General features: G+C 40.3%; 1 protein-coding gene across 1 annotated transcript; it reads left to right on the top strand.

The window, feature by feature from the left end:
• The first annotated feature begins 17,456 nt into the window (after positions 1 to 17,456).
• Positions 17,457 to 72,856, top strand: elfn1a (extracellular leucine-rich repeat and fibronectin type III domain containing 1a). The gene is made up of 3 exons (XM_077618675.1): positions 17,457 to 17,696; positions 55,106 to 55,166; positions 68,024 to 72,856. The coding sequence occupies exon 3, from the start codon at positions 68,298 to 68,300 to the stop codon at positions 70,671 to 70,673; it is 2,376 nt and encodes a 791-aa protein (XP_077474801.1). The 5' UTR covers positions 17,457 to 17,696; positions 55,106 to 55,166; positions 68,024 to 68,297; the 3' UTR covers positions 70,674 to 72,856.
• Positions 72,857 to 108,624: the final 35,768 nt, after the last annotated feature.

Here is a 108,624-nt window from a genome sequence, read left to right as displayed (position 1 = left end):
AAACAACCACAATATGAGTACAGCAAAATCTCAGGTGGCACGGTAAAACAGTTTCTGCGTTTCAACACCATGCAAGTGCATTCTGGGAATGTCCGGCTAACTCAAAATGCATGCTTTCACGCCCAAACCTCTACTTTAATCCACATGTGTCAAAGTGGCGGCCCAGGGGCCAAATCTGGCCCGCCGCATCATTTTGTGTGGCCCGGGAAAGTAAATCATGAGTGCCGACTTTCTGTTTTAGGATCAAATTAAAATGAAGAGTATAGATGTATATTACATTTCCTGATGTTCCCCTTTTTAAATCAATAATTGTCATTTTTTAATCATTTTTTTCTGTGTTTTTAGTTCAAAAAACATTTTGTAAAATCAAAAAATATATTTTAAAAAGCTAAAATAAACATTGTTTTAGATCTATAAAAAACTGAATATTCGGGGCTTTTAATCCAGTTCTTTTAATCCATTTATTAAAAAAACTAAATATTATATCTAAAATGGTCCGGCCCACATGAAATCGAGTTGACGTTAACGCGGCCTGCGAACCAACCCGAGTCTGACACCCCTGCTGTAATCCCTTGTTTATCCCACTTAATGTAGACCAGACATGGCGATAAACGAAAAACCGCGAAGTAGGGTCAACTCTATTTAAAAATAAATTTAAATATATATATATATATATATATATTACTTTAGTGCTGAGTCCTAGTAGCAAGCGAAGGACAGGGGAGTGGCTTCCACTTGCAAATTTCCGCATGGATTTTCACATTTTTATGAACTTTAAAAAAAAAATCCCCCAGAAAAAAAATCTGCGATGTCGTGAAGCCGCGATATTCGAGGGATTACTGTAATATGGAAAAGACGTCAAGTTTTATACAGAGCGTACAAAGAAGCCCCTGAGCGACAAATGAATGCACGATACGATATGAGATGAGTGCCAACAGCTAATTTCTGTAATAATCTCAACCCTACACCTAATTGGCTACACACCAGCTGTTTCTCATCAAAATAATGAGTCTGTTTGTCTCTTCCGAGGAAATCACCTGTCTTTTCCTCCCACGGAATCTTCGTTTCCTGCCTGAGATAAAGCCAACTGACTTCCATAAGATGAAAATGATGAAAAATAAAACAATTTGAATTAACTGTACTACTTTAACTACAATAGCATCATGTCATCCCCCAAATTTTCTCTAAATTTCGGGGGTTTTCCACGATGAGTCACCATTGTAGAAAGGTTTATAGGGATTTATTTTATTCACAATTTCCTGCAACTGTGGCCTTCTGAGGGGCAAGGAAGCCTATTTGGGAGCTTGCTGTGAGTGGGTGTTGAAAAGTGAGTCATACCTGTCTGTCTAAGAGGACATGGAAACAGAGCAAAAAAAATCATAATGAAACACTTTTTATCAATTTATGTTTCAAGTATCAGTCAGGGAAATGAGAGGCCAATTAGCATTAGTCAGCACGGCAACGTTTTTATGTGTTTAGGGAGATTTCGGCCCATGACTTTTAAACTTTAAACCACGTGTCAAAATGGCGGTCCGGGGGCCAAATCTGGCCCGCCTTATCATTTTTTGTGGCCCGGGAAAGTAAATCATGAGTGCTGACTTTCTGTTTTAGGATCAAATTAAAATGAAGAGTATGGATGTATATTAAATTTCCTGATTTTCCCCCTTTTAAATCAATAATTGTAATTTTTGAATCATTTTTTTCTGTGTTTTTAGTTCAAAAATCATTTTGTAAAATCTAAAAATATATATAAAAAAAAGCTAAAATAAACATTGTTTTAGATCTATAAAAACTGAATATTTAGGGCTTTTAATCCAGTTCTTTTAATCCATTTATAAAAATTAAAAAAATCTAAATATTATATCTAAAATGGTCCGGCCCATGTGAAATCAAGTTGACGTTAAAGCGGCCCGCGAACCAACCCGAGTCTGACACCCTTGCTTTAAACGATAGGTGTGCCTCCTCTGACATTAAGTGATTTTTCATGTAGTGGCCCCAAGGAATAAAATGATTGGTCTTTGAGGTTGGGCCAAATGAATGTCGATTACAATGGAAGCGAAGATTAACATCATAAAAACCCTACGTCGCGAAGAGTCAAAGTCAAACAACTTTCAGTTCGTTTCACCTAAAAATAAGAAGATTAATGTAGCAAATTGGGTTGTATGTTTGCTTTATGTTGCAATGTTAAAGTGTTGAGTGCTGTGTTTTCCTAGGTACCCCTGAACTCACCACAACTTTTGTTGTTGTTGTAATTTTGACTTTACGTCACTAACGTGTGCTCCTGCACTAAAATATCATTTTTAATGATGATTATCCTTCCTCATCTCATCAAATCAAGTTAATAAAACAAAGTTCTTGCAATACATTTTTGTCTCGGGGTGGTTTTTCAAATGATTGACTTGCTAATGACTTATTTAATTGGATGGATGCGATTTATTTGATTGGAATTGGTAAACACTCAAATTGCGGCGATCAATGCATTCTTGGCAAACGGAATGGGAGGCTGACAAAAAGCATGACAAATGCAAGAAAACACCGTCATCGTGATGAGACATTAAATTCTACTGTTTAAAAGAAAATGCAGCCCCAAAAAGATGGGGGGGGGGGGGGGAAAGGGCCACGTTGCCGTACGAGATGAAGCTATGAAAGGTGACAGACCCTCTTTCATACATCCCCAGGATCCGTCTGGGATCAGACGCCTTTTCAGGACTCCATTAAGAGCACTCAAGGGGAACTTTGTTTCGGCGAGACACAGATATTGTTCCGAGACGCTTGGCTTCTGTGCAGTGATGAAAAGTGGGGAAGTGGAGGGATCATAGCAATTCAGACCTCATGTTCTTTTGGACTCTGGGTCAGGGATTTTCTCACAGAGGTGATTTTTATTTTTATTTATTTTTTTGACTCCAGGGTCACTTGGCATCCAAAAACACCGGTCTGCAAAATACTAGCTGTTTATTTATTGCATCTTGTTATTTCTTTATGAATGGCTACAATACATTCATTCATTCATTTATATTTTCCATTACGCTTATTTCCCACAAGGGCAACGGGGGTGCTGGAGTCCAGCCAACCAATAATTTTGCTTTCATCAAAAAAAAAACATACTAATCTTGTAAATAGCGTTACATAGCATTTACTAAATAAATAACTAAGGTCAGATTTTTGAGCACCCCAAAAATACATGTTTGCATCTATTTTTCTATTTATCAACAATGGATAATGCCAAAACTATGTGGGAAATGGTTTCAACACAAGAGGCAGAACAATTCATTCACTTTCAGCTCTGCTTATCGTAACTAGGGTCGCAGGGGTGCCGGAGCCTATCCCAACTAACAATGGGCAGTTGGCGGGGAAGACCCTGAATTGGTTGCCAGCCAATTGCAGGGCACATGGAGACAAACAACCATTCACACTCATATCGAAGGGTGATTTAGTTCAACTAGTCTTGGATGCATGTTTCTAGGATGTGGGTTGAAACCGGATTACCTGGAGAAAACCCACACAAGGCCGGGGCAAACCCACCAGGGATTAAAACCTTAAATATTCAAAACAGTAAAAATAATCACTTGCTCTATAAGAATTTAGAGCTTGAAGTTGACCATTTTTTAACGTTTGTAATTTTATGTGAAACGGGCAAAAACCTTTCAATTAACCCATTCGGACTTGACTTTAAACACATTACCGTTTACGATAAAACAATATTTTTCCCACCCGTAAAAGTGGTAATGTTGATCTTATCTATTAGACATTTGGCTCCATTTATAAAACGTATTTATATTTACAAGCATACTTTTACTAGGACTGGGATGCAGTGATTCTTTTTGAAATCTAGCTCTTAAATCTTATGAGTCCCACCCATCCATGGTTTTATTATATCTCCTCTGTTACAATTTCAGGAATTCAAGGCACAACAAACAGCACTAATATGCAATGCCGTATTGCTGTGATGAGACTCCAGTTCGCAAATTGGACAGGATGGAAACCTTGAGTGGACCCACATAGAATCACCTTGCCGGCTCGTTGGAATTCCAGCGAGCCTTTACAATAAGATCCATAAATCACGACAACGAAGGTGACCCCAGCTATAGGCCGGTAATAACCTTGGCTTTTCATTTTTTTTCTTTAAAGATAGAAATATGTGAATGATTGTTGTCATTAAATGAAGCCCAACGAAAAATAACGATGCTTTATAGTGTCTTCTTGTTTGTGGAAGGATCTCCGTTTGTTTATTTTCTAGCTATTTTAATGACCTTTTCATAACTGATGCTAAAAGAAAAAATACAAGTAGATGAGAGCTATTTTTTATTGCGAATTGCGATCTACAAAATACTATTCAAAATCCAACGCCGTTCGAAATAACAATGCTTTATAGTGTCTTCTCGTTTGTGGAAAAATCTCCATTCGTTTATTTTCTAGCTATTTTAATGACCTTTTCCATAACTGATGCTAAAAGAAAAAATACAGGTAGATGAGAGCTATTTTTTAATGCGAATTGCGATCTAAAAATACTTTTAAAAATCAAAAGAAAAATCAATTGTACCAAATTCGGATCCTCCGAAAATGACGTATAGGGGTTTCATTTTTGATCACGTGATCGGGGACATTCCTAATTAGTATGTGAATCCTAAAAAATACGAAAACAGGGACTTCAGGATGGAAAATTATATTTTTCCCCAAAGTAGTAATAAGGAGAAAAATATATTAGGGTCTAAATGGTTTGTTCAGCGCAGTCGAATGACATTCAATTTGCTGGTATAAAATGCACCCGATTGTTGACTCGGTGACTAAAAAGGTACTTCATGCGCAGTATTTGCGCCATTAGCAGACGTCTTACATGCCGTTTTTTCGGGTTGCATTAAACCAACATTAAGAAATATAAACGTACGACTGAAACATTGTGATGTGAACCATTTTCATGGCCAAAGCTAAACCTTGTGCATAATAATCATTTTCTCAACACGAAGACATAACGTTAGCAAGTTTTTTTTTTGGTACGAATGAATACAAACGAGTGACACCGTTTCACGATTGAGAATTATCAAAAGTGGGCATGTCACCATTTTGAAACCCAATTCCAACATGTTCACGCTTCTTCCATTTCTGTCGCCTTTTCACTTCGCCGGCTTTGAACGGAATGGAAGTAGCACCTGATTATTTCCATGAGAAACACGGGCGCTCCCCCACTAAGCCCATCTGATTTGGGCTTTGATTAGGAATGGGGAGAGCGGAGATCATCGCGCTCGGCTTCCTGAAAGCGATGTTCTCTCGCAGGAAAAACACTTTGACGGCATCGCTGGGGGGTCCCTCAAAGGATCCAAGTGGAAGAACATAAAGCCCAAAGCCCCAACGGATGGCGCCGTGAAAGATGCTGGAGGAGCGCACCGCAGAGAGTGGGACTCATTTTTAATTTAGCGTACCTCCATTCAGCGTGGCAGGAAGACTTATGAATACTCGCCGGTGCAGTATTTATGAAGGTGTCAAATGGGCAAATCAGAGACGATAAGGGCACCAGCTGGTATTTGTACAAAACTCCGGCTGGATGATCGGCCCGTGGCCACGGCTTGTCTTTGGAATTAATTTTGCTCGTATTAAGATTAAAGTTTGCTTCAGTTTTTTATGTAAACCCATGTGAAACTATGTTTGACGCTGATCAACTTCCAATCTGAATGGATGGTTAGGGAAACAAAGCAAGCTACATATAATTATTGTTTTTCGCCATCTATTTTTTTTTAAATCACGCACTTGGCCCAATTCTGAGATTTAAAACATTTTTAAAAAATCATGACTTTTTTATTTCGCCTCTAAATCGGCTTTTCAGGGGGGAAAAATCCTTTCCACCGCCCAGAATTTCTTATCTCAAAGTGTATCTCATCCTACGTTATTTTTTTATGTTTATGATTATATATTAATAAATCAATAAATGAAGTTTTTGCCTACAACATATGGCTGCCCCTAAATTTGATAAAAACATAAATTTTCAGTGGTCCTATTCATTCCAAATGAGTAAAAATGACCCCAGGAAGAACAAGAAATGGCCGGGAAATGACCTCCAATCTATAGGAAGTGGCCCAGAAATGCCTGGAAATCCAGAAATGCCCGGAAATCCAGAAATGACCGGAAATTAAGAAATGCCTGGGAATCCAGAAATGCATGGAAACCCAGAAATTCCTGAAAATCCAGAAATGCCTGGAAATCCAGAATTGCCTGAAAATCCAGAAATGCCTGGAAATCCAGAATTGCCTGAAAATCCAGAAATGCCTGGAAATCCAGAAATGCCCGGAAATCCAGAAATGCCTGGAAATCCAGAAATGCCTGGAAATCCAGCAATGCCTGGAAATCCAGAAATGCCTGGAAATCCAGAAATGCCTGAAAATCCAGAAATGCCTGAAAATCCAGAAATGCGGAAATCCAGAAATGCTTGGAAATCCAGAAGTGCCCGGAAATCCAGAAATGCCTGGAAATCCAGAAATACCCAGAAATCCAGAAATGCCCGGAAATCCAGAAATGCCTGGAAATCCAGAAATGCCTGAAAATCCAGAAATGCCTGGAAATCTTCAAAAATAATCCAAAATATACTAAAACGAAGTACTCTAAAACTAACTCGAAACTAACTCATTGGCTAATACTGACAACAATCAACATCAATTTAAACTGGGAGGACTCTCTAATCTTATGGTGCCATTGACGGCGCTCAACGTCCAATCCATTTGGACAGGGAGGGGCAAATGAGCAGTCATTCGTTCGCCCTTCCTAGTATCCATTTTTTAAGTGTGCCAGGGAATTAAAATCAACATTCAGGAAATCTTTATAAGTCGCTTCCTCCATGTGTTTATATGGTAGTGACTGTTGTTATGAAAATCAGATTGGATTGGATGAATGAATCGATTGGCTGCATATAACTGTGCCTTTGGATGATAACAGAGAGCCAGGCGAGTCGGCTTGCTCTTTGTTCTGTAAAGCAGAGCGAATAAAAGGATTAAGCGAAACAATACATTGACGCCGGTGTGCCCTGCTTGCGCCTCAGATTGTCGGCTCACTGCCGCCATATGTTGGAACGTTCGCACGCGGAAGCCGCCGGCGCTTTTGCTTATTGCGGGTGTGTACGACAATGAGCAGCTCTTTTTTGTGTGGAAAAAAATCATGTGCCTTGTTTAAAAAAATGAAAATGTTAATACGAGCAACGAACTGTTTTTCCTGCCATGGGAGAGTTAACGTACAACGGGGTCAACATCGGTTTGGACCGGCAGTTCCGACAGAAAATCGTCAGCGTTACCCTCGCTTTTGTGCTAGCGCCGAAGGCAATTTAGCAAGTGTTGAATTCCTTATTTAAGCTTCATTTAGCTCCACATTCATTTGGGAATGGGAAGTCATTTCTCACAACAATCCTCTGCTCTAAGAAATTGGCAACCTCAGGGGGGAACATTATAGAAAATGATTAGTCATATTCAGATGACTTGGCCAGAGTAAGAGTGAAGTATCTGTACAAAAAAAGGACTTCATGTTTTGGTTGGTTAGGTGTGTTTTCTTGTATGTCCTGTGCTTGTAACTGTGTTTCTTTTGGCCCTTGTATGAGTGTGTTTGTGATTGTCATCAACCCTTCTCTGTGATTAAACCCTGTGTTTTTGTGCGTCCGTGTGCGAATATTTTCTGCCTTTCTCATGTCGCCATTCCTCGGCGTGCATCGTCGTTTTTGTCCTCCCCACTTAAGTTTGTATTTTTCGTATTTTCCCAGTTTTATTGTGTGTAAGGTTATTTTGTACTTATTTTTTTCCATTAAACCTTGAGTTGTGCACCAGAACTTGTTGGCTACTTCAAATCATAACAGAAAATACTCGCTAAAACACGGTGTTTCAATACACAGACAGAGGGTGATGACATTCACAAAAACCTGGGTCAAAGGCCAAAAGAAACCCAGCAGCTGAAACTCGTACAATCACAAGGACAGGACACACAAGGAAACACACCCAACCAACCAAAACCGCAGCAAAACGTGACAAAGGCTGACGGAAACTCAATGCCTTTGCTTTACATTCGATATAATCGGCAAGCACGTTATCGACGCAATTTCTCAATTTTCTGCTACTTTTCCATCTATTTTCTACACACAGTCGCCTCCTATTTAATATGAACGAGTGTTCTAAAAAAGTTGCCGTGCTAAAACACCTTCCAGCCTCCGCCGATCACACACTTCCCAATCTGCCTCGCCGTTCCGAGGATTACGTGAGCCGCCGCAACATCGAGACAACAAGGTGGGCGGTTGTCCTCCGGTCGGCATCGGCGTGGGCCGCTCTCTCCGGATAAGACAAGGAGACGCCGGGCTGGCCCGGCGCAGACGGGTGGGCGCTTTGACCGCCATGTGAAATGCAGAGAGGGCGTAAACGAGCGGCTATGTCGAGCGAGCGGCGTCGATGTACCCAACACGTGTGCCCAGGTCCGCTACCACGGACCTTGACCTGTCATTTCGCTCAGTTTACATCCTACATGATGAGTCAGGCATCTGCATAGAAAAATACTGTGTAGGAAGGTGATGTTTCATTTGCATACTTCGCTTCTCGCCGGGCATTTGTTGTTATTTATTGTCGAAAAATGAAAAAAAAATGGAACAATTCTCCTTTTAAGTACTATATTCTGCCAATGCTTGAATGGTGGACAATGATCTTAAGACTTTTGCTGTTGTTGTTGTTGTTTTTTTAAATAACTCTTACCGTATTTTGCTGTTTAATATACCCCCCATTTAATATAGTACGTATATTAAAGGCAGGGGTATATTAAATGGCGCACAAACGGGAAGGTACGATCCACTACGCACTCTTTATGCCGTGACGGAGTGCATCAACGTTTTGCACAGAGTAAAACTACTTACTGCTCAGGTTAAAACTTCTTACTGCTGAATAAAGTCGGACTTGGAATTTTAATGAACTTAAGTATCTATAATTATGCCCCCATGAACACCATACAAATCTTTGCCAAAAAAGCGGAGTTGCCGTTTAATATACCCAGGTAAATTAAACAGCAGGGGTATAATAAATATCGCACAAACGGGAGGCTCAAAAAAGCAAAAATCATTTAATAAACCCGGGTATATTAAACGGCAAAATACGGTAAGTACTTACGGAAATTAAAGTAAAACTCTAAAGTCATACTTAACCAGCAGAAAGATTCTAAACATATTTTCCAATGAGTCATAATGGTGCAAAATGAAAATCAAATGTATATTTTTTATATTTTGAATTCAATGGTGAGAATATATAAATACTAGCGACTTCTGAAAGCTTCCTGTTCAACACAAGTTATATCTGGCTAAGTTATATCTTGAGACATTTCGGATGACGAAAGGCGGACGTCAATTCCGCCAGATGAAATATTAACTAGTTATTTTTACCCTTCTGTGCTCAGAAGTGGCCAGGTGAGAGGATAGCTGACTCAGTAGCGGTTGGCAATGAGTCACAGAATCTCCCGACCGCAGAGGCCAAGATTGTTATTAAAAAGCAGGATACTTTGCTTTAAGAGTATATTGGAAATATACTGCCATGGACAGTTACGGGAAGCAGTACATGATAAAACAGCTTCTATTTTTCCACTTGGAAAAAGTACGACGGGGGACGAAAGGCCATTGAACGCACCGAGTACGCCGCAGTGACATCTTCATGGACTTGCTGACAACAGCACGGCGGCGGGGCGCGTCTCTCGGGGCGAGGACTCCACCTCCAGGAACGAAGGAGGTGGAGAAGTCGATAGCATGGTGCAGAAACAACAACGTGCTCCGGAATATATTAAGACCCAGGAGCTTCGTCGTTGACTATCGGTGGAAGAAGATGGACACCCCGCCATTGCTCATCCGTGTGGACCGGGTGGCAAAAATGTTGCTTCAGCCTTCGACCCGCTTTGGGAAGGATTAGACAAATTCAAGCGTAAAAAATCAAAATTGACGTGTGACGAGGAGGGAAAAAGGAATGGAACACTTTAGGTCACTAACTGAAGAGTCACTAAGATAAAGTCCCGCTATGTCATTTTGTGTGGTCTGTCAACTTCATGTTTTTTTTTCTCATAAGTGAAAATTTGGAATTTCTATAGTCCATAAAGTCATCGAAAATTTAGGGATACAGAAATCACACAATATTACATGTTATTTCCTCTTTTACAACTAAAGTCAATAAATAAATGGCATCTTATAAACAAAAAGAGAAAAAATGAGAACAATTATATGTATATGTATATGTATATATATATATATGTATAAATATATATATATATATATATATATATATATATATATATATATATACATCTACCTACCTACCTACCAGCCTACCAGCCTACCAGCCTACCAACCTACCAACCTACCAACCTACCAACCTACCAACCTACCTACCTACCTATATATATATATATACATATGTACATACATGTATATATATATGTATATATACACATATATATATAGATGAAGACAATATTACGCTTTCTCTGTTTATCTTTCAATTGAAAACAAACTACAAGTCATAAAATAATTTTAAAAAAATGTTTACCAACATAAATAGTAACTTTTGTTGGCATTGACGGCAAAAGACATCCAATCCATTTGGACTGGGAGGGTTGGAAGCTATTTCCGTTAATGGCTGTTTCAGATACATTCTTCTTTTAGTAACTACTAAAACACATACTCTGTGAAGCTATACATATTGTTGGGATGTGAGTGAATGAACAAAAGTGACGCATTGTGACCAACATAGTCGAGTCGTGATATTAAAAGGAGCATCGTATGACGTCAACAAGTGACATCACAGCGTCGACTTATTTTGGGGAAAGCTGCATTCCTTAAATCAATCGTCGGCCGACGACAAGGTTGTGCAACCTTGTAAATGATGCATATTTTTCAAATCTGCGCGTAACACAAAATCCGCACATCTTTTGCTCTACTCCCGGTAATGGATCAAGAAGTAGTACCACGCTTTCAGAAAAGGTCAGACAAACATCCACTTAGATTGTTTCAATTATGCATATCTTGTCTTGCATACATATTCCGTGGAAATGTATCAATACGGGCGAGGTGCTATTTTTAGGCCAGGAAAGGAGGAGGACCCACCCCAAAACCGGAGTGGCTCAGCGGGAGAGCGTTGAAAGCACCGACGTGATTTATTTTCAGAGGTCCCCCAGCTGAAGCATAGTTCATCCCATCGCGGCGAGAGCGCAGCGAGGCTTCCACGTGTGGCGCGCGTCTCGTTTGTGAGGCTTTTAGTGGAGGTAGAGATTTTACCACCGAGGTTCGCGCCGAGACAGCTGCAATTATGGGGGTCTGGACCACCTTAGCGAACTGGGACCACGTTTCAATTTGATTCCTCTGGTGGTTTTACAGAATACCTGACTGTGAAGGACCATCTCAAACCCTCAGGTGGTCATCATGTTTTCCAGTATATTATAAGAATCAATCATAATTTAATATTAGACAATGTTGATATCCTCAAGGGCCGGTGTGTCATTGATTTAAAGGTACAGACAACACTTTCATCCCGATTAATGAATAGATTTTTCTTCTTCTGATTTTTGGCAGGGGAGAAAAGCATATTTTTTTTATTTGCCAATGAAATGAGAGTATTCCATATTTCCAGTGCTTCCTTTTGACATCATCAATACTCACTATCGGTGTGTATAGTCATGCCTCTACTTACGAATGCCTCTAGGTATGAAGGTTTCAGGTTACAAATTTTTCAATATGTAAATGAATGACTCGAGATACGAAAAAGATCAGAGTTACGAAGTCCCCAAAAAGTAAATGTGTTACCTTATCCGTTATTTTATTTTGAATTCCCCTTATTAAGCGATTAAAAGCAGTACAAATGCTACATGGCACATATTTACACACACACAGACACACACACATAGGGCGCACGTAAAAGTCTAAAATGTACTACAAAGTGGATGACTTTCGGCCCTGGTAGAACGGGCTCTTTCTGTAATCTGGCGGACAAACACGGGTATTACATCTATAACGGCCACAGAGGGAGAAATTTCAGCGGCGCAGGGCACATTTTCCTATGCTTTATTTATTTTCAGACATTAATAAATCATGTCTTTATGTTCTCTCATTTTTGTCTTTCCTCACTCACATCTTTCATACAAAATTGGAACACGTTGACCAATGTTAAAGGCCTTAGTTGGTAGTTGTGTAAGGACTGTGGAACAAATTAGAGAATTTACATATAAAGTACACCTCTACTTACAAAAATTTCAAGTTACGAAAAAAAGTCTTATTTTTTTCAAAAACTTATAATAATTTGACATGAAGGGTGTTACGTTGGTATTGTGAAATTGTGTAATTGTGGCCCCTCAACAATGCCGCAGTTCACCCAAGTTTTTTGGACAAACAATTATCCCAGCGTCTTTGCGTCAACACCTTTTGGAGACCTTTTACAGAAAACCACTGGATAAATTCCACCTCATCAGAGCATTCCACACTGTCAACATATTCAAATACTTGCAAATTGCACTTCCGCCAAGGTTGACAGCGTGAGATCCGTGTCGTAACCTAATCGTGCGCTGCGCTCTACCCTGGCGTTTATGCAAATCGCCCCTTCGACTCAGACGCATTTTCAGTAATTACGCCGCAGGTTGCACTCACGCCTCAATCCGTACTTCCTCCTTACATCAGTCCCGATTTAAAGACGTCTTCTTATAATAATAATAATAATAATAATAATCGGACATAGGCCATGTCGTCATTACCACAACACAAAAAAAAAAAAAGCCTACTTGTCATCACACGCAGAAACTGCGTGTGACGAAATTGATGGTGCTTCTCCATAAGCTACGTTTAGTCGGCAAAAGACCTAAATAAGTGTAAGTTACGGACTTGTAATTTGTCATTCCGCTGTTGTGGATACAGGTCGCTTACCTCGCGATTACATACAGGTCGCTTACCTCTCGATTACCGCACACTGTCTGCCACTTACCTTCCTTCAAGTCAGCTAGGAGGCGGCAGATCACCAACCAAACATCTATTCATATGCCGCAGAAGGGAATGTGTGTATGTTAGCGCGAGTTTAGATGTCTGATGGATGTGGGGAAAAAGCTATCCTTAAGCCTAGTTGTCCGAGCTTTGTGGGACCTATAGCGTCTGCCAGAGGGCAGCAGCTGGAACAGGTTGTGACCAGGGTGGTAAGGGTCCCCTATGATGTGCTTGGCTCTGCTGAGGTAACGCGGGCTGGCAATGTCTTCAAGTGAGGGCAGAGAGCAGCCGACAATCCTCTGGGCAGTGTTAATCACTTTCTGCATGGCCTTTTTGTCTGCCGCCGTGCTTCCAGCGTACCACACTGTGATGCCGTACGCCAGGATGCTCTCTACAGTGGTTCTATAGAAGGTTCTCAGAAGATTGGAGCCCAAGTTGTTCTTCCTGAGCACCCTGAGGAAATGGAGTCGTGTCTGAGCCTTCTTCACCACTGCCGTGGTGTTTGTAGACCATGAGAGCTTGTCCGTGACGTGGACCCCCAGGAATTTAAAGGACTGGACCCTGTCTACACATACGCCATTTATGAGGAGTGGGGCCAGATCTGTGCCGTGTTTGCGAAAGTCCAAGATTATTTATTATTATTATTATTATTATTATTATTTATTATTATTATTATTATTATTAAGAATATTATTATATAATATGAAGAAGGCTTTAAGATTATGTAAAACTGTACACGGTGATCCAAACACAGAAATTAGGAGCGCGTTGGCCTCACAGTTCTGGGGTCGATTGTTCGGTTTCGGGTCAGCCCTCAGTGTGTGGAGTTTGTATTTTCTCCTCGGGCTTGCGTGGGTTTTTTCAGGGTACTCCGGTTTCCTCCCACATCCCAAAAACATGCATGCTAGGCTAGCTGGTTGAACACTCTAAGATTGCATTTGCATTGAGTGTGATTTGGAATGGTTGTCCGTCTCTACGTGGCCCGCGATTGGCTGGCCACCAATTCCTGCTGCCCGAATCGGCTGGGATTGGCTCCAGCACCCCCCTGTGAGAATAAGCGGTTCGGGAAAATGAACAAATTCCCCATTCTTATTCTCCGGGTCGACCAATGAAGGCAAACATCTTTGATTAAAGTACCCATGACTCCCATATTATTCCCAACCAGCATTCAAAGTAAACATATTTACAACATAAGATGCATTTTTGTTAAATTTCTCTGCCATCAATGTATTTTTGAATAACTAACAACCCTTCTAAAAGTTGATCCCCCTTATTATATGATTGTAATGCTGCAACTAGGTCATTAAAAGAGGACATTTGGAGCATTTCATGTGTTGGATGATGGCTAAAATTCACATGGAACATTAGGGAAGTGTTTCTCCTTTTCTTCCCTATTTGGCCGCCCATCTCCTCCTCCTCCGGCAAGATGGATGTGCAGCACTTCATTGACAGCAGATATTCCATTAAATCAGCCCTGCGCTCACCCCCGTCTCCGCCCCTGAATTATTGCCATCCCCACTACCTCCCATCCGCCAGCCAAATTGGCTTAGCCACTAAATGAAGGATTTCAATAATTCATTCCACCTATCTGCCGTCCCTTTTCTTCCCGGCGCCCCGACCCGCTCGGACTTCATTTAGTTGCGTTATCGTCTTTTTCATTTGGGCAGGCATGCGGGCGAGAAAGACAGGTGGTTTCGGTGGTTGGAATGCCGATACTCGCGTCATTAGGAACGCAGAAGAAATTTCCCACTAGAATTAAATATGAATTGTTAATGAATCTCAAATCTGATGGACAGAGTAAGAGGAGTGTTATTTTAAAAGGGAATTATTATGGGGATTTTATTTATATATGCATGTTTGAATAAGAATTGAATCTCGGCGTGGTTAGACTAGCTATCAGTTGACATATTAAAAATCAGATAAGATACAAGTTCACTTCATCACCATACTAGTAATCAAAAAGATGATTTTAAATCAGCTTTTTCTGTTGAAATGATTGGAAATACCATTTATCTCTTCTATGCTGAGTGGTTAGCGTGTCGGTTTCACAGGTCTGGGTCCTGGGTTCGAATCCAGGGCGGTCCACCTGTTTGGAGTTTGTATGTTTTGGGCCTGTGTGGGTTTTCTCCAGGTACTCAGGTTTGCTCCCACATTCCAAAAACATGCATGGTAGGCTGATTGGACAATCTAAATTGCCCCTAGGTATGGGTGTGAGCGTGAATGGTTGTTTTTCTCCTCATGCCCTGCGATTGGCTGGCCACCAAATAGATAGATTGGATTAGAATTTTCGGTTAGATAGGCTCCAGCAACCCCCGCGGCCCTAATGAGAATAAATCGGTTCAGAAAATGAATGACTAAATGTTCTAGCCTCCTTCAAAAATATTTTTACAAAAACAACCTATCTCAGAAGAGAGAAAATGAAAGAATTGAATGATTTCATGCCTCCAAAAAAGGTCAACGAGACAAAACAAAGCACTGAAGAAAAGACGGTAGTTTGGTGACTGCCTTATTCCATAATCTGTATTTAATATTTGGTGACCTGATTCAGCAGCATCTCGGTCATAACAGCTTTCCTTTTGCTTCTCTACCGAGTTCACGGGATAAGGTAGCAGCAGCAAAACATTATCCCAACAATAAATATTTGATCGAGGTGGCGACGCAGACGTATTATTGCCCGACTTGGCCATTCTAGACCTTCACCTCGGACCATCTCGGGGTTATCTTTTAATACGGCGTCTGGCCCGCTGAGGCTTCGCGGCATAAGCGGCGAGGATATTGGAAAGTGTGAAAGATTCAGCGTGGCTGCTGTTCCGTTTGGACTGCGCACGTCCTCGGCGAGGTTTCGGTCGTTTACGTCCTGCTGTCTGTAAAGTCGCTGCCAAGTTCTTAACACGAGCAGACGCGCCCGCCCCCTCAAAGAGCGGCGTCCGCTGCCAGATCTTCTCGGGCGATCCCTCAGACTTTGTCGCAACAGAGGACATTGGACGCTGGGGAATTCGAGCGGGAGGATTTCATCTCGGGGAGCTCAAATGTGATGCCTTCAGGTGCATATCCAAGTACGTAATTTATAGCCTTGGCCGGTGCACACTGTTTTGCAGCCTATGAACTAGCAACAGGTGACAGGCTGTATCTGAAAGGCTGTACGGGGGTGCTGGAGCCTATGCCAGCCAAGTATAGACAGTCGGCGGGGGACTCTCTGAACTGGTCGCCAGCCAATTACAGGGCACAAGGAGACTGTTCCCATTCAAACTCATACCTAGGGACAGGTTAGCATTCAATTAGCATAGCATGCATGCTTTTGGGATGCGGAGGGAGACCGGAGTACCCGGAGAAAACCCACATGGACCCGGGGAGTACATGAAAACTCCACACAGGAGTGGACTCATCGGGAATTGAACCCTCGATCTCAGAAATACGAGGCGGACGGGCTTAACACACAGAAAAAAAGTGCAAAATTACACGATGGCCACGCCTTGTTGAATTATTATTATTTTTAGTCATTTTTGTAATCAGATTTTCTTTTACTTCCCATAAATGAGAAAAAATCCACTACCTGTACTGTGTGAAATTAAAAATGCAATACAATGAAATAGGGATATTTTTTGGATATATTTTGTTTTTTGGTGCACAATGGCATCACACTTTTGCAGCAGCTTTGTTATTCTCCAATTTGTCACTGATCTGTATTGAGCTTCCATCTGAAGAAAGATTTGCTGAAATACGGCACACTTTTGCCGTTAACTCCGCCCCTTCGCTCTCTCCCCCGCACGTCTATTTAAACCCTGTGAATTACAGCCCACCTTCGCTACTGTGTGACAGTTGATTTAATTATGGTGATAGATTGCAGTATGTATACTTAGTGATATGAACTATCATTAATATGATTACATAGATCACATTTAGTGCAATTCCAAAACACCGCCAGCTGCTAGTACATGAGTCGGATTGAAGGGCCTCACCCTGAATAGCCATTGCCAGAAAAAACATTAAAATAATAACAATAAAAAGGTTGCAAAATATATTAGAATTTCCGACTATATGCCACTACTTTTCCATCTACATTTGAATACATTGACTTTTATGACACAGCATCTTATTTATGGATTTTTTTTAGGCCAAATATGCTTCCTCATTGACCCGATCACATGATCGTATCGGCAACATCTTCCATCGCCGGTTCTGTTATTTAATAAATCAACTAATTGGCCAGAATTGATGTCTATCGGCGTCAATGGCGGCAAAAGAGCTGACGTGAAATCGACCGCATCATTTGGCTCTCGACCTAAAGAGGATGGGCGTGGCCAGGGACACAAGTGGGTGGAGTCCTTGAGGAGCAATCTTGTTAGGAGCTTTGCTGACCCGAAAAACGTGCGCCTCTCTCTCTCTCTCTCTTTTTGTGGGAGAGTCGCCTGCCTCCCTTTCTCTCTCCCCCTCCCACACACACACAAACACACACTCACACACTTCCTTCTTCAGCCCGCCTTTCCTTTCTCCAGTCCATCCCACCTCCCCTCCCCTCCCTCGCCGGTCGTCTCGGCGGATAGAAAGAAGCAACCCGTGCGAGCGGCTCGGCTCAGCTGTAAGCGAGGAGCGCCGGTGGAGCTCCGGCCGCGCCGAACATTGGCGGGGAAAGACTCGGCAGCCGTAACTCGTCATCGTAATTAACCTGGATGTTGGAGCCCTTTTGGGAACGCTTCTTCTTCTTCAGAACCATGACGCCGAGCCCGGCCGGCGGTCTCTCGGAGCGCAGGTAAGAAAGACCACCTTCCGTTTCGGGACCGGAACGCAACAAGCATGCTTATTATTATTCCATGGGCTTTGAATAAGAAGGGGGGTAGGTGGGCTTTGGAGGAGAGGAGCGATTAGAGAACATCTCCTGACAGGAGGAGCGAGCAAGTTTGCATTCAGCACCACGGACAGCTCCTCCCATCTGAGCCTTTCGAAGGCTCCGATGTAGGAGGAAAAAAAGTTGTTTGGCGCCTTCATATATCAGCTGAGGAGTTCGCTATAAAGTTGCCGCCATCGGTAACAAATGACGACAACAATGAGCTTTTGCAAGACGGCCTTGATCTATTTTATTAGACGGCGCGCAGTCATTACAGTTGGACGTGGCGGGCTCACTCACGGATAAGCCGAGGATTTTGTAGCCTCTGTGCCATCTGTCTTTAGAAATGCACACTGGAAGGGGCAACGCCCGCGTAATACCTTGAGACGCAATGTTTTTAATGTTGCTTTGGAGGAGCTTTTCTCTGCTTCAAGTTGCTCCGGAAAAAAGAATCCCAACTCGGGTCGAGGGCTTTGCTCACAACTTTTTTTTCTTACCATCTCTCTCGCTGACTTCCTGCCCCCCCCCCCATCTTCCTTATCTTGATTATGCAGCTGGATGATTGAGTCAGCTATTTTGTATGCAACTTGCTTAAGCTCCCTCCTTTGTGAAAGGAGAGGGGAGAGATCGTGCCGAGGATACCGAGAGCGAATTACAGCTTCTCGTGACAGTTAAAAAAAAAACGAAAGAAAAGATGAGGAGGCTGCCTCCGCTGGATAAATTGCTGTTTGAGGGAGATGGATATCCTGAGGGGACGGCGGGCGCTTGGGGAAGCATGGCCGACCTTATTAAGGGGGAAACGGCAATCGCCGATGACACATTTCTTTGGATAGGAGCGTCTAAAACTGTTAGAAGTAGACAAGGCAGGGAGAGGCTATGCGTTCTTAAATTGTGGGATAAAACAATTAAAGCAACAGTAGGCAAAAATTGAGGGTGGCTTTAGGCTGCCACTAATATTAGAGACATGTATGTTGTCATTAGAACGATTTATCTACTATTCCAAATGAAATACAATGTAGTTGACAAGCAGAAGGGGTGAAAATACGTTTTTTTTGTTGCAAAATTCTCTTAAATACGCAACGAATAAAATGCTAATGTTGCTATTCTGACAAAAGGCTGATTGCTCACCTCCCTGCACAACTTCAAGTCATTTAAGTCATTATGGTTGTTTTTGAGGCTCGTGTTTATCTATAACTTCCATTGCGGAGGCCAAAATACCGACATGTACGTACTGTACGTCAAAAGAAAAATACTCACTTCACATCTACCTGTTACAATGACAACAAAACTTATGGTCTGCTCCTTCTCATGGCGATTAACTGTTAAGTATTTAGCGTGTAGAGGTTGTTTTTCTACAAGTAACAATGTGTAAAGGGAATCACGCTGGGAGACATATGGAACAGCAGCACGGCACAAAGCGTAAAACTTCACGTGCCACTCGACAAAGCCGCTGTTGCATCACCTCCGGCGTCCCGTGTGACGCGCGTCCGCTTGATTAAACCCCCCGCCATTTTTATGTTGCCTCACTCAGGCGAGAACGGTAAAATCGGGAAACGAGCCACAGAGGGGGGATATAAGACGACGCGACGTTCCTTATTCCGTGAGTTTCCATTGTTGCTATTCATTTGGGGACGCCGTATCGGGTTGTTAGCACGTACGGCTGGCTCACGGTATGGGGATTTCGCTTTTGAATATTATCTCCTGTGTGGAGGCGGGGCTTGGATGCTTGGCGGTTACTCTATTTTTAGCACCGGAGTATAAGTCGCACTAGCCAAAAAATGCACAATGAAAGGGAAAAAAACATTTACTGGAGCATAAGTCGCATTTTGGGGGAATTTTCGTTAATAAAATCCAAAACAAAGAAGAGATATGTCATCGGGAAAGGCATTTAAAATCAAAAAGTAATGAAACAACAGACTGATTCTATATATATATATATTTTTTAAGTAATTACAATTTTTTGGTAATTACTTTTATCAGTTAGAGCAGATTTTAGGGGTTTGCTTTTGGGGGGAGGGGCATAAGCAAAAAGGTCACCAAACGAACACCAATGTTAAAATTATCAATATAAGGCCTAGAGCAGGGGTGTCAGACTCGGGTTGTTTCGCGGGCCGCTTTAACGTCAACTTGATTTCACATGGGCCGGACCATTTTAGATATAATATTTAGATTTTTTTAATAAATGGATTAAAAGAACTGGATTAAAATCCCTGAATATTCAGTTTTTTATATCTCTAAAACAAAGTTTATTTTAGCTTTTTTATATATATTTTTAGATTTTACAAAATGATTTTTGAACTAAAAACAGAAAAAAATATTTAAAAATTACATTTATTGATTTAAAAGGGGGAAAATCAGGAAATTTAATATACATCTATACTCTTCATTTTAGTTGATCCTAAAAGAGAAAGTCGGCACTCATGATTTACTTTCCTGGGCCACACAAAATGATGCGGCGGGCCAGATTTGGCCCCCGGGCCGCAACTTTGACACGTGCTTTATAGTGTCTTCTCGTTTGTGGAAAGATCTCCATTCGTTTATTTTCTAGCTATTTTAATGACCTTTTCCATAACTGATGCTAAAAAAAAATACAGGTAGATGAGAGCTATTTTTTATTGCGAATTGCTATCTAAAAAAATACTAAAAATCGAAACAAATATATCTTACCAAATTCGGATCCTCCGAAAATGACTTAATGGGGCTTCCTTTTATAATCACGTGATCGGGGTTATTCCTAATTAATCCTAAGTGATAGTGAATCCAAAAAAATACAAGAACATAGACTCCTAGAGGGTCCTCTTCCGGTTCAGTGTAAAAATACTACATACCTGTCAACCTCTGCCGATAACTGCCCTAATAAATGATTATGATTCCCCTTACAAACCTCCAAAAAACCTTACAAACACCGTACGAGTCGTACGGTGTTTGTAAGGTTTTTTGGGGGTTTGTAAGGGGAATCATAATCATTTATAAGGGCAGTTATCGGCAGAGGTTGACAGGTATGATACTATGTGAAATAATATAGTAAACTTGCACTGGAGTATAAGTTGCACCCCTGGCTAAACTATTTCAGAAAAAAAAGCAACTTATAGTCCTGAAAATACGGTATGTGAAATTGTTAAAACACCATCTATCTCTACGAGCCTAAAAGGCGAAGTAAGACATTATCGATAATGCTGCCCACAATTTTGCCTGAAGACACCACACACATGAAGCAGGCATTGACTGCAACCTCTAACATTCCGGAAGGCAAAAAGGAAGAAGAGCTGAGGTTTCCCATTATCTAATAAAAGCTGTCGTCGGTAGATAAATGCAGGAATGAGAAAACAAAGCAAAAAAAAAAAGCATCAGACAGACTTTTCTCTTTTCTGCTACATTCTTTCCTCAGAAAGTCACAGTGAATCAGCACTCTTGCTTGGCTTCCTCCCAGAAAAAATAAAAATGCAGTTAAGGTTATTGGATGCGCCTTGTACAGCAAACGCAGGTGTATTAATAATAATAATGATAAATACAAACACAGCAAGGGAAGACAATGCCTTTTGTTTGTTTCTAAGGTTATCAGGGAAGTCATTTGATTCCTTTTATTTCCCATGAGACTCAAAAAATATCTCCATCGAACTTAAAATGCTAACTAAAAGCAGCATTTTTTATTTATTTATCCTGTTTTGACCGCCAATCTAAAATGATGACAACTATAGGCCTTACAGAAGTGTCTTATCAGAATTTAAACATTAAAAAATAATGATTTGAACCATCGCTCTTTTAAATACTGAAATTTGTAGTTCTAGCTAGTACTAGTTTATACAAAATTAACTCATTGGCTGCCATTGACGGGAACAGATGAGCCAGAATTGCTGTTAAAAAACATTTCAGTCGAATTTAATTTTTTTATTCGAAATTTAAGTCCTTATTTAAAGTTACAGTATCACGTAGTAAAAGTAGCTATAACTGGTAGAAATGTATTAAACTTCAACTTTTTCTTTTTACGTTTACTCGCATGTACTTGCCAATTGATGCGTTCGCCAGGCCGTCACTCAAATATTCACGCGACTTTAATAACACTATGTGCAGCTTCATTGGCACCATCCTATCCGTCAATCAAAATGAGCTCATCAATTATTCATGAAAGTAACAGAAAAGGCCACCAATGAATTAGCGCGCAGATGTGCAAACATTCAAATGTGCAAGTGAGAGCATTGCTTTTTGACTGGCATGGGTGACCAAGTGACACTTTTTTTTCCTTTCCCTTCTGTACTTGGCACTCATTTAACACATGGGCTTCCATTGACAACTCTTGGCGTCCAATCCAATTTGACTGACAGGAGCGAATGAATGTTCGTTGTATATAATCGTATTAGTGAGCAAAAGGCATTTGATTTGTTCTATTCCCATAAATTATGGTAAAGTGTCCACATCGTAGATTAAATGATAACTAGAACCAGCGTGTTTGTTTCATAATTTTGTTTATCCATTAAATTTTTGCCCTATTGGGAGACATATCTTGTTTTGACCACCAAGTCATGACAATTATAGTTCTCCCAGTCAAAATGGATTTGACCAACACATCAACAACCCGAATACGGGATGAATAAGGTTATCTAATCTAATCTAAACAAGGGCTGGCTCTAGAGGTGACTGTGTAGTTCCTTTAAAAAAAGTGCATTCAGCCAAAGCACCTTCTCTGTCCGTGCCTCACATACCTGGAACTCAATACCAATTAGCATACGTCAACTCACGTCTCTGAACCTCTTGGCCAATCATCTTAAAGCCTGGCTGTTAGTCGAAAAAAATTGCAATCACAACGTTGTCTAAAACTGTGCTTCATGTGTGTGTGTGTGTGTGTCTTCGTTAATCTTCAACCTACGCAAGAGACTTAAGATGAAAATTAGCCCTCGGCTACAATCTTACATATTTACATATTCAGTAATCCCCCAAATATTGCGGCTTCAACTTTCGCAGCTTCACGACATCGCAGATTTTTTTCCTGGGGGAATTTTTTTTAATTACATTTTTTGTAAGCTCATAAAAATGTGAAAATCCAAGCTGAAACTCGCAAGCGGAAGCCACTCCTCCTTTCCCCGCTTGCTATTAGGACTGAAGTAAAAATATATAGATAAATATTTATTTATTTATTTTTTACTTTGAGGTTTTTCGTTTATCGCGGCCATGTCTGGTCTACATTAACCGCGATAATCGAGGGATTACTGTATATGTTCATTCATATGTGAACATCGAGGGATTGCTGTATATCTTCATTAACATGAATATAAACATGTTCATTCATATGTGCTGTCCCTTATTAAATAAATCAACTCAACTCAAGCGCCGACAAAAGGCCTAAAAGATGAGCATTCATGCCTAACCCTCCAAATTTAAACGAACTGGACGTCTATTTGCTAGACTGGAAAACACGGTCATGCAGAACGGTCTGCTACGCTGATACGCTGACATCGAACAGCGTTCCACCCGAATCACCTTTTCTGGCTTTCACCTCACGGGTTTTCTGAAAGCCGGCAGTGTTTTTTTTTAGGCACCGAGGAGATGATTGGGATGCCGCTAGAGTTGCATTCGCTCGCTTAGTCGGTCGGTCAGTGAACAAACGCTCCTCTAAGTGTAAGACGCTCTGAAGTAAAGAGTCAAGAGTAGCGAGCGCAATCAGAGTCGCCGACTCGGACCGACGCCGACTGAAGGTCGTCCTGTAATTTTTCCTCGGAGAGCGCTCACGCCGTGCGTTGTCACACAGCTTGAACTCGGAGTGATTGCTTTGAGTCCGGTCGAGTCTTTGTATACTGATGGACAGCCTGAAATGCGTCCACAAGTAGACAAATGGCAGCCATTGGCTGGGTAAAGACAAAGGAAGGAGTGCCGAAAGGGCAGAATGGAGCACAAATGGCTCTGGTCATTGTACTTAATGACGGTTATTACTCATGGTTTAATAACAGTGTCGGGACTGACGGAGAGTCTGGAAGTGTCATGGCGGTGGCTTTTTGTTTCTCAAGCTAATCTCGGTAGCGTCGGTTTTACAGATAAAATTTTGGATCAAGGCATGGCGAGCGACCAAGGAGACTGGGCGCAATCACCCACAAGTGATTCTGGTTACACACATTCCCCACTCACAAGGGTCGCGTGGGGTGCTGGAGCCTATCCCAGCTAACTACATTCACCAGGAGGTAGTGGTCAGCCAATCGTAGTACATTTTACAAAAAAAATACCATATTTTCACGACTATAAGGCGCACCACATTATAAGGCGCACCCTCAATGAATGACAATTTTTTTTTTTTCCATATATAAAGCACACTGGATTATACCTGTCTATTTTGGAGAAAATTTAAGACTTTTAACTGGGCCTTATAGTCGTGAAAATACGGTATATATTATTACCAAATAGAAGAGTACAAATGTGTGGCAACTTATAAATAGTTCCATACTAAAAATTCACCATAGTTTCATTATCATTAACATTGTAGTAAGGATGAAATGTCCATTTGCTCGTTTATTTTGACCAAAAACAGTCTGAGGAAAGGCAAACAATCTGTCCTTCAGGTCAGATAAGACAGGAAATTGTTCATTCGTCCCTGCCAGTCAATATTGATTGGACGCCTAGCGCTCATATAATAGCCCTAAAAGATGAGCATTCTATAAATTTGACGCCTTTGCCATCAATAGCATGAAATAAGATAAACACTATACAAAAAAACTACTTTAAAATGCTACTTGGGTCTGTAACTGGGGTGTATTTACGTTTTTATTCATCTTAATTTCGTAAATTTAGCATTTACTTAGCATTTACTAACATGATATTAACCTCTTAGGACCTGGCGTCCACATATGGACATCATTTTTCTAAGAAATGACATCATGTAAAAAGATAATTCTTTGTTTTTACACTCATCAAGTCCCAATTAGCCTAAATATCAAAGAGAAAATAAAAGTTTCGGTCTTACAAGGTTAAAGAAGAATTTCGAATGAATATATTTATTAATTGTACCAGTCTGAAGGACAGCTCAGAGCTGGTCAACATGGACAAATATACAATAAAAGAAACCCAACTGGACAAAAACGCGCCTCCTGGCAGTTTTAAGTTGGAATGAAAGTCCGTCGGGCCGACAAAAGGACCGGACGGGAAAAAAAAAATCTCCCTTTGACGACCAAAAAAGCGAATCGTCAGCAGGTTTTAGTCAAGGCCGGACATATGGCCGCCCAAATTATTGATGAGTCAGGCTGCGCTCTTTAAAGCACTCATCTCCTCATTAAACGCGCCTCGACTGGATGCGTCCTCTCTGATGTGTCCACCGCGACTGATGACGGTCCAGAGAGCCTTAATAATGAACACACTGTCTTCCCTGATTGAGGCGCTCGCTAATTTGCCTTATTGTTTTTTAAAATTGGACAGGAAAACAACAAAGTTCGCTACGATGGAAAACTACTGCAAAGTTGACACGTCAGGGATTTTACACTTTGGAGAATTGGCTATTTTTGGTCGTTTCTAAAACCTTTGAAAACTAGGAACACTAAATAAATATGTTCAATTATTGTTTTTACATTTTGTGGACTATGAGGCACCGTTTTTTTCATCGTTTGGCAACTACTCTTGAGATTTTTACTCCAGTGTGATATTTTTTTTTAACTCTTGATTGTGCATCGTTTGGCTAATACTCAGGTGTGACTTACATAATTATTATTATTTTTTTTTAAATCTGACAGCTACAAGTTCATTATATTGTGTTGTTTGACTATAGGTAACTCCAGTTTACTACTAATATTTTCACATTTTTACTACTAATATTTTCACACATGTTAGCTCGTGGTTTCTGACAAATAAAAAAATGGCAAGCCCCCAAAAATACAACTTATACTCCAGCATGAAATATTAGTTTCTTTTTTTTACTCTTAATTATGCAGTCCGAACAAAACAGCATATATTTTCAATTATAGATCATTTCTGTACTTCTCTAACTATAAATACATTTATAAAACAAGGCTTTTCCCCCCTTGTTTGGTTTCTAGCTGCGTATCTTTCGCACACATATCTCACACGCAATTCTGTTTGGTCCAGTTCCACTGCAATGGCTTCATTTTTCACCGCCACATCTACGAGACCGTCAAGTAAGGCCGAGTGTGTTGATACGACACTGTCGCCATGGAAACTGCCTCCAAACTTGAAGCCACGCTTGCGGTGTTGTCTTACAAAAAAAATAAAAATAAATAGATAACGGGAAATTAAAGTGCCAGCATTCTTACCATGAACAGACCACCGTGTAGCATGCCACTCCCACTGGGGGATCTTTCTGAATACTTCGCTAACCAATAGGATGCCGATTATTTAACTCAATCGCTCGTCTGAGTACCACACAGAAGATTCCTTTTCATTCATTTAAATAGATACGCTTGCACAATCTGGCGTCCATTCGCCCCTTGCCGTAAAAACGGCGCCTTCATGGCTGCTGATGAATTAATAAGGTAGCTTAAAATGCTCCAAAACGTACAGAAATTAACCAAAAAATCAACGGGAATCAACAAACGAGCAGGAAGCCTATCAGAAAGTCCTTCAACGTCACTAGAAAATGACACAAAATTTATCGGAAATAACCTGTAACTACCTTAAAATGCAAAGGAATGGAATGGAGGGTCAAAATGGCGAGTAAGTTGTTAAGATTTTGGGCCAAAAATAAACTGGTTACATGAGATCTAGTACCAAACTGAGTTTGAAACGCCTGGTCTAGATAATTGGAAATGTAATCGTAAAAACAGCACCTTCAATGGCAGCCGATGAGTTAATAAGGAAGCTTAAAATGCTACAAAACTTACAGGAATTAACCTAAAATTCAACGGGAATCAACAAACAAGCAGGAAGCATATCAGAAAGTCCTTCAACGTCACTAGAAAATGACACAAAATTTATCGGAAATAAGCTGTAACTACCTTCAAATGCAAAGGAATGGACGGTCAAAATGGCGGAAAGTAAGTTCTTCACATTTTGGGCCAAAAATAAACTGGTTAAATGAGATCTAGTACCAAACTGAGTTTGACACGCCTGGTCTAGATAATTGGAAATATAATCGACAAAAAAGAGGGCTCTCATGCGCCCCCACATAGATTGCGCCACCAGCGGTTGCCCACATTGCACATGCCAAAGAACCAGCCCTAATTAGCAGACCTGAACGAAACTATAAGTTTGGTTGAAGGAGTGTTGAATAATAGAATGATGGCAACGGCAGTCATTAATTTGGGAAAGCGAGCGTCCACTTTTAGCTTGAAATTCAAAATGATAGAAATGTCTGTCTGGCAAAGCTCTGAAGACAAGAAGAAGAAGAAGAAGAAGAAGCGGCCTTTAATGATGGCCATCAGACGCGACAGCTGGCGAGAGAGTTGCGCCGTCCCCAGCTGCCGAGCCTCAATCTGACGCTCCACCTGTTGTCACCTCGCTCGCTGGCGCATGAGACGGCGCCACCTTTCAGGGCCAATCATCTCAGCTCGGTGATCGCCCGCCGGGAAGCGGCAAAGAGAAAGGATGCGCGCCGGCAGATTGTCACGCTCGCGATGTGTTAGTCCTCCAATAAAGAGCAAGATTATGCCAAAATGCCGGCGTGACAATTATGCTACGCTACTGAGATGTCTTTTGCGAGCGCAGTTGTCAAAGTGGCGGCCCGGGGGTCAGATCTGGACCGTCACGTCACCTGGTGCGGCCGGCGAAAATAAATCATGTGCTTTATTATAATATTCAAATGAAGATGATAGACTTAGAGAAAATATACATTGTTTTTCCTCCTTTAAAAAATATATACACATTTTTAATCCCCTAAATATATTTTTGGGTTTGTTGTCAAAAATAGTGTTTTTATAAATCTGAAAAATGAACGAATAAAACTGAAGACCCTTTTTCCCCACTTTTATTTTAATGTAAATAAAAAATGAAATAATTAATAAGAAATAAAGTAATTTTGAAAGAAATTATTGTCCTTCTCAAAGAAAAACAATTCAGATAAATATTATTACAATCCCCTGAAAATGACGTTATCGAGCCCCATTTCCGGGCGTGGCCCATCGTTTAATTTAAAGCGTGGAAGAACTTCATCAAAGAAGATTTGCAGGCAAATTCCTCAATATAGCATGTGATGTTAAGTCATCTTAATAATAATAACGACATTATCAGGGCCTGAAAGCGGATGAAGTTTCATTAAATTTCCCCTGCTCGTCTGCGAGGAGGCCTTTCAGGCGATATGAGCCTGATTAAAAGTCAAAGAATTCATCTTTGACCGCTTTGCCAATTCACACCAGCGCATTTGCGACGGTGCTAAAAAATGCAGTCTTATTATAGAAGGTGCAAGCTTGGCTAACTGTATCGTTCTCCGCTTAATCTGATTTACAGCTAAACACCCGATGCCACGAATCCCCGTCGCCTAACTTTTAATTAAAAACAGAGGGCTTTTTTTTTCTTAATCTATCTATCTTTCACTGTCTTGACCAATCCCCTGGCGCCAATAAATGATGACCGTACTGACAAACAAAATACGCTATATGTAAATAAAAGGATTATATAGAAATAATACAATGGGAAATTGTCTGGGATAGGCTCCAGCACCTCCCATGAGCCTTGTGAGGATAACTGTCCAAACAGTAAAATAATAATAAGATAAAATGGCATGATAAGTTTTTGAAAGTTTTTGAAAAATTACAAGGAAACGTTTTTAAGTGTGAAAAGAAATTAAGGAAGCAACTTGAAGATGGAATGTTTTCATATATATTCGGTATTTGTAAATAAAAGGATTTAATAGAATTAATACAATGGGAAATTTATTTTACTATTAATAAACATTGTATGGGATAGGCTCCAGCACCTCCCATGATCCTTGTGAGGATAACTGTCCAAACAGTAAAATTATCAGAAGATAAAAATACCATGATAAGTTTTGGAAAAATTACAACTGACGTTTTTGAGTGCGAAAGAAATTAAGGAAGCAACTTGAAGATGGAATATTTTCCAAAATAAAACCAACACCTTCACAAATTTAAAAAAAAATAATGTACTTAAGTAGATACATATTAAAATTTTTATCACACTTCTATCTTGTCAGTCTTGTTAGCCAAACGCGGCAGGCGATCTCCATAACACCTTCATAAAAATACATATTTAGCATCTCCCACCACCCAAAAAAATCCCAACCAGAATTCCGAATGAAGTGCACCTGCCTAGGATTGAATCAAAAAGCAACCTGCCTCGATTTAATTGCCACACTAGATGGAAATAAGCTTGGGAAAAGAAAAAAAAAAAGAGAAACTCAAACCGTGTGGGTTGCGTTCAAAGCGGCGCTCATCCTAAAAATACTGCCGTCTTCAAGTCCTACGTTATTGCTTTGACTGTAACGTCGACTTCAAAGCGTCTAAAGTTCGACAAGGTGCTGCGGGGGGTCTCGGCAGATTCATAGTCGCTTCCCGTCGCTGATTAAATACCTGCTTGGTTTTTAGAGCTACAAGTAGACTGCGTACAAAACAAGAAGATCGCAAGGCTCTTTGAGCCACTCGGTCGCTCGGTCGGATTCTTTTTTAACCCGCTAACTCCTGCAAATGGGTTTACTTGGCTTACTAGGTCGGTCGTCTTGGACTCTGGAGGTTAAGGACCACCACCAACACATTAGCGCGTAGCAATTGGAAAGACACTATTTATTTTAAGCGTTCCAAGTGGACCGTCTCCAATGGACTTAATTCATTCCACTCAATATTGGAGAGAGGATGAGATTAAAAAAGTTCATTCACTATTCAGCACATTTCTCACTGCACCAAGTTGAAATCACCGACATCCATTACAATAAAAAAAAAAGGCATTTGAACGAAATTGTTCACCTCAAGTTTAAAATGAGAGCTCATTACCAAGCAATGCCTTCTCACTTATCGAAATAATACGGTAGAAATTCCTTTTTTTTTTGCTTCATGTGAATGTCTTTTGTATGACTGGGTGGATTCTTAAGAGCCTGCCACCATTCATTTGCATTCATATTAATCACAAACAAGGTAAGCCTCGACCGCGCAAAAAGATGCATTGGTTCAATTTACTTGCATTTTGGATAAAAAGATGGCAATCAGAGAGAAACGTCAAGGCTTTCACTGGGGTGACAATTGTGAAATCACTTTAACCAATAGTCATAACCTTGGACTTCCATTGTTGAGCTTACTATTCTGCATGGAAACTAAAAAAGTTCAACGATGTCACCTGAGCACACTAACATAAAATTAGTAGCACCACTTCCAACACCAGCACCCCGCGGTCCTTACTAGGATAAATGCAAGTCCTAAATGTCAAAGAAAATAATAATTACCTAAACAAACAACAAGAACGGATGTTCTACAGGAGAAAATTGTCCCTCTAATGCACAGGTGTCAAAGTGACGGCCCGGGGGCCAAATCTGGCCCGCCATATCATTTTATGCGGCCCGAGAAAGTAAGATTTAGGATCAAATTCAAATGATGATAGATGTACATTACATTTCCTGATTTCCCCCTTTTTAAAAACAATCACTGCAATTTTTTCATCCAATTTTTTTTCTTTTGTGTTTTTAGTTCAAAAAGCATTTTGTAAAATCTAAAAATAAATATACAAATATTTTCCGTTTTCTACTTTAAAAAAAATATTTTGTTTCCATTTGAAATAAAAAACATGATTAAAAGACATTTTCCAATACTAAGAAAAAAAAGCTCAAATAAACATTGCTTTAGATGTATAAAAATGGACTATTTAGGGCTTTTGATCCAATTTTTTTAATGCAATTAAAAAAAAAATCTAAATATTAGATCTAAAATGTTCCGGCCCACATGAAATGGCGTTGATGTTAATGCGGCCCGCGAACCAACCCGAGTTTGACACCCTTGCTCTAATGGCAAATTATTTAACTGCGGGAAACACAGGCACCAATAAGTCCACAATTCATGAATCAAACATGAAACAACAATATGCTTTGTTAGAATCCACAAAAAAGACGTTATATAAACTATAAACCCTATTAACTACTTCAGTGCCCCTTGAGAGGCCTTCAGCCTGTACAAAACAAAAGCGAACTATTAAAAACCTTGAAAAAAAATCTAATAAAACCCCTTATTTAAGGAAGCTAAGACTTGCCAGAAAAAATCCAATGCCAACACCCTAAAAAACAACAACTTTTTAAGACCACCCTTTCCTCATTCTGATACATTTGTGCCTATTGGCCCAGTCGTTATTCCGAAAAGTAAAAAGTGATTCAGTGCTGGAGTCGATTTTACGGAATACTCACTGGCGAAATTAATGTGGATTCATAAGACAAAAAGCGGCTTGAGTGATTGCGTCGTTGAATTTTAGCCGCGTTTCAATTGATTGCTTCGATCCGAACCGTGGAAAATAAAAGGGGGGGGGGGGATCTGCTGGAATTACGTAACAGCGCCTCTCAGAAAACTGGATGAGAGCCAGCGGCAGCTTTGAGGGAACGACTCGGGCCGGCCGGGACTGCAGTTCCAGCTCTTCGTCTCTTTTTAATGTGCTCTGGTTACGCGGCCACGAGCCGTGTCACTCGCCCGCTAGCCTACATATGCTCTCCTCGGGGGGCTTTGGCCTCCGTGCCCTGCAGTCATTGATTTCGTTGCGAGAGCGTTATGGTGGAGATGATTTTCAAAACAAAGCGGCCCACATATAATATTCAGATTTTTTGGTTGTGCCGCACAGCCCACTCGCTTTGACCGATTCATAAGGTTCCAAGTTCCAAATGTTTCAAAAATTCACGTCAGCATTTCATCTAATATTTTTCTAATTTAGACATAAAACAAATCAAGGCACACATTTATACAGACTTTGCCAAAAATATGTAAAAATCTCCGGATCATCTTGCAAGAGTGATTCTGCATATTTAACCTTAGTCTCATTCTGCAGAAAGTCCTTGTGGACTTCCTGTGTGTGGCTCCAGTTTTTTTTTACCTAGGTCTACAATGTCTTCTGTGTCTGTGCTTGCTACCGTTTTGCTACTGCAACCAAGGGAATTTCCCGAATACGGGATGAAATAAGGTTCTAATCTAATCTAATTTAATTTAAGCGACCTGAAAGAGTGCCAAAATGAACAGATCAATGCATAACCCATGTGGAAGCTAATTTCCCCGTATATTCCATTTTCCAATTTGTTATGCTAATTTGTGTCTCCTCCTCATCTATAAGCAGTCAAATGTAATACTATAGGCAAGATTTCATTTTCTGTCATTTGGTGGCCGTTGAATCCCATTTTCTCGGCTCTTTTTGACAAGATACATGTTTACGTGGACAAGCGTTACAGTTGTCAAGCACTTTGATTGGTGGAAGTGTGGCTAGCGAGGGTACACAAGCGTCTAGCGAGCTCCTTCACGGAGTCCCCTGAATTACCTGTCAGCATCGATTACACGCAGTCGGGGTGGACGGGATCTGGGATTTTCTCTTGCTGAGAATTAAGATAAGCTCCTGTCTGCCCGCTTGAGATGCCCCTGTTGACCCACCCGTTGAATGAGATGTGCATTTGTTGTCGTGGCCACACACTTGTGACATTCTATACACGGGACGTGAGTTAAGAGTTGAAAAAAAGGACCAAAAAGTTGAATTTAAGGACCAAAAAAAATTGGTCATTTAAAAAAATGTAAATATTAGCATGGAAATTGGAATTGAAATATTTTTTTAAGTCTACAATGATAAAAACAGCATATGGTCAAACTAAAATTTTTTTTTATAGTATTTAACTACGTGCAAGTCATTGTTGACAAAAGATGCCCAATTCAATTAAACCAGGAAAACTGGCTATGAATGCTATTTTATTCGCCCAATCAAGTCCAAATCTAGTGGGCGTGTACTTCAACTAATGAGTTAATGCCATTTCTAATTTATTCGAATTTAGTGTGGTTAGCACTTCCGCCTCACAGCTCTGAAATCGAGGGTTCAATCCCTGCTGGCTAAAAAATCCAACATTCCTGATAACTAAACAAGTGCTTTTTCCAAAATGGAGTACGTATTTAGTATTTAATGGCACCATATGCACACCTCATGTCTTTCCTAACCTATACGCCTCCTCCACTTGGGGTTTGTCTTTTTCGCAGCTCTTGGCTCATCCGTCAGCCTTTTTTCAGTCCCGTCGCTCTCCCGACACACTTCATTGGCAGTAAATTCCAAAAAGAGAATGTCCCATTTCTCTTGTTATTCAAGCGCAGATAAAACATTCGCCTCGTTACGTCCTTGGAAATTGGAAAAATATACACCGGAGGGGGCCATTTCCCGTTAGTTAGCGGCTGCCGCACGGTGCGCCTCGCAGGGTAAATAGACCGGATGCGTGGGGTACATTTCTTGCGGGGTCTTACATCACACAGGTGGACTAAATCACTGTCGAGACTGTAAAATATGCTTTTGATAACACTTTCAAAAGAAACCACTATCAAATGTAACTGACTAAATACAGCACTTTCAAAACAAACCACTCTAAAATGCATCAGACTAAATACAGGACTTTCAAAACAAACCATTCCAACGCTATTCTAATGATGTACTCTACTATTTACTTACTCTGATTTGAACCTTATTTCAGATTGAAATACATAACGATCAATTCATTGTTGCAGAACTATTAGGTCAAAAATGCAGGTGACATTGTAATATTTCATAAATGCTTAAAGTGACCTCTTTTGCAGAAAGGTAAACAGAAATTGTCACTTCCTGTGCCAGTACGGTGAATCAGGTTAATACGGGAATAATGCATGCGATGTAAGCATATAGTCCCTGTTGTTTTAACTCTTTGAAAGCCTGGCTTCTCATACATATTTACATACTTTTGCATATTTATGTCAAAAATAAACTGTCACAAATGCCTTCTAGGGGTACAGAAGAGCTTCTTATTTGAACAATTGCACTAAGACTAAAATAGAGACATGCTTATGCGGGAGTCTATTACAGTGCTAGAATTATTAAAAATGATGTCACTTTTGACGCAAAGTTGATATTGTTTATGGTGTTTTTGGCTTAGGGCACATGTGTCAAAGTGGCGGCCCGGGGGCCAAATCTGGCCCGCCGCATCATTTTGTGTGGCCCGGGAAAGTAAATCATGAATGCCGGCTTTCTGTTTTATGATCAAATTAAAATGACGAGTATAGATGTATATTAAATTTCCTGATTTTCCCCCTTTTAAATCAATAATAATAATTTTTTAATCATTTTTTTTCTGTGTTTTTAGTTCAAAAATCATTTTGTAAAATCTAAAAGTATATTTAAAAAAAAGCTAATATTAAACATTGTTTTAGATCTATAAAAAACTGAATATTCAGGGCTTTTAATCCAGTTATTTTAATCCATTTATAAAAAAAAACACCTAAATATTATATCTAACATGGTCCGGCCCACCTGAAATCAAGTTGACGTTAAAGCGGCCCGCGAACCACACCCCTGGCTTAGAGTTTACGGTTAACATTTAGTTTTAAAACTCTTAATAGCATCTTTCATAATATCATGCCGCTGTCATTAAAAAAAACAAATAAAGTGTTGCCAAACCCTGTAAATATTGTATTCACAGATTCATGTCCTAAAACAGCTTTTAAACAAATTTACTCGAGTCATGTTGTAATAAAGCAATTCGTCATAACGACATTATTTTGGATGACTGTGACCTACCAACACATTATTAGAATCCATCGGGCAATTTCCGAGATTGTGACGGCTCGTTTAATACCCCCTATGTTCCCCTTTAGGGTCAAGAGAAGAAAATATCGATTCAGATGAATAAGGAGGTCATTGCTGGGGTTTGGGGAATATTCTATTCCTGGCTAACAGATCAATTCTCCCCTTGTTTTTTTTAAACGACGAGACTAATGTAAATCTCCTTGAACTGAATTTGAGAGGAACTATTTATGAGTCTTTCAGGACAGTTTCCTATTCATTATCAGTGAGGGAGCTGCAGGTGATGCATCAATTTGACACCGCTGCTAAGCAGCACTTTCTCAGAAACCGCCAGGCATCCTTTTTCCGCATCTCGATCAGACTTTCTAATGTTCCCCACCGGGGCTGGAGGAAGGTAACAAAATTGTGACTCTGCCATTGATATCGGCCCAGAAAATCAACACTGGCTGTAATTCGTTTGCCTCGACGAATCTGGTATCATGGCGACCGAAGGCTGATTAACACTAAACGGCGGAGACTTTTTAATAAGTCGGCCTAAGTGGTATCCGGGAAAACATATTTAGCCAGGTTTCTTCTCGGGTATTTCAATTTCACAAATAGTAATAGGTCTTTTCAGCGCCCCGGGAAATGAGATGCGGTCGTGTAAATACGATTCCATCAGTCGGGAGAACCCGGCTAATGATTCCCGAACAGCAAACCTCTGCGATATGGCGTCCATGAAATGTTTCCCCACCAAGGCGTGTTGTTGCAACACTAACAGATCCTAATTCTTCCTCTAATCCCATTAATTGAACTACCTAGCACACAATCCAGGGCAGGTGGGACTATAGACGAAGAATGCGGACAAAATATCATGCTCATGTTGTGCGATAATAAAGCTATCTTGCCGCTTTATGTTGTTTACGTTGTTTACGTTGCTTACGTTGCTTACGTTGTTTACGTCGTTTACGTTGTTTACGTTGCTTTTGTTGCAGTGTAAAGTCTTAAGTACACATTTCAATGGTTCTTCATCATGTTTCTTCTTCTAATCAGTAGGACAGAAGTGGCAGGCGAGGCAGGAGGTCTAAAAACTGGAGCGCAGTTTTACTGGTAACGGAGAAAACTTTTCAATTGAGCACAGAATAAGGTTGGTTAGGAAAATCAGTGAAAGGACTGAAGAAGCACTTAAAAGAAAGTTAGAAACAAAAGACGCAGTCAAAACGCTCCAATGAGGCAAGCGAGTAAACAGCAAAGCTAATAAGTGGAAAATGAACTTAGATGGGATTTGTCACGGGAACGGGAGATAGCTATTGGAAGAACTTTCATCAAAATGGCTCGTTGGGAGTTTGCGGACAGACTTGGACTGAATTCTTGTAAAACAGAAGTACGCAAGTCCTTTGAATTTTTTGCGATTGGGCCCGATTTCCGATAAATTCCGATCGGATTTCTGATCGTGGTCTTCCTTAGTGCGAAGTGTATGTACGCATGCCACAAGTATGACTGAAACAAGATCCAAGATGGCCCCTAACGTCAAAGTGCGATGTCCTGGCATCCCTCTTGACAATCATCTGATAACAAAACCCCTCCCTATTTCCGTCAGTATCATTTGATCCCGCCCGCTGAGGTTCAAAGACGTGAAGCACATCCCCTCCATGACAAATAATGGATTAAGGGGATTAGAGGCTAACAAACATGGAAAAAAAAGGACAGATCTTGCATTTTACATAGGACGAGACGAAGCTTACCACGGCAACGCGCGACATGTCAAAGAGCCGACAGGCTGAGACGGATGGCGTTTTTTTTCTCCACGTGTGCGACCGGAACAAAAAAAAATCAATTTACAGAAGGCGATTGTTCATTTGTGACGATAGAGACGAGCAGGGGAAGATTGAGTTGACTCGATTGGATGCAAATGCTGCTGATGGGGACAATGATCCTCCCTCAATGGATCCAATTAGAAACGTGTTATTCTCGCCATTCATAAAACAGTGAGGTCAGAATAATCATTTCCCAATCACACGAAATTTGAATTGATTATCATATCTAATCACGTCTATTACATTTGTCCCCTTGTTGCAGTCCAGTTTTCTTGATTGATAACTGTTGTTTTACCTCACATTGGAGGTCGCCATTGTTGTTTGTTTGTTTCGCCCCGCCTAAATTTCACAGGTGGTTCACCCTACTTTAGATTTATGTTTCATCCACAAGCCTGACCTCCTTAAAATTGGCTCCGGTAGCTCTCTCTAGAATTCTTTGAAAATTCAGCCCCTGAAGCCAATTTCTCTTGGCAACGTGAACATTTTAGCCTTGTCTGTTATGACCTACACAAGTCTTGAAAACATAAGCCTGAAGGCACATCTACTCAGCATTTTGGTGTAAAGATACTAGCCTCACCTCATAAATGCAGGAAGAATTTAGGTTTTCATTAGATTAATAGAACTTGAGCCTGAAAAGACACAGGAAGAAATTATGGAGGATTTAATTCTATTTGGATTGGATTAGATTTTTTATATATAAGAATTTCAAATGTACTTTTTCCTGTAGTTCTATCTATATTTTTAATAGCTAATTGTAAATGTTAATAGATGACAGGCATTAAATAATCATGTGTCATATCCCTTTTTTAACTGTCTTCATCACATATTCGGGAAATTTCGTTGTCACAGGTGCAAGAGGGTGAGAATGCAGATATAGGAAAGGCATTTTAGACATAAATAGATAGGTAATAAGTAAGTTAATAAATATATATATAAATAAGCGTGTTGCTGATATATATATATATATACACACACATATACATATACGCATACATACATATATATATATACATACATATATACATACACATACATACATATACATATATATATACATACACATACATATACATATATATATATGCATACATATATATATATGCATACATATATAAATATATATATACATATACATACATATATATAAATATATATATATACATATACGCATACATACATATATATATATACATACATGCACATAGATGTACATGTATACATATGGTAGGTCTTAACACTCAGCCATTTGTTTTGTTAAACATTTGCATGGAAAGCCATTGCCACTGTATAAAAAAAACCTAACTAACTGAAACTGTTACTGTATAAAATAAGAACTTCAAATGTACTTTTCCCTGTGGTTCTATCTATATTTTGAAAAGCTACTTGTAAATGTCAATAGATGACAGGCATTGAATAATCATGTTTCATATCCATTTTGAATTTACGACTGAAAAACACATTCTCATAATATTGCTGAAATATCGCTCAAGTGAAGCTCAAATTTAGGAAAAAAACATCGTCCGAATTGAGATCAAAGTCTTTACTATTGCGCTGAGCAGAATTAATACTGCATGAAACTACCTTCAACCTAAGCATGGATATGACTGTCAATTAGGAAAAAAATATACAATATAAAAAAATATGTGTAAAAAAAGCTGTTTTGACGCCGTTGGAAATTCAGTTTTCAGGACAGCAACGTCTCTAAAGGAACACGCCGCTCTAAGTAATGTTGTGGCCGGAGGCTTTACGGCACCCTCAAGTCGGTTTTGCGAACAGCATTTCAGTAAAGCTGCGTTTTATGCCCGGTATTACCAAGAAAAACTCGCAGCAAAAAGCAGCCTCTCCCGTGGATAGCGCCTCGCTAAGTCACCTGGGAGGTTTTTACAGGCGCATCTTACAAGCGCAGTTGTAAACAAAGGCATCACAAGCAAGTAATAGTGATGGGCCGAGGGGCTGACAGGCTTCTGGGGCCCCTCAAACAGCAGCGTGAGGCGCCCGAGGCGCCCGAGGCTGAAGGATGATGTAGCTGTTGTCCCCCGACTGGAGGGATGTGTTTCCAGACCTCAGCTTGGATCCCATCTGCCGTCTCTCCCTCCCCACCGAGCCAGGCGCAGTGACCACAACAGACTGAGGGCAGCTTTAATAGTCTGCTACAAGCACGACGTGCTGAGCTTGTGAAGCCCGAACGGCGTCGTTCGTCTCTGCTGGATGTTCAATGCTTACTTTTCCACTTTGCTTGTTTTATCACCTTATGCACTTTCTCAACATTGGATTTTCTTAAAGGAGTTGACTTGGGGATGGCACAGAAGCTTATTATAATAGAACTGTCGTTTTGGGAATGTTCTTAAACATTAGCCGCCGAGGTACTTCACGAATGATTGGAAGTGATTCGCTACCGCGGACGTGAAATGAAAGGGAGAGCAAAGGGTTTATTATTTTTGCCTGAGATTTGAACACTGAAGATTAGAACTGTGAAGCAAACATGCTTATAACTTATCACTGTACTGCTAAATTAATACCGTGAATAATCATAGTCAAAACCCGCCTCAGTCTTGTATGGAATGAGCATTGATGAACGTACAGCCGCCATTTTGTCCAAGAACTTCCATGGTATTGACATTAAACTTGATCTGTAAGAGATCAAGATCTTGGACTTGTTTACTATTATTTACTTGGGGTTCGTTATGAAGTTGGTCTGCAATGCCTAGGAAGACGAATCATTCTGATGTCCTAATTTGGACTTTTCAGGCAAACGCGCAACAATACAGCAATACTTCAGAAAACCTACCGTATTTTGCCGTTTAATATATATATTAAATGATTTTTACTTTTTTGAGCCTCCCGTTTGTGCGCCATTTAATATACCCCTGCCGTTTAATATACCCGGGTATATTAAACGGCAACTCAGCTTTTTTGGCAAGATTTGTATGGTGTTCATGGGGGCATCATTATAGATACTTAAGTTCATTAAAATTCCAAGTCAGACTTTATTCAGCAGTAAGTAGTTTTAACCTGAGCAGTAAGTAGTTTTAGTCTGCAAAACGTTGATGCACCCCGTCACGGCATAAAGAGTGCGTATTGGATTGCCCCTTCCCGTTTGTGCGCCATTTAATATACCCCTGTCGGGTATATTAATACATTCCCTTTTACTTTACTTTGTACTTTATACTTTTTACTTTAATGCTTTTACAACTTTCCTTGTTCCGTATATTGCCGGGTATATTGAATGGGGGTATATTAAACAGCAAAATACGGTAATTGTTGTTTTAAGCACGAATCCATTTTTTAAATTTTAATTATCATCTTAGAACGTTATGTCCATCACGAATCATATGTCAGCCTGGTTTGGTCAACTGTCAGCATACTGTCTTGTTCTTATCACTTGCTAATTTTCTTGCACTTTCAACACAAAACTTCTCTAATAGAAGCAGGCAGGTCTAAGTCTGATTAATTATTAAAACGCTAATAAAAATAATTTTTACCTTTGAATCGGAAATGATTATTAATTTCTCTTGCTAACCCGAGCGGCCCTGCCGTAGACTAATCCATCCAATAACGTGTCAGCGTGTTTCCCTCTGGCAATTCATGTCAAACATTGTGTGACAAAGCAGAACTGGCATGTTAAGCAATGTCCTCAGAAAAACGGGATGTTCCCGTTTTTTTTTTCCATGAAAAACGAGTCAATCATCAGCCTGGATGGACGCGAGTCAGCCGGCGAAAAGAATCCGCCCACGGCCTAGGCGGCTGACTCCCAAAAAAACCGTTGCGCTCTGGTCTCCGTCTCGTGGAGACAGACGTCATCTCGCGATCAGCTGTTTAGCTCAGAGAGACGGCAGTCTCATCTTCCTCAAAAGATGCAGCCGCCGGCTGCCAGAGAAAAATCTCCCACTTTTCAAAACGCTCTGTTTTACTCGTGGCTCCCCTCGAGCTGCCCGACTGTTTGCTTTTGTTTTTCCGCTCGTCTGAAAATAAGACTCCCTCTCCTTTTATTTATATATATTTGAAATAAAATCCAAAAAGTGAAGGGAATGAATCAAGGGCTCTCCTTTAACGTTTGGAGGAAATCATTTCGTGAGAGATCTGAGGAGGAGGATGCTCTCTCGCTGGTAAAAATCAATTGGGGTCTGCTATTCATTGAAAAAGATGATCCGTGAAAATATGAACGTGGATTACAAATAAACATCAGTTGGAAAGGGGGATTCTAATTGCCATCTATTAACTCGGCCTGTCTCGTATCTTCCAGAATCGTCATTACAAAAAAAATAAATCAATAAGGCTGTTCTATTGACTGAAAGCAAATTATGCCTAAATCAATGCAAACGTAAACATCGTATTTCCTCTCTCACCAATTGGCTGAAAGCTCCCCATAAAAAAAGTAACATGATCTGTTAAGAATCATCTTGTTTATATTCTGTAACAATCAGTTCTTGTCAAAACGTAAAAAGCAAAAGAAAATTATTAGCATGATATCATATACACGCAGCCATTTTTCTTTTGAATCCAAGTCAGGGCAAGTTCGCATTTTTCGTCATTAAAAATAAATAAAAACTTGACCTTTACGAGGGCTAAACCGTAAACTCAGTCATAGCCGATTGGACATCAAGTGACATCTATAGTAACCAATGAATTACATACGCGCCGAATACAGAAAAGGTCAAAGTATGCATCTTTACGCCACCAAAGGTGTTTTTTTGCGTACGTTTCTATGTATGCAGGCTACGTTTCTCCCATTAGTCGCTCAGATGCTGACAAGTTGTATGCTAGTAGATTGGAAGGCGCTGACAAGATGGGGGGGTGGCTGCCTATCCAATGAGGAGCGCTCTCCGCGTGGGGCTGAAAAAAATCGGCTTTAAAAAGGCAACACGAGCCAAAGGAGATAGCGAGCCGCACCCGATCATTTCAGCGCACCCGCTGCGACTCCTTGCACCGACCGGGGTACGAAAACAACCTCACTACACTGCATGACTGCGTTGGAGACGGTGATTTGTTCTATTGGATAGGAGGTCTGTTATGGACAAAATGTGCAGTATGACGTCGAAGAATGTCATTAGCATGCAAGTATGGTATGATTATTTATATACAGGGTCCGCTATAGGTAACTATTCAAATTCTCTTGCTTCTAATTACGTTGATACTTTGAAATTTTTTCTCTTTATATGCCATTTGAAGCTGAAATATTATCATTTTACTTTGGAAATACAATTATATTGAAGATGTCTTGCCAGGTGACAAGAAAACAAGGCAGTATGATCCTGATTAATTATCTGAACTCACACAGATCCAAAACTATGGACCTTGTCCAATTAAAATGACGTTTAACGGTTTGCCTCTGCATAGTCGAAACCACAGAGGTGACTGAATTAGTCATGACTGGCAGTCAATGCATTCGATGATTGCCCTATAAAGATTTAATGAAATAAACTTAACACCAAGGTCCTTAATGCATTCCTAGTGACTGCAATATCAGCAAAAATTGAACTGAAGTATTTTCATCCTCCATCAAACAACTCTTTATCACTGAAGACTAATTTTCAGGATAAATGAATACATTCAAAGAAACACTCATGGGAATTCTGGTCTTGAATCACTTTCCACTACTTTAATTGCTCTGAGACACTTTACGCACAGCAAATGCCGCAACCCGATTTGTACGGAAGTCCCACTATGCCGCACGATTTTATAAACGATATTACTGTCAGATTTATAGGCCGGTAGTTGTCACTACTCTCGGGCTCACGGTGGGGACGGAGGTTACACGCCGGCCGACTCAATCCCCGCGGAGAGAAGGGTGATGTCAGCATTCCAGCTTTCAGGCGGTTGGCATGTGTCCAAGTAGAAGGACATGTGGCAAGGAGGCATGAAGAATGCGCTTGCAAAAAAAACAATCTTGGCCTTCACTTTCAACATTGTGAATTAATCATCCCCCTTTTCCCCGTGAGAAAAGACAAGTTGTTGTTAAGATTCTTTTTGAAAGTGCACTTGTTAAAAAGTGGACGTTGACATTTTTTTGCTACAACGTCATACTTTAGGGATCCGCGATGTTTATAGTACCCGCTGGTGGTTGCATTTTGTATTTCGCCGTTCTGTATCGTGTCAAATCATGGAAGAGTGGTTCGTGACAGTTAGAAAATGTGTATACATTACACCTAATATTTATTCATACATTCATTTTCCGAACCGCTTATCCGACTAAGGTTTGCAAGGGGTGCTGGAGCCTATCTGAGCTTTTGTGTTGGCCATTGTATGAATCAACTTTGACTACAACATGAGGTTCACTTGTATGTTGAATACAAAAACTGCATCCAAACGATGCCCAAAACAAATAACACTCTATTCATTCATTTTCAGAAATTAGGGTCGCGAGGGGTGCTGGAGCCTATCCAAGCTTTTGTGTTGGCCATTGTATGAATCAACTTTGACTACAACATGAGGTTCACTTGTATGTTGAATAGAAAAACTGCATCCAAACAATGCCCAAAACAGATAACACTCAATTCATTCATTCATTTTCTGAAATTAGGGTCGCGAGGGGTGCTGGATCCTATCCAAGCTTTAGTGTTGGCCATTGTTTGAATCAACTTTGACTACATGAGGTTCACTTGTATGTTGAATACAAAAACTGCATCCAAACGATGCCCAAAACAAATAACACTCAATTCATTCATTCATTTTCTGAAATTAGGGTCGCGAGGGGTGCTGGAGCCTATCCCAGCCGACTCCGACTTGAAGAGTACAATAAATAGTCATTTGTACAGCATACTGGCGGCTTATCTTCTCATATTTTGTTTTTATGCAGCAAGATACAGTTTGGTTTCACAGCGTTAGAATCCAATCCGACACTGCTATGAATTTGAAGCATTGCATCGCAGCCGTACGCACGCATGACATGTTATAAACAAGTCAAGACGTGAACAGCAAAGCAAACGGGAGAGGACAGAGACAAACGCGAGGCGGGGAAAATGCAGCCAGGCACCACGGGAGTGTTGCTGAGAGTGTGAGACAGCCGCTGTCTGTTGGAGGCTGTGAAAAGATACGCTTTACAAATGGCTGTTCAGGGGATGTCGCTCCTTTATTATCCTACTTTGTTAATGCGAATGCTGAGACGGCGCCGCTTCGTTTGAGTCTCGTCCACGAAGGCCGTCATAGTTGGTGCTAGACATTCAGCCTTTAGAGTGGTAACGGCGTGTTTTTGTTGTTAATTTTATTGAGATCAATCTTGTATTGATTTATAAGTGTTTTTCTTATTTTTTTGATCAAAATGGATATAAAATAACGATTGCAAGTGATGAAGAAAATTGAGGCTTGGTGGCTACATGCTGGCAAAAATGTAGTCGATATAAAAATATATTTTTTTAACCCTAACTAGAGTGGACAGCTGCTCAAAAGCTGATGATTAAAACTTGCGTCACTTTTTCCGGTCATTTAAAAAAACGTAATTACTAGCAAGTATCAAGATTTTTTTTAATTAACCATTATAGTACCGTATTTTCACGACTATAAGGCGCACCGCATTATAAGGCGCACCCTCAATGAATGACACATTTTATTTTATTTTTCCATATATAAAGCACACTAGATTATAAGGCACCCGTCTATTTTCGAGAAAATTTAAGACTTTTAAGTGCGCCTTATAGTCGTGAAAATACGGTATATGAAATTATTTTTATTCACATTTATAAGTACACATAAATAAATGTGTACTATGTCCACAGATACAAATGTACACACGCACACAAATATATATATTTTTAAGAACAAAAAACATATTAAAGCAACACGGTTTTGTTTTCCACGATCAAAAGCAGCCAATGGCCCGACAGCTGAATAAATACACAGCGTTTATAGGGCCAGCGTGATGAAATAATGTCCACGAATCCCCCGTATAAAAAAATGTTGTTCTGCTAAAGCTTAAAAGCCACCCCTAATGTTTCCAGCGGCGGCAAATGAGCCGTCATCCCGGTCCCAAGTGGATTCCGGCAAATCCTGTTGCATTAAAGCGGTCTCAAGCACAATCTGCTCAACAACACGACGCCACATGCCGCTAACTACGCTACAAGTCGCGTAGCTACACGGACCCCACGCCATCAGACCTTCCAACCAACCTTCCACAATTTTAACCACATTTTCCATCACGTTGGCCATTTCTATAATCTGGTTTTATAGAAGTTACAGTCCATTGTGTCAACAAATGATCCGATGCATTCCTGTTGCAGTAATAGTGAATAAATACTCTCATGCACTTAACACCTGCCTAATAAAACCTCCTCACCGGGGAGTGGGAAAGAAGCTAACAACGCGGAATCTATTATTTTGCACAAAACACATTGCTGCGTACTAATGGAAGTGATAAAGATTTCATGGAATAATGAATATAAAGAAGAGTCGGGCACAAGTCGTAGGCTTGTGTGGTTTTAAAGGAGCTTTCAAGATGAAAAGGCAAATAAATGTTTAGCAAATTGTTCAATGGAAACATGTTTCTCATTCATAACAGAGACATGAATAATTCCAATTGTAAATGCAATTCTGCCTGGAGGGTTTATTTACTCAAACGTAGGTGAGAGTAAGTATATTATTTGTAAATATGCCGTTCTGGGATATTGCTTAAGTAGTATTGGTTTTCTTTTTTTTCTATTTATGTCAAGTTAAACTGGAGTCTCAGCTTGATGAAGCAACGATATGCATGGCTGCCTCAAAATGATGATATTCTTGGTTTGACCTTTTTAAAATCAAGTCATGTATTTTTTTTTGTTTGAACCCAAACTCTTGATTAGCCCTGATTCTTTTCCCCTTTTGGTAAAAAAAAATATTTAGGTCGTTTTTTAAGCAGTAAATCAATGCTATTTCAATCCTCGGCTAGTTTGTGCAATGAGTTTAATGTCAAATTGCGGTAAATAAAGGCTGAAAAAGAAGCTGCTTGTGACTGACTAGCAACAAAATCAACCTCGGACATTTCCACTCAGACTGCGACAGAAAATTGCTTCATTTAGGCCCACTGACTTTCTGGTTATGTCAATTTTCCTCAAATAGACCCGGCTCACATTGTTCACGACTAATAAGAATTCATGTCATTCCTCAGACAACACACCATGCATATATCACGACATAATGGTACTCTACGTTACTGCAATTCCAGCTGCAACTCGCTCACGATGCCCAGTTCCACCTCCTCGAGTGCATTAGCTCCACACAAACGCCTTTAATGAATCAACTTTGGCAAGAAGCGTCGATGGGAGGACACTGACGAATGCCCACTGCTACAAACTCAGCTTTGTCAACATTCTGCAGCCCCCAAAGGCTGACGGAGGGGAAACGTGACGTCAAACTGCACGCACAACAAACCTGGAAAGTCAACACGCTGTCATTCGCACTGATTAACGCTCAATCAATTTTAATTAAATCAACGCTATCAAAACTGCGGCCCACGGGCCGCTAAGGATCCGAGCGGTTATTCTGTTGAGATCATTGAGTTGCAAGATCACTATATAGAATCAAAAATATATTCATCTATTCAAATGAAAGAAGCAAATCCTATTTCCGTCTTGTCATTTTCGATTCCCGTTCACATGACTTAGCATACCTAAAAAAAAATGAAAATCCAACTAAGCTTGGCATCCGCCGCGTCATGACACTTCATCACTAAAATCTTAGCTGATATGGATTAACCGGCAAAGGCATGTCAAGCTGTGATTGGGCCAGCGGGTTCACTGCTGCGAGAATAAGGTGCACTCACCTGAAAATGGCGACTCTGTGGGAAACAACATAAGGCTCCTGTTTAGCAGCAATTCCGCACTGATGAGTAAATTACTGTCACTTTTAGAGCAAGTATTCATCAGCAAAGACGCGAGATACGAGTCAGTCAAAAGTTTTTTCAGGATCGAACTGTCATGCAAGCCACTTCCATCCCCAAATTTTGCACATCCCATCATGTTCCCGTATAGCAATTATCCAGCAGCAAAATGTCCTTCTCATTGGCCTCATCTCCCACAGCACGCCTCGAGGTTCTCACACCGGTGAAATTTTAATCCGTGCCGGTTTTGTGGCATAATAGCAAACTTAAATAGGTCTTTCGGGGGCACTGGTTCATTTTGACAAGCTCCGTAAACAAGTCTTGGGGCTAAAAAGGCCACTCGACCGCCCTCCCAGTCCTCTAACTCTCCTCTGATTCTATCGATTAGAGCTCAATAGAGGGCTTACGCCTCTTGTCCTTTACGCGGCACGAGACCTTTAAAACCAAATCACATAGCTCGGATTTAACAGCCCAAAAAATACCGGCCAGTCTTTTCTGCTCAATGTCTCTTATCTCTTCTGTTCAACAACGGAGTGCCCTTATAGACTGAAAAGTTTTAATGTGCCACATGGGACTTTCATGTTTCCCATCATGGTTCTCATATTCAGTTAATTAGACAGAAAGGTGATTTAAAAGGACAGAAAACACATACAAAAATACATATTTGGCCAGTCTATTTTGCTCAATGTGTCTTATCCTTCCTGTTCAACTACGTAGTGCCCTTATAGACTGAAAAGTTTTAATGTGCCACATGGGAGTTTCATGTTTCCTATCGTGGTTCTCATATTCAGTTAATTAGACAGAAAGGTGATTTAAAAGGACAGAAAACATATACAAAAATACATATTTAGCCACACATGCTACCTATGATAGCGGTACTATCTTAATAAAATGATATCTATCAGTGGATGGTGCTTTGAAGGCTGCTAATGCTCATAGCAACACGGCAGGTGCAATTGCAGTAAAAGTAAGAACAAACAACTTAAAGAATGGTCGCAGACTTTCGGCTTGTTGCAGATGCTAGTTTAAGAATTTCATTGAACTTGTCCATGCCTGATTGGGTGATTTCGTTCAAACTCTTAGTTGTTGCCCTTTAACTAAAGTTTTGAGGGTATCTTCGAGCGGATCTAATCAAACTGTGCATCGAATTTGGTATTCTTGGATAATGACGGCCATTAAACACGGCGGGCCACCGGATCATCTGGAAATGTCGGGATCACAGTATGAATTCAGGTCGGCCGATGACAGCGCTCGTTGGGAATGAGGGATGGCGCGCATGGGCTCCTAATTGAATCTTTTCAAAGCGGCCGCGTTGTGTTTGACAGCTGCTATTACATCTGTATTTGCTCTGCTATTAGACGGCAAATTAATTCTGGGTTTATATTGTGGAGCCATCAATCTCCACTATCATTTCATTTGTTATTTGTGGACAATAAATGTCAAAGCTATTGGAATTGCACTCAAATCTGACGATTACTCTCACTTAAATCGCAAGCGCACATCGGATTAGATTTGAGAATATTTGACCAATTGGCTTAATGTCATTGGATCAGGTCTTGAGCGTGGGATGTCATCATCTCAGGTGCACCACGTAATATAAAATCGGTCATGTTAAAAAAATCAGTATGTTGAGGTAAGCAAACTATTATTATTAAATAGAATACTCTGTGCGGCAGGATGATACAGTGACTTTTTCATAAATGATTGTGAATGAAGGATCGGCTCTTTTTGCTCCATTGTCTCACATTGTTTGATTTAGAACTATTTTAAAACCCGAAAAAAAGCAGTGTCCAAGTCCGAGTCCTGCACAAAAGAGCAAAAAATCTCGACAAAACTGACACCAACCCAAAAAATTAACGTAACTGCCTACAACTGCACCAAAATTGCAAAAACGGGTGATTGCATTTATATTTCATAAGTACACTAAATGAGCATTCTTGTGCCTCGCGTGCAAAAAAAATTAATCACGTTCATAACTTCATAACCAAAGTCGGGACTATCGTAAAGTGAGGGAAATGTGCATAAAAGTAACGTTAGCATCAAAGCCACACGAGCAAATGAAAAGCGCTTAATGTAGCAAGAATCTTTTCATATCTTGAAAAGAGCCTCCATATTTTGGTACGGAGTTCCTAACCAAGTTCCTGAGGCCATCTCCTGTTCTCAGAAGCTCACAATGGCTTCCTTTAACCGCTCCCGCTTGACTGCCCCGAAGAAAAACCTGCTAAGAGCAATAAAGTACGGCCGAGTTCCACTTGTCATCCTTTGCCTTCTACCCTACTTCTTACAGATAATAACAAATTACCAGCCGCGTCAGTCAAGCCGCGGAGCGAGAAGAAAAGACGGCGCAAGATGTTCTGTAAGCATAATCGAGGAGAGCGGCAAGAGGCAAGATAGACGTGAACGGCTTTGCCGCCAGCATGTGTGTTGGGACACTTTGGGTACTTCCGCTGCTATTCTTACTTGGCGCAGAAAGGAAAAAAAGATAAAGATGAGACTGTAGATATTCCGCCGGCAAAATAATATGCTTATGTAATTGGAGATGAAAAGAAAGTGTTGGTGCTGTCAGGGTCTTGTTATGTTCTTTTCAGCCGGCTGACTTCAACGCTTAGAATGTTGCTCTTGAAAAGAAATTGAAAGAAAAATAGATGACAACTAGAGCAAACTCTTGCTTCCTAGTCATCATGGATAGGACGGCTAGCGTTGTCAATGGCATTGAAGCGTGAGCTAATCCTCATAATTAAAACATTTTTTTTTTGTGTTTAATCAACCAATTCAGGGTGTCAGTTGGCTGGGATAGGCTCCAGCGCCCCCGCAACACGTGAGGATACGCGATACAAAAAGTACACAAATATGTATATATATGTATGTGTGTATATATATATATATATGTATATATATATACACATACATATATATATATGTATATATACATATATACATACATATACATGTATATATGCATATACATATACACATCTACATATACCTACATATTCCTACATATTCCTACATATTCCTACATATACCTACATATACCTACATATACATACATATACATACATCCACATACACACACATACACACACATAAATATACATATACATATACACATATCTACATATATCTACATATACATATATACATATATCTACATATACATATATACATATATCTACATATATATATATACATATATCTACATATACATTATATACATATACATTATATACATATACATTATATACATATATATATGGAATAAGAAGATTTCTGCATTCAAAATGACATATAAAAGAGAAAATTTTGATACTAAGAAAGTACAAACTAATAAGTATCAACAAAATTATCAAGGATGAGAAAATATAGTTATCTATGCTGGACCCAGTACGTGTTGTGATGTTGGGGATTGTCTAACACTTGGTCCCCGTCCCGTTTCTCTCATTAAGTGTGCTCTAGAAAGCACGTCGGGACGACTTTTATACTTGATGAATGCCAGCATCTCCGTGCCCCGCCACGGCTCTCCCCGTCTCCAGTCGCGTTGACGCCGTTGTGTGTGGAGTGTAACTGGAGTATTACGTCTATTTTTAGAAAGGCAATTTCAAAGTTGCCCAAAAACATGTCCGCGTTGGTGTGTGCGCGTGGTCCTTTGTGCGTGCCTTCTGGCTGGTTGTTTGCGGGTTCAACAAGGTACTCGCACACTTTCATCAGAAACGGAAGCTTTCTTTTCCTCTGGGCTCGACTTTGGAGTTATGAGAAATTCGCCGTGTCGAGATGGTTATGTAAATGGCACGACTTTCTGTCAGTTTCGGCTTCACAGGGCACGGCTGGTGTCATGCGCTCCCTTCGCATCTTATCCCAATGCTACTTGGCCTCTGATTTTTATTATCGTAGACATCCGAGTCAACTTACCGGTCCCCCAATGTGGACTTCTCCCCTCAGACACACCGTTCATAACCTCTCACATCCATTTATATTCAAGTAACATTAGTAGTATACAGATGTGAACTAGTTTTTGCATGGGCAACTTTGATTGACAGCCTATTACCAGTTGAGCTCATTCTAACTAAGCGCATCAAAAACTAATTTAACAGCAAGGAGTGTGCAGACTAACGACAAGGTCCATGCAGCACTTGAGCTGGACTTAATGACAAAATGTCCCTTTTTCCGCCAGTGCGTACATATTTATTATCGCGATTACACTGGTGGAAATCAGCGAATCGCCAACTGAGCCATGTGATTGGCCAGGGCATGTGAACCATGTTATTAATTTGATTAACAGCCAGCATGATTGACAAGCGCCACAAACCGAGGAGCCGCCTGATGAGATGATCTGAATCAGCGCCGGCTGCCGTTCTGCATCTTATTTATATTTTTATTGGAATGTATTTTGCTTTTTGATACTACGAAAGTAAAAAAAAAAATCGGGTTCGATGACCAGTGTGGGAACGAAACTCAGTCGTAATTGGAAGACTCCTCGTACAGTACAAAGTGTACAGCTACAAGTTAAGTCCTGGAAAGTTTTCACGGGCAGATTAAAGCGCCACTGATTTCCCATGCTTAGTGTTAAGTGCTAGGTCACTAGCGGTGTAGCGTTTACGGGCTATTTTGGTCCTCACATGCGTGCTCGTTGCGCCGCACGTAAGCAACCGAGTACAATCCGTTAGCTCGCTGCCAACTCGACCTTCCTGCGCTCCGGGTCGGCATCCTGGAGGGACGCCAGCTCCTCGGGAAGCACATGTGGTCTGGGCATCTCACCACCCCATCCCCGACTCCCCCCTCTTCCTCCCCCTTCCTCTAGGCTGCCACCACCTGACCCAATCTCAAATCATAGCAAATTCACCTGCAAGCCTTTCTGGGCTTGGCTGACTTCCAGAAAGCTCTCACGGTGGAAGCCAGCTGTTTTGGATTTTGCATGTCACAAAAGACAAAGGACGGGAAATAGCAGACATGGAGCATATTGCTTCCGTTGCTTCTGCACTTGGATGAAAACAAGGCTACAATACAAAAACGGAATTGGAATTAAAAGGATTATAGACGGTTTTGTTTTCTCTTTATGAATTCAAAACGCTGACCCGAGGTCAGAGAGCAACAAGTACCATTTCCTCCTGTCTGAAGTGTACACACAATATAAATATAGCCACTACGCTTGCAGATCAATAAGGTTGCAAAGAGCAACAACCCTCTGTCAAAACAAATACGTGGCCTAGGCGGTGAAACAAATGCAACAGTATGTTACAGTTTTTCCCTCTCGTGGGATCGATAAATGTGTTCATGGAGAACACGCAAGACCGGGAAATGACCTACGGAACGACATGATACTTTCACAGATGCTGTGAAACAACTTAACTATGCAGAAAATGTGCTCACACCAATGAAAGGAGACGTCTAGGAAGGCTGTGCAATACATCAAAAATTGCCTTACAAAGTGGAAGCAAGAATAGTGCAGCCAAGATAAAGTACAATTTTCCTTGGACTTTTACGGTTTGAGAGTATGACTTTAAAGTGGCACCATCACGGCAGGGGGTGCTTTACTTTTCGACAGAATGGACTTCGCTGAGCCACAACTCACAATCCTTTTCTTTGTCAAAAAGCGGAAAACGCAGTTTTTATAGAATTTTGCTGTTGGTCAAAAAGCCAGGGTTACTGACCGGATGTGCCCAAAAGTGGGCTTTTTCGTCTGTTTAATTTAGTTGCAGCATATTAGTTAGTTTTTTCTTCTTCAACAAATTCAGTCATTTTTATCAGGAAAAAAATGGTTAATACAAGTGCCAAGATCACTCTATGTTTTTCCCCCTCTGACCAAGCGGTAAACTGAGTGGATTGAACAAGAAGGACGTGGACCAAACGTTACCTAAACTATTCTCTAAATATTTAATTTAACGAAGTGCAAAATGCCGTGTGCGTCATTACGCCCACTGTCGGAATCCAAGCCTGCGACTACTACGTCATCGTTCCCATTACGTACATTAATATTATTGCACAATTTCAATAGTAGTTAATATAGAGACTCATGAAAATTGGATTTTAATTAGATTATTTAATTAATTGGCGCACCATCTATGTCCTAGGACCGAGGCCAGTCCCACAGCCCACCCGAGTCAACCTGGATTAGGACCAAAGCCCAAAAACTGACACCTTCCACCATCTCCTAGTACACAAAACGTGTACAGTATCTCGCCTCCTTTGCCAATTTATTGCTTTTATAACCCTGACACTTGACTTTCACGAGCTTGGAAACAAACAAGACCCCTTTTGACCATAGTCTATTACAGGATGCTATTAATAAGTAGCACTAAAACTGACTTTTGTTGTACTCCTCTTTCTGTCAGTGTATAACACGCTGTTAATCCTGACGTTTATGTTGATGGATTTAAGTTCTTAGGACATAAAGGGGCCGCCATGCGTCTGCCTCATGAGCCTTGATTCGCTATAAATTTTGTCATCAACGCAATGATGATGTCTGAGCCGCACGCCATTACGCGGGTTGGTCCACTCGTTGGGCCTGCCTGCGTGTTAAAGCCAAATGTTCCCTTTCCACCGAGAGGCTTTCCCTACGGGGGCATCTGCGAGAGCGACCCTGCCAAGGGCGCCTCGCTTCCCGCGCTTGTTCGGCTGCATAAAATGGGTCATTGAACGGCTAAATGGACTCATTATGATGTGTAATTAAAAGAATACCGCCGACATCTCCGAGGCTCCCCCCGCGGCTCGGTTCCTTCGCCGTTACGGGTGGACTCGGGCCTCTGCCGGACGGCGCCTGGCACTTAAACCGGCGCCTCTTTTGCCGGCGTGCAAAAAGCAGCTGAAGAAACTAATTGAATTGCAGTATTCATTGTCTGCTCAATTGCTGATAATCTCGCCAGTTTGCAGATTCCAATTACCGGGTGTTGAGATTGAATTTTGCCCGTGCTTCCCATTTGATACAACGTGTTACACCGCGCGTATCACAAGGGGCGCCGAACGCGAGGCGTTCCATTATAAAGCAAGAGCAGTAATATGAATACCGATTGCGCTCTAATCTCTGATTTGTCTTGCATAACCATTAATGTGCAGGTAGGTGGGAAAATTGCACCGTTCATTGCATTCAACCCACTGCAAATCATAAAAGCAAATAGAGAGCGGAGGGTTATATTAATTTCCCCAAAACAAAGGCTTGAGTTTCAATTACATCAAATGGAAATGTACATAAATATCCAGTACTTCAACAGGCGCCATGGAGATGATAAGGAGAAAACTTATGTTTGATTCATAAGTAAAACTGACTGGACTTTGGCAAAAACACGTAAATCGAAGCGTGTTTTGCTGGTATAGATAAGGTTAAACGCTACCGTATTTACTCGCATATTAGCCGCACCCGCGTATAAGCCGTACCCTTAAAATTGCCTTAAAATTTGTTACTTTGAAGGGAAAATCTTAAGGAAAAATCATAGCACGTGGTATTTCTGAGATACTGTATAAATCGAAGGGATCGTCTGCTGAGTGAGTTTTTTCAAGTTTTATGCAAGATACGGTTTAATTGTTTCTTGAATTTTATTCGTGGACGTCAAAATAAATTTTGTTAAGCATTTTATCTATTTATGTTTCTCTATTTTGAAATAAATGTTATGGCGTTTCGTCTTTGTCAAATCTAATTGTGAGCATATAAACCGTAATCTCAATTCAGTCATCATTTTTTGGAGCGACAAAAACCGCGTATATGCGATAAAATACGGTAGTTCATTTTCTTGACTAAAACATCGATAATTTTTTACGATAACAGAATCCACATTCGTTTGGGATGGAGTTTCGAAATTATGGACTTCTGGGTTTTTTTGCCCGCCATCGCCTTTCTCGATTTATTTAGGGAGTCTTATGAGCAAAAATCATTCAAGCATGCCTTGGTGAAGCTCGTTCACTGCCACTGACAGTGATAGACATCAAATTTATTTTAACAAGGACGGCTAACATGGAATTGAATGAGCATGTTTCAGTGCAATTGACGGTTAGAACAGCATTCAAACTCTGCCAAGAGCTTGGAAATGACATTTTGGGATGCCGCTGGTGGGAAATTTTACCACATGCTAACTTTTAGTGCACCATGCGTGGGCAAAGGATGTCCCAATTCTTGTCTGCACTTTAAATTCCAATGCACTTTACGCATAGTTAGAAAAATACATTATTGATAAAGCCCTCACCATTTTTTTTAGTATATATCTATTATCTTTGGGAATGCTGCCATATATTTTGTCATACAGAGTTAAAGGTATTGAGAGGTTACCTATCTGACTTTAGTGCTTGTTCAAGAGCATCTTTTGCTTTACTGCCACGATACGTTTTAAGGTAACTGTCCTTTTCGCCTAGTATACACACTCTCGGAAGAACTCCTGGGGTTGACGACGGAGTCATTTTAGTGGCGGAACACTTTTGCGAGAAAGGCTTGCGCAGCATCAGACGTGCCAGCTCGCCTCCTGCGCTTAATCTCACTTGCTTGTAAGCGTTTTATGTCAGTAAAATGCCGGTAGCGAGTATTGTGAAATCCACACACGTCCTTTGGTACATCTGCAAAGTGTAATCCAATTGAGAGTGCTGGTTTAGGCGTCGAAGAATATGTTGATTGCTGAACTGAACGGAAAATGTCTCCTGCCAAGTGCAGAAATTAGGGCACTCCTGTTGTTTCTTGATTTGAAGACTTAAGCACTCATGATTTCAAGACAAATTTTGCTCGGTAGGCTCGATGACCGGCGACCTACATACACCGATAGTGATATTAATGACAAATGGTATTTAGGGTGGCCATTTACAAGAGTCTCTACTCTTTGGATCTTATCTAAAGTCATGGGAGGCTCAAAACAACTCCCATCTTACCTAAAAACAAAGATTTTTCAATGTCACGGTTTACAGAAAGGTTGCAAGCACTAGCTCAGAGACGTCAGCTGTCAGTTTCCACTAAGAGGAATAAAGAGAGGAAACTGGCCAAGAGAAATCTCAGATAAACAGAGGCCCAGGATTGTGAGACCAGTATGAACCGACAGCACAAAAGACCTAAAACATGATTTGTTGAAGAATTGTGCATTGTTCAATGAGTCAAGGCCATTGAAAATGTTATATTCAAACATCCTTTTTATATTCTGTTACAGGGTGCAGTAAAGGAGGCAGTAAACATCTGGATCTTCCAAGACTTTGACGCATATTATCAAGGTAAATGTGAACATTTTTCACGATTATAGTGAGTCACTAGCAAAACAAGTTGCCAGGCACCTTCCACTTTGCCCCTTCCTCGAATCCACGGCTAATCCGCTAGTCAATCCACCCGAAAACTCTGCTTCCAAAAACAAGCCTCTAAAAACTCAACACTATCATGCTCTCTCACTGTGTGTTTTTGTTGTTGCATCCTGTTTACATTTATGGCAGCTATAGCACGCTCCATGTGCACTTGCAAGAATAATTAAACTTAATGACGAGGGCGATACTATAAAAATGTATTGAGTTTCCACAACAGAGGACGGATAAAAAATATCCATTTTAAAAAATTAACTGCTCTCCTTGGGTCGTTTTCCCAAATTATGTATTCAGCAGGAGAATAAACACAAACAATGAACTACCATCATTCGGTTTTATGTTCCGTGAATCATTCTAAGAAAAGTGGAGACCAAAAATGAAATCTCCTAAAAACAATTGTGAAACAAATAGAATGCGAAGAGACCTGCTTTTCGTTAACATTAATAACTGAATGCAAACGTACAAAGTGACGTAATAACATTTAGCGCAAGGGTGTCAGACTCGGGTTGGTTCGCGGGCCGCTTTAACGTCAACTTGATTTCACATGGGCCGGACCATTTTAGATATAATATTTAGATTATTTTTAATAAATTGATTAAAAGAACTGGATTAAAAGTCCTGAATATTCAGTTTTTTCTAAAACAATGTTTATTTTAGCTTTTTTTATATATATTTTTAGATTTTACAAAATGATTTTTGAACTAAAAACACAGAAAAAATGGATTAAAAAATTACAATTATTGATTTAAAAGGGGGAAAATCAGGACATTTAATATACATCTATACTCTTCATTTTAATTTGATCCTAAAACAGAAAGTCGGCACCCATGATTTACTTTTCTGGGCCACACAAAATGATGTGGCGGGCCAGATTTGGCCCCCGGGCCGCCACTTTGACACATGTGAGAGTCAGTAGTGTCAGTGAGTTACTCTAGAAAAAACATAAAATGTTGAAAAAGACAGTTTGGAGGGCAGTGACGGCAGATTAGATTAACTGAATAAAATCAAAGGAATAAGTAACAGCATTTATGGGCAGTATATAGAGTGGTAAAAAGGATAACTGATAAAAAATGAAGGTCATGCACAATTTCTCACTGTTAAATAAAAGCACATTTGCCTGATGAGGATAAAGTGGCATCCGCCAAGTCCTTGTACAGAGGTAGATAATCGTCTCGTCAAAGAGATAAAAAATACAGAATATTACGCCCGGTGCTCACCCCAGCACAACTTTATTGGCGGTACATGGCCTCGACGCATGAATCATCATTGACTCGCTCCCATAACCGGAACAACCTTTCCTTGGTAAATGACTCACTCTTTACACGACTAATCAGCTGTAGCGCATCTTATCGTTTTCCCCAACTTTACTTTATCTGATGCCATTGTCATCGCGCAACCCGGAGAGCCGGCGGCCTCGGATACGGCGTATAATTTGCCGACAAACGTAGGGCCGACGACGGGCGAACGGAAAGCCTGAAGAAGTGTGATTAACCAAACTGTGTTGGAATAATAACGAGTGGTTTCGCTCTGCATTGTAATGAAATCGGTGCTTCATCATCATCATCATGGAAATGAGCAGTGCTGCAGACGCTCACGGAAAGAGATCTGCATTTTAATACATATTAATACTGCCTTTTTGTTCGGATAAGTGACAAAATTAATATAGTTGTCGGAGTTAGGAGCAGTGTTTCTGTACAAAAAAAGGCAGGCTAACACGTTTTGACTGAACAGTGTTGCGTTAGCTAACAATTTAATGGAGATTAAAAGTGGATGGCATGCGACAATTCTCCGACCGAGAACCAGGAAATAACATGGGAAAGGAATATGGGTAATTTTTTGCCATTGGTATGTTGTGCATCAAAAAGTTAAAGTCAAATTTAAAAAAAACGAAAAAGCTGAATTCGAAGAGATTTGTTTGTTGAGCTATATTAATGTCTTGTGTTTTTAATTAATGATTTAAATGTCATCGGGAAGTTTGGCATGCAAAATAAATCCGGAAAACTTGAACACGACGAGTTCTAAATGAATGACGGGTGAAACGAACATTGGGCAGACAGAGATGACGTTGCCAAATACTTATGCAAATGCCAGTTCTTAAAGTCTTACTCGTAGGGTCACGGGGATTTTTGAAATTGGAATGCAAATGCTAAATGTAAGCAGATGAGCAAACAAGCCCGCTATTTATTTCTATCAGTAATCATCTAAGTCGGAAGGAAACAGCGCCTGCTAATGAGGGATGAATTATTAAACACATGACCAAAAGCATAAAGGGAGACGAGCTTTAGTGTGTCGTAAAGCATTTAATACATGTTTATAACCGCCCATTGATTAAAGTGTTACTGGACTAGTGAAATGTTACAGCGTGGCTTGTTGGAATTCTGCAAGGCTCTTTACGGCCGAGGCCTTTGTTAGAACACGGCGTCGGACCGCTGTTAAAACGGCGTCCTGATTGATGGTGTCGTAGTGCAAGCGAGGGCGACGTTGAAGCTTTAGGTTGAGAGCGAGTGCAACGCAGAGGGCAACAGGTCTTGATGGCATCAGAGAAGAAGTGTTATCTAGATGGATTAGTCTCGGAGGGAGCAGCCCGGATTAGAAATGGATCCCGCGGGAGGACTCAAATTGGTGGCATAAAGTGATTGTAAAGCATCGGCGTACTTGCCGTTTATTGGGCTATTTCTTCATCAATGAAATTGAACCGGTCCTTTGTGCTGGCCCCTCGCATCAATATCCCTTTCTCGTGCCACGCCTCCCGATGAATATCATACGCGAGCCATGTCGGAGGAACCTGAGCAGATGCTAATTTGCTAATTCTCATTTTTGATGGTTTACTGTAGAGCTGCGACCAATTACTCGACTTGATTTCTACACATGGACGTTTAAAAGCTTTCCTGGTGATTTTCGGACAGAATTGTCTTTGGATAGAGTGCGGGTAGAGATCATGAGAAGATTCCGGGGGGAAGCGTGAGGAGTAGATGTAAAGATGGTGGAGGACTTCAAGTACCTAGTGTAAACAGTACAGGATGATGGAGAATGTGGAAAGGATGTGAAGGCAGGATGGAACATATCAGGTGTGTTATGTGCGAGGAGAGTGTCAGTGATGATAAAGGGAAAGGTCTAAAGAACAGTGGTGGAGGTAGAAGTAGTGGAAATGAAGATGCTGGGGAGTACCCAGGTCGGATGGGATTAGAAATTAGACAACAGGAGGGACAGTAAAGATTAGACGTTCTGGAGACAAGGTCAGAGAAAGCAGACTTGGATGCTTTGGACATCTCCATCGGGAGAAGGATGTTCAGGGTGAAACTGGCAACCAGGAAACAGGGCTGGAGGTCAACACATGAGAAGATTTATGGATGTAGTGAAGGCAGCTTGGGAAATTGGCTGGTCTAGTACCTGAAACAAATTGATCACGTATACTGCTATGGTAGATGAAACCAATGCAAAAAATACTCAAAAGCAAAATGTCAAATCGCAATGGATTGACGGTCAACAGGGCGTCCTCGAACAGGTTGCCTGTTGTATAGTATGCCTCAATAGGCAACATTCCATCAAACTGACACTCTTGGTGCAGATACTGCCTCGTGTCCATTTATATCCTGTTACATTACAAGCACTGTTCTTCACAAGGTTAATTAGCTTATATGAGGTACATGCTTACGTCCTTTCACTTCAATCAGCGTTGAATTTATGCCACTGTTCTTCCATTTTTCTGACCGTGATGAAGGTTGAAATGACTTAAACGGCATCTAAGATGGGAAAATACCGAAAAAACTGCGACGTCATGACCCTCTCTTACAGCCGGGAATAATTAAAAATGAGCAATCGCTGTGTCCTCTATTACGATTCCTTCAAATTGTCCTTTAAAACAACTTGTTAAGATACCTCATTAGAGGAGAGCCCCCTAAAACAGCGCTAGACTAGATCACATAAGGTCCCCCCCCCCTCTGGACTTGGCATTGGGGACGCCAGTCATAAATGAAATGAATGGATGTAGACAAGAGCTGTGACAGGCAGCTGTTCGACATTGATCTCACTTTTTAAACTTCGACTCCACAGATAAAGGAGATTAATAATACCCATAATTATTCCGCTCACAAAACTACACATAAATGACAATGAGAGGCTTTTCTGGAAATTTTACACTTCCGTTATCGCCGTCCATTCGACACGACGGGACGCCGTCTGCTCGGCAAAAAATAGGAGCGCCGCGCTAAACCGGTGAAAGTACGTGTTGATCGCACGTGTCCTTTTCGCAGGCCGTGTTCTTTGGCGATAACAAAGGGAGGGAACCGAGGCTTTGCTCCGTCGCCTCCGGGATTAAAAAGGTGAGGACGGTTACCTTTAAAGAAGAAGGATTTCAAACCATCTGCTTGCAGTTGGCATATTTTAAATACCTTTCATGTCGCGTTTATTGGATTAAATCATTGGCTGATGTGAACAGGGATAGACTTACAATTCATTAAAACTGGGAGGGCTGGCGTTTAATGATCAGGTTGCCAGGTCGTCCCAGTCAAAATAGATTAGACGTTTATCATTAGGAAATGTTATTAAGACTTTTTAATGCCGTTTTAATGAAATGTAAAACCAACTCAACAACAAAACCAAAGTTCAATTGCTGCTTAAAGTCAGGTGTTCACATTTTAGGACTTTTGAAAAATTGAATTTAGTCATTTCATTGGAAATGAAGCTTACAAAAATAAATTCAATGCCTTTCAAGACTTTTCAAGGAAGCGTGGGAACCCTGGCAAGGCCTCAGCTTGGATACAAACCCCCACCCTCCTCAGAACTGTGAGACAAATGTGCTAACCATTTGAACACTATGCCGCCTTCTTAAGATTCCTCTTCCAGATCAATTGATTTATGTCGACGGGAAAAGTGCCGGCGAATAAAATCACCCGACAGACGTAAAATAAATAGTAGAACGTTTCCCGATGCCGATGAATGACAGGAAACTGGAGTGAGGATGTGCAAAAAACAGGAGCATCTTTTGCAGGCGATATAAAATGTCTCCATCTTGACAGGAGTGTTATCGTTTCTTACTGGGTGCCTTCCCGTTCCCTCGGGGCCCCAAAAGACCTAATAGAGCGCTGCTACTGGAGTGCAAAATAGGAGTAAAAATTCTTTTTGTGCGACACTCGGCACAACGTAAGATCTCATCAAGCGCTGACTGATTCACCGCTGTGAGGACTTTTATCCCTGTTAGGGTGCATGGAGCAACATAAATCCTCCAAATACTAATGGACTTTAGATGAGATCCTCTGACACGCAAGGCTCTGATGGCGTTGAATCAAAATTAGCATTTTTATTGCCGCGTTCCCATTTTGAAACTCCGACGGCGTGCACGCGAGCCAGCTCTGTATTCGCTTTGCAGATTTAACAAAGACCTGTGAGAAAATGCTACTCCAAGAGGACGCCTTTAATATATGCCGCCACGGCGCCTTGCTTCTGGCGCATCGCATGTAAACGGCCAATCGGCGTGTAAAGGTGGAAAACGAGCTACTTAATGACAGGTTTAATCAAGAGCGCACGGGATGTAAATTCTCCATAAAGCGATAATGGCGTCTCTTTACGACAGGGTCCTCATTGACGTCGCCGCTTTGCTGTCTGTTATTTTAATAAATGGCACTTGAGCATGTTTGTTTGGCCTGTGCACTTTTATAAAAAGGCATTTCATAAGGGAAATACTTGTTTAGAGTCATAACATGCACTATAGAATGGTATCGTGTGGAGTTTACAATCAGTTGTATTTAACTTTTTGGTTTAAATATTCACTAACTTTCCTATTTAAATGAATTGGATGTATATGATTATCAATGGCATTCAAATACCATGAAACAAAATTGTTACTACTTCACCTATTTTTTGTATACTACTATGAATTAAATTTACTCTATTAAGATCAATACAATGAGTTTGGTAATAATATATGATCACGACCTGGCAACCCTCCCAGTGAAAATGAATTGGTTTTTTTTTTGTGTATTTTACATTTACACGTTTTTAGCGTATTATTCTGGCAACCACAGCAGCCTGTATTTTACTGGGAATTTCCATTTTTTATAGTGTAATTAGTGCCTTTTGGATCAATTTAAGATAGGCAAATTTATTTTTTTTGCTCCTTAAGGTTTGCCTTCGTCAGCAGCCCCCCCAAAAATAAAAAATAATTGTTGCTACATACTTTGGCTTAAAGGCGAAAAGGAACGTGCCGAGTTGATGGTCAGTTGATGGCCTGGAAAATTGCATTTAAACCTTCGGGTGTTATTGGCACTCATATCTTAAGTCTCCAAAGTGCGGGATTAAATTAAACTCCTGCTGTATGCTGGATGCAGGCTCACCACAGCTCACTTCCTTTCGTTCTTCTGTTAAATAGAGGACGCGCTGCTGTTTTTGTTTATTTCAAATGAATATTTTTGTGCTGCACTTTCAAAGAGGGACGAGAGCGGCGGCTGGACTTTTTTTTTTTTTTTTTACCAGCCGTTGTCCTGCATTTTTTGATGCTATTTTTCAATCGCTTGTTGTCTCGGGGAAAGTGCCACTCAAAAATTGGGTTTGGTTTCATGATGAGATTTTTTGTTTTCCTGCCCTTGTCTCAGCACGAACGGCAACAGAAGGACTTTGACTCGTGTAAAGAACAATAGAGAAAGATATTGGGAGGGATGGCGTGGGGTGCCAAGTCATTTAAAGTTTTATAAAGTATGACGGCTAAGTGGAATACTAAGTAGCGAGCAGGAGTTGGTAGCAGACCAGAGGCGGTAATAAAACAAAAAAAAATGCACTTTTTCTCGTCCGATCCTTGCACCCAAGACTCCAATTATGTCCCCGTCCAAAGAAAAAGCATCCGTCACTATCAATTCGACTCGAATGCTGAATCAGCATTAAATGAAATCAGCACCACGCCTCACTAATACTTAGTGCTAATTACCCGGCAACCTGTGCCAATTAGCCGCAGTGAGGTGTTATTTGGCAGACACGAATGTTTAAAGTAGGCCATTAAATTAACAAGATGGAGATAAATAAAAGATGTATTTGTGCCGCAGCAAGTGTTAAAATTGGATGAATGATCCCTTCCAGTTCAAATGGATTCGATGTTTATTGTCGTCAATGCTACTGACATTGAGGATTCAATGCCAGCCAATAGGATTTTTTGTCAGTTTTTAGATTCAGATCCTTAGTACGCAGCCTTTAGTTTTCTACGCGGTGGCTTCCATTAATTGACATTTGATCCAATCGAATGACGGCTGCCAAAACACACGTTCAAAACGACTTGGACGTCTTTTATCGTCTTACATCACTTCCTGGTCAGAAGAAGTGGGAGGAGCCTAATAGCTGATGATGGAACAAAATCAATGGATTTCAATGAGGCAACGATAGCGTAAAAAGTGATAAGCCAAAAATTAAAAAGTGAAATCTAAGAACACATGCTCAAGTCAAACAAGGCTTGATCAAACAACCATGCTGTTTTTTTTGCGGCCTCCCTCTCAGCGAGATAAACGCAGCCGTTTAATATGCGCAGATTTAACCGAAGCACGCGCGCAACCCTCGTCCCCCCGCCAAAAGCAATTCGGAACCGCTATGAGCACAATGTTTCCTTCCCTGAGAGCCGTAGTTCCATTTCAACTCAATTGATTGGCCACTTCTGCGTCCTCATTCTTAGCTTTCTTCCCTCTTCTCTTTGGTCATCTCGTGCCCAGCGAGAGCTGGCTGTATTTTCAATGACATCAAATAAAGGGGGCATTCATTGGTATGGATGAGAAGGGTCCGCAGAGATTGAGGCACCTCGGCCGCCACAGAGCGCCAGATAAGAAACACGGGCGCGAGTGTCAAACAATATTAAAAAAAAAGAAAAGAGAGAGAAAAAGGTAGAGGAAAGAAAAAGAGATAACGATGTTTTGACATCAGCCACTGAAGCACTTGCAGATAAACGGACAATTTGAATTGAGGAGTTAACGACAGAGGCGGTCCTAGTTAATGTCACCCCATGGGCAGACGCCCACCAACCCCCCCTCTCCCGATCCCCGGTGTACAATCACAAGAATATGTTATATTGATTATGTTATTAGGTTGACAAAAACATGCTTGAATACAAAGGTAGGGTTTCAATGTCAACTAGACAGGGTGCTGGAGCACCTGACTTTGGACAAATGGCGGACTACACCCTAGACTGGTCGCCAGTCAATCATAAGGCACGCAGAGACGGACAACCGTTCACGCTCAAAATCACAGCTCCACCAAGTGGCGTGGGTCTTCTTTCATATATCGCTTTTTGGGGGAAAAAAATAGTTTTGACGAAGACGAAATGTGACAAATATAAGCACAAACCCTGAACCCAAATATAGACTGAATTAAAATAAAATGTTTCAACATGATCTGAATTCAGTTCTAATAGTGTAGCATTAAACTACGTCGATAAAACACAGCTGAAGTCATTTTCAACAAATAAGAAATAGATCAGAACCATTTTGAAATGGAATAAACACGTTTCCTATCTTTTCAAAATATCAAAATGACACAAATACTGTAAACAAAACATCTCTAATCAGACTCGATCATTTTGCATCCCTATTTCGACGCCACTCCGCCCCAATTTTGACCTTTACCAGAATCTAAATTTGCATCAGTTTACACTACCGCCACAAAACCTTTCACGCCGTGATGTTTTTTGCAGACCGCCTCTCATACAAAAGAGCCAATTGGGCGGGTGCGGTTCCATCAGCAGAGTACAAGTCGGCGTCTGAATGCTTCTTCAAAGGCAAGGTTTCAATAGGTTATCCACCAAAGTGGAAAAGGGAAGAGAAAAGCCTTCATTAGCAAGCGCATAAAGCCTGAATGGCAGAGAGGGCGAGACTGTGGAATGGCTGCCTGCTTCTGATAGGGGAATAACACGCACTTGTGATGCCTCGGGTGTTCTGGACGGCTGCACTGGACCGTACAGATTGCGGCCATTAGGGATAGTGAGTCTTTGGTGGCAAATAAGCCCTTGCGAGGCTGCAAACACCGCTGGCTATGCAGAAGACTCTTTGAAACATCAGACTCTACAATCATGTCAACATGTGCATGACACTAAGACATTAGTTTTAGTGGCTGTGTAGACTGTTAACATGCTCCAGGACTTTGAACCTTATAAATGTCTACTCTTTAAAAATGGCTGGTGGGAAACTACCTTAGTATAGGAGACGTGCCGTAAGCGATGGTCAGGTGTGCTGCGGGAAATTGCAAGAAGTCATAGAATGTACCATATTTTCACGACTATAAGGCGCACTCAAAAGTCTTACATTTTCTCCAAAATAGACAGGGCGCCTTATAATCCAGTGTGCTTTATATATGGGGGGAAAATTAAAATGTGTCATTCATTGAGGGTGCGCCTTATAATGTGGTGCGCCTTATAGTCGTGAAAATATGGTAATATTCAGAGAGAAAAATGAATATGAATATAATGAGATTAAAGTTGAACTATTACAAGGTTCAAATCAAAATATGATGAGCGTTAAATTATAGGTTATACTATTACAAGATTCAAAATTTCTTCTAACATGAACCGGAAGTTGATTGGTTTCTGGGGCATCAACTTTTGGCGACGTAAAGTCTGTGTGGGCACGAAATTTTTTTGGTGTAATATTAAGAGATTTAAGACATGTTTGGAGCAAAGTCATAAAATTATGCGACTAAAAATATGACATTACTTATTTTTACATCACTTGGGGGTTTGCAGACATCAACTTTTGGTGGGATTCGTGTGAAAAGTTAGATTTTGGAATCATTTTGGAGGTTTATGTGATCAAACTTAGATGAGAATGACTATTGTTAATATAGGCGACATAGTTTTAAATTAAAAGATTTCCAGATGCTGGTGTCCCTTGACATTTTTCAATGCAAAAAGCTCAAAAAAGGTTGGGGAACGCTGGTATAGAGTAGTAGAAATATTCCTACCCGGACTTGAACGTTCCTTTCCTAGAAAAGTGCATCCGTGTGGAAAGGCTGTCAGCACAGCCGAGTCTTGGAATCCTTCCACAAACTGTTTATCATTCTGAAATAGATAAGAATACATTACTTCAGCGCGGTATGTTAGAAGAGTGGTTGGCACATCCGCCTCACCGTTCTGAGATCAAGGGTTCAACCCCTGGTGGATTCCGGCCTACCTGTGTGGAGTTTGCATATTCCTTCCCACGCTTGCGTGGGTTTTCTCCAGGTACTCCAGTTTCCTCCCACGTCCCAAAAATGATAGGCTAAATTGTCCTTAGGTATGTGTGAATAATTGTTTGTCTTAGCAATTGGCTGGCGACCAATTCAGGGTTCAACACTATCTTTTAGTATTGAATAGAAAATTCTCGAAATGATCACCAAAATAACGAAAAATGTTTTTTGGGGGGCTGCTTATCCACATGAGGTTGCTGGAGGTTGGAGTACCCATAAAATACCCACACAGGCATAGGAAGAACATGCAGACTCCACAAAATTCACTTCTGAATCCTTGACCTGAAAACTGTGAGGCAGATGTGTTGTCCACTAATCCACCGTGACAGTTAAAGTGAACTTGAAAATCAAAAAAAGATTCAACGTGGCGAGGTCGGCTGTTGCGTCACATTCGCCCGGACGCTTTATATTTACGCGTAATGTCTCGTACTCGGCATTAATAACAAGACGGCGCTCCCGGGTGAGATGTTTTGTCTTAGCACATATTCAACAGCTGTATTTTTCTTACTCATTTTATGGAACATTTGATTTGAACCTTATGTCTCCCTCAGGGGGCTTGGAGAATGTGCTTTTTCTCGTCGGTTCTCCTCCATTGCTGCTCTTTTATCATTCTGAAGGTGCTTTCAAATGGCAGCCTTGGGCATTGTGGTCTCCCAATAAGTGCACTTTTCTGTTTTCCTTTCCATCCGTGCTCTTGCGGCTGACCTCCCTGTTTGTTTGTTCATTTCAAGGCCCAAATTTTACCCAAATCTTTCAAGTGCACTTCATCTATCTTTAAAATGCAGATTCTTTTGGTCCAACAAGCCATGTTTGGAATATAAAATGACAGCTTGAGGATGAAAAGATGTGGTAATGAGGATAATGTCAAAAACAAAAATCCTTGTAAAGCTTAACAGACAAGAGCGTTTGGAATAAAATGTCATCCGCGGTGGGACAAAGAAATAGCAAATGTGTTTCCTGTTACACAGGATTTCACAGATTGATACATTTTCTTTCTTGAGAAAATTATTACCTCACTATTTTTTACCCATTAGGTAAGCTTAGCGATTTGTGGAATGAAGCACTTTATGTCCATGTCCTAAATGTATATTGTCTGATAGTGATGTTTTTTTTTGCTTTTGTAGTAGGGTGGTTTAAACATGCAATAAAACAATCTTTTGTTTTTACATATTTGGCCATTATAACAGTAACTCAAGCTGTTTACTGACTTCTTGGGTAAATATTGTGAATATCAGTGGGGTCAAATTTGAATTTAAAACTCATTATAGAGTTAATGTTTCCCATAACAACCTCATTTGATAGTAAACATTTAGATTAACTCATATAATGAATTATTATTAGTATTATATAAAATACTGCATATGTAATTTAATATGCAGTACATGTTAGAAGGTATTGTTGTTACTTATGATGAGTAGGCCAGCAGCCACACTTTATCTGAATGCAGAAACTGGACCCTGGTTAACCTCGGGAAAAGACTGGTATATTTATGTAAAAGAAAGCAACAAACAAACGACAACAACAAAAGAAAACCCAAGTGAGTTAACGCATATAATCTCTCCCTCCAGGCCAATTCCAATCAGTGTTAAACACACGGCTAAGCTTCAGCTAATCACAACTCTGATCCAGTGTATCATCTTTGTGGAACAATATTTAACAGTCAATTCCACCAATGCCCCCAACCATTATTGGTCTGCATCTCCTGCATACTCAACTCGATTTGAGCCAATATGCCTTCATTTTCAACCAAAGTCATCAAGAGTACAAATGTCAAACTCCGAGTTGTATTATGGAAGAAAACACAGCTCTCTAAGCTCATTACGATGCCTTGATGAAATAAATTGATAGAAAATTGGAGCCAGTGTCTCCTGCTGAACATTTTGCCCAGACGCATAATTGTGACTGTGATTTGAAATATTGTCTTCACATGGGGAAAAAAAAGAGGTTAACATAGATAATAACATGCTCGGTTTTAGCCAAATAGTTTCTCAGGATTTATTAGATTTTGTTTTCTTTTTTCTTAAAGTGAAATATATTAGATGCTCAGAATTTAAGCGTACTTATTTGCTTTATTGCGATGGAGAAAAGATGGTATTTAGAATATATTAAGCCACAAAAATAATGACCCATTTGAGATCAAATTGGGATGAATGTGACCTGGGACCTAAAAATCCGTTTAACAACACCAATACCGGAATTGTACACAAATTGAGCTTGTGCTCTTAAATGAGTGCTTTATGCATTGCGGTTGTCAAATAAAAACGCAAAAACACACTGATCCGAACGTGCAGTTGCCCACTGTGCTATGTAATTGATTTAATGCGGCGTCTAAACGCTGGCCGCCCAGCATCTGACAGTGTTCAAGTTAACGTGAGACAACTGGGACTTTGCCTCACACCAAACTGTCAAGCGGGTAATTGCCCGATACTTTTTTAAATAGTCTGCCTCACATACTAGGCTGTTAAGGAATAATTGTTGGAGCATGAGCAGGCAAAGCATATCCGGACGGCAAACACGCGGCTATAAATAAACGAGCATTTGTCATCTTGATGAAGATTAATTGACGCTATCCGATCTCTGTGTTCCAGGTTGTTTCACCGTAAAGAAGTAGCCGATGCAAAGCGTTGGCGGGGCATTCAAATAAGGCAATTCAACCATGTTTGCTTCTAAGACAAAAAGCACAAACAAACCCAAGATGGGAAATTTCCCACAAGGCCAGCGACTTCAAATTTAAATGAACGAGGCTCCATCCATGACGAGGAGACGGTTGAACGGGCTCCCTCTGGTCCTGAACGCAAGATCGCTTCAACTGAATTGAAACCGTAGCGACCTCGCCTTCTCCTTGTTTATCGCTGCCCAGATATGACTCGCAGGGAGGCACCGATGGCCGGCGGGTGGGGCGTGGCAAGCACTGCCCTGCTTTGGTCCGCGGCCATTGTTTATTTCACCCACGTAGGTCAAGTCAGAGGAGACTGCTGGTTAATCGAGGGCGAAAAGGGCTTTGTGTGGCTGGCGATCTGCAGCCAAAATCAACCGCCTTACGAGGCCATCCCGCAGCACATCAACAGCACCATTGTGGACCTTCGTATGAATGAAAACAAGATTAAAAGCATTCAGTACTCTGCCCTCAGTCGCTTTGCCAACCTGACCTACCTGAACTTCACCAAGAATGACATTTCCTACATAGAAGACGGGGCCTTTTCCGCTCAATTCAACTTACAAGTTCTTCAAATGGGCTTCAACAAGTTACGCAACCTGACAGAAGGGATTCTCAGGGGTCTTGGGAAGCTGCAGTACCTCTACCTCCAAGCAAACCTGATTGAGACGGTGACACCCAATGCCTTTTGGGAATGCCCCAACATCGAAAACATTGACTTGTCGATGAACCGCATTCAACAGTTGGACGGCTCCACGTTCACCAGTTTGACGAAGCTGACCACCTGTGAGCTTTACACCAATCCTTTCAACTGTTCCTGTGAACTGCTGGGTTTTGTCAAGTGGCTCTCAGTTTTCCCCAACAGGACAAACGAGCGAATGGTCTGCGACTCCCCCAGTGGCGTGTCTGGGTACAGCCTTCTAAGTCAGAACCCCAACAGCCCCACATATCGAAATGCTCTTCACATGCTCACCACCGTGTGCACCGATGACTACATAACACCATTTTTTCCCTCGCCATTGGAACCCACAACGCCCCCACCAGATTTCACCCTTTGCGGGTTAGAAGATTGTCCATCCGGGACTGAGCCGGAGGACGTCATTACCAGCAACATCAGTACAAGCGTCAACGAAGTGGAGGCAAAACCACTGATGAAACTGAAGCAAGTGTCCAATACAGACGCCACCATCACAGTCCAGATTCCTTATCCATTCAAAAAGATGTACATCCTGGTTCTGTACAACAACAATTTTTTTACGGCTATCCAAAAGCTGAAGGAAACCAAGGAGGACGTTGACCTGAAGAACCTGAAACCTCAAACCAACTACACATACTGTGTTGCTTCCATTCAGAACTCGCTGAAACGGAACCACACTTGTCTGACAATCACCACCGGACCCTGGAAGGGAAAGCTGAAGGACGCAAACAACACAACTGCCACTCATTACATCATGACCATTTTGGGCTGCCTCTTCAGTATGGTCATCTTTCTAGGGGTCGTTTACTACTGCTTGCGCCGTAAGCGCCAGCAAGACGAAAAGCACAAAAAGGCAGGGAGCCTAAAGAAAAACATCATGGAGTTGAAATATGGGCAGGACCTGGAGGGCGGGACCATGTCTCGCGTGTCCCAGAAACAGTTGCTAACTGGGGAGAGCATGGGGCGTATGCCTTACCTACCGCCGGCTAGTGAAATGGATCAGTACAAATTTCAAGAAATAAGCAACACCCCAAAAATGATGAAGGGAAGTTACATGGAGGTGCGAAGTCTGGACCACCACGAACGCAGGGAGTGCGACATCGGAATGGCAGGGAACAGCCAGGGTTCTGTGGCCGAGATTTCCACCATCGCAAAAGAGGTCGATAAAGTCAACCAGATTATTAACAATTGCATCGACGCTCTCAAGACGGATTCCACATCTTATCAGGGGGGAAGATCTGGAGCCGTGTCCAACGCGGAGCCCCAGCTGGTGCTCCTACCTGAGCAGTCTCAGAATAAATCGGGACTCTTGTCCCCTCCTCACAAGGACAGCTACCACCATTCCCTACAGAGACATCGATCCTCAGACGCCTCTCCGAAAAGGCCGAGCACCGCCTCGGGAATGCGAAGCCCTCGACCTTACCGTACCGATTCCAGGTACATTGAGAAAACCTCCCCGACGGGGGACACCATCCTAACGGTGACGCCCGCCGCCGCCATCCTGAGGGCCGAAGCCGAGAAGATCCGCCAGTACGGCGACCACCGGCACTCCTATCCCGACACTCAGATCGAGGAGCTGGATGGACCCGACGGTATGAAGTCACCCATGCTGGAGCCTCTTTCCCACTCCCGTTCCAGAGACTTGGCTTATTCCCAGCTGCCGCCTCAGTACCACAACCTGAGCTACTCATCCAGTCCCGAGTACTACTGCAAACCGTCACACAGCATCTGGGAGCGATTCAAACTCCACCGAAAACGGCACAAAGATGACGAATACATGGCAGCGGGCCACGCCCTCCGCAAGAAGGTGCAGTTTGCAAAGGATGAGGACCTGCATGATATTTTGGACTACTGGAAAGGGGTGTCAGCGCAACATAAATCGTAACGTCCTTAGTTTTCACTTTTTAATATGGAACTCGGCTCACAGTGACGCAAGAATCTCATCGGACTTTCGATCAACGGATTCTTTCTTGCTCCAAATCACACGTGTATGAAATTCTATTTTGACTGGAAAAGGAAAATAGGATTATTTCATATTTGTCATATTGTGTAAAGAGTTCATGGAGTGACAACATTCGATCTATTAATGAGAAAATATACTGCTAACTATATGTTACAATGATTTTTGGGTATCGCATGGCCAAGTCCTGTGAAAGTGGATTTGCTGTTGTGTAATATGAAAATACTCTATGAAACTATGTTTACTGAAATCTCAATATTTTTGCCGATCTGGATTCTCTTTTTTAAACCACAATATGATTTCGCTTATATTCTGCCTACATTATGTACAGATTTGGTCACTTTCACCTAGCCATTATTTTGCTATGATTTATTTGCCGAATCCGATTTCAAGTGATAAGATTAATCCTGTTTGATTGTTTTCTTTCATACTTTTCCATCTATTAATACAGTTTATTTCTTTTATATCATTCCCAATCCTTTTCATATGTGTTTTTATTTAGCAGGCATTTCTAATTTTATGACCAAAGTAGAAAAACTGTTTACAATATTCCTGCACGGTCCGGGAATGGAATGAGCATTTTTTTGGGGGGTAGTGGGTTACATTTTTGCAACGAGTTGCCCCTGGAAAAGGACATATGGGGGCGGGGCGATCTATATTGAGCGTGTATGTTCGGAAATGATGATTTTTTCAAGAGGAGGCGGAAGGACTGCGAAAGTATTTTTCCCTGCTAGAGAGCCTGATGGATGAATGTAACATAGAAAAACTCGGATGTGTCTATGGCAGCTTTTATGTATATTTTACAGAAAGTATTTATTCATAGCGAGGAACACGTGTTTGGGTTTCCTTGCTTCCAGTGTACGACAATGATCTGACAGGGGAAGTCAATTTGTTACTCCGATGTTGCGAGCTGACGGGGTTCGTCTCGGTTCGATCCAAACTGCGAAGCTATTACATCATCTCGTGCAATGTGGACATTACTCACCGGATGGACCACGATCGACACGTTAGAGTTAACACTTGAGAATGTGAAGAAGAAAAAAATGGACTCCTCTGACTTACTGGCTGTGAATTTGTATATTATGAATTTTTGGCAGTAAAATTTGAAGCCTTAACACGTCCAAAGGATGTTTACAGTGCTCACTGCACTCGGGCTCATGGGGGTGGGATTTGTTGTATATTTATGACTGAGCAATACATAAATGAATTTCAGCGTGGTGACACAATAGTTTAGTTCGGCTTCACATAACTTGATGACTGCACAAAAGAATGGGGTCGTTTTTTGGACTTTCGTGTTTATAAATTCATTACAAGTACTCTCAAGATGTAAGAAATTAAAATTTCCTGATCCATTATTTACCAAACTTGGTTTATTCAACCCCCCGCTACCATTTTGTCTTCACTTAAGCTCTTTTGTGGATGACAATTTTAATAACTCTAGCACCCCTCCGAAGCTGATTATCAAATATAATTTCTCATATCAGAAACGTATTAATATACAGAGTGCTGTGATCAGACTAGTGATAGGTCATCCAAAACATTTTGTGTTTTAAAAAAGTGTAATAATCCAAAAAATAAAATGTTTGCTTTCATCTGATTCAATATCTGAATTAATGTTATAAACCATGACTAATTCAACATATTCATGTGATTGTTATTTACCCATTAAGTTAAAAATAAGCATCCATGAGCCTGATGTGTTGGCGGTAAGCACCGTGTGACGTGTTAGCTTGACGTAATATTTCAAACGCCTTAACAATTTTTGCGATATCGTGTGTAAAAGTCTAAAATTTCTTTGTTTGCGTTTCTGCATTGACAAGTTTTTGGCTTTTTTTTGCTTTTTGTTCTGTATACGATGAGAGCTACGGGGGATTTCTAGTTAATTTCGCTCCTTAGCAATGTGTTTTTCTACTGCATATTGTAGCACTTATGTATTATAAAGAGTTATAAAGTGGTGACTAAAACCTGTAGACAGAACAAAAGTTGTTGAAGTGCATCAAAAACAAACAAGAGCACAAAAAGGTGTTTGTTTTTTTCTTTGTTTTCTTAATACTATGTAATCTGCTTTCAGATAAAGTACTGTGAAATAAAGTTAAGGGTACACAGTACGGCTCAAAGTCATTTGTTATATAAAATATTAAGCAAGGGAGGAAGATAAGGGGGTGCTTGGCCCCAGTTTTTAGGGCGTAATGCGGGATAGGAATAGATAAAATATACATACAATGATGTGGAGAGAAATAATGACGCTATACAGTTCATACGATAAAGTATCTTTGTTATTAGGCGCATGCAAAACCTGTCAAATAAAGTTAATGAAGCAACGAGTGCTCCGTAAATCGGGCAAGATTCTTTGGATTTCTGGAGGGCATTGTTTAAAAAAGCCACCCTGGAAAAAGTAAACAAAAGAAGGTTTACTTGTCAAGCCTCTGCTTGCTAGGAGAACATAAATACAAATCCACAGTAGGTTGTTGCTCATTAGCCGAGTCAAGAAAAGCTCCTCCTTTTTTGTCAGTGTCGCTTGAAAGGCTTCTTGATTTATCTGCTTTTTTTCCGCCTAGATTTTCCTATCCGTGCAAATTACTTTATCTATTTCCTGCAATGGTGGTTAGACGCCGGAGGCTAAATGCAGTCACGACACACCTGGCGTATATTTTGCAGTCGTGCCACGCTTGTTGACTGATGATTATTGCTCCTTTGTGAATGGGCATATTGCTTTGTCGTGCATAGCTAAATCTATAATTCAATTCCGACACTTTTAGTGTATCTTTCATCGACAAAAAAACTAAAAAATCAGCGTAACTGCAGAAAACCCACACAAGCCAACCCGGAATCGAACCCCCGACCATAGAACTACGAGCCCGATGTGCTAACCACTCACCGGGGCACCCTACAAAGATTTAATGCTCACCATTTCGACAAAACCAAACGACGAATATCACATAAAATCGAGAGTAGAATAAAAAGACGACATTCCTCTATTCACAGTTGACTGATCCCAAGAGGTTAACCGTACTCCAAGTTGAAGCGAACATAAGATGAGAGAATAATAAGATTAAAAGGTCATCTTTTCCCCCCTGCATGAAATAGTTTGCGATTTATCTCCTCTAAAAAAAAGACGACAATGCTAGGAGACGGGGAGTCATGTCGAGGTGACACGCCACCTGAGCGTCATCCATCAAATGCAAGTTCACTCTTTATGCAGTGCAAAAATTGGCAGCGCTATTGTTTAGTAGCTGTTCCAAACAACGTGTCAAAAACCGGGCCAGAAGGAAAGCAAGTAAACAAAAGGCTCCATGAAGCATGGCATCTATAGAGGTTCATTTATACGTTTGTTTTTTTCCGCATGCTTCACTATTGATTGATTTTGAATGAAACGTGATGGGAGTTATGCCAGTCAAAATGTTAAGCTTGTTATGAAATAAACACGAAATTTCCCGAATACGGGATGAATAAAGTTATCCAATCCAAAAACTGCTGTACGGTGAACAAGCCAATTGCTTTTCAAGATGATTTACTTAAGATGATATAACTTTTCGTCAGAGACCATTTTAGTCAAGGACCCACTCTCGAAGATCATTTTTCCACGTCTCAGTAGGAAACGGATTGATATTGAAAGATGTCTGTATTTTTTGTGAGTCGGAGTTTTGGTACTATAACGGTTGCGGCTGAAGTAGAACTAAAAAAGCAAATTATTAGCATTAATTTACTCAATTACGAACTTTAAAATGACTTATCCCAACTCAGGGCACTTGAAAGTAGTCGTTCAAGTCCTTCAGTCAGCCAAACGGTTCATGTAATGTTGATAGAAACCTGGTATTCAGACAGATATAACATAATTTAAAGCAAAACCAGATCAGCTCACTCATGAATACATTTTCAAATAAAGGCAGACAACTGAAGACTTAATTTGCTACTCAATTTTAGACACAATCGATTGACATGACAAGTCTAACACTGTACAAATCAGTCCAAATCTATCAAACTTTATGTACTATTTTCTGTGTTATAATCCGAGACGATACAAAAGAAGAGATCAGGGTCACAAAAGTGAATTTATCCTCTCATGCCTCTTAACCGACACAATTCTCAACTGACCTTTTCGAATTGGGGCCTCGGCATTCGGAATCCCATTGATTCAGAAAGACGTCCAGTACACCGTGACCGGGCTCGCACTTCCCCTACCGCCATTTCAGCTTCCTTGAAGGACATCAGCACCCAAGGTTAAAACGAAACCAATTTTCCGCCGGCTATTTCCCTTCGCGTTGTCTTATTTTCCAACCCCACGCTAATTCCATCCCAACGGATTAAAAACTGCCGTTACTCCCTTTAAAAGCAAAAGACAATTTCACCCAACCATTTTATCTTCTGAAGGCAATCAGCCTGGAGGAAAGTGTCGAGCAATCAAGCCTTCCCGAGTGGTTTCCAACCAAATCAACACTTTGTGAAAAGGTTGTCCTTATTTTTTTGTTTTTTCGAATGAGCTGTAGAGTTAAGTGACCCCTTGGCCCTGGAGGGCTATTACACGCTTCTTGTAAGTGTACCTGACAGTATTAATGACGGTACTCGCTACATGATTCATGTGCAGTTCTCAACCGGCTTCATAATGACATGAGTGATGTGCTTACGCCAGTGGCCTGTCCCTCAAGATGGAACGTTACTAAGAAATCCATCATGCTATAGCACGGCTTGTGCTTGTGATATACGAGCGCCTCCATGTTGGCGGCCTGAAAGCCTTCGCTCCCGTTAAAGGAGATTTATGCTGATGGACCACTGTGATGAGCCCAAGCAGCAGAATCCTATTCATAAAAAACACTTCTATGATCAAGCTCACGATCCCCTAGATCTAGTCAGGAACTGGGCTCGGCACCGAGCAAGAAGAAATGCTGAGTGTCGAGCATGTCAGGGCAGGAGGCAGCCGATTGGTTCATTTGGGGAATGAAAGCCTGCAGAGCAGAATCAAAGAGGGAAAATGTGCCCACGCAGGTCCATGTGACTTTTGTTCCTGGGTGATAATAAGGCAGCCTCGCCTCTTGCCTCACATTGGAGAGCCCAAGCAAGAACCGCTTCCCATTCTGGTGAGATAAAAAGCTTTTAGCCTTTAATTACACCCCCCATCCCACTCCACCCCCCACAAACACACACATACACACAGACAGTTCCCTTTTATGAATTTGTTTAACATTCAGAGAGGCGAGGGCGCTCCTGAACACAGCGACAAAAGGGCAGTTCATTTCCTGTCGGCACATTTAAAATAGCATCTCATTTATTGGACTCGGCTTATTAATAGTCAGAGTTCAAGTCTTTTGCAGCAACACAGAATGAAACCATTAACCAACCCTTATCAATTCCTGTCATTTGATGCGGACATTTGTTTCTGCAGCACCAAGAATTTAACTTACTTTCTCAAATAACAAATACAGTAATGCTTTAAAAGATGATTTACCCGACTAATATGTTTTTGAGGATATTGCTCCAAGATGGCGCCGTCACGCGGAAGCCAGTGGCAGTAGCTCAGTCCACACTTATTTGTTTTTCGTGTTTTACAGCCCTTCTATCTTTTTTTTAATTATATTTTAATATTTCTTAATACATTCCTTTTTACTTTACTTTGTACTTTATACTTTTTACTTTAATGTTTTTACAACTTTCTTTGTTCTGTTAGCCTGGCTTCTTTCTGACACTTCTTTTTTGGAACCATTCAGCCATGCCTACGCTGTCATACACATGGGACTAGCTGTTACAATACGCAGAAGAAGGAGCAACACCTCAATCTCGCTGTAAATTCGGAGCTGGAAAAAAGTGCCGGGAGAAGAAGCAACGCTTCTGACCAACCATTCCATCATGGGATAAGATGGAAGGGCTGTCGGCGCTTACCAGGCTGGAAACGGAGTCGAGGGGGTTCTACTCTGCTACTGTTGTCTTCAGCTCCAGACTACTGAGGAACTGTGTGGATAAGCTTGGAAGAGTGACTCTGCATATTCTCTACCTCGGTCACAGTCTGCAGAAGTTCCCCATCTTGTGGAAGACTTCCTATGTGTGGTTCCAGTTTTATCCAACTTTACAACGTCTTTTTCTTGAGTCTGTATCGGTTTTTGCTACCGCAACCAAGATGGCGCCGTTCAAGTGGCAGCCGGTAGAGGTAGCTCCATCCACTTTTGTTGGTTTTGTGTTTTTCTGTCTTAATGATTTGATTTGGTGATTCTTAATGATCCCATTGACTTTGATTTGCTTTGTACTTTGTGCTTTTGCTTTGTTGTTCTGTCTAATCACCCTCTGCTACTGTCACAATGTAATTTCCCGAATACGGGATGAATAAAGTTATCCAATCCAATCCATTGTTCAGAATAATATAAATGCTATATTGTGACACTGAACAGATTGACAGATGCGCATTGGGAAAGAGCGAACAATTGTTCAAAAAGCACGTTTCAAGCTGTTTAATACCACCAACGTCTTAAATTGACAAGACAGTTACCAACAAAACAACAGCAGGAGCCTTTCAGTACGCTAACGTAACTTTTTGGACTTTGAACAAAATGCACAACATGCTCCAGTTCCAGAAAGAAGGAAAGATCTGCTTTTTTGCAAAACTGAGTATCTTTTCTAAGGTGAGCACAGTACAGTAAAATCATGAAGGACATCTGTTCTCTTTCGTCATCATTTTGGCCAAAACACATCATCCAATATCTTTCCCCTACTCACATAAACACAGGATGCTAACTGAGACTCACAGGCACCCCAATATTCCCCAATAAACTCTAGTGACACATCCATCTTAACTTTTGAAACAAGCAAAAAAACAGCCAATGCAAATGGTGCAACAACACGTGGACACAAACAATCCAAAAATACTGACGATCATATCCTGTACTTTAATAACTAACATTAGTGCTGCACTGATGAGCTTTTATCTAGCACTCAAAATGGTAAAAATAACAATTAAGAAACAGAATTGTAGTACTTGCTACAGGGAAACAAAAAAAACAACAATTTGACCTTATCGCTATCTAAATGAGTGGAACTTTTGAGTTTTTCGACAAATGCAAACCGTATTATTCAACCACAAACATGCAGTTCACCCACGCAGGTGTTTTCACTTATTTAGAGCGATTATACCTAAGGACAGCGTGGGTGGCAAAGGGCTGCACTTGATTGATATGTTAGGCTTTTAGGTTGTGTGTTGTTGGCCACAACGGGGGTGTTTGTTCTTATTATTCCATGGCTAATGCTACTGTGTTTTTCTAAAGTTGATAGTTGATCATGCAGAACGGTGACGCATGGTAGCGTGATAAAATGTGATTATGTTGTGACCGAAAGATATAAAAACTCGGTCGAGATGATACTTTGAGGTTTTAAATAGATCGGAATGACGGCAATTAGAGAAAAGCATTTTGCACGACGTCTGAATGGTAAACGAGTTTATCTTTGGAGAGAACAATTCCCGCGTATTGGAGGAAGGAAGTACCCTGACGCTCATGCTGTTCTCCAAATGAAAGTGTTCATCAGATGGTAATAGCAACAAGTGCGCGGGAATAAGAAAGCTAATGAACGTGAATGGAACATCTGCACCGCTACGAAAAAACATGCACATGTTGAGGGTTGACTTACTAATACATTTAAAAATGTCGTTCATTTGCCATTGATTTGGTGATTCTTAATGATCCCATTTACTTTGATTTGCTTTGTACTTTGTGCTTTTGCTTTGTTGTTCTGTCTAATCACCCTCTTGCTACTGTCACAATGAAATTTTCCGAATACGGGATGAATAAAGTTATCCAATCCAAATAAAGTTATCCAATCTTCATGGCTCTATTACGTGAGAAATTGGCCTTAGCAAATCAAATCAAATTCTTTTGAGAAATTGTTTTATTTTAACGCCAAAAACAAAATAGTTTCGATAAGCAAGTTTAGCCTTGGAGATAAAATCTCATTGTAAGAAAAGCAAAAGCAAACATTTTCTTACTCAGATTGTAAAGCCAATATTTAGACTTGGTAGTATCAAGGATCGGTTCATTATCAAAATATTTTCTTTTCAAAGATTAATTCATAACTTTACAAAAAAAACATGGTCTGTTGGTTAAATATTTGTCTGGATCTCATTTATTGTGACCTTTCCATTGTATATTAACACCAACCATGACTAAATAGAGCTGACATATTACGGAGAAAACGACACATTGTGTATACAATTTTGCCTTATGACTCGAAATAAAGTACCGTTGGTTTCGCACCAATGGCACAACACGAGACCAACCATTCTCTCATAATGAGCTTATAAGTAGCTGTGCTTTCGTTTCCAAATGAAAAAAAGACAAATACGAAGAGGCATCGGTGCCTAACAAAAACAACAAGGTAGTCAGTCGATCCAGAACGAAAACAATTTTCATCGTATTTAAATACGACTTAGCTCCGCTTTACAACTGTGTATAAAATAACGTAGAAATGCACCCACAAATACATGTAAAACAAATATACAAAACAACCAACATGTAAAGCAATTACCGCAGGGAAAAAATGCCAATAATGCAGCTATATTGAATCAACCAAACTTTTGTTAGTAATTGTATTTTACAAGTATTGTACAACTGTCCTCCACTGTCCGAGAACTGTTTTCTAATATTGTGATGGACATTTAAAGCTTGCCAGTAACATTTATCTCCTGCTTGGAATTTACAGGAAATATTTAATGAGCTTTTAAAAGGCAAACAAACGGATTATAAAAGAAAACAAGTCCATAACTGGAGTCACTCACTCTGAAAAGATAATATTGCATTCTCATTTCATAGGAATGCACAATCAAATGCGGAAAAAACACGGCATGCAGTTAATGGCACAGAAAAGGCCATTACATGTCTAAAAATGATAACACATCAATCTAACAAATGACATGTGCACGTTTATGCCTGTCTTTGACTTCATTAGAACCATTCGGCTTTTCTATGTGTTCTTTTCTATGATGTCACGAAAGGGTTCGTTGCAAACAAGGTGTTTCCTGCACAACGTTTCTGCTAATTCTCCCCAAAATCATCACCGACGAGCTTTTCCACCAAGGATGCAATTTCTATTTTACATTACCTTGGTCGTGACAAGCTCCTCGTTATGTTTGTGTCTGCTGGCGCCTTAATTGCATCACCTAGCAAGTTAGTGGGCACGCTCAAGACGCTATTTGCCTCCATTAATTTTTAACCATGTTTGGGAAATTGGAAGGGTCTAATTTCATGCCCCGCTGGACTCACAGTTTTATGACTTGCAAACAATCACACGGGGGAAACCTGAGGGAATCATTAGTATGGTTTTGTCTTCTGTTGTTTACTTAAAGTCCTGCTGGAGTACTGGAACGATGCCAGTTATTTGCTACACTTGAACAACAGTTGCAGAACAGCTAGTAAAAGACAGAAGTCGGAAGCTATTCCGACATGCCAAAGTTGTGTAAGAACATTAAGCAAATCAGAATTAGTAATGAGATAAGATGGAGGGGAAACAAATAGTGCTGATGTCTTTGCTATTAGCTCAATCAAAGCAAGTTTGCCCACTCTCATTAAGTTTAATTGGACGATAGATGCTAACAATGTCAGCTTAACACTTAGATTCACAACTGCAGTTAGTGTAGCACTTAACCATCAGTGACTGTAAACAGAATAAATTGAATTTAGCCTGGTGCTAAAGATTGAAACCCCAGTTAGGAAAGAACATATTTAAGGCAATCGTGGCCAAAAAAGGAGGACAATTTTTCAAGGAATATTACTTATACACTAAACAAGACTCCACCCTAGACCTCTGCTTTCATTAAAGTTTACGGTTTGTAATTGGAGATAATTTTAGATATTTCTTTGTGCTTTCGCCTACACGTCACCAAGCCATCAAGAGTACGGAACTTGAAGCAGAAGTCACGCTACATGAGTACGACATCTGCCTTCTATGCCCGTAAATTGCCACCGTGTTCTGTGTTTCGGCCGGAAAATAGATGGCTCTGTCGTAATGAATCACGCGGCTTCAGTGAACGCACTAGTGACGGCGAATTCGAATTTAAACGCTTGTCAGATTCTTCTCAACTCTCGGCGCTGATGGCTTTTGAGACGCCAAAGAGCGCTTGCATCAACTGGACATGAGAATGAATTATCTTTTAATAACCTCACTGATCATTTGGGGAGAAGAATAACACGGTTTGCAGAGCGAGTCAAATATCTGTGACCCAAGTACAAAGTCATGAAGGCTGCAACATATATTGCTGTAAGCCAAAATCTGATTCACCTTACTCAATTCTTTGGATGTTTGCCGAATCGTATTTTCAATTTAAAAGCATAATTGGAACATCATAACGTCGCAAACCTCGTCACCACCTAAAGCCGAGTGTTAAATGAAATATTTTGCTGCCAGTTTGATTTTCATTTCTCACATATGTTTTGCCCAGGGTGTGTATTACCCTGAAATGAACCAAACTCCAAAAAATGTATGAGAAATAGTCAACAATATGTTATTCATCCACAAAAGGTGGGGCATGAGTCAACGTGTATTTGTCATGCATTTGCAGCATACATTAGCCTCAGGGAAAATATCCCACAATACATTTTTTTTTTCTTTTAATCCCACTAAAGCCTGACAATATTTTGTTGACGACAACAACATTCATGGGACATTTCTACTCCTGGCTGTAACAGCACCACAGAGCTGGCCAAGATTTTTTTTGAGTTTGGATCCGTGACATTTTCATCCTTACCGCCGGATGAAAACCATTTATTTTTTATTGCCCGAAGCACAGCGGCGTTAATTCATGCTGAAACTCTTCTAAAATCCCAATTTGAACTCTGATACACCCGCTGAAAGCTGTGTCACCTCTACCGGCGTTCACGCGAAGCAACCAACCAAAAACTGACAAACAAGAACAAGAGCCCAGAGCCCGTTTGGTCGATCTGGTCACTGTTGGAGCGTTAAACACCTGTTTTTGCAAAACCAGTTGCCATTTTCTAAGACCAAGACAGTTTATAGCTATTAAAAATATATAAAAAGAATGCAATCTAACTCTCTTCCTCCTAAAAACCATTTAAAAAGCAAAGAAACTACCGCATTTTTCGTTCACCTGAGTATAAGTCGCACCGCCCAAAGAATAAAAATGTTTTATACAATAATTTCTAAAGCATTGAAAAAAAACTGTCAGTAGTCAGAATGAAAAAAACATAGGTCGCACTTGAGTAGCCAAACTATGAAAAAAGTACTATGTTTAGTCAAGAATATACGGTTAATTACATTTTCCGTTCACCTGAGTATAAGTCGCTCCGGCCAAAGAATACAAAATGTTTTATATAATAATTCCTAAAGCATTGAAAAAAAAAAACTGTCAGTGGTCAGAAAAAAACACAAGTCGCACTTGAGTAGTCAAACTATGAAAAAAGTAGTATGTTTAGTCAAGAATCAACGGTTAATTACATTTTCGGTTCACCTGAGTATAAGTCGCTCCGGCCAAAGAATACAAAATGTTTTATATAATAATTTCTAAAGCATTGAAAAAAACAAACTGTCAGTAGTCAGAAAGAAAAAAAACATAGGTCGCACTTGAGTAGGCAAACTATGAGAAAAGTACTATGTTTAGTCAAGAATATACAGTTAATTACATTTTCCGTTGACCTGAGTATAAGTCGCACCGGCCAAAGAATACAAAATGTTTTATATAATAATTTCTAAAGCATTGAACAAACTGTCAGTGGTCAGAAAGAAAAAAAAAAACATAAGTCGCACTTGAGTAGGCAAACTAGGAAAAAGGTACTATGTTTCGTCAAGAATATACGGTTAATTACATTGTAAAGATAACTGTGAAAACGCTGATTGTAATTTATCTTTGGACATAACTCCATATCTTAATACACAAAGAAAAACTATGCCAACTGCACAAAAAGGTACTGTTCTATATATTGCCCTCTACATTAACATCAGAGCGAATCGTGGTGTTTGTTGGCTTCCCGTCGAGTAGCTCGTTTACTTGGCTTTCTCTGTATCGCCTCAGCAGGCTACTTTAAAGAGTGAGGGACGCCGCCGTTTGTGTGTGTCTTAAGTTTATAGGCCAATAGCTCTATTAGCTGAGCTGTCAGCAGCCATATTTCAGCCAACGTGGCAACCCTCCCGATACCGGTGACGCCATAAAGCGACGATTGAATGATGACCTCTGGTTTCTACCTACTCGTTTTGATCGCCAATCTCCACATAAATCAGTGTTTGGTGAGTGATGGTCAGCCCGGCAGCTTCGTGGGAGACGGGAAAGCTCCCGTCTCATGTGAGCTCATGCGCAAACAAGATGCTGCTAGATCGTTTGTCACAATACGCCGTTTCACTCTTTCTATCTCCTATTCTTTGTACTTTTTCTATCATGTCCATGCTACACACTTTTTAATGGAGGAGGGCATCATTGTAGCAGTATGCACCCAACAAACACAAATGTTTCCCAAAAAGTGGTCTGGAAAATCGTTAGTATTCTCCATTGAACTTCTTAGTATTCAAGATGGTGTGCATAAGGTTAAAAGTATTAATTAATGAATTCCCACAAAAATTGGACGTAGTTTTGATCAGAAACTTAACAGCCGATCACTGCCAATCAGTATTAATCCAAAGCAGGACTCCTTCTAGCACCCTAGAAAATAAAACGTGGTTCAATGAGTGAAAGCTCACAACCCTGCCTCGACACATTAGCTTTTCCTCACCCCTCCAACCAATAACTTGAAAGAATTGGCGCATTGACTAGCTGATATTAAACTCTCAGTATTCCACGCCGAGTCTTTCCGCCCGCTCCCGCCTACAGATTCCTGAACAGAAGCCCCATCTCGCCCTCCCACGACCGCCCACCACCAATCCTGCCACACCGTCTGCTCAACTTATTTTGTCTGTTTGCTATCGATATCGACCGCTTCTTGATATGCCACCACGCGATAATTACCTCCGAATGGGAAGAACTACTCAGTCTTAATGAAAGGAGAAACGCCTGGGATTTGCGAATACAACAGGAGGGGGGATTAGGTTTGGGGGTGTGCAACATGCACGATCTTGCATGAAGCTCCAGCAAGAAAAGGAATGAAACTAAACGGAAATGTGCAAAGTGTGAAGAAATGCTCTCTAAATCGGTGTTAAAGCTGGAGGCATTTGTTTAAAGGTTAGGGGTACATGGCATTCAAAAGATGTATATGTTTTATTATTTTGTTATGCTTTATATATAGTGCTTGACTCAAAAGCATGGGATTATTCTTAAATGAGCAGATTTGACAGGTCCCTATGGGGAAAAATTTAGAAATGTTAACTGGATGTAAAACTGTTTATAGATTGACAAGTTAATGTTTAGAGTTAATCTGACACAAATAAAGAGAATTCCATGATATTGCCAGTCATGTAATCTTTTCGCATAAAAATACTTCAGTTAGTAGTTTTATGTAATCAATGAATTTAACTTAAATGTCGATGAAAAGGTGAGATAATGTAAGGATAAGATATGGTGAATCATAACATTAAAAAAAAAATGTTGCATTGAAGCAAAAATTGTAGTCAAAATCTGACTTTTTTTTCTACTGTAATTGCAAATCAAGATTATTATTTTTTTGTATTAATTCATCTTCTGTATCGCTTATTCTCATGAGTCTTGTAGAGGTGTAAAGCGAGATTTTCAAGAAAGTGGGTAGTATATAGCTGGCACAAATAAAATAGCCCCAAAGGTACAATAAATCACCAAAAAATACATGTTATGCCATATTTTAGACAACTACAAACACAGAAGCCCAAACATTGTGGCATTGTGACATTTGCTCTACTGCACTGCTGCCAAGTAACAAAATATGTGAAAATCAGTCAACTATGACAACCGAATGTTGACAAAAATCCCATGAAAACTAATAAAACTCCCCAAAATGACTGAAAAGTTAAACCTGTATTGCGAGACAATATATGAAATACTATACCACTAATACAAGAATAAAAACGATGAATGGAAACTAAAGCACACGGATGAAATGAAGTGTTATGTAAATTAAAAACAATTTAAAAAAAGATTATAAATAATCAGTTTAAAAAAAACTCAAGAAAAAAAGCTTTTCAGAAATATCCACAAACTATCTTCAACAACACCTCACTGATTAAATGTAATTCAATTATATATGAGCAGCGATTCATGTTTCGGGTTACATTCGACACCTCATTAAAGTCCCCATTTCTGCTATGCGACATATATTATTTATAAGCATGATTCCGTACCGCTCGTATGGACAAAAAAAGAAACTCCTTTACTCTTAGCTCTTTTTTCCAGGTGAACTGATTACGCAATTTACTTAAACATATTCCGAGGCATCGTCTAGCTTGTACATATCTTATTATACGTCGTTTTGGACACCATTCGAAGCCCCGTAAATTCCCTTCAAAAACTCAATTTGGTTAAAAGCTAATGGATAATTCCAAACTATTGAAGAATATGATCTGGCGCTGTTCTTATTGGCTGACTTTTTCAGATGGCAGCCAAGGAAAGCAAGCCAAGATTTGTAGCTTCAGGCCAAGTTTTAGTGTGTTAGCGTCCCATTGGATCAAAACACATAATTTTACTTTGCATTTACTGCATTTGAAATAAGCGCTTCTCATTATTTCACTTGGTCCTGATCAAAAAAGATAACATCTTAATTAGATTGCTTTTCCTAAATCAGGTCAAATCATTTTTTGACAAGCTTCTTTTGAGTGTTAATAATTATTAAACAGATTGATGTGTAAGATAATTCCACTTACATTCAGTAATTTTTGTTCTTAATAAACTCACATCTAAAACTGGGTCATTTTTTTCACCAAAATCAAGACGAGAAATCCCTGATATTGTTTTTTATTATTATTACTAGAATTGTTGTTATTCGGACAAATATGGGAGTTCATTAAAGTAGGTTTCCATAAATCTTCATGCATGGGAAAGTTTTATCCTCTAAATCACATGTGTCAAAGTGGCGGCCCGGGGGCCAAATCTGGCCCGCCGCATCATTTTGTGTGGCCCGGGAAAGTAAATCATGGGTGCCGACTTTCTGTTTTAGGATCAAATTAAAATGAAGAGTATAGATGTATATTAAATTTCCTGATTTTCCCCCTTTTAAATCAATAATTGTAATTTTTAATCCATTTTTTTGTGTTTTTAGTTCAAAAAATCATTTTGTAAAATCTAAAAATATATTTTAAAAAAGCTAAAATAAACATTGTTTTAGATCTACAAAAAACTGAATATTCAAGGCTTTTAATCCAGTTCTTTTAATCCATTTATTTAAAAAAATCGAAATATTATATCTAAAATAGTCCCACGTGAAACCAACAGGAGTCTGACACCCCTGCTCTAAATGTTTCTATGGAAAATAGAATGTAATAAATGCGTTTCATAATTTAAGTGAATGCATCTTAAAAATTTGAATTCCTTAATTTGATGCATAGAATAGGTAATTTTTGCTTATTAAATGCAAAATGTTACTTAAAATTCCAGGTTAAAGTTTCTCCTTTGGATTTAATATGCTAATTTACTGCTTGAAATGAGTACGTTGATCTTATTTTCATCTTAATAAAAGTCTGCCCTGTCTTATTTCTAATACATTTGTACTGAAAAGCGGTGTATTTTTACAGTGTGCTCGAAAATTAATGACAAACTTGTGACGTGGATGCTCAAGAGTTACACGTGCATCTTTTATTAGACATTGAGACTTTTTGTACAATCTCGACTCCTCAAACGCAGCTATTAGTACAATCTACCCTGATGAGCTATTAAAGACACGTCAAAGGAAATGATTACCGAGAACTCGCGTTTCCTCGCCACCTGCGGCATTTGATTGTCACTCGCGGGAAGGCGGAAACCGAGAAAAAACAGCCTCTGAAAACAATCTAATGAACAACCCGATGAACCTGAGGCCCTTTTCCCCCATCGCCAGTGAACGTCCCATCTTGCACAAGTGGTGTTCCAATGTTTTCCAGAATAGAAATATGGATTTAACAAGGCCTGCTTTGATCAGAAGACACTTTTGAGTGGCGGAAGCAGCGGGAGCTCGCTTGGAGTTTTAGCGTGACGCTGCAAATGACTTAAAAGCAGCTTTTGTGTCTTGTGTGCGATCCGCGGCAAAATGGGACATCACAGGGGAGACCGAATGCATCGGGGGGAGAAGGTTCGCTGTTGATGAGACGAGAAAGCCCTCCAAACGTAATTGACGATGGCATCACCCCTCACCTATGCCATTAGATCCCACCCTGGCTACGCAGACTGAAAACCTCTCCACCAACATTAGACAAACATAGTCAATACGTAATAATGATTTTTTTTAAATAAATAAAAACTGCAATGTTGGATCTGTGGTTGTGGACCATTTACTAGGCCAAACTTTGTTTAACTATATTGCATAGGCAGGGGTGTCAGACTCGGGTTGGTTCGCAGGCCGTGTTAACGTCAACTCGATTTCATGTGGGCCGGACCATTTTAGATATATTTAGATTTTTTTTAATAAATGGATTAAAAGAACTGGATTAAAAGCCCTGAAAATTCAGTTTTTTATAGATCTAAAACAATGTTTATTTTAGCTTTTTTATATATTTTTAGATTTTACAAAATGATTTTTGAACTAAAAACAGAAAAAAATGATTAAAAAATTACAATTATTGATTTAAAAGGGGGAAAATCAGGAAATTAAACATACATCTATACCAGGGGTCGGGAACCTTTTTGATGAAGAGAGCCACAAACAATTCATATTTTCCAATGTTATTCCTTGTGAGCCATACTACGAATTTAAAAGTCAAAATACATACATCTAAACGAGTGCCTTTTCAATTTTTTTGTAATTTCACCACTTTTAAAGTGGAAAAAATGAATATTTTTTAAAAGATTCTTATGCTGTTGCTAATCAATGAGAGGATGCATTCCTGAAGAGTCTACTACCCCAAAAAATGAAGATTAAAGCAGTTCTAGATGTAATATCTCAGTTCTGTCACCAGCGATTTCCATATTTTAGCTCACAGGTTAGCAAAGAGCCAGATGCACCCATCAAAAGAGCCACTTGTGGCTCCCGAGCAATAGGTTCCCTACCCCTGATCTATACTCTTCATTTTAATTTGATCCTAAAACAGAAAGTCGGCACTCATGATATACTTTCCCGGGCCACACAAAATGATGCGGTGGGCCAGATTTGGCCCCCGGGCTACCACTTTGACACATGTAGCATAGAGGATTGGAATCAGCTAAAAAAATTGATCAGGGCTTAATTTTTTTTTAAATAGATTTATAAATATTAACTCATTGGCTACCATTTACGGTAACAAACGTTGACTGGCAGCGATCGTTCGATCAGCATCGGGAAAACCCTATTACCAATTGGAGAGTGTAATTCATACATGACACGAAACGTACCGTATTTTACGCACGATAAGGCGCAGCTACAGGACTTATTTTTTTTCAAAAGTGTGCCTAAAAAGCCAATACTACTATTACTACTACTACAGCTCCATTTTGCGCATGTATAACACAATGCCCTACTACTACTACTACCACCACCACCACCACTACTACTATTCATTCATTCATTCAACCTCCATACCGCATATACTCGAAAAGGTTGCGGAGGATGCTGGAACCTAACCCAGCTGACTTCGTGCGAAAGGCAGACTACACCCTAGACTGGTCACCAGTCAGTCTTAGGGCACACAACCAGTACTACTACCACTGCGTTGTATGATCCGGTGTACCTTATATATGAAACACATTTTAAAATAGACCATTCAATGAAGCTGCACCTTTAAATGTGCAAAATACGCTACATTAATGGCCGGTAAAACAACTTGTTGAGAAAGAGGATGCAGGCAATTTAACAGGGGGTTCATCAAAGATGACGGCAACGGACTAGTCTGAGAAACGTCGCGCCGGGCCATCGATCTGCCATAACAGACCACAGCCACTCCATTTACACAGGCAATCGCCTCCCCCGCTGATTGATGTGTGGATAATTGAGCTGTCGCCAAGGTTTTCATGTTTCTCCTCCGGCTCTTCCCCCCTCGACAGACCGGGGCGTTCGTATTGTATTTTACTTTAAGGCCGCTTCCAACAAAGGGACATCCTGATGTGTATTTATGTCAATATTCTAGCAGACAGCTGTCAGAGAGACGCATGGCCACTAGCTTACTCCAGCGATTGCCAACGGCGAGTCTTTCCAGGATAATTAACCTCGTGGGTTGCGGCCTCCACCAGGGTGGGCCACCGAAGCCGCTGTTGCATGCTCCTCTTGGTATCAAAGCAATGGACAAACATTACCTACTAATTGACAAAATAACGGATCGATCCAAAAACTAGAGGGAAAAAAATAGACTTAAATGAGTTCCATGATGGGTGGTCGACTGCTTAGTGCATGGTCCTCACAGTTCTGAACTTGTGGGTTCGATCCCAGGTGGCTTTAAAGTACAAAAACTAGTTATTTCCTACAATCCTAATCTGGACTAGGGCAGACTGGCACGTGGTAGACAGCCGTATAATAATATTTGCCAATATTTTGGATCTGGCGTGTCGTGTGTACAAAGCACGCTGGGTCAACAAATCGGTTTTATCCTCTCAAATTGTTTTGTCAAAAGACGTCAGGGACATGATTGTGGGTTTGAACCAAATTGAAATGCTTCACAAAGTCATCGGCAAAGGGTTTAGGGAGAAGAAACACAAGGAGAAAATACAAGTGGCATAATCCTAAAGTGGATGACGCAAAAAAACGGTCATTGATTGCCCTTGGGCTGGAGCTCCTTGCTAGATCTTGACCACGAGAAGGGCATGATTAAAGATCTGAAAACAATTGGGACCTCATTTAGGTCATCAATATTAAAGTCGCTAAAATGGAGAAGGAAATTTTGCAGGTACAGCAACTTTACGTATTGTTGTCGCATATTGCAATCCAGAAATCTCACCGTTTACTTCATTTTAAAAGGATTGTTTTTTGAAGATTTGGAAGGAAATTTAAGATGCCTTTTCAAACGCAATGACCACGGGGAGGAAGTTTGTATCGATACAGTTTGCGCAAAGAAAAAAAAAGGCAAAAATAAGGTAGAAAAGGGGCCTCTTGGGGCCTGGTGGAGACATTAGCAAAGTCTGTTATTCCACTTTCACGTTGGCCCACAGGCAAGCCTACAGGAGTCGTAAAAAAGGTGCATTTTTGTATTAACTTTGTTTTCTAAGGCGGGAACTCATTTTACGACAGCTTGCATCTTCGCGCGTGTTTTGACTCTCGCACGAGTCCCGAGAGAAATAAAATGGCACTTCTTCTTATGGCTTCTACAGCATTGCAGCGTTGAATAAATCCCTTTACTACAATTGAAACTACCCAAAGTTTTTGCTTGCTACCTTTCAAAGATGAAAAGAAACGATCCTACTTAGTACATACATCACAAGCCCACGGCACCACAGTAGTCATGTACATAAAAGTGTTAAAAGTGTTCCTAGTTTTCCAAGCAGAAGTTTCCCCTGACTTTCTTTAAAAATGATTTTCAGACCAAAAACTAATTTCCAAGTAGGATCCATAAACAATACCATTTGCAATAGGCTCAAGATAATGATTTTATTATATATATGTATCTATCACTATACTATATTGTGAGATTGAATTGAATCGAATAAAAGCATTCAATCTCACAATATAGTATGGTGATACAACAAATATCAATACTAGAAAATCATTCTAAAACATTCAATGAACTAATAACACTAACCAACTAATAAACTGAAAAAAACAAGCACTTTCCTATTTACTGCTGTGAATTGAAACGAAAATAGTAGACGTCCCATCCATTTGACGTGGGAGAGTGGCCCACGCATTTGTTCATTTACTGCCATTCCTCCCGCTTTAAACAGATCGGACATCTGTGCTTGCCAATGGCAGCCAATGGGTTTAACATTGCGGCATTGCAGGGTTGCTTTTTGGTCATTTTCCGTTAATTTGCAGCCATTTTGGGGTGATTTTCTGTTGATTTTGGGGCATTTTCTAATGGAAAACTCTCCTAGCAACTGTTGGTTATTTATTTTATTTTATTTTTCAACAGTGACACCTGTTCAAAACAACATATTCATTCTTAGCAGAGGCACATCTCAATTTCAACACATTGTCCCACCCCTAGTTCTAAGACAAAAAAGTATAAATGAAAGAAGCCTTTTTGAGCTTTTATGTATGTTGGCTACAAGAATGTCGGATCGAAGTTAACATGCGTCAAGGGGACATTTGCTTCCACTACAATTTGGACAAGTTTTTCTTAGCGGTCTGTATGTTTCCAAGAGGAGAGTTAGGCCACGGCGACGGACGGTTAACGGACGACGCCGCTGCCTGGGCATCAATAATTAAAGGGCCTCGCTGTGGCGGCACGTGCATTGTTCCCCTCTCGCCGCGGCCATAAGCGAGTTGATTATGCTTCCGGCAAGATTATCATCTGCTGCCTTGCGGATGCAGCCGCCGACGCCGTGGCATCAAAGGCTGCTTTCCAGAAAACCGTACGGCCGCTCTCGGGCAAAGGCGGCTTCATCAGGGGAGTCGGCCATGCGAAAAGATGCCGAGTGATAATGTTTCAACACAACAGAGAGCGGTCTTTCATCACTCTCTGTTTCTCTCTCTCTCTCTGCACAAACAATGTCAATTATTTGGCTTCAATATGAGAGCCAACATTATGATTCGCATGTATTTTATTATATATCAAGGCCTTGAAGGCTATTTCAAATAAGAGCTAGGCTAGTGGAGCACTTGCCGTCGGATTGAAGGTCAAAACCAGGACATTTCGTTCTATGCCTTTTCCTATTAGGAATTGTGCAGTGTCTTTAACAGAACATTTGCATGCAAAGCTAAAACAAAGCCAAAAGTACTAATTCTGGAGGAGAATAAAGAAAAGAATGCAAAAAAAATATTTTGGAAAGGGAAAATGTAAGGTTGGTTCTTGAATGTTTTTAAAACATAAACAAAGGACCAAAAAAATCACTCTTAAATCTTATTTTTTCAGTCTTCACAATTATTCTTTTGAATTCAACGTTTTCTTTGCTCTCTAAAGAAAATTTGAGCAAATTAGACTAAAAAGCTTGGCCAATGAACAGAATACAAAAATAAGGAAAACACTAATGGGTGGTGTTTTATAAAGTTTGAACAAAATGCTGATTGTCCCAAAGCAAATTAACATTTTCTGATATATGGCACTAAAAATTGTCTTGTTGAACCCATTTTTACCTTTTTTTTAATAGTACATGCTGAAATTGATATTTCTCACTGTTGGTGGCATAATCCACCATTCAGGCAATGTCAACTGGGATAAGGCTCTAGCACCCCACGAGCATGGATAAATGGCGTTGAAAATGGATGAAGGAATCATACTTAGTTAGCTTGCAAGCTAATGTCAAGTCCACCGAGCCCAATCCATTCCATCATCAAAAGAGAAAAGTCAGTGCCAACAGCAACGGAAAAGCCAGGCAATCCCCGAATGATCATATTTATTATGTTTGAATTCCCACCACGTCTATTTTTCAATCAACTTACTGGTTGAAATGTAAATTCCAGCCAGCTTTGGTCTCACTTCCAAGCAACTGACCTCACATAACATTTTCTTTTAGACCGAGACTTCACACATTCAAACTAATGCGGGGGGAGAAGAAGGCTAAAATACACAAATCAATCACTTTATCTTTTTTTTTTCTTTATTACTCTGCCTTGTTTGTAATATTATCCTATGTTTGTTGGAAATCAACCTTTTGAGAAGACATGGACGATACTGCAATACAAACAATTTGGAGTTCATTTACAAGGAAAAGAATGCAATTCGGCTTCTGCCGCCAGAAGAAAGAAAATTCTATGTGTTAGGTTTTGTGTTATTTTCATTTGATTGGTTGCTTCTTCGTAGCTGAAATGTGTCGGCCAAAGATTAACTCAACCATCGGCGTGTAGATTTAACACGCGACATCGCCTGTCGACCTTCCGTGCAAGACTACATTAACTTTGGGATTAGTATGGGGAATGCGCGACTGGAAAAAATACAAATGTGCCCGGTCTGAACGCCACATGAATCGCATTTTTGAAGAAAATCATAAAAAAGCCTGTCAGATTTAACAAGATATTTTCTATGAATAGCCCAAATCCCCAGTTTATTAACCTAACAGTATTTGTAATATTCCTAGTCTGTCCATTCTGATACAGCCACCCCAAAATGACCTCATTCCTCTTTGGCTACCCCCCTGAATATTCAAAATGGAGGAAACCGCCTTGAGTGGGGAGGGAGCAATGGACACGAATCATTTTGACATTTGTCTCAGGTGCTGCGGATTCCCGGCACCGATCTGCCAATGTATCAATTTCACATGAGTCAATTCCAAAGTCCAACCTTCGGATATCAAAGTAACTGACATACGCCTTAGCGCTAGACCAGGGGTTGGGAACCTATGGCTTGGGAGCCATATGCGGCTCTTTTGAAGGTTGCATATGGCTCTCCGAGGTCAAATATGGAAATCCCTTGGTGCAAGTACTGAGTCCCGATCAGTTGATCGTGTCAACTGTGACTCTAGCACCCCCTTAAATCATTGATTTTTAATTTAGACCATTCTGCATGCATCCTCTCACTAATACTCATTGATTAGCAACAGTGAAGCAATATTGTCAAAAGAATTTGTTCTTAAAAGTGACAAAATGACCAAAAAAATGCACACGGTCATTTATTTTCCAATTTCTGAGGATGGCTCTCAAGGAATAACATTTGAAAATATGAATTGCTTATGGCTCTCTCTGTCAAAAAGGTTCCCGACCCCTACGCTAGACTCTCATCTCAGGTTTACACATGTGCACGGAATGGGATTTATTAGCAATAGCCGGCAGATGCCGTAATGTTCCGCTCCAACAGAAGCAATATGAACCCAATTCTCCGCGGTGCTTTCAGAGGGAAATAGACGCTTAAAAAGCAGGACATATTACACCACCTGACCTTTATTTCCTCATATGTAATGCTGAACAGCCATACAAAGACAATTAATTGAGTAAATCACAGCTTCCCCTTATATATTTATAAGGCGCTAATAACACGATCTGTCTTGTTGACGTCGCCGTTATTGGTGGAGTACATCTTTAGTCGAGGAAAATCACATTTAAACGACACAAACGATAGCGAGCTTTGTTATTTAGAGTCGCTCTTTCTCTCTAGCACATTACCAGAGAGACGCTACGCTCACCCTCGAGGTATTTTGCTGCCCGGATGGAATACGGAGATGCATTTGACACCCTGCTGGATGTCGACATATTAAAATAAAAAACAAAACAAAACATTAAAAAAAAAAAAAAACGGAAAAAGAAGTGACACGAGAAAATGGACAACCCATGTTGCTCCGAGAGTTTGAAGCTAATGAGTCATGACGATGTTTTGGTTCTTTAAGACATATTTTCATACTGGTTTTTTGCAACGGTCTTAAAAATGAATGAATGAATTATCATTTTGGAGTTGTTTTTTGGAACTAGTTATCATCTCTGACCAAGTGTCGGTATTGCTTGTTTATATCCTATACTTGTTACAATGCAACTATAAAAAAAAATCCCAAGACATAGTACTCCTTTTGTAAACCCCATTAGCTAAAAAAAAATATACAAATACAACAATCATTATCAGTGCCATCGTTTCACCTTTAGAAGTGTTTTAATGACCCACATTAATTGCATTCCATGTAGTAATACGTAAGCTATTATAGGGCAACATGTACCAGGGCGCAATAACATGACAGATGTATTTTTGCCTTAATGCAAATGACGACACGCGTGACTTCCGTGTTATGTAAGCGACACAAAAGAATTAATTAGGCGCATTAACATTTCGTCAGGGCAGCCGAGGGTGAAACCACGCACGACCAGCAGTCGTAGGCTTTGGGGAGGCGACACACATAAACACATGGCGTACGATACAATAAGGCTCGTGCATCATTCTGCAAGTGACAATCAAGAGTGAAGGAATTAAAAGGCCCTAAATTAGGGGTGTCAAACTCGGGTTGGTTCGCGGGCCGCATTAACGTCAACTCCATTTCATGTGGGTCGGACCATTTTATATCTAAAATCTAGATTATTTTTTATTTTTTAAAATTGGATTAAGAGAATTGGATCAAAAGCCCTAAATAGTCCGTTTTTATAGATCTAAAACAATGTTTATTTGAGCTTTTTTTTCTTAGTAATGTAAAATGTCTTTCAATCATGTTTTTTATTTCAAATGTAAACAAAATATTTTTTTAAAGTGGAAAACGGAAATTTTTTGTATATTTATTTTTAGATTTTACAAAATGCTTTTTGAACTAAAAACACAAAAGAAAAAAAAATGGATGAAAAAATTGCAGTGATTGTTTTTAAAAAGGGGAAAATCAGGAAATGTAATGTACATCTATCATCATTTGAATTTGATCCTAAAATAGAAACTCATGATTTACTTTCTCGGGCCGCACAAAATGATGCAGGGGGCAAGATTTGGCCCCCGGGCCTGCACTTTGACACCTGTGCCCTAAATAGTCCAAAAATCTTCTATATGCTTGACACACAAGCATGGGCAGATTAACTAAGGTGGTGACTGTGACAGGATTGCCAAAAACATAACAATTCAATGGCAGGTATCCTAATTTGAAATGGTTGTTGTTTTCTCCATGTTGAAAATAAACCTTCCAAAGCAATTCTAAAGTGGTCGATGCACCAAACCCCCCTTGAACCTCACCTAAATCACTCTTACGCCTGAAAGCTTCGCCATCCACCATCCACCTCCCAGCGGGAAATGCTTCCTCCGCCGTTAAGCCACTTCATCTCATCTCTACTTGTGATGTCACCAAGTCAACCAGAGTGAAGGTGGCTGGGAGCATGCCACGCATCTCCATCCCCACGAATATTACACCCCCATACCACCACATCGACTCCGTACCCTCGGCTGAGACAAGGCAGGATATTGCCATTTTAATACGCATGTGTGGCCGGCTGAGACATACGAGCCAAATGATGAGTTGAGGGGCCGTCAGATGAGCTGACAGTACAGAAGAGGAAAAAAAACCGACGGGGGGACGAGGGGGAGGCGAGCCTGGGCCACAGGTGCACGCGGCAGCCCGCTGTTAACTCGGTCGATGTCACAAACATTGATCAAAAGCACGGGTGCGGCGGTCTGGCCCCCGAGGCTCGGCCAACCTTAGATCAAAAAGTTTCTTCCTGAGATGACGCAGCAATTACTTTTTTCCGGTTAAATGTCTCTCTTTCATGTATACAGTGGACCCCGCGAGTTACGGCATCGATCCGTTCGGGAGTCGGGATCGTAAGGCGAAATCGGCGTGTGGCGGGTAAGAGGAATTATTGTTGTTGTTATGGAATTCAACTTGCGGGAGAGATTTCCGGGCATTTTAATGACGACGACACAAAGCAGACTAGCATCTTAGTGACGCGCACACAGACTATCGTGTTTCAATTTGGGAAGTTGTTGGAAAAAATACTTAAATCTTATTGTTTCGATTCCCATGTCGTTAACGATCGGCCATTTGTCACATGGTCAGAACAGTCTTCAGCTATAATTTGGTCCAAAACAACAGAATAGGCTGCTACTTCACTTTTTTTTTTAAGTCAATCTACGTACACTGCTTGATCTTCAGGGGAAAAAAAATAAACTTATATTGGCAGTACACAACACGTATTAGGCATGGAATTTCTTGAGGAAAAAAACAATGCTCGCCACCACATCAACAAAACTAAAAGCATGCCTTCGCGTACATCACTTCTGAAAAGTGACTCTAGTTTCCTAGCCAACAACGAATTGGCATTCCAACCATCTTTTGCGCTTTCTTTAGTTTATTTTACAAAGAAAACGACTATACAGATTGTGGCTAAGTGAAGTCCAATCTACCAAAATCAGAAAAGCAACATTTTCTAGATTCCCCTTAGTAGAGACACATAGAATAATCATAGGCTTAAATGACAATATTTTTTCCCCTTGCTAAAAAAAGAAGAATCTTGAGTATTGGCCGTTGTGATTTACATTTGAATCATTATAATGTGGTTAACACATCCAAAGCCTGGGTTCATTAATTAGGAGTGTAGCAATAATCCAATGGTGGCGTGCGTCTGCCCCTAAGAAGCGGCTTTGGCTAAGTATTCCCGAAGGTCAGGGAAACGCAAAAGACCACCCGCCACCCCACCACCCCCAAATCAGCACAGCTGGGTATCATGTCGGCCTACAAATGTGACTTTCACGCATGTACCGACCGAACTGTAGTCTCTTTTTCAATAGAACGTCTTCACCTGTGACTCGCCTGACATTTTTAATTTGCATAGAACAAACAGAACATGGGATGAATGGAAGTAAATTAGACTTCAGCGTGACAGAATCTTCCCTCTGGAAAATTGCTATTTTCACATTTTTAGGAAAAAGTGACAAGAAATGGGAAGAAAGTCAGTTTTAGGACTTAATTTTCTGCAACCTGCTCTTTTATTTTGCTAATTTTCCAGTTGAGAGTCCCTGCGCTGATACGGGCTTTAACTCAATTAAACAAATGGTAACTTTTATATTCTTTAAAAATCCTGCTTTAGTTAGAAATATGCAATATTGCTTTTAAAAAATCATTTTGTCACCGTTATATATCAAATTTGGCCTTTTTGTTCAGTTCGTTGGACACAAAGAAGGAAAACAAAGGAACAAATATAAAATTTGCAAAACCTAAATCCATGTTTGCACAGATCATTTTCCAATGTTTTTGCTGATAATAAAGTTTCATTGAAAGGTCATCATTCCACAAAGGCAGTTTAGTTTTGGGGGTAAACAAATAAGTCAAAATGGAAATGAGGGGAAAGTTTGGATGCAGTTTTTCACCATTATTTCAAGCCCCAAACGCTGCTAGCGGCAAGGCCAAACGAGCATCAATGTGATGGCCTGGAAAGTTTCTACATTAAGTAGATGTATAAATATTTAATAGGAGTAATTATAGGGGCATTCGCTCGCTTTGATTCTAGCGACGCGCCAGTCCGGGCGGATGGATCGTCTCGCCGTGAACTCGGCGCGCGGGGAATGATGATGTTTGGAGGCCATTGACGGCGATGGATGTTCGATATATTTGAACGGGCGAGGATGGATTGGACATCTGTCGACGTCATTGGCAAGTGATGCATTGATCAAACAAGATCTGTATAAGCATTTTAACTTCAGAAGACAAAATTAGCCTACCTTGACTTCCCAGGTCTTGCGTAGAGTGGCGCCATGTTTAGGGATGGCGCTGAACTGATCATGTGATTGGAAATCGGGCTCGGTCAAGTCCTGTTTTGAGGATCTGAATTGGGTAAAAAAAATGGTTGGATTTGGTTTTTAAAAATGCATTTTCTGCACACACACAACCAAAATTAACTTAATTCATCACGTTACAGTGGTACCTCGAGATACGAGCTTAATGCGATCCGGGACTGAGCTCGTATGTCGATTTTCTCGTAACTTAAACAGACCTTTCCCATATAAATGAACTAAAAAAACAAATTAATTCGTTCCAACCCTCTGAAAAAACACATAAAACGGAATATTGGATTGGAAAAACATTTATATTTGTTCTAATTTGCCATCTATTGACAAAGTAACAAATAACTAGTGGTTAAATAGTATACTAAAATGTGTTTAATAATACTAAAATTAGACGGATTTCGAGGAGGGTAGAGAGAGGGACAGGGGGGGGACTTATGACTCGTAACATAAACAAATTTAAATGAACTTGGATTACAATGCAGACACACTCAAAAATAAGTTAAATCTAACCTTACACTAAACTTGATTCTAATTTTGTTTTAAATGTTGATACCTTTCTTCTCCGGGGTTTGCTCTATTTGCCCCGCCTCCACCCTGACGTTCAGATGCAACCTATCGAGGGTTGTTTGCTATTGTATTCCCTTCAAAATATTCCCAAAATGATGCACACTAATGTCCTCACGGTAGCATAACGCACGACCACTTGCCAACGAGAACTAGTATATGCGCCATTCGCTTATTGTGCGGACCCCATTCAATTTTTGCTCCTTTCTGCGGGCCACAGTTGCCCCCGCGAACTCATAGTTGAACACCCTTGTTCTAACGTACTGGCAGCGCGTGGAAATCTTTTGTCACACTTGTTGTGGTGTGTCAAAATTAAACAAGGGATGATGAATGGTCTCTTTAGGCGTCTGAGCGATTGGATGGATGAGAAGCCGAGCCCCTCATGAGGGGCCGGGTCCTGACAAAATGATGGAGCCGCTAAGTCAGCACTGAATGAATAAATGGAGCTATGATTGTGTTTCGGACCAGCGGCCCACTAACAAGCAAGCAGGATGAGGGGGGATTTATAGCTTGTGGCAAAATGACAGCCTATCCCTTTGGTACACCAGGAACAGCATTCAAAAATGCAATAACATTGCGCCTTAGGAAGGAAAGTCTACTTGGACGGCGTTCATTTCGTTAAAAAAGTATACAATAAATGATTTGATCCAAATAGTTGGGAAAAAGTTTTGTTAAAAATCTTACTGGACATAATTTATATTGAGTCTGATAGCACTTTACTCAAATTCCGATGTGTGAAGTGCATTTTTATTTTTTGCTGTTATGCCTTTGTTACTTCAACTCGAGTGAAGAATGCTCTGATGCAAAAAAAATAATGTAAAAAAAAAATGGAGCCGGTGAGGATTGGATTCTGATGCCTCAGACGTGTTTTAATTGGCAGAGCCATAAAAGAAGCAATCATGGCTGTCATGTTGCTCATTGCGTTTTATTGTTGCCTCTTAGCGAGCGTGTCCGACGTGGATATCGCTACGCACCTTTGTCCTCATTACGCTGAGAATAATAGCGCATTGATGTGAAAAGCGAAGGCTTGTGGGAGTGTTGCTAATAAAACATGATTATCTTCAACATTTACAGGATCATCTTCTACTATTGTGTGATTGAAAGCCGTGATGTGTGTCTTCATCAGTTCTCAAACTTCTTAAGTTTTTGCTACCCATCGAAAATGGCGAAAATTGCGTCACTTGTGTCCATAATTCTTTGCTCCCTTTGTCAAGATGTCAAACTTTGGTGACTACAGAACTCAATTCAACGTTAGAGTACTACCAAGATGAACCACATTAAAATAGGCCTTAAAAGTATATTTCATTTAATGGCAACCTAAAGTGACAAGAATAGTTTGAACTTGGATTACATGGTCAAAAAGGTCATTTTCACCACCCTCAACTTAAAATATTTGTGAATACTAACACTATATCAAGGCTCATTAATATCAAGTTACAAGAAAATATTTGAGCATAAGACATTTGGCCCGACAGTGTTTATTTTCCAGTTAATCTGACATCCGCAAGAGGGCGTTTTTCCATTTTCTCCTTAAAAGATGCAATTTCTTGCTGGGATGCAAATGTCTCCGCATTCTCCCGCAACTCCCCAGGCAATTTTAATTTCTAGTTTAGCGTCTTGTCTTCGCCAAACCAATTAGTCTCTCCAAATCCATTTGAAAAGAAGTCCTGCATCTCGGGGAAACGTACACAACAGAACCTCTCTGTTGATAATTCCCCGACAATCGCACTCATGATGATAAAAGAGCTGAATACGACTCCTGTCAGTAAATTAAGCATTATCAGTGTTGTTCTTATTAAATCTGAATAGTGTTTACCAGATTGGAGTCAGTTTTGAGTCAAGTGTTGCTCTTAGGCAAAACATGATAGAAAATATGATTGTGAGCGAATGCAATACAACTTTAAAGCAATGTGCTCAATTCCTTTAGTGATTACAAAGAGGAAAGTTAAACCATCCTTGAACTTTTTTTTCTATCTAGTATAATGACAATAAAAAGCATTCAATTCAATTGAATTAAAAAAAACAATACAACCTATGTGTCTAAAAAACAGAAGATTCTTCTTGACAGATACGAGAAGCAAATACTTTTCAAGTGAAGCAATTTATCGACAACTCTTTAGCCATTGTTCTTCTGGATTGTAGCACAACTCCAGTAAATAGACATTTCCTTTCAAATTTGTCAAAAATATCGACGGCTGTATTATGAGCCTCAACGAGCGTGATGAAGTGACTTCAGAGAGGCCAAGGCCTTTGAGTCCATCACGGGTGCATCTGTCATAATTCCGCTAAATTATTCAATACGCCACATTGAGTGGCAAAGCATTGCATGACAACAGCCTCTCGCCGCCTATCCTCCATTCCCTCTAATGAAAAGTGATTAATGTGCGATGCTTTCCAAGCCATAAAATTGACATGTTTACCATCTATTCACACATTTGATCAAAACGAACTGAAGACCAAGTGGCAAATGAAAAGTCTTGCGTGGTCAATGAAAAGTGGTGACAACATACCTGTCAACCTCGGCCAATTGCTCCCCTTATTAATGATTGCCAAACACAAACACAACGGGCCTAAATTTACCCACATAGGGCGAACATATCATGCTCAAAGCATGGCAACATTAGCAATCGACGATGACATTTTCGTAATCTACCAGTGACCGAGACAATCCGGATCAGAGCCGGAATGGGGAAGACCAGATCGATTTTTACAAAAAAACATACTTTTTGTAAAACATTTTTCCACGTACCAAAGTTGTTATACCTTGTACATAATATGAAATGATCCAAAAACGTATAAAATACGGGAAAAAACATAAGTTGACAGGTATGCGCCAATGGCACGTAAACCGAGACAACAAGGCCGATACGGTTGGTTTCAACAATGCAGGCAAAACCGTCCCAAAAAATGATTTTTATTGACCAATTCCAATAGTTACGGATCTGAGTGAGCCTTGAACATTGATTTCCGAAACCCTCTTTGACAAGATTCGATAAAAAAGTGTGTATAAATGCGTGACAGCAGGACTTTAAAGTACACTGCTAACATTTTGATTCACTTGTTGTTCATGTTTTTTTCGTGCATCTGGCCAGTGATGCATGAGGATATCCTTGGCTAAGTGTATCCTGCTCCCTTCTGACTACATTGTTGACAAACTGGCAAAGATTAACTCTGACGTCCTCAAACATAAAGTAAACAAACTATTTCTACTCCACTCCACGCCCTGCGGCGTTTTACGGATATATTACTTTTGGCACCATTGTTGAACACACAAAAGTGTGTCCCTCAGAGCTTTTACAACAACCAACAAAGAATATGAAACAATTAACGCCACTTTGCAAAACAGGGCAAAGGAGCAGTAAAATGTTCATAATATATCCAGTAATGGGCTGTTTTTGTCCTGCTTGAAACAGTGGTTAGTATTTCATTAGTTTATCATGGAAAAATAACAGCATAAACTTTGTTTTTATCCGTGAAAGAATGTGTACTGGTTTGTAAAGAGTTTGTACAACACATCCATCTGCACAAACTACTTAAAAAAGGGACTGCAGGAAGTAAATATGGGAAAAGGGCTTGTGTGGCCTTTTTTTAAAGCACCCTAACAAAGCCAGTTGTTTTTTTCTGTGAAACTTGTACTGACACAGTAATGTGGCCAAGGGAGACTCGCTGATTTAATGTCTTTACAAAGTAAAATAAGACAACCAAGTATATAGCGGGTTAAAGTGGTTTGCACTCGGTTTGAAAAATCCTTGAAATGCCTTGAAATGCCTTGAAATATGACCGATCACAAACCGTGAAATGCCATTATTAAAATTTAGAAATGTTTTTCAACCCACTTTACAACTGTCAAACTAAACCTTAAACAAATATTCAATTAGATTTTTCTCTATTTGAAACAACAACATAGTTTACGCTAGTTTAAGGCTAAATGCAATGGGAAAAACCATACAGGCACACAATTAGCAACGACCATTTGTACACAAACTGTGTGGCAAAATACTTACCAAGATAATTTAACACAGGTTTGAAAAACTGGTGAGTTTTGAACCATGTTAAAGTCTCCAAAATGGGAAACAGATAAAAAGCAATTCCAATATTTTAAAAACGGAAAGAAAATCAGGTCTGATGGAAACACAGTCAGTCATTTCCACAATGAAAACAACAAAACTGAAAGCAGCCATGCTTATTTTTTTACACAGTATTAACTAAGATATGATTAAAATAAAAAAATACCCGACACAAAATCAAAGTTGGAATTGCAGGACGGTCCGAAAGTCCAAATCAGGTGCACGGTCATTGTTTTTTTTTAGGAACATCTCAATCACTGTGCCCTACTTTTGATTAGGACCTGCCCATAAATCTAATGTTCTATTTTTTAATTTTACCTGCGAGTGCTTTACTCAACCAGGCTAACAATAGCAATAAACGACTGGATTGGAGTAGCCCTCATAGTCGACACGACTCTCCTTGCGGGAATACAAATATGAGCTTTCAAACATTCATCTCAGCAATTCCCAAAAAAGAAGATCCTTCCCACGAAAGGAAAGTACTTTTTTCATCACAGAAGAAGATCTTCTGGCAGTTTAGGTGCACCTGAACAGTGCGAGTGCACTTTTTAGGCATCTCAAACAATAACTATTCTCTGTTCCCCTTCAAAGTGTCAATATTGCATGTGACTTTCACTGACTTTTTGTTTTCCCTCTCTCAATTTTTTTCCCAAGCCGAACCACTCAGGGATCTATTACAAAACTAGGCTGCTGAGATTTATTTTTTTTCATGTGATGTACCTGTAGTCGTACGCCTACACCGCCGTTTATTTCCGACTATTTTTAATCCCCGACGCCCACTCGGAAGAAGGAGGGTTGCCGATTGGGAGAACACCTAACGCCGCACCTTTTGCCTGAACCGTGTTCGAAATACTTGGAGTTTATAGGTGAAGAGTTCAGAACTGAAGTTTGACAGAAAGCTTTTTTTTTTGGGACGGCTCATCCCCCTTGTCAGATGACTAGGCGTCTCTGGGGGGGCCGGCAAACTCACCCCAGAAGTCATGCCCCTTGGGATTGGGATTTTTTTAAACTGTCAGAAGTGACGAGTCAACACTGTGGGTTTTTTTAAAGAAAAGTAAAGAGTAGGCTGTACGTGAAATAGGAAGTCAATGAATTTCTCTTGAATTCAAATGTTTGCACTGAATTTTTTTAGGTAAAGTGGGCTTCAGTTAAGGAAATTGAACGCAACATTTTACGTAAACTGCACTTCGAATATTTACTTTTTGGAGTTTACATGCTAGAATGGGCTCCAGCATCCCTGCGACCCTGGTGAGGATAAACGGGTAGGATGACGTATGAAAAAATGAATTTCGGTTAGGTAAATTGCGTGACCGGACGTTTCGTCGAAAGACGTTTGGTCCCCGGACGTTTGGTCCCCGGACGTTTGGTCGAACGGACGTTTGGTCAACCGGACGTTTGGTCGACCGGACGTTTGGTCCCCGGACGTTTGGTAGAACGGACGTTTGGTCGCCGGGTTCGCTCGCTGTCAAATTATGACAGAGAGTTTACTGTTGATACTTTGATATTAGATATTTAGATATTAAACTCACTCTCTCTCATGATTATAATTTTGAGAGCTAGTTTCAACAGTAACAACCCGGCGACCAAACGTCCGTTCTATCAGACATCCGCTCTACCAAACGTCCGTTCTACCAAACGTCCGTTCTATCAAACGTCCAGTTGACCAAACGTCCGGTCGACCATACATCCGGGGACCAAACGTCCAGGAACCAAACGTCTTTCGACGAAACGTCCGAGTACCGTAAATTGACCTCAACATTTTAAGTAAGTTAGGGTTTGAGTTTGTTTGTTTTGGTTCAGTTTGTGTTTGAAATGTAGTCCACGTTTGCATGACAACGACAAAAACGCAAATCTGTCGTATCGCTGATATTTGAATTCAAAATTTACACAACCGGTTTGTATGAGCAAATCTTTGTGCGTACAGAAACGCAAAAGTGCGTAAAATCTCCATTTTTTTGTCTCATTAGCTTGTGTAATTAACTTTCTCGATAACCGTGTGAGGGTCTTCCTTGAGCTTGCGTAAGACTACAGAAGGCTTTTCTGTTCTGTTTTGCTTTTTCATTGGCGTGCAGAGAAATTAAAATGAAACCACCGGGGATTTGCAGGATGAAAAATAAAAGCACCCACTGCCTAAAGCCCCCCATCCCGTCTTCACCTAGGGGCCAATTAGTGGCGTAGCAGTGACAAGTCGAGCATTACCGGCCTCGACAAGACCCCTACACTTGTTTATCCCTTATTTCAATTGCAGAAACCGCATTAGAATTCTCCATTAATAAGGGCCAAAGACAAGTAAGCTGCATGGCCAATATACAATATGTTCAATTAGGATTAACCGCAAATGGCATTTGTTGCTTGTCTAGAGTTCAAATTGTCTTGAAGCTTGACAGGCGCTGGCCAAACTCAGGTTTGAAAGACTTTGCATTTGCAATTAACTAAAAGCCACAGTAAAGCTTTTTCTATCTATTTTAACAAGCCCAAGCAGAACATATTGCATGTTAATAGAAATCCTGCTGGGTTTCTGCTGACAAACTTGATGATCAACCGGGACACAATTTGAATTTTAGTATACTTCCTTTTAGTATTCCAGATAAAATGATAGAGTACCATAAACGACCCACAAGTTTGAGTCGTTAATGAAAGTACAGCCAACAAATTTTGGAGTTCTACAGTAAGCATGTGGCCGATGAAGCAGATGGTTGTGTTGAGGCATATTGAGTTACTGGTTTCTTGTTCGGATTCCATGACCTTCAGATGGCATCGTAAAAGAAAATAGTTTTATGAACGAGTGCCGGATTTGACCTCATGCAGTTGGCGTGGAGTACATTTGTATCCATCTGTCCGAGTTAACAAAAGAAAGACCACCACACAGTTTATGATGTATATAACACAAGCTTATACACAAGCTTGGAAAACAGGATCATTATTTGTAATGTAACACCAAAGATTTAGAAAAGAAAGTTCTTGAACAGTATAAGTATTAGTAATAAGTGACTCAGTTCATTTTGGCTTGTCAAATAAAATGCATGTTCTATGGCACAGGTGTCAAAGTGGCGGCCCGGGGGCCAAATCTGGCCCGCCGCATCGTTTTGTGCGGCCTGAGGAAGTAAATCATGAGTGCCGACTTTCTGTTTTAGGATCATGAAGATTATAGATGTATATTATATTTCCTGATTTTCCACTTTTTAAAATCAATAATTGCAATTTTAATCCATTTTTTTTCTTTCTTTTTAGTTCAAAAAGCATTTGGTAAAATCTAAAAATAAATCTATAAAAATATTTTCTGTTTTCCACTTTATTATTGAACATAATTTAAATATTATTTTGGTTCCTTTTGGAATGCTTTTTTTTTAAAGAGTTTTCCCTTACTAAGAAAAAAAAGCTCAAATAAACATTTAGATCTAAAAAAAAACTGACTAGTTAGGGCTTTTTATCCATTTCTATTCATCTATTAATATCTAAATATTATATCTAAAATGGTCCATTTCTCAATATTATAGTGAAGCTTTATAGTTTGTGGGTTATTTATCAATGGACCTTTGAAGGATACGCTTTCAATTTCAATGCATTTGTACATTGACAATATGTCCTATTCACGGCATCCTTGTGGAAAAACAATTGATTCGTATGCTAGTCAACGGCGTAGAACATTCGCATTACAACAGCAGTGAATGAGTTCATTTCCAATGGAATCATTTCATGTGTTTCAGTCCCGTGAAACGTATTGTATTCGAGCTTGGCCATAATCGTGCATTCATTATCCTTCCTTTTTTTTAGTCTTAACACCTCCACCTAACCCAGTAACGATCGAAATTGTTGTGTTAATTCGAGACGTGCGCGGAACTCAAATGGCCATGCGCCTCCTCTGAATAGCGATGAGCAGCATGTTGTTAGTATTTCCAAAGCATAGGTCAGAGGAGAAAATGTTCCTTTCATTCTAAAAAGGCAGCGTTCCCGCTTTTGAAGTGTTATTCCGGGAGATTTTCGTCGCATGAAAGGAAACTCATCCCTTGCTTTGTAGCGGTTTTTTCTTTCCAATTCCGACGCCTTCAAAAGACAACAACAGAGAAATAAGGGCTTCTTTTATTTTACTCTTCTCTGGTTGACCACGTGAAGCAGTCACTTCAACGCGGGGCTGCCAAGGTGATGAAGACAGCTGCTGGTTGCCCCCGTCGCTTCCTCACGCGCTCCCACGCGCGTCCTCCACAATTATCTGATGCTATGAATAATCTATTCGCCGCACACTCCTGTCTGATCATCCGTTGGAAGGAGCCAACAGTTAATGATACACTTGGAATTCCGCTTGTGTCCTTTCGGGGAATATCACGAAACCAGGAGAGGCAGCACATTTTGACAAATCGGTGTTGCAGAATGCTTTGTGAACGGATGAAAAACAGATGGCACCATTAATAAGTTCAGATCGTCCATTCCGACGTGGTGTCTTTGCCGTCTTGTATCCGATATGGTGACCAAAAGTGGATGGCGGATATTTTGTGTCCGTGTTTCCTTCTTGATTTTTCACATTTTTAATTTTGAAGGTTGATGTTCAGAGTACTGAAGTCCGGTTTAAGTCTAAAAGAAAAAAGGTAACTCTAGCTTGGAAATGGCCTCCGCCGACCAGCTTCTGTTCAGTTTCAGCTGGCTTGCCAACATTTGTACTTTATTGTAGCTAATCGTGGCCGTGTGCGGTCGATTGGTCGCCGGTCTTTTGGTTGCCGTCTTTTGTTCGCCGGTCTTTTGGTCGCCCGGACCGCGACAACGGGCGACCAAAAGACCGGCGACAAAACAAGGTAAAACAACACGGTCTACGCATCAATAAAAGCCAACAATGGCCCTGAGCAGTTTCACTGAGCCGACGTGTGAGTGTATAAGAGTTTGTATGTACATGCGTTGTCCCTTTAAGAAGCTACGTCAGTCAGGGTCTTAACAAGTTCTCCAACAAAAAACAATAAAAGTCCGGGAAATATGGAGCTTTTCTTTAGCCTAATAATTAATAGGGCGTTAAGTATGACTAAATAATAATTCGCAGTTTGTATTTAGGGAATTTGAGCAACAATTTAAATGGTAATTATCAATAACCTTCCGGGCGACCAAAAGATCGGCGACCAAAAGACCGGCGACCAATTGACCGTGTACCAATCGTGGCAGCTTGAAACCGCAATGCGCCTCCTACATTTCCTGTCATTTAACCATCAATGTCTGTTTTTTTACTGCACCTGCAGGTTCCATCATCTCCAAAATGTTGCCATTCACAGTAAACCCAGCAATTAGTCCAATTCATTTGCATCCAAGAGCTTGATTCCCAAAACTCGCTGAATCATCCTTTTCCCAAACGGCGTCTTCAGGTGTCCATGATGACAGAAACCACAAGCTGCACTTGTATTGTTATTCTTCTCATTATAGCCACGACATCTTCAGGCCATCTTTTAGTGAGGAGAGCTGAGACAACCCGAATGTGGGTCTCCTTTATAGATGGTAGCCTAAGCAACCCAATGCTGAGCTTTGATGTTAGCAATTCCATCAAGAATTACGGCTATGCAACGGCAAACGGCCTCGTGAGATTACCGAGGATTGTCGGTCCGTTCGAACACGCCTGGGAGATGTTTTTTTTCCTTCTTTGCCGCCCACATGTTGGCTCGCTGAAATAGCTACGCTCTAAATACCAGAAACCTTGGAATGAAACACGCACTAATAAAAATTAAAACAGGGTGTATGTGCATGGAAAAGATTTGTTAAATGTCACGCAACAGGTGGTTTGTGTGTCCATCCACCTAACCCGTGTTTTCATTGATCTAGCATAACGCACATTTAAAACTAAGTCTTTTAAAATCCTATTGATTTTTACACACTAATAAACTAATTGAATCGTGTCCAAGAATATTCAGAAATCAACGATCAAGACTAAAACAGATCCAACCATTCAATTCATGCAATAAAAAACATTTTCGGAACTGTTTGCCTCTGCATAGTTGAAACCGATAACGTAATCCAAGGTAGGCCAGGTATCG

The sequence above is a fragment of the Stigmatopora argus genome, chromosome 14, assembly GCF_051989625.1.
Source record: "Stigmatopora argus isolate UIUO_Sarg chromosome 14, RoL_Sarg_1.0, whole genome shotgun sequence".
NCBI classification, from domain to species: Eukaryota; Metazoa; Chordata; class Actinopteri; order Syngnathiformes; family Syngnathidae; genus Stigmatopora; species Stigmatopora argus.
This window is presented reverse-complemented; position numbering and strand designations above follow the sequence as displayed.

Coding starts and splice junctions, on each gene's coding strand:
- elfn1a (XM_077618675.1), top strand. CDS start 68,298: ATGACTCGCAGGGAGGCACCGATGGCCGGCGGGTGGGGCGTGGCAAGC.